Raw genomic sequence first — 144,179 nt, 5'->3', positions numbered from 1 at the left:
CCCTTAAACCCCATCTCTCCCATGCCATACGAATTCTATAAACCTTAGGAGAGAGAAGAGAGAAAAGAGAAGGAGAAAGTGAGGAGAAGTGAGAGAGAGTTGTGAGGATTTGATTCCACTACTCTATGTGTTGATTCACCTCTCCCATATCGCTTCACTGGTAGTTCCGATTCCATTGTTGGGTAAGAAATCCTAACCCTAACTTGTTTTAAGTATCCAAATAGAGTAAATGGTGAAATAGCTAACTTATTTCATACCATAGGTAGCCGTTGTACCATAGACGAAGGCATAACATTTGAACTGAGTTCGATACGAGTTTACTGGTGAAAGGTACGGACTATAAACGTTTAGGTTATGGTTTTCAAGGCTTTTGATGTCAGTTAATGATTTATGACTGACTTGATTGCTATCACATATGCTTAGATACGATGTTTCTACGTATTACACATATATATAAACTACATGAAAAATAATGCATTCCATGTGTTTGTTTAAATGTTTGTATGAACATGGAATTATAATTTGAGCTTGTCATGATTGATATTTGAGGATACATGATTGTTGTACACGTGGTAACTCCCTTATGAAGGGATTTGCTATAATACCTGTTATAACTAATTTATTACATGTATGTGATGTGCGTAGTCTAAGTGTTTGACAAAATGCCTAAATAAGTAAATGTTTGTTGAAATGTATTTAATGAGGGTATTGAAATAGGATTCTCAATCCCCTTATCTATAGTTACTAATTCCTTTAGGTAACCTATCTTACTCCATGTGATTTATGGATGAAATGCCTATGTATGATAACATGTGTACTATTTGTTTGATGAAATGCTCAAATGAGGTTTATATTTAGATTGGTTGTCACATGCTGTCTTTGACTATCCATGTGAATGTAAATTGTTTTGGAGTGTGATTAGGGCTACGATGTAGTCCAGGCAATCGGTAATGATTCCCAAATCAGTGGCCGAGGTTATTTCGCCACACAAGACACGTTCGATGAATCCGAGTCGTACACTGTTTGTCGACAATGGTTAGGCCATGCGGAGTGCTTATGCGCTCCATATCGATTAAGTCAACGTGCGCTCGTACTAGTTAAGCTTATAAAGTAACCCGATTAGCTTAATGTATGTTCACCATGTATGGACGCTACTGCATGAATGTAAGCTACCAACTTACCATTGAAAAGCCCGTTTAACCTTAGTACCTCGATCCAGTAAGACTCATGAGTCGGACATGGTGGTATGGGACACCGTGGTCAAGCTGTCGGCCTATGCTGGGGTGACGAGCCTCCCCATAGTGACTAGTGAGTAAACCAAACTCGTGAGCCGAATACGGTGGTATGGGACACTGTATTCAAGCTGTCGGCCTACGATCAGGTGACGAGCCTCTCGTAGTGACCTCGAGTATACACTACGACTATGTTAAGGTGACGAGCCTTTCTGTAGTAACTTCGAGTATAAACTAGGCATGCACTGAGGTGACGAGCCTCTCCGTAGCGACCTAGAACTACTATCGTATGAGATTAACTAGGATTGATGACCCTAGATGGATCATTGTTTAGGTAAGTGATATAAAGGGAGGTGCCTTAGCTTCCCAACCTGCTGTATGAATAAGACTAATTAAGAACTTAGCTAATCACAATCATGCACCGCATTGCATGTGCCTTTGGCGTAGGAGTTGAGCATAATGGAATGGGTGTATGCCGGAATCGTGAGATGATGTCGCAGAGGGAGTGTAGGCAAGGGCATGCATCATTAACACATATCATCCTTGCATTAACCAGAGTACCTAGGAATGCTTGTTGTATCGCTTTATCATTACTGATTGACTGAATTGATAACATGTTAACATTTGCCTTATAACTCCACTGAGTTGATCACTCACTCTCACTCTGGGACAGTGTTTTAAAACACCAACCAGACTTTGTTGTAGTTGCAGATGATGATGCAGCTTACGATCTGGAGCCGGCCTTCTATGACGATGAGGAGGAGTTCTCCTACCTGCAACTCTCTGACGGGTCTGTGTAGACCTGGAGTTGCATCACTGGGGCTATAGGATTATGGATTAGAAAACATTATACCTTATCATTTTGTAATTTTGAGAATTATACATGTAATTTACTTAACCTGGTGACATGTTGATACTCTAGGGACTTACCACTTATATGTTCTATATACTTATCACAGTCTTCCGCTTGCGTAATTTAACTGTCTCTGGAGTATGATATGCTGATTTAGCGTAATCTCATTCATGTTTAATGATCTAATACAGATAACATTTAATTATCATTATCTATATTGCATAAGTGATGCATTAGAACTCGGGAGTTGGGCATCTGCTCAACCCTCGGATTTCAGGGCATTACACTATACTTCTTATGCTTTTCAATGTGGAACCGAATCCCATTTACAATACAACCTATATATATAAATACATGTCTATTAGCGCCTCACGTCAGTCAGTAGAGTACATCAGATGCATCCGTAGAGTTGCTAGTGCACAATTACAGAATGTAATTGTTTAGGAATTTTCTTAGGTTTAAATATTATGCAATAAAATAAAATTCTAAGTGTGGTAAGATACAAGGTGAAATCTTACATGATTTGCCAACCATTCTGGAAATTGATCTTGATGCATTCGATCATAATTTGTTGGGTATTGGAACTTCATCTCCTGGATGTGTTCGCTATACATAATTGGCATGTCATCGGGAAGAAACATTAAGATTATCTATGTAGAGATATAATTATTGAGGGAAGACTTACTCTAAGTATGATTCTATTTCTTCACAATTATGCAACACATACCACCGCGCCTTTGCTTGATCCTTAAGGTCCATATCCTGAAACGTCGAGGATCCTAAAGGATGGATGTCATGTGCGAATACAGATATGAGTACTTGTTCATGCTCTTGCCCTTCATTAGCATTCCGATCTTCTCGGTTGAATGTAGTCTCTATGCCATGAAGATACATGGAGCAAAATATCAGACACTCATTATCAATGTATGCCTCAGCAATGGATCCCTCTGGACGTGCCTTATTCCTCACAAATCATTTTAGTGTGTGAAAGTATCTGTACACAAAACCACTATGTTATACGTATGAAAACATGGGTATATGTAGTTTATGAAATGAATAGAAATTTTAATAGGTTCTACCACCTTTCGATTGGATACATCCAACAATATTATACTGGGCCTGCAAGCTTCGCCTCGTACGGTAAGTGAATCGCTAGGTGTACCATGACATCAAAAAATATAGGTGAAAATATTCTTTCAAGTTTACAAAGTAAATATTCTTGCAAAGGTTATAAGTTATAGGTTATAGGCTTAGGTTTAAGTTATAAGTTTAGGTTTATGTTATAGGTGTATGTTATAGGTTATAGGTTTAGGTTTAGGTTTAGGTTATAGGTTATAGGTTTAGGTTTAGGTTAAGGTTATAGGTTATAGGTTATAGGTTTAGGTTTAGGTTTAGGTTATAGGTTTAGGTCTAGGTTTAGGTTTAGGTGTAGGTTATAGGTTATAGGTTTAAGTTTATGTTATAGGTTTAAGTTATAGGTTATAGGTTTAGATTTAGGTTTAGGTTAAGGTTATAGGTTTAGGTTTAGGTTATAGGTTATAGGTTTAAGGATTTGAGAATAGGTTTAGGTTTAGGTTTAGGTTTAGGAATTTGGGTTTGGTTTCGAGTTTAGGTTTAGGGTTAGGAAATCATTATACCCACTGTAAATATATGTAGTTTATCTACACTATCCATCTGCTTTTTCAGCTCATTTAAGGGGTTGAAACCAAAATTGAATCATATCCAAAATTCAGGTGGACCATACCACAAGAAACAGTGCGTATAATGATTTCCATCATTGAAACCTTTCTAGGGCCAATAGTGATGTTTATTTATCATCCAACCTTTTCACAAGATCACACAGACAATGATGAAGGGAAAAAATAAATATCAGCAGTTCCTACCTTCAAGGGACCCCTACTTAACATTCGGATAGCTTCGACACACATTCGGGTCTGCTCCATCAATTTCAAGCTAATATATAAACACGGGCCACCTATATTATTGTCCATAGGAAATGGACAGCTTCATCATAGTCATAACAACAGTTCTCACATTCCAGGGACCCCTGCTTAACATCCAGATAGCTCCGACGCACATCCGGGTCTGCTTCATCAATTTCAAGCTAATACATAAGCACAGGCCTGTCCCAATGGCTGAGCCACCCATATTGCTATCCATAGAAAATGGACAGCTTCGTCATGGTCATAACAGTGGTTCCCACCTTTCACGGACCACCGCTCAATTAAATCCTAAATTAGTTACCCATCCAAGGTTGAATAGATTGTAATACTTTCATATTTTCATTTAAACATCCACGCCATTCGGCAGCATCTCCACATGCCTCTCCAGATAAGTTGATCTTACATTACATTCCGATACCAAATATCTAAAGCAATGTAAAGATATTTGGCATTGGATATGGAACGGAAGAAACATATTTAGAGAGAAACAAGGAGATGGATATCAAGCATGAACATTTAAATAGATTATATAAAAGCATACGATCCATCTAACCTTGAACTGTCTAAAATGGGACAATTTGAGCGATTTCTATGCCACCAAAAATACACCATATCTATGCATGACCACATAGAAATCCTCAAACGAGTAACTAATTATCTAACTTACAAATCACAATCACAAGTCACAACTATAAACTAACAAGTTACAATAATAATTTAAGAAAAAAAACAATGTAATACATATTAAGCATCACTAAGTAAAAGTATGATAGTTTCTTGAAATAATGAGAAAAGATTAAATACAACTCCCACAATCTACAAAGTATAATAGTTTCTTGAAAAGATCAAATTACAAGATTGGAAAGCTTCCTATAAACAAAGCATAAGCTAGCAGCCAATATCACATTATTTTGAACCAAACGCCTCTCCAGGCCATACAAAAGTGAGGTAAGCCAAAGAAAACAAAAGAGGTGGCCTCTTTATTTGAGGATTGCATACTGACCTTAATGGGAGGTGGCCTCTTTAATATAATATGACCTAAAATCTTGCATTGGATACAATTTTGCTAGGATGGTCCTTGGTGAATGGACCATCGTGTCATTTCTTAGAAAGAATGCCAAAATTAGATGTTACACATTTGATGGTCCTGAGATGATGAAAATTTTCATGGATCAATTCACTTTGAGGGAAGCTCTAGATGGATAGTCAACTTGGGTCGATTTGAATTTAGGTCATCATAGCTAATAGATCTTTTAGCTCAATCATTATCCACGCGTCTTTGGGATTTTCACATATGTTGTAAATCAATAAGAGTTTTATTAATTACTAATTTATGGTTTGATTAGTTACTATTTTATATTATGCCTCTCTCTCTCTCAAGTGATTTCAATGTAACTGAGGTTTATTAGCCCCACTAGAGCTGACTTTGCATGTGGGTATGTCATCTGAGACATTTATCATATCATACCTACAGTGAAGATGATTTCTCTTCACTGCGGGTATGATATGAAAACAATAGATGGAACAAAACATTGTTTGCAACTTGAAACTGTTCTAGACCATTTTTTTTCTAGAAAATGTATGGTCTACATGACAGTTAACCGGCTTGAAATGAAATACACTGTTGATTCCATCTGATATATGGCTCAAATGTCCCATGCATACCATCATTGATGTGTGTGACCTGGTGCTATAAACTCCAATGTCTAAGTTAGTTAATAAGCACTCACATTTATGGGATATGGACTATTCATTTGTTTGGCCACAACAAAGAACCACACCAATCTAATGATCCTAGATGCTAAAATGCCACTAACATTTGCTTAACGCAATTAAAATATCTTAAATCAGTCTCTAAACTTCCCAAGATAATGACATATTCAAAGGCAATAAGCTTGATTTATGGATAACATGATGCATACATGAGTCCATATGTTGTAGACTAACCTAGAAACACTCCGTGAGTGTTTGCAAAGGAGAAAATCTCAAAATGGGGTTAAGGGTGAATGGGGCTGATGAGTTAAGAAGTTATAGGAAAGAGAATGCAACAATCCACACGCATATACATAGCCATGAAAAGGCCTAGCTATATGTCCTAGAGGGGGGGTGAATAGGACAATGCCAAATAAAACTTATAACAGCGGAATTAAAAAGAATATGATAGACAAAGTAAATCACAATGTAGGAAAGTAAAACAGCCTCAAAATTCAGATCTTGAGAGGTTGATACAAATGTTGTTCTAAGGACAACCTTACACCAAAAACTAGAGTTTATGGTAGGACAACCTTATTTCTAGAAAGATCTTTATATCAAATCTCAAACCGAAGAGGAATACAGAAATAAATACAAACTGAATTGAAATAAATTGTAATCACAAATATATTGTTCTAGGGACAGTCATACACCATAAAAATGGCAGAGCAACCTTGTTGGAACAACTTTTAAAGAAAATTGAATATCAAGCTGATAAAGGAATAACAGAAAATAAATTCTAAACTATTACAAAATTCTCACAATGCTTGAATTAAATGATTACAACATTCACCACCATACATACATCCCACAAAAGAATAATTAAAGATCAGAAGTATAAATCATTCAACCACAACACAAGGGATTATAGTGGTTCGCCTGTATGTTCACCAACTGTTAAACAACAGCTACACAGAATGCTACTCCACTCCTAATATCCTCACACAGGGGATATTAGCGTTCACTAACAAAATAGGTTTTCCCAGGTTCACCCAAAACCTTTACAATTGTGTCTTTGTCTGTGGGCTTACACAATTAAAAAAAATCCCACTTCTGAGTTTTCCTGGCTCTTCTCAAATAACCAATACAACAAGATTTTTCTGGCAAATCTTGAAAGAAATCAAAACAGAAAGGAATTTACAATTAAATGTAAAATACCTGATTATCTCCTTCGTTGTAGCAGCCCGGTAGAACCAAATCAGAGTAGATAATTGAATGTCCAAGTTCAATGTCCAGTACTCAATTACAATTGTTCTAATTGTAATAGATTTTAAATTAAACCAAATAGGGCTTGCCTTAATTGATTTTGATTCCAAAGAAAGGGAATAACAATTCCTCTTATCAAATTAGATTGGAATAGCAGAAACAAAATCAATTAAATAAAGCTAAGGAAAGAGAATATTAAATAAGCACACTTAGCTTAGATGGAGCACAGAATTATCTCTCAGAAGTTCGACGAAGATTGGCTTGAATGAATTAATTAATTCGATGATTTCTTCTGAGATTCGTGCACTATTTATAGGTGAGCAGATCGTGTCTTCGACTGGTCTAGGGAGCTCTTCGACTAGTCGAAGCAATAATAGATATTTGAAAGATCCGGCGGGATAAGCTTTGACCGTTCTACGACTGGTCGAAGGTCTCCTTCGACTGGTCGTAGGTCACCTACGACTAGTTGAAGGTCTCCTTCGACTGGTCGAAGAACCTGAAAAATATCGCTGGATTTTGAGTCGAAGTTTTTCAACTAGTCGAAGATGCAGTCAACACTGTTCATACAACTGGTCGAACAGATTCCTGGACTAGTCGAAGCCTAACAGATTTTATCCGAAATTTGTAACAAACTCACGACTGATCGAGGAATTTCTTAGACTAGTCGAAGCAACTCTAGGACTAGTCGAAGAAGGCCTAGGACTAGTCGAAGAATAGACCAAACTCATGTAGAATAAACATTTGACTTATGTATCCAGAATGACCTACTTCTAAGGTCAACCTATGGTCAGTCAAACCTCAACCATGAAGTAAGGACATTGAAACATTAGGAACTAGTGACCTTGAAGTATGAGCCTTGAAGTCTTGATGTAGCTCAATCTTGAAATCTTGATGTAGCTCAATCTTGAAAGGGTCTTGAGTTCTTTACAAACTGCCTTGTACTCTTCTTGAAGTCTTGAAGCTTGAGTCTTGTCTTGTGAGCTTTGCTTGTTTATGAATGTTGATCCTTGAGAGAGCTTCACTTATGCAAGTTATATATAACAGTGATTTTGGCACCACAAATTTGACAACAGACAGGGATATAAACTATAGCACTTACAATCTCCCCCTTTGTCAAATTAGTGACAAAACACATAACCAAGATAAAAAGTAAAACAACTGGTTAATACCTGCAAATCAATATTCAATATTCAACATTCAACATTCAACCAGTTTCATTCAACTAGTTCAAACATACTCCCCCACTCCCCCTGAGTAACATAATCAATGCTACTCCTCTTACAATCACATCGTTAAGAACAAATAATCAATGCTACTCCTCTCACAATCACATCGTTAAAAACAAACCATTCTCCCCCTTTTTGTCACAATATGACAAAGGAAACAACAATAAAGGAGAACTAAATAAAGAGATATAAGAGAGTGAACATGAGGAATTATGAGAGTATAGCAAAACAGTGATAGAGATACTCAGCATAGCATCACATAGAATAAATATCCAGCATAAAACATAGATAGTATCCAACTCAAAATCAGTCAATCAAGTGCTAAGTTATAAAGTTATTACAGACCAGAAGTCTCATAAAAACTACTCAGAACCAGAACCAGATGACGGAGCAGGAATAAAGGGATCAAGTTGGTGCATGCCTTTGTTCAATCACCTAAGATATTTACACATGTACTTGAATTGTAAATCATGAGCAACAGACATGTTTTCCATCTTTACATTTATATTCTCAACTTTCTCCTCTAATGCACTCAGACGAGCATTAACATCAGATGGTACAAAATCTGGATCATTTGTTGAGTCAGAATCCAGTTCCTCAAAAATGTCATCCATATTAATGTCATCACCAGCTTCTTCATGACCACCACCACCACCACCACCTTATTCAGGAAGTAGATCCAGCTTCATCTTATTGATATTAGTATTGTTGAAGATCAGATGATGGATAGGTGCCTCATCAACCGGCATATCGACTAACATATGTGTACCCAATAAAGTCATTAAATAGGCAAAAGGAATGTCACTATGACCAGGATGGAGTCTAAATTGAAGAAAGAAATGACAGATTAAGGATGGTAAACAAATCTGAGTACCATTGGAAATAGTGGATAACACGAACCATAAACGAAGTTAAGTCAGATTTATTACCCGAACGAGGATACAGATTAGACACAAAGATTTTGTGAAGAATTCTGTATTTGGGAAACAAATACCTTGCGGGAAGTGCATTCCCTTTTTGAGTCCATTGAACATCCATGTTGCACAAGTCTCTAGTGAGCATGCGTTTTTTAGACAATGAGGGTTTATCAGTTAAATTATGGATAGGAATACCCTCATCATTCACAGGAATGTCCATAAGGGCAGAAATTAAATGACGATCAACGTCAAAAGGCCCTTCTCTAGTAGATATTTTAAAAATTAAATTATCCTGTGAGAAAGCACTAATACATAAAAACATGGATTGGGCAATGGACCGGTATGCAGGCCCACCCCAATGTAATAAGTTAACCCAACCTACAGCTTCAAGCATGGGAAGGATGTCAAAAGGTGCAATATGATTAACATCAACAGGATGTTCAATAATAACATTACGTAATCTAATGTCCCTAACATATGATGGATCATCATTGGGAACAAGAAGATGACGCTTAGTGATAACGGTTGATCTGGTGGAAGAAGAAGGACCACGGGAAGTAGTTTTTCTACCTCTAGAAGCCATTTACAACAAGGATATCAAGGAATTAAGAAGTTGCAAAGGATTGAGAAGTGGGTTTACAAAAAATAGATTTTTTAAAATTCAAACCCCAAATCTCAATGAAATCCAAAATAGAAAGCTTAAAGCTTGAAAAGAAAATAATCTAGACACAAATCTGTAAGAAAAACGTGATTTGGAACACTAACCTTGAAGAACATGAAAGATGGGTTCGACAAGTCGACGCACGGCTCCAAGGAGAAGAAAATGAAATGAGGAAGAAAGCAAAAATTTCCAAATTTAAGTGAGTCACGAGTTCTACGACTGGTCGTGGGATCTACGACCGGTCGTATCCCACGACCGGTCGTAGGTCAACAGGTCGAGTATACTCACGACAGGTCGAAGAAAGCCCAAAAATTCATATTTCTTGCAAATTATACAAAAATTGAAATTCAATCTAGCAAATATATACACTATAATATAAGTAGGCATAAATAATCATTTTAAAATGTACATGCCAAGATCAAATTTTATCTTTTTGAACCTGCTTTTATCGAGAGGTTTTGTGAAAATGTCAGCTCGTTGATCTTCGGTAGGAATATATTTTAGAGATATAACTTTTTCTTCTACTAATTCCCTTATATAATGAAATCTAATGTCAATGTGCTTAGTACGAGAATGCTGAATAGGATTTTTTGAAATATTTATTGCACTGGAATTATCACAATGTAATAACATAGAATCCTGTTTAATTCCACAATCACTTAGCATTCGTTGCATCCAAACAAGCTGTGTACATGCATTACCAGCTGCGATATACTCAGCTTCAGCTGTTAAAAGTGATATAGAATTTTGTTTCTTACTAAACCAGGAAACTAGGCAATTTTCAATGTAAAAACAACCACCACTGGTTGATTTTCTATCATCTAGATTACCAGCCTAGTCAGCATCCGAGTACCCAGCTAATTGAACATTGGTCTCATGAGGATATCAGAGACCGAGATTTACAGTACTTGCGACATATCTAATAATTCGCTTGAAAACAATCAAGTGAGATTCTTTTGGATCAGATTGATATCTTGCGCAAATACCAACACTTAGAGAAATATCAGGTCTACTAGCAGTTAAATATAACAAACTACCAATCATACTCCGATAAAGTTTTGAGTCAACATTTTTACCATTAGAGTCTTTTGAGAGTTTCAGGGTAGTACTCATAGGAGTATCGAAATTCTTGCCATTCTCAAATCCAAATCTCTTGATTAGATTCAAAGCATACTTAGATTGAGAAATGAATATTCCTTCAGGTTGTTGCTTTACTTGCAATCCAAGGAAATAAGTCAATTCCCCAACCATGCTCATTTCGAATTGTGATTTCATCAAATCTGCAAACTCAGTAGTTAAGTCAGGTACAAGTTGATCCATAAATGATATCATCAACATAAATCTGCACCATTAAGATATGATCATTATGTTTCTTAACAAACAGAGTTTTATCAACAGATCCCATTTGAAAATTATGACTTAAAAGAAATTTCGTTAGTTTCTCATACCATGCCCTAGGTGCTTGTTTTAATCCATAAAGTGCCTTTTTAAGCCGATATACATAATCAGTATTTTTGGAATCTTCAAAACCCATTGGCTGTTCAACATAGACTTCTTCATGTAAATCGCCATTTAGAAAAGCACTTTTCACATCCATCTGATAGATCTTTATCTTTCTAAAACATGCAATGGATATAAATAGTCTGATAGATTCAAGACGTGCTACTGGTGCAAAAGTTTCATCGAAATCAATCCCTTCAATTTGAGTATAACCTTGTACCACTAGTCTAGCCTTGTTTCTAATTATATTTCCACACTCGTCAGACTTATTTTTGAAAATCCATTTTGTTCCAATGATGTGTTTATCTTTAGGTCTTGGTAGGAGATACCAAACATCATTTCTCACGAATTGGTTGAGTTCTTCTTGCATCGCAACAATCCAGTTCTCATCAGCAAGAGCTTCTTTTACGTTAGATGGTTCTATTTGGGATGTAAAACATACATAATTATATATATCCTCAAGTTGTCTACGGGTGCGAACACCGGTGAGAGGGTTTCCAAGAATTTGTGTGGTTGGATGATCTTTAACAGTCCTTAACTCAGAATTAGTCTGATTCGATGAAGTATCAGGTTTATCAATGATTAGTACTTCATCATTATCTAAATTAGAAATTGACGTGTTTAAGTGATCATCAATGACATCATTAATGGATTCTTGAATCACATCAGTCCTTTTGTTCAGAACCCTATAAGCTCGACTGTTTAAGGAATATCCTAAAAAAATACCTTCATCACTCTTCGTATCAAATTTTTTTTAATTTTCACGATCACGTAAAATATAACAGTTGTTGCCAAAAACTCGAAAGTATTTAACAGTAGGCTTTTTATTGAACCACAATTCGTAAGCCGTTTTATTATTATCTTTGCTAGTGTAGACTCGGTTAATAATATAGCAAGCTGTGTTGACTGCTTCAGCCCAAAGATTTTTAGAGAGCTTCATGATATTCAACATGACATTAGCCATTTCTTGAAGCACCCTATTCTTTCTTTCTACAATTCCATTTTGTTGTGGAGTTTTGGGAGCAGAGAATTCATGTAATATTCCTTGGTCGGTACAGAACTTCTCAAAATTGCTATTCTCAAATTCAGAACCATGATCACTACGAATTTTACTGATTTGAGAAGATTTGTCAGTTTGAATCCTTTTGAAAACTTTTCTTACTTCTTCAAGGGTTTCAGATTTATCCCTTAAGAAGACTACCCAAGTGAATCTGGTAAAGTCATCAACTATTACCAGGATATACTTTTTCCCACCACGACTTTCTGTTCTGGTAGGTCCTATCAGATCCATGTGGAGAAGTTCGAGTGGTCTTGATGTGGTATTTGAATTCACCTTTTTGTGTGAGTTCTTTGTTTGTTTGCCTATCTGGCACTCACCACATATTTTATCTAATTTCTAAAGTTTGGGTAAACCTCTTACAAGTTCTCATTTGCTCAATCTATATAAATTTTGATAATGTACATGTCCAAGACGTTTGTGCCATAAATCAGTCTCGTCTGTATGGACCATGTAACATGTTTGATTAGATGAGCTGGATTCGCTAATAATATAGCAATTTTCAGACATTCTACGTCCAGTTAATATTACAGAACCCTTATTATTTAGTATCTCACGGCTTTGATTAGAAAACCAAACATTATGGTTATTATCACATATTTGAGCTATACTAAGCAAGTTATGTTTTAAGCCTTCAACATATAAAACATTTTTAAACACAGGAAGATTAAAAAGTTGAACCGTACCTTGGCCTATAATCTTGTAGTTGCTACCATCACCAAATGTGACTGAACCATCAGTCATATCTTTTAGATCTGTGAATAAAGCTTTGTCACCTGTCATATGCCTGGAGCATCAACTGTCTAGGTACCACTTTGAATGACTTGTTGCTTTGCAAGCAGTGTGAGCAACCATGCAGGTAACTTTAGGAACCCATTTCATAACTGTTTTGGGTTTAGGAACATAGTTGGTCTTCTTTTGTGTATATTTGTAGGAATGACCTATAGAGTTAGATTTTAAGAGCTCCTTGAGTAAATCAACTATCTTTTCAGCTAGCGGATTTTGTTTTTGATTAAAGTTGACATGGCTGCTTCTAGGTTTTTAAAAAGTTTTTGAATTTCTAGAAAAATCTTGATAAGTACTTTTTCCTTTTGAGTTTGAGGACTCTCCTTTAACAAACATAGGAGTATACTTTTGTTTAAGAGATAAATTTTTATCATAGCCCAACCCGGATCGATCGCCACATTTTCTTGATCCGGATAAAAGTTTCTCTAACTTTGGATCACCTTGGGCATATTTCCATGTGTCCTTTAGACTCAGAAGAGAAGTTACTTCAGTTTTAAGTTTCTCAATTTCAGATTTTAAATCAATAATTAGGGAGTTTTTGAATTCCAAATCGCATTTTGATTTTTCAAAACAATCTGAAATTTGTGATTTTTCTAAGACAAGTGAATCAAAACAATTTTTGAGTTTAGAAAACTTTTCTTTTTGAAGTTTAAGTTTGACAGCAATTTTACAACTTTCCTTATATAGGGCATTGTAAGCGTCTTGAAGATCATCTTCATTTTCACATTCACTACTCAGATTTTCTTCACTTGTTAAGTCATTATCTGAAAATGTGAATTTGGCTAGAGTCATAAGAGCTTTAACCTCATTGCCCGACTCAGTTTCAGAATCTTCTGATTCAGAAGAACCTTCAGAATCAGATGATTCATCCCATGTAGCCAACATACCCTTCTTCTTGGGTTTGTCCCTTTTAGGACATCTATTTGCTAAGTGCCCATATTCTTGTCATTGTAACATTGACTATCTTTCAAAGATTTTTGAGATTTGGGTCTAAACTTCTTTTTATCATTTGATTTTTGAAAATCAACCATTTTCTTGCTTTTGAAAATCTTGTAAAATTTCTTAGCTAAAAGAGCCATATCATCTTCTGAATCAGAATTTTCTTCTGAATTACATTTAGAAGATTTTAGTGTGATAGATTTACCTTTAGGAGCTTTAAAGTTTAACTCGTAGGTTTGTAGAGAACCAACTAGTTCTTCTACCCTCATATTATCCGTATCACGAAGTTCCTGGATCGCGGTTACTTTAGAATTGAACCGTTCAGGAAGTGAGCGTAATATTTTTGCACAGACTTTACTTTCTGGGATTTTATCGCCAAGACCCCACATTGAGTTTATAATGTCATTTAATCTAGTGTAAAAGTCCATAAACATTTCATTTTCCTCCATATGAATTTCTTCAAATCTGGTTATGAGGAGTTGGACTTTAGATTTTTTGACAATTGTAGTACCCTCGTGTGTCATTTCTAATATATCCCAAGCTTGCTTTGCAGTATCACAGGAAATGATTCTTTTGAACTCATCCGGTGATAGTGCGCAAGTAATTGCATTTAGTGCTTTAGCATTTGCACTACTCTCACTTTTCTGAAGAGTGGTCCATTGGTAATATGGTGTGTCTTTCATAGATTTTGAACCATCAACCCCAGTAACTTCCATGATAGGAGGTTTCCATTCAGTCACTGTGGCTTGCCACACATTTTCATCCATTGATTTGAGGAAGATCCTCATTCTGGCTTTCCAATAGGCATAGTTGGAGCCATCAAAGGGTGGAGGCCTTGTGACTGAAAGGCTATCAAAATTTGACATCTTAAATAGCTTAAATCGTTAGCTCAGGAATTAAATCCAAGAATAAAAAAGAGCTATTAGGCTTTGATACCACTTGAAAAGGCCTAGCTATATGTCCTAGAGGGGGGGTGAATAGGACAATGCCAAATAAAACTTATAACAGCGGAATTAAAAAGAATATGATAGCCAAAATAAATCACAATGCAAGAAAGTAAAATAACCTCAAAATTCAGATCTTGAGAGATTGATACAAATGTTGTTCTAAGGACAACCTTACACCAAAAACCAGAGTTTATGGTAGGATAACCTTATTTCTAGAAAGATCTTTGTATCAAATTTCAAACCGAAGAGGAATACAGAAATAAATACAAACTGAATTGAAATAAATTGTAATCATAAATATATTGTTCTAGGGACAGCCATACACCATAAAAATGGCAGGGCAACCTTACTGAAACAACTTTTAAAGGAAATTGAATATCAATCTGATAAAGGAATAGCAAAAAATAAATTCTAAACTATTACAAAATTCTCACAATGCTTGAATTAAATGATTACAACATTCACCACCATACATACATCCCACAAAAGAATAATTAAAGATCAGAAGTATAAATCATTCAACCACAACACAAGGGATTATAGTGGTTCGCCTGTGTGTTCACCAACTGTTAAACAACAGCCACACAGAATGCTACTCCACTCCTAATATCCTCACACAGGGGATATTAGCGTTCACTAACAAAATAGGTTTTTCCAGGTTCACCCAAAACCTTTACAATTGTGTCTTTGTCTGTGGGCTTACACAATTAAAAAAAATCCCACTTCTGAGTTTTCCTGGCTCTTCTCAGATAACCAATACAACAAGATTTTTCTGGCAAATCTTAAAAGAAACCAAAACAGAAAGGAATTTACAATTAAATGTAAAATACCTGATTATCTCCTTCGTTGTAGCAGCCCGGTAGAACCAAATCAGAGTAGATGATTGAATGTCCAAGTTCATTGTCCAGTACTTAATTACAATTGTTCTAATTCTAATAGATTTTAAATTAAACCAAATAGGGCTTGCCTTAATTGATTTTGATTCCAAAGAAAGGAAATAACAATTCCTCTTATCAAATTAGATTGGAATAGCAGAAACAAAATCAATTAAATAAAGCTAAGGAAAGAGAATATTAAATAAGCACACTTAGCTTAGATGGAGCACAGAATTATCTCTCAGAAGTTCGACGAAGATTGGCTTGAATGGATTAATTAATTCGATGATTTCTTTAAGATTCGTGCACTATTTATAGGTGAGCAGATCGTGTCTTCAACTGGTCTAGGGAGCTCTTCAACTAGTCGAAGCAATAACAGATATTTGAAAGATCCGGTGGGATAAGCTTTGACCGTTCCTTCGACTAGTCGAAGAACCTGAAAAACATCGCTGGATTTTGAGTCGAAGTTTTTCGACTGGTCGAAGATGCAGTCGACACTGTTCCTACGACTGGTCGAACAGATTCCTGGACTAGTCGAAGCCTAACAGATTTTATCCAAAATTTGTAACAAACTCACGACTGATCGAGGAATTTCTTAGACTAGTCGAAGCAACTCTAGGACTAGTCGAAGAAGGCCTAGGACTAGTCGAAGAACAGACCAAACTCATGTAGAATAAACATTCGACTTATGTATCCAGAATGACCTACTTCCAAGGTCAACCTATAGTCAGTCAAACCTCAACCATGAAGTAAGGACATTGTAACATTAGGAACTAGTGACCTTGAAGTATGAGCCTTGAAGTCTTGATGTAGCTCAATCTTGAAATCTTGATGTAGCTCAATCTTGAAAGGGTCTTGAGTTCTTTACAAACTGCCTTGTACTCTTCTTGAAGTCTTGCAGCTTGAGTCTTGTCTTGTGAGCTTTGCTTGTTTATGAATGTTGATCCTTGAGAGAGCTTCACTTATGCAAGTTATATATAACAGTGATTTTGGCACCACAAATTTGACAACAGACAGGGATATAAACTATAGCACTTACAAGCCATTGTGCACGTGCCATCCTTGTTGAACCATTTTATCAAACAGTTTTAACCACATAAACAAAATCCTAAATGGAGAAACGAGAGCAAAAATACAGGAAATGCAGGAAATGAGGTGATAAATTCCAAAATCATGACAGAAAGATCCCATTTCTTCACTGATATCGAGATCTTCGGTTGAGAATCGGAGAAGATCCACAAAACATAAGGAAATCAATAAAAAGAAAAGGAGAAATCACTCACCTTTCCAAGTCCGTTGAGATAGTGAGAGAGAGAAAATGGTAGGGTTTGAAAATGGGATGATTGAGAGAAAGAGAGGGAGGGAGGGAGAAAGGGTTTTGGGCGGAAAGACGGAACTCGGTTTTGGGTAGAGGTGGGCATCGAGCCGAGTCGAGTCGAGGTGGGCCAAGCTCGGCTCAGCTTGTCCATGGTGTATTCGAGTTCAAGCTCGAGCTTTAGCTCAGCCTTGAGCTCAACATTAAAGCTTGGCTTGTTTGCCAAAGCTGTCAAGTCGAGTTCGAGTCGAGCTAGTGGTTCAAGTTGAGTCGAGTTTACCTCGAGTCGAGCTTGAGCTTGAGCTTGTTTATATCATCATATGTTAAGTTATTAAAATTTTAGCTAAAAAATATAAATTAAATGTCTCATATGCTAATGCCACATTACTAAGACATAAATGATATAAAAAAAATACACATTTCGATTGAAGTCTCTCTCACTCAATGATACTAAAGTTCTTGCTCGAAGGTTTCGATGGTGAGTTTTCAATCCCCACTGTTTCCTGTGATGCTATCCACTTGAGGTTTTTTTTAAATTATTTTATCTGCCTCACATTTGGGTTCCTATCCTATTTTTGAACTTGAGAAACTAATGGATGGAGTTGATATCCTAGGGACATCAAGGTAGTTCTCTTCTATTTGTTTTCTTTTCTAATTTCTTTCCTTGAAAGTTTTTGCTTTGTCCAACTTCTTCATACATAGTTTGATCTACAGACGGTTGGATTCGCTTCTTTCAAAGACGAGAGACTTCTTTGAAAGTGGGGATTATGTTCTTCTAGCAAACATGTATGCAAGTGCTGGGCAATGGAACAAAGTGACAAGAGTGAGAGAGGCATTGAAAATGGTATTGCTAGTGTTTATATTCATCTACAAATAACGATGATCACAATCAACCATTTGACATAAGTTTATTAATGTGGCCCATAGAGAGTAAGATCCATAACATGGATGGTTCGATCAATCAGCCAATCTCAGCATGGGTCCCCCAATGGACCCATGATTTTGACTTTATAAAATTTAAAAAAAAAAAAAAAAACCATTCATTGTTTCATACATGCACTACCGACGTGATGAGTTGACAACCTTGGATTTTTGGGCCAGATCAACTATATAGTGGGCCCTAGCTGATGCACAGCTAGGATGTCAATACAAACATTACAGTGGGCCTTACGAAGTTTTTAATGGTCAGTGTTCAATCTTTACTGTCTCCTGTGGTGTGGTCCACCTGAGATTTGTATCTCAGTATTTTTGGGGCACATGCCCTAAGGTGAGCTGGCAAAATGGATGCACGGCATGGATAAAACATATGCATCATGGTGGGTCCACAGATTTTCCAGTAGTAGATGTCTGGATCTCCCTTGAAGTGATGGAGGGAGAAAGAGAGAGAGGAAGAGAGAGATAGAGAGAGAGAGGGTACGAGAGAGAGAGAGAGAGAGAGAGAGAGAGAGAGAGAGAGAGAGAAAGGAGAGGGTGCAAATCGCATACCTTCCAATGCGAAATCTAAGAAACAAAAACCTCTGAAATGAGCAGCTGATAGAAATGGAATCTCGCCCAAAATGGAGATCGGGTTTTAGGGTTTCTTGAATCCGAAAATGAAAGTGAGAGAGGGGGAAAAATGAGAGCGAGAGAGGGGGAAATGGAATTTGAAGAGGGTTTTAGAAATCCCTCTTTGAAAATGAAATTTGCATTCAAATCCGCACAATGTGTGTTTTACATCATTTAAATAATATCATATGTTATCATCTGTACATTTAACGGACCACCTAATAGTTGTTTATGATTTTATTATATCATAAAATTATCAATATTAACAATCTACAAGTGTAACCACTATTTGGATGGTCTGGATAACCCTAAATCATTACCACAAGTGATGTGAACAAATCACCACCATTTAACATTATATCCACAACTACGTTTCCATTACGGACGGGTTTGGCCAGTGATGCCGGTCGGTGCTCTGTGGGCCCCACTATGATGTATGTGTTATATCCACACCGTCCATCCATTTTGAGATATCATTTTAAGTCATGAGCCAAAGAATGAGGCAGATAAAAATCTGTAGTGGACCCCACCATAGAAAACAGCAGGGAGAGTGATTGCCACCGTTGAAACTATCCTAATGCCCATCGTAATTTTATTTGAAATCCAACCTGTTCAAAAGTTTAAAAAAAGACATGAAATAAGGGAAAACACAAATATCAGCTTGATTTAAAACTTTTGTGGCCTTTAGAAGTTTTTAATGGTGGGCATCACTGTCCCACTGTTTTCTGTGCTGGGGTCCACGGGAGCTTTGGATTTAACTCATTCTTTGGATATTGCCCTAAAATGATCTCTCCAAATGGATGGACGATGTGGATACAAAACATACATCATGGTGGGGCCCACAGAATTTGTTGACATCACTTCAGTAGCTAGTCTCGCTACTCCCCCTGACACCAGCCCCATGGCTGGTGGTCGGTGCTCTGTGGGCCCCACCATAATGTATGCATTTCATCCATTACGTTCATCCATTTTTAAAGATCATTTTAGGGATTTATTCCAAAAATGAGAGGTATATAAATCTCAGGTAGACCACACCACATGAAAATAATAGTGATTGGATATCCATCATTAAAATCCTCCTAAGGCCCACTGTACTGTTTATTTGACATCCAATCTATTTATTAGGTCATACAGGCCTAGATGAAGGGGAAAAAAATCATCTCGATCCAAAACTTTTATGGCCCCCAAAATGTTTTTAATGGTTGACGCTCATTTAACATTATTTCCTGTAAATGTGGTCCATTTCAGATTGGGATATACCTCATTTTTGGTCTCATGCCGTAAGATGATCTTTAAAAATAGATGGACGGCATGGATTAAACACATACATCATGGTGGGGCCCACAGAGCACCGACCACCAACCATTGGATGGTGTTAGGGGGAGTAGCCAATCTGTTCCCCTTATTTGTGGTGTGGTCCATCTAAAATGATCTCAAAAAATGGATGAACGGTGTGGATTGATCTCAAATTTTCAGTAAATCCAAAACTTAAGTGAACCATGCCACACGAAACAATGTGGAATAATGATTTCCACCATTGATACCTTCCTTGGGCCCACAGTAATGTTTATTTGCCATCCAACCTTTTCATAACATCAAAAAGATATGAATGAAGAGAAAACACAAACATCAGCATGATCCAAAACTTCTATGGCATCCAAGAAATTTTTAATGGTAGAGGTTCAATCACACTACTTCCTGTGGTGTGGTCCACTTGAGCTTTAGATATGCTTCCTTTTTGTTCTTTAGACCTCAAATTATCTGTTAACATGGATGAATGGAATGGATAAAATAAATAAATAATGGTGGACCCCACAGAATTTACTTAGAATGCTAAGGGTAATGAGTAATTTACCTAAATGTAGTAGAGATGGGTTTCCTTAAAACATTCATATTCAAATATTGTGCCTGCCTAGATGTGATTCACATATCCAACCCACTCATTATGTGTGTCCCACTTGGATGAGGGGTTAAACCAAGTTTCAGCCGCATCCAAAACTCATGTGAGCCCCACCAAGTGCTTTTATATTTTTTAGGATGTCTTCACATAGTTTTAGATGGTATGGCCCACCTAAGTTTTGTATATGGATGAGTTTTGAGATATCTCATAACCTAAAGGGGACACATCAAATGCATGGTGTTGATGTTCAACACACATCATGATGGTGCCCACAAAACTTACTAACATCAATTCTTAGGTTCTCACAAGGTCAATAAGTTGGGTCATAATTTTGACCAAAATATTTGGCCCATTTTACATGTCTGGTCCATTCACTCTATTTTACTAATCAATACCCTCAATTTGACTAGTTACTCGCCCCAATCAGGCTACATATGAGAAAGATATTAGGCATATAAGATTGATCAACAATTTGAGTGAAACTTGATTTAAACATCTAAAGTTATTTACTCTTCAATTTGGACCGATTAGAATTGTCAAAAAATGGTTAAAGGTTCAATTAGTAGATGTGCCTAATAATTTAGTAAAAAATGTTATTTTTTTCACAGATAAATCTCAATTTCCATTTAAAAATTACGTTTTTTTTTAAATGTATATTTTTTTTTACTCTTAATTTTTCTTTCAAAACTTTTAACAAAATATCATATTTATTATCAAATATTTCAAAAAATAAAATAAAATACAAATTCTAAATTTTTATTGTCAAAATCTTAAAAATTTTATCAAATTTTATTTTATTTTTATCAAAAAATTCAAAATGCCAATTTTTGCCGACGATTAGGGCTAAAAGTTGGGCGGGTTGGGTCGAGTTGGTGCTCAACCCTAACCCAACCCAACCTCGGGTTGGGAATTCTCAACCCAAGCCCAACCCAAGCGAGCTTGGTCGGGTTGGTCGGGTTGATCGGGTGTATACATGATAATATTTTCGTTATTACATTAGTTTATTATATTTCAATATAGGACTTACTTTTTGTATCTATGATTTTATTAATTATATATGTGATTATTCATCATAAAGAACTTCATTTTTTTCTTTTTTTAAAAAAAAGCTAAAATATAGGACAACTACTTTAAAAGTCATGTAGCATAGCACGCAATCTATTTAGGAGAGAGAAATTCGTCATATCTTGTTAGCTTGAGTCCTTGGAAATGACGTGGACAGATGAGACCCGACATCACTAGTGTGCCTTCGACACAAACGATCCACACTCAATTATAATTTATAAGTAACTTATATATTGATCGAGTTCGGGTTGGGTCGGGCAACCCGAGACCTCAACCCCAGCCTAACCCAAGTTTTATCGGGTTGGTGTTTGTATAGCCAAAGCTTGAGATCAGACCTGATATATCCTGCCCGAGCCCAACCCAATGTCGGGTTGGTCTGGTTAAACCCGCCCAACTTTCAGCCCTACCGACGATGTATATATTTCGTCGCTAAAAAACCCTTTACCGATGATTAATGTTGTCAGTAATAAAATTTATTTTTATTTTTATAAAAAAATTCAAAATGCCGATTTTTGCCGATGATTTATATATTTCATCGCTAAAAAACCCCTTACCAACAATTATTTGCATCGGTAATAAAATTTTATCAAATTTTATTTTATTTTTATTAAAAAAATTAAAATGCCGATTTTTGCCGACAACGTATGTATTTAATCGCTAAAAAACTCTTTACCGACGATCATTGCCGTCGGCAATAAAATTTTATTTTATTTTATCAAAAAATTCAAAATGCTGATTTTTGCCGACGATTTATGTATTTTTTCACTAAAAAACTCTTTACCCAGGATTAGTGTTGTCAATAATAAAATTTTATTTTATTTTTGTCAAAAAATTCAAAATGCCAATTTTTGTTGACGATTTATGTATTTCGTCGCTAAAAAACCCTTTACCGACGATTATTTTCATCGGTAAAAAGTTCCTTTACCGACGGTAGTGTATAATGTCGGAGAAAATAGCCTCTCCGATCTATTGCTGACGAACTATTTGGTTTGTCAGGAAAAATAACATTTACCGATGAATTATTCATCAGGAAAATAGTTTCCACCTACGATAAATAATTTTGCCAGGAAAAGTTTCCGGGCTGTCGTTGTAAATGGATATTCAGTCGTGGCAGGAAACTTTTGCCAACAAAATCATATTTCGTTGGGGAAAGTCTTGTTTACCGACGAAATTGATTTCATCGGAAATAAGTTCGTTAGTAAAAGGCCAATTTCTTGTAGTGTATATCCGCTACTATAAGATTGTTGTTGTATTTTAATGGTGTACATCGACGGATATATTTGCCGCTAAATGTCATCGACACCATATATTAATGGCATTTAGCAGCAGATATATCCACCGCTACAAGTTACTTTGCGGCGGACAAAATAGATCACCACTATATTTTAATGGCATATATCAACAGATATTTTCACTACAATAATTCTACAAATAGTAGAGAATGATGTATCCACAACTAAATATATAACAACGATGGCAACAACAACGAATACATTTTCCACCACTAATCCTCCGCTATAAGGTAAAACATCAGATTTTCATATATATAGCAGTGGAAAAATCCGTCGTTGTATGGATTTATATTGTTGTAGTGAATGGGAAAGCATGTGGGAGTATGGGAGAGAGAGATGAAGGATATGGAGGGTGTATGGGAGTCTAAGTCAAACAAAAGTAGGTGACGTATAAAATGCGGAGTAATTTTTTAAGTCCATGGTCAATAAGTCTAGGTATTTGGTCAATAAGTCAAAATATATAAATTTTTGTGTGTTTGTATGTATGCTTGCAATGAACATGTGCAAGAGTAGGTATGTGTGGGGTAGTGCACTTGTCCGTGGTCTTGCAGGTAGGTTCACATGTGTGAAAAGTATACCTGAATAGTAAATCTCCAACTCCAAGCATGTTGTTGAAATTATGAACCCTCAACAAACCCAAATCATCCTTAGATATTAGAAATTCGATTCTAATACCACTCTTAATCCATGCACTTTACATAAACACGTTTAACGAAGATAGAACAATCAAATAAACAATAACCAACCAAATCAATCACACAAATGCAAGATATTATACGTGGATAACCTTTGCAGGAATAAACCATGGCACAATGCGAAAGGGATCAGCTATAATCAAAATCTTAGAGTTTACACAACTCACCTTGTTTGATTACAAAAACACCCAATCTCCCCTTGCGATGTACAACCCTAGGAAAGCCTTAGTCTCTTGAGAAAATCCCCTCCCAAGCCCTTACAAGTGTTTAGAACCCTCTCATCTCGTAAGCCCATACCCTTAGAGAGAAAACACTCGTATTTACAAGCCATAATTGCAATTAGAGTTAAATACCCCAATTTGTGTTAATCTGCGTAATCTATTCAGTTGGACCAGATGTGACCTTCGGTTGAACTGAACCAAACCGACTGCATATTTCAGTCGAGTCGAAAACATGCAAATCTTCATAGTGTGCAACCTGAGAAACTACCCTATTTTCTGTGGAACCAAAAATACATCTGCTTGAACCAAGATAGGGCTTCTCTACACAGAAAATTGGCATAATCCAAGGCATCCTACATAATAATTTTTACCTTGACTTATATTCTGTCAAGTCACCCTAAAGACCTCTCTTATAACCTTCACCTTTAGCGTAAACTCCTCCTTGCATTCTCTACCTAGAACGCAACTTCATCCGCATCCATGTGCAAGAGTGCCCAATCTCATCAATGGCTGGTAAGATTGATCAAGCCCAAGTAGTGCTTGCACTTTTCTATGATCAACGGCTTTATCAACATCTCTGTGGCATTCTCATCCCTGTGAATTTTTTAATGCAGAATATCTTTTGAAGTAATGAGCTCATGTATCTTATGAAACCTCAAGTCGATGTGCTTGGTTAGCGCCTGATACACCTAATTCATCGTTAGATGGATAGCACACTGATTATCGTAATACAACCAAATCACCTCCTGTTTCAACTCGAGTTCTCCTATTAGACCTTTCAACCATAAAACATCCTTTGACACCTCCATTGCAACCATATATTCGGTATCGATTATAAACAACGCTATCATAGACTGTAGTGTAGATCTCCAACATATCGGTCCACCTGCTAATGCGAAAACATATCTCGTAGTGGACCTCCTATTGTTTAGATCACCCATATAATCTGAATCCACATAGCCTACAACTCCACCTGAAGCTCCATGTCCCCCAAACATAATCCCAGTATCGATTGTGCCCCTAAGATACTTAATAATCCAATTAACAACATTTCAATGCTCTTTTCCTGGATTTGTCATATATTTGCTAACCATACTGACTGCTATGTAGCTTATAACTACACCTAAAGCTCCGTCTCCCCCAACTATGATCCCAGTGTCAACCGCGCCTCTAAGATACTTGATAATCCAATTAACTGCATTCCAATGCTATTTTTCTGGATTTTTCATATACTTGCTAACCATACTAACTGCCTATGAGATATTTAACCTTATGCAAACCATTACATACATGAGACTCCCAACTACACTCATGTATGGTACCCGTGACATTTTTGAAATCCCCTCTTCTATACTTGGACACAACCTATTTGGAAACTTAAAGTGGCTTGCTAGAGGTATACTAACTGCCTTAACACCTTCCATGTGGAACCTCTTTATCATCTTTTACACAGAACTCTTTTGAGACATGCACAACTTCCCAAACTCACTGTCTTTATGTTTCTCCTTGCATAGGATCTTCTTCATAACACTCAGATCATTCATGTCAAACTCCTTACTTAACAGAGACTTAAAAAAGAGTATCTCCTTCTTATCCTTTGTAGCAATCATTATATCATCAACATAAAGCATAAGTAAAATATAAGACTTGTCCTCAAGCACCATGTAGGAATTGAATCACTTGTACCACTGCCTTAGAGACTGCTTCAGCCCATACAATGACTTTTCAGCCTACACACATGACCTTCCTTATCAAGCTCCTCGAATCCTTTAGGTTGCCTCTTATAAATGATTTTCTCTAAGTTCGTATAAAGGAATCGTCTTCACATCAAGTTGCTACAATTTCAAGTTGAATTTCGCTACCATCACTAGTAGCACCCTGATTGACATATGTTTCACGACTGGAGAGAATATTTTATTGTAATATACTCCTCTCTACGAGTACCCCTTTATTGCGAGTCATGCATTGTACTTCTCACCTTCTTTTTCTGTTAATGCTTCATTCTTCCTAAATACCTATTTACACCCTATAGCCCTCTGACCTTTTGAAAGTTTCACCAACTCTCATGTTTGATTCCTATGTAAAGATTTCATCTCCTCCGCCATGGATGACATCCACTTGTCACCATCCTTTTCAGATTTTGCCACTTGAAAGGTGGAAGGATCTCCACTCCATATGAATAATGCAAAAGAACCTATGTCCTCAAACCCATACCTTTATTCGTAACACCTTTTTCATACCCGATAAAGATACACTTCCTAAATTTGAGATCTAAATTCAACCTTTTTTCACTCTACGCGTAGACGTATGCTAAACACTCGAAGATCCTCATCATTGAGTAATCAGTGTCCTTACCTGTCCAAACATCCTCTGCAACCTTAGATTCTAGCATTTTAAATGGTGACCAATTTATAATATAGTATGCAATATTCATTGTTTCTGCCCAAATGCTTTTAAGCAGCCCAGGCAACCACATACTTCTCGTCCTCTTTAACGGAGTTTTGTTCATCCTCTCTACCACCCCATTCTGTCGTGGGGTCCCTGGATTTGAGAAGTGCCTTGTGATGCTTTGTTCATTGCAGAATTCTATGAATCTCGCATCTCTGTACTCCGTATCGTTATTTGTCCTGAGACAATTAACATGTATCCCAATTTGCTTCTCTACTTTCGTCTTTCATTCCTTGAACTTGGCGAACACCATAGACTTGTATTTTAAAAAGTAAACTCAAATCCTCCTAGATTAATCATCTATGAAGCTCATGAAGGATCGTGCTCCTCCCTTAGTTAATACTGTCACTGGCCCCCAGACATCGGAATGAATATAATTCAGTATCTTGCTGCTAGTATGTATAACAATCTTAAACCTTACCCTAACAATGTTCCCCGTATATGCAATGCTTACAGAAATCTACCTTGCACACCGTAACTCCCTTCAATAGTTTCCATTTATGGAGTTCCGTCATGCCTCTCTCACTTATATGCCCTGACCACATGCCATAAATAGTGTCATTTGTGCAGGATTCTGTGTGTGAGGTGGTAGCAGCCTCACTTATAACCGTGCTCCTAATCAACTTGTACATATTTTCCATCTTATGTTCCTTCGTTAACACCCTTACACCTCTGGTGACCTTTATTACACCACCAAAAATGGTGAACGTGCAACTATTCATATCTAAAACCCTCAAGGATGTTAAATTTTTCTTCAGATATAGGACATGCCTAACATCACATAAAGTTCATATTCTAATGGCCTTGCATGATGCGTCATTTTCCATGAGAACACTTCCACCATCATAGGACTTGCAGGAATCGAACCAAGTACTCTCCGGACACATGCGATATAAACACCCTGAATCGAGTATCCATGTATCCGAGAGACGACGCATACATGGAGATAGAGATGAGGTCTCCTTCTAAGCTCTCTTTTGCTACAATAGCCAATTCACATTTGTTTCCCTTTCCTTTGCTTTCTAGGTCATCCTTCTATTTTTGACAATCTCTCTTAAAGTGGCCATTTATACCATAATAGAAGCATCCGTCCTTAGCCTTCAATTTCGATTTTAACTTTTCTTCTTCTCAGGATGAGATCGCTTCGCGGATCTCCCACATCTCTGACTCCCTTTTGTGACTAACACTTTTGTCTGAGGGTCCCCATTGCTTAATTTCTTCCTCATCTCGTTCAAAATGAAAGACGTGGTGATCTCTTTCGGTTTCACTGTATTCCTCTCATACAACGGTAGCGACGAGATGGTCGTATGGAGTGATGCTAGAAGTAACACCGCTTTGTCTTCTTCTTTGATCATCACTTTGAGCCTTAATAACTTGCTATATACCTTCTTAAACGAGTTCATGTGCTCTAGGAGATAGGATCCTTCCTTCATCCGTAGCTCAAATAGTTGTTTCTTCACAAATAACTTCTTTGTGAAGGACTTCGCTATGCATATTTCTTCTAATTTCTTCCACACCTCCAAAGGAGATTCCTCATCTAGTACGTTGTACATGACTTGATCCGATAAATATAGACGAATGGTACTCATAGACTTCTCCCCGAGATTGCTCTAACCATCATCCAATATCTTCTCCGGTTTGGCCTCCAACGATGCCTTATTCAACCCTTGTGATACTAAAATATCATTAACATTCCGCTACCACAAACTAAAATTATTTTTCCTATCAAAATTATGAATATCAAACATCAACCTTGACATCTTCGTTGAATTTCAAAATATCCTCAAACCTGACACTCTGATACCACTTTGTTGAAATTCTAAGCCTTTAACACACGCGGATCAACCCTAGGTATTAGAAATTCATTTTAATACTACTGTTAATCTATAAACTTTGCGAAAGCACGTTTAACGAAGATAGAACAATTGAATAAATAATAACCAATTAAAGCAATTACAAGAACACAAGATATTTTACATGGAAAAATCTTGCAAGAAAAAATCAGAGCACAAAGCAACAAAGATCAACTATAATTAAAACCTTAAAGTTTATACCACTCACCTTCTTCGATTACAGAAGCACCCGATCTCCCCTTGCAATGCGCGACCTTAAGAAAACCTTAGTCCCTTAAGAAAATCTTTTCTCAAGTCTTTCTCAAGTCCTTAGAAGTATTTAGAAACTCTCTTACATTGCTAACCCTTGCCCTTAGAGAGAAAACACTCGAATTTACAAGTCCTAATTACAATCAAACTTAAATACTTCGATTTATGCTAATCTGCATAACCTGTTTAGTCTGACCGAACCAAATCACCTGTATATTTTGGTCAAATAAAAAACGTGCAGATCTTCACAACATGCAATCTAAGAAACCACCATATTTTCAATAAAACCGAAAATACATCTGGTCAAACTGAGACAGGACTTCTCTGCACGGCAAATTGGCATAATCTAAGACATGCTGCACAAGTGTGTCTACACACACACAACTGTAATTAATAAATAGGAAATGTAAATCTCCTCCTAAAGGTGGGGTGTGTGTTGCTCGCAGCACATGCACATAAATATTGTCATTCAGCACATGCATCCTTCTAATTAAAGTTTTCAGACCGTACGACCCACAGAACTGGCAACTCATGATCCTAACTGATGATTTGGGGATATCTAATGGATGATGGTTAAAATTGAAGAAAATGGACGGTTCAAATTCAAGTTATAAATAGATGTCCATTAAATCTGACATTAGGCTTGATCAATCAAATTTTGAACACAGGCCCCCATCAACTTCTGGTCCCACAAGATATATGCACGTATATCAACTAATAAACTCCTGCCAGAGTATCATATAACACCACCTAAAATATCGAGAGAGAGAGAGATAGAGAGAGAGAGAGAAAGAGAGAGAGAGAGAGAGAGAGAGAGAGAGTATCACATAACACAACTTAAAAGATCGATCGAGATCAACTATCTAACTCCTGCCAGAGTATCATATAACACCACCTAAAATATCGATCGAGAGAGAGGGGGAAGAGGAGAAGAGAAGAGAAGTGAAGAGAGAGAGAGAGAGAGAGAGAGAGAGAGAGAGAGAGAGATGGCGGAGAGAGGGAGAGTTTGCGTGACGGGAGGGAGCGGCTTCATCGGTTCCTGGTTAGTTCGTCTTCTCCTCGATCGAGGATACTCCGTCAATGCCACCGTCCAACATCTCGGTACGTTCTATGTATGGTCCCATCTGCAGAGACTGTGTGATGGTATGAACCGTCCATCTTCTGGGTAATGATAACTGAGCTGTGGTCTATTACTCGTGTTGGAAGGTTGATCCTCACCATTCAATTTGTTGAGTTGAATATTAGTCATTTACGGATTATCCTAAAGCGTAAAGTTTCTTATTTTAGTCCATCTATATGGACGGTTCAGATCAACCATCTCGTCATACAAGCCCAGTGAGGCAACAAATGATAGTGGTTGCCACGTAGACACGAAGAAATTTCAGTGACTCCTACCAGCTCTGTGGCTGATGGCCGGTACTCTGTGGGCCCCACCATGATGTACGTGTTTCATCCATTCCGTTCATCCATTTTAACAGATCATTTTATGATTTGGTTTCAAAAATGAGGGGATATAAATCTCAGGTAGACCACAACACATGAAAACAATAGTGATTGGATATCCACCATTAAAATCCTCCTAAGGCCCAATATACTGTTTATTTGACATCCAATCCGTTGATTAGGTCATACAGGACCAGATGAAGAGAAAAAAAAAAAGATCAGCTTGATCCAAAACTTTTATGGCCCCCAAAATGTTTTTAATGGTCGACCCTCATTCAACACTGTTTCCTGCAATGTGGTCCACTTGAGATTTAGATATACCTCATTTTTGAACTGATACCATAAAATGATCTGTAAAAATAGATGGACGGCATGGATGGAAAACATACATCATGGTGGGGGCCACATAACACCGACCACCAGCCATTGGCTGGTGTCAGGGGGAGTAGCCAATCCTTCTCCTCCGGGTAGAGGCTTGCTGGAATATTTCTCGGTCTATCGCTAAGATATGTCAGGAATTTAGCCTTTGGATCTTACGTCATCTTTGAATGGGCACAGCTTCGGTGGATCCCTGACTGTGGGGCTCATCTTGATGGATGTTCCTTACATCCACACCGTCCATCCGTTTTGATGACTCATTTTAGGGCATGATCCCAACAATAAAGCAGATGCAAATCTCTGGTGGCCCTTGCCACGGGAAACAGTGGTGACTGACCATTACAAACTTCACGTGGGCCACAAAAGTGTTGGATCAAGCTAATATTTGTGTGATCCCTTTATCTAGGTATTTGTGACCTTATCAACGGGTTGGACGGTAAATAAACATTCCAGTGGCCAGCAAGATGTTTTTGATGGTGGCTATTCAATCCTACTGTTTCCAGTGGCATGGTCCACATAAGATTTGAATTTGCTTCATTTTTTTGGGATACGTCCTAAAATGATCTGTCAAAATGGATGAACAGTGTCGTTGTAATGCACATACATCATAGTGAGCCCCACAGTCAGGTATCCACCCACCTCGATCAATCCTAGGATCTTCTAAACTGCTTTTCTTGTGAACCACATATAATAGGAGGATAATCAATAATAAAAGGCTCTTTTATTGAAATATTTCAACTTCTCCATCATTTGACACTTCTCTTTTGTTTAGGGTATAATTGGCATTTGCAACAACTTTTAAATAATTTAAGGGTTGAAATATTCTAATTTAGGTATGTCCATAAGCTACACCCGGATGCATGGCCCAACTGGCAGACTGAGTGGAGATAACTCGTTCCAACACTTGAGGTCTTGGCATCGATCCCTAGTGGGGGTGGCTAAGATGGAGTGTGTGTACTGACATGTACGCTCAAAATACAATATTATTCATGGGTCCGCTAAATTACACCCCATTACGATTGGATTCGGTCCTTGGCAATGACTCAAACCACTTATGGGCCTTAATGCAGAGTGAGGATACCCAAAAGTACTCTGCAAATTAAAATATTTTTGAACCTTTGATTTTTCAAAAGTTAAAATACCATCCATTTCCAAAGGAAAAGAAATGATTGAATAGTTAAAATATTCCAACATAGGAGTTCTTTTAATTTTTTGGCTGTCCTGATCCAAGATGACCCCAGACCCACCTAAAAGATAAAATCTTGATGTAACATATAGCAATAATTTTAGTAGTATCCAAACACAACTCTTAAATCCAATAAGATTCCTTGATGATATTGAATAGTCTTGAGTGGAATATATTTAATATTTACTTATTTTTGCCTCTGCTACTGTGTGGTATCTAATTGGGAGGTGGATTGCCAACAATGAAAAGATATGTGGGGCCACTATGATGCTTGTGAGAAATTCATTCCATCCATCCGATTTTTCAGATCATAATAGAACATGGGACCAAAAAGGTTGCAGATCCAAAACTCAAATGGGCAGGAAACAGTGAGGGTTGATAGTCGACAGTTGAAATATTCGTGGGAACATAGAAGTTTTGGATCAGGCTAATATTTGTGTTTTCAATTTACTCTAGTCAAATTGAGTTTATTAAGGTTATGCCATACCCACCTTTTCCCAGCTTGTGGCCCACTTGAATTTTAGATCCACCTCATTTTTAGTTTCATGTCATAATATGATCTGGCGAAATGAATGGACAAAATAAATTTCTCACAGATATCACAGTGGGCCTCACTTAACCTCTGGTCCTCTGCATCCCAGTTAGATCCCACAACACATTAAATTTTAAATATATTCCACCCAACATCATATTCATTATTAACAAGCAATCTGATTGGATTATAGAGTTTTGTTTCAATACGGCTAAAATTATTGCTATATGTTACATCAAGACTTTAGCTTTTGGGTGGGTCTAAGGTCATGTTAGATCAGGACGGCCAAGAAAATTAAAAGAACTCCTACATTGGAATTATTACAAAGCCCAACCCAAAATCAACTGAGTCAGTACCACTACGTGGGATCTAACTGGGAGGTGGATTGCCTGCGATGGAAAGCTAGATGGGCCGGCCCACTATGATGTTTGTGAGAAATCTACCTTGTCCATCCATTTTTTCAAATCATAGTAGGACATGGGATAAAAAATGAGGCAGATCCAAAACTCAAATGAGCAGGAAAAGTGGGGATTGATAGTCCATTGTTGAAATATTCGTGGGGCCATAGAAGTTTTGGATTAGACTAATATTTGTGTTTTCAGTTTATTCCAACCAGATTGACCTTATTAAGGTCATGCCATTCCCACTTCTTCCTAGCTTTTGGCCCACTTGAGTTTTGGATCCACCTCATTTTTTGTCTCATGTCATCATATGATCCAAACTAGATTTCTCACAAATATCATGATGGGCCTCACCTAACTTGCGGTCCTCCGCGTCGTAGTTAGATCCCACAACATGGCATGTGGGCCTTAATGGCAACTCATAGTCACGGCAGGGGCAAAATAATTAAATATTAAAAATGTTCCACTCAACATCATATTCATTATTATCAAGGAATCTTATTAGATTTTAAAGTTTTGTTTGAATATTACAACTAAAATTATTGCTATATGTTACATCAAGACTTTAGCTTTTGGGTGGGTCCAGGGTCTGGCCATAAAAAGTTGAAAGAACTACATTAGAATTATTTCAACTCTTCAATCTTGGGTAGATGGTGAACCCATAGCCCAACCCAATATCAAGGGAGTCAACCCGAGGCCTGATCCAACTGTAGCTGCGCAACCCAAACCCAACCAAAGATATTGAATACTAACCCAAATGTGACTTGAATTGCCGAACCCAACTCAGATTGGGTCAAGTTGGGTCTTGTTTTTAAAAGAATGCATCATCCTAACCCAATATTTCACCTTGTTTCAGCCAGGTGTGGTAATGGGACAGATCACCCAGCCTTATAGGGCTAGGACTTGGGCCTCTAAACTTAGCCGAAGGTCCAGGCCCATGCTTACAATGAATTTCTTGTCTTGGTTTGTTGGTTTTATATAATTATTCAGTGGGCCACTATTATACAATAAGAATGGACAGTTCAAAGACATTTGCGAGGCAATTCTTCTTCACCATGATGGACATTCGTTGGATTTGAGTCATGTCAGGACTCGTACATGAAAAACCCAATAACGAAAAGTTCTCGATCGGGCTATTTTCAAACTATGGATCATGAAAATATTTTTCCATACAAGGTTAGGGATGAGGACCTGGCTTTTTGAACAGCAGCCCAGCCCATTGCCACCTATAGTTTCACCGTCTCTATTCCAGGGATGGCAATGGGCTAGACTAAGCTAGGCCTTATCCCAAGTTGATACTCAGGGAGCATTTGGATCTTAAGTTACTTAAGATTAGCTACTTAAGGCATAAGTAGCTTATTTTAATTTCTACTGATTAATATAAAGTAATTAAGTACCTTTAAGTTAAAAAAAAAAAATTTATAATTAATCTTAAACTAATCTTAAATAAGTTACTTATCTACTGTTGTAAGTACAAAAAAGTAACTTATTTGATCGTATTCAAACAGGTCCTTGGAGACCCAAGTTACATGCCCAAAATAATTAGTTAGGTGGTGTGGATCCTTACTCTTGCTCGGGTGGTAGACTCTCATGAGTTTCAACACCCAGTCAAGGGTTCGTGCATCCATAGGGGGTGAAATCACACTACGGCGTGAGTGTGTGGTGGTGCCTGTGTAACAAAGAGAAAAAAAAAGAAGAAGAAAAAAGAGAAAGGTGGTGTGCTGATGTGTGTACACTGTAGCCCTAAAATGATGTATGTGTTTTATATCCACGCCATCCATCCCTTTGCCCCCTCATTTTGACGCATAAACCTAAAAATGAAGCAGTTGAAGCTCAAGTGGACCACACCATAGAAAACAATGGTGATTGAATGTCCACCATTAAAAACTTCTTAAAGGTCACAAAATTTTTGGATCAGGCTGATATTTGTGTTTTCCCTTCATCTAAGACTGAATAACCTTGTCAATAGGCTCGATGATAAATAAACATTACGGTAGGCCCTAGAAAGGTTTCAACGGTGGGTGTCATTATTCCAATTGTTTCCTGTGGTGTGGTCCATTTGAGCTTCGGATTTGCTTCATTTTTTGTTCCATGCTCTAAAATGAAGGAGCCAAATAGATGAATGGCATAGATATAAAACAAATACCTCACATTGGGCCCCACAACGCCCAACACACCACCATTGGGGTGGTGTTGGCAAAACCACCTAATTCGCATTCAATAAAACCCCTATTCCCACTTGAATACTCTCAATCTATTCATTGATCAAGTGGACCACACATGCACAAAGAAAGAAATAAAGTAATAGATATTTTGGAAGAATGTAACCACTGGTCAGAATTCAATTCAAGATGCATGTATTGCTTAAACAAGGTTTGAAATGCCATATCTGTAGGACATAACACATGGACAGGTGGGCTAAAATGACTAAAGCCCAAGCTCGATATGAAAATTGATCGGGCCAAGCCAAGCTAGTTCGTCCAAACCCAGCCCAAACCCGCTTAAGGCATGCTACCCGGCCCATTGCCACCCTTATCCTATCGGTACCAATCATTTCAAAATATCCGGATCCGACAGTAAAAATAACCATTACCACAATAGCGATTTCCATGCACATCTTCTGTGTTGGGTCAGCTTCGTTAGGCCTCGCCCCAAGCCTAACCTGACCGGGGTTTGGGTTCAGAACTGAGACCCGACATAAGGTTCGGGTTCGGGGTGAGTCCGATCCAAGTTCGACTCCGATGGGTATCTTTCAATTTTCTTTTCTTTTTTGTCAGGGGATGAGAGAGAGACGAAGCATCTGCAGTCGCTGGAAGGCGCAGAATCGCGGCTGCAGCTATTCGAGATCGACGTCGTCGATTACAATTCCCTTCTCCATCCCATCAGAGGAACCGTCGGTGTCTTCCACCTGGCATCTCCTAACGTCCTCGATCGCGTGCAAGATCCTCAAGTATACTCCCCCATCTTAATCAACGGCTATAATTAATCCAGGTCCTTTTTTTTTTCTTTTCTCGTTTTTTACTTTTGTTTTAATCTTTGGATCTGATATACAGAGAGAGCTACTGCATCCAGCCGTCCAAGGGACGATAAACGTTCTGGAAGCGGCCAAGGCGTGCGGTGTGGATCGAGTCGTGGTGACGTCATCTACTGCAGCTATCATTCCCAGCCCTGGATGGCCCGCCGATGCAATCAAGGGTGAGGATTGCTGGACAGACGAGGAGTTCTGCAGGCAGAATGAGGTAAGTCAGTGCGTGAGTGAGAGGGGCGTACGTAAGTACTTGTCAACAGGTTTTTGCTTGCGTACGCCGGGGGGTATGGAAGTGCTGGAAGCGGATTGGCTGGTGTACCACACACCACCCACCGATCGGAAGCGGATTGCGTACTGAGTAACTAAGGATCCTTAGCGTACTGAGTAAACTCTGTGACGTTCACCATGATTTATGTATTTTATCCACTCCGTCCATCTATTTTTTCAGATAATTTTAGCATTTGAGCCCAAAAATGAAGCATATGTAAAGCTCAAATGGACCACACCACAGGAAACAGTGTGAATTGAATATCAACCGTTGACTTAGGGGAGGGGACACAGAAGTTTTGGATCAAGATTATATTTGTGTTTTCCCTTCATCCATGTCTGTATGATCTTATAAACAGGAAAACAGGTTGGATGACAAATAAAAATCAATGTGGGCCAGAAAGGTTTCAACGGTGGAGATCATTACTCCTACTGTTTCTTGTAGTATGATCCACTTGATCTTTGGATATGCTTCAATTTTGAGCTCAACATGTTAAATTAGCGGGAAAAACGGATGGACGGCGTGGATAGACCACATACATTCACGGTGGGCCCAACTGAGTTTACTTAGTACGATGAGAGCGTACTGAGCAACTCAGTACGCAATCCGATTTCCCGCGGATCTGGCTGATGTAGGTACGTGTCGTGCGAAGACACGCGCCGCCGCTCCTCGAGCTACAAGTTGTACGAACGGCTCGAAGGAGATCAAAGTTACATTGCCCCCAGAATGATGTATTTATTATATCCACGCCGTTCATCCATTTTGCGAGATCATTTTAGAGCATGAAACCAAAAATAATTCATATCAAAAACTTAAGTGGACCACACCACAAATATCATTGGGACAATGATTCTCCCAGTTAAAACATTCATGGTGCCCACTATAACGTTTATTTTCCAACCAATATGTTTATGAGTTCACACAGACTTGAATGAAGGGAAAAAAAATATCGTATTGATTCAAAACTTCTACAATCCCTGAAAGGATTTCAATGGTAGACGCTCAATCCCCATTGCTTTTTGCATTGAGGTCCACATCTTTGTATCTGTCTTATTTTTCGGTTCAAGCCTTATGACGAGCTCACCAGATGGATGGACGGTTTTGGGACTATCACAGACAAAGACCTAATTAATATGAAATTCACATTATAGTGACTTTTCATAAGAAAGTCTGGAGAGCCTAAAAATCAGCTCTTTGGTTCAAATCTACCGTGTAATTAAAAATGGTGTACGGGGTAACGGGCACCCTTCAAACTGTTTCCATTAGAATGCCATGTATGAATTCGGGATAGGTATTATTTTTGGGTCACGGGCCTAAATTTTTGTCTGGAATGTAATGGTTAGATGTGGGATATGTAAAATTCAAGGGTGGATGTCTCTTTACCGACTGTTCCTTTAGTGTGGCCCACCAAAATCACGTGTCAGCTTAATTTTTTGTCTTGTCTTTGTGCTTAATATGGACTAAATATCTAATGGTCGGAATGGATATTACGTGAACATTATAGTGGGCCCAATCAAAATCACCAGCCTCGTCCGTACCATTCTTTTTCTTTTTTAAAAAAAATAATAAAGTCTATAAAGTTGGAGAAAGATACTCCGGGACTTGATTTTTGGCGGAAGCAAAATCTACTCTGATCATTAGATGCCTAGTTCTAATTTTTACGCAGAGCAAATAAAAAAATAAAATTAAATTAAAAAATCAAGGTAACTTGTAATTCAGGTGGACCATGGTAAAGAAAACATTTCGGAGAAAGACACCCACCTTGATTTTTTGAGGGCTCATTGTGATGATTATATGAAATCCATGCCTCCTCAAAATTTAGGCTCTCTCTCTCTCTCTCTCTCTCTCTCTCTCTCTCTCTCTCTCTCTCTCTTCCCTGCACAAAATGCGCCTCCACCTTAGGCCTCTACCCTCCCTTAGGATCGCATGACACCACATTACGTTAGGCCTTAGGGCCCTCTACTTAAGTCACATACCGACACAAGAATAAATGTGATGAGATCGATTACCGTCTTCCTCAAGGATAACTACTCTGAATCCACGGAGCTTCTCTAGACTCCTCACAAAGACTTCTTGAATCCATGAGGAAAAAATAAGGAAAATAGAAAATAAATTTTATAAAATTCATAATTTGATTGGTTGATAAAAAAATGAATTTACAACCATTTAAATAGTGATACCAAACCTTGGAAGAAGTTTCAGCATCAGACTCCAACTCAAACTCCCTAAAATTCGTAACTTACTATAAATAGTAAATTTACTATGTATAGTAAGCGTCCTATGTGGCCTAACCATGTTATTCTCCTAATTTTTCTAAACACTTTTTATGTTGGACACAACTCCTAAGCCCAACGGATGAAGAGTTATAATCAAAATAAAACTTACTAAAAATAGTAAAAACGGAATTAAACATGGAATTCAACAGTCGATCTGATGAAATCTCACAAATTCAGCGTGGGTAACCTATTATAGCCGGGTTAGTTGCCTAAAGTAGCTTGTCTTACCCCTAAATCATATATGGTATGTCGAGTAACTCATTCTGGTTTGCGAAATATGCATGTTTTAAGGTTCTGATGGTCTTGATGACTTCTACCTCCGATCAGGCCTTCTCTGGTCCATCTTGGACATGAAAGTGTCCGCAACCTGCTCTACGTCACATACGTAGGCTTCTTTGTAGTAGATTGTACATTCGTGCCTCCATTTAGTGGATTGCGCACTCATTCCTTTTGTTTCACTAAGAGGTGAGACATGTAATGTGGGCCCGTCCACTTTCATTTAATCGAGACCATGTCATTGGCATATCATCTTCGTCATCGGATTGAAAAGGTGAACTAGCATGTCTTCCCACATGTGGTTCATTTAAATGGGACACTAAGTTCCATATTTCAGCTCCCCAACTCAATCGTGTAATTGTGTCACTCAATTCATAATAATAGTAATAATGATGATAATGATTGTTGTTGCTCAAATCTAGTCGATCTTATCTCACCTCCAATGAGCCGCTAGGTACGTGCGCTTTAATGGAGAACAAGAAGACTTTCGGGGGTGCTGGTTGTGGCCGAGGACCCTCCGAGGCCCAAGTTAAGCGTATGGACTCAAAGCAGGCATTATAGAATCAGGATAGTTGTCTGTACCTTTTCCTTGAAGAGGACGATGTATTTATAGGTGCTATTAGGCAATTCCTGTATCCAAGTAGATCTGTACGATACACTAGAGGGGCCCGTATTGGAATCGAAATTTGTTCTCAAATATTTCTCTGATTATGCCTCGATTGGTGTGATCTTCGGCTGAGACTTTATTGGAAAATCCCACCCATACACGGTGCAAGATTCTCTTTGGATATTTTCATTCTGAGCCCAAGGTCGACATCGAAGGTTGAGGTCAGATCGGAGGTCGAGGTCGAAGTCAAGATTAAGGTCAGTAGTCGAGGTCGTCGTATGAAGTCAAGGTTGAGGTTGGCAGTCGAGGTCGAGATCTGTAGGTTTGTTGACGAGTCTTATTTTCAAACCGGTTTAACTTTCTCTCTGCTCAGCTCATCTCCTATAACCCTTAGGTATTTCAAAAAGTCTGTTCGAATGCTCTTGTTGCCACGCGTCTCATACATTAGGTCAGCTCAATTTTATCCATAACAGTTGCCCCCTACTTCTGAATTTCATATTCATGAGCTTGGGAAGTAAGCGATTTAAATTGATATATGAGCGGGAAGTTTTTGTTTTCTAACTTTAGGAGGTCAGCTCGTTCCATGAGTATTCCTTGATTTTGTCGCTTGGTAGTTAATGCAGGAATTAGAAAGAGACAGTGCATGCTGCTGTGATCGAGCAGGATATTATGATAGTGGTTCCGTACGAGGAGACGTGCACAGAGTAGTGAGTCCCGCTTGGCCTCTGGGCAACTCATAGGTGAACACTTATCCCTACTGCATTGATGTGGGCTGAGAGCGAACCCTGAGCTGGCACGTGAAGGAGATCGTGCATCGAGGCATCTTTTCCTGTCTCAGCAATTAATGTGGGCATTAAATACCTTCCTCTCGGGATTTTTATAAATAGGGGTTTCTCCTCATTCTTTCACTCATTGGTTTCTGTGGAGTCCGAGCCGTGCCGACCTCTTCTCTCTTTTTCTTCTTCTCCTTTGCTGAGTGAGTCGTTCGGTCACTTAAGCTTTCTTTAGTACGTTTCCTACCGTGCTACCTTCCTTCCTTCCTTCCTTGTCTTACTTTTTATCCTTTATTGCAATGTTGTTGGAGGGTTCCATGAGAATTTCCATATCAAGGGCTTTCCACAAGGAATTGATCCACGATAGCGTAGATTCCCAGCTAAATGCGTTGTCAAGCGAACCATCTCCAGCAATGGTAGCTCGGGAGGAGGAAGTTTTGCCGCCCCAGGCGGAGGCAGCTTCCTCGTCTTCTCAAGGACCAGCTTCGTCGTCAGGTCCCTTCAGCTCGAGGCTCTGACCAGAGGATTTGATTGCCCTCCAGTCGGAGTTCCATATTCCTGACTTGGTGGGGCTATGGCTTCCTGAGGTTGGGGAACTTCCGGGCCATCCTCCTGAGGGGGAGGTGGCTCTCTTCCCTATTTTCTTTTCCTACGGCTTGCGATTACCTCCCCACCCAATCGTGAGGGAGGTAGTACATCTCCCAAGGCTTACCCCAGGACAATTTAAGCCTAACATGTGGCGAGCTGTCTTTAGGAGTTACATTTTGTGGCACCAGCTCGGTCACGCCGAGCTAACTATGGATGAGCTCTTGTACATGTATCAAGCCAAGAGTAGTCTGGGTTCTCTTGGCTGGTACTATTTTTCTTCATGGTCAGGCAACGGCCAAAGCCTTAACACTTAGAACCCCTCCTCCAGTAAGTGCTGGAAGGACAAGTGGTTCTTTGCTTTCAGAGAGTAGGAGGCCCCAGCAGTGGAGCTGATTAGATTGCAGTCTCAGGTCCTTACCAAGTTCGCCTTCCCAGGTCTGATCCTCGTCGCACCCGTCCAGACCAGTATACAATATGCCATAAGATTCGGATTCCCAGCCTCCAATAAAGCATAATACGGGCGCTCCTCACCGAGTTCAAGCTAACCAAGGCAATAGAAGCTCGAGCCTTGAAAGCCTACAATGATTCTTAGCTCATAGTCAACCATATCACCAAAGAGTACCAAGCCAGAGGAAAAAGGATGATCACCTACCTACAAAAAGCAAAAGAATTACTCAACAAGTTTGACAAGTGTGAAGTCATCCTAGTTCCCAGGTCAGAAAATTCCAAAGCAGATGCTCTAGCAAAATTGGGCACGACAGTCGACGACAACCTCACCGAGACCGTGTCGATCGAGTTCTTGCCTGAGCCCAGTACCAGCCAACCCAACCAGAAGGAAGCTCTCCCAATAAACCATTCACCGAACTAGATGGATCCAATCATATGCTACTTATAGTAGGGTGAGCTGCCCGACGACAAACTCGAAGCCCGCAAAGTAAAAAAACAGATCAGCTCAGTATACCATATTGGGAGACATACTCTACAATTTCGTTATCATATTTAAGATGCATGTGATCAGACGAGGCCAAATATGTCTTGAGAGAAATTCACGAAGTCATCTGCGATAATTATTCATGCAGGAGAGCTCTGTCCTATAAAGTAATTCGATAAGGGTATTACTAGCTGACCATCTACAAAGACACAAAGCAATATACAAAGAGATGCGACAAGTACCAACGTTTCATTGTGATACCACAGCAACCACCTGAGCAATTGACCCTGATGACTGGCCCTTAGCCCTTAGCGCAGTGGGGTGTTGATATCATAGGACCCTTCCCCATGGGCAAGGGATAGACCAAATTCGCCATTGTCACTTTTGACTACTTTACGAAGTGGGCTTAAAGCTGAGCTCTTAGCTAAAATTACCGAGCAAAAAATCACTGACTTCATCTGGAAGAACATTATCTACAGATATGACATCTCTCATACCATCATCACAGGCAACAACAGACAGTTTGACAATGCCCGTTTTCGAGGACTGTATGAAAAGCTCAGCATCCATAATACCTTCTCCTCAACTCGGCACCCCAAGGCTAACGAACAAGTAGAAGCCATCAACAAAATCATAAAAAACCAAACTCAAAAAAATCCAAAGGGGCCTGGGCCGACGAGCTGCCATATGTCCTCTGAGCATACCAAACGTTGACTCGAATGATGATTGGGGAAACCCCGTTCTCTCTGGCCTTCGACATAGAAGTCATCATGCCAGTAGAAATTGAATTACCTTAAGCAAGAACCGAGCTGTTCGACTCAAGCGAAAATGATGAACTAATGACTTTAAGTCTCAACTTGGTTGAAAAACTCAAAGAAAAGGCACAGCTAAAGATCGTTGCTTAGCAGGGCTGCTTGCCATTACAACTCAAGGGTCAAGGTGCGTAGATTTCGAGCAAGAGACGAGAAATCTTCCAAAATACCAAGGAACCCATCTCGGGACCCCTAGGGCCAAACTGGGAAGGACCTTACAAGGTGGCCAGTATGGTACGACTAGGGAGGGACCTATCAACTGGAAGACATTGAGGAACAACTCTTACCTCACCCATGGAATGCCGAGCATCTAAAGATCTACTATTCATAAGGGATTTCTACAGGTGTTATTACCGTGCTCGATTTATCGCCTCGACAAAAGCTAATTCTGCTCGACTATGAGAAATCTTACTTAGTTAAAGGAAAGAAGGTTCTCTCCTTCATTTATACTATTTTATCTATTATTTTCGCAACCTACATGCTCGACTATGAGAAACCTTCCTAAGTTAAAGGGAAGAAGATTCTCTTCTTCGTTCCTACTACTTTTTTCATAATATGCTCACTACCTACATGCTCGACTATAAGAAACCTCCCTTAGTTAAAGGGAAGAAGGTTCTTTTCCTCATATCTACTGCCTACCAATTTTATGACATAATAATCTAGGCACTCGACTACCGAGTAAAAAGGCTATGCGCACAACTAACATACCGATCAATCACACATAGAATCACAAGATCGGATCAACAAAAAATATTCTTTCATTTCATAAGAATGTACCAAAAAATAAATACAAGGAAGGCAGGTCTATCCTTGAGGGGGCTCCTCGGTCTCAACAGTAGTAGCAGGGTCTTTGGAAGCATCATCGTCCAGGGAGTGCAAGTCCAAGTTTGAATAACTCTGTCGAATGTCTTCTCGTCAACACTGGAAGCCAAGGTTGAAGATCTCCTCCAGTTCGGCTGTGTGCTCCTCAAAAGCCTTGAACACCTCCATAGTTGTTGCTTCTATCGCTGGGATTAAGGTCTCGACCCCCGTCAGCCTAGCTTTTGCATTGACCGCCCGACCCTCTGCCTCAAAAAGGTGAGACTCCGCTTTTATCACCCAAGCCACTAGCTTGGCCTTCTCCCGCTAATCCGCGACCAGCAGAGCAATGTTGGTGGCCTTGTCCTCCTCAAGGCCTCGCGCAGGGCCTTGATCTCGCCCTGGGCCACTGCCCTGGCCTTCACAATCACTGCCAACTCCGCAGCCTTGGCCTGAAGCTAGGCCCTAAAAGACTCGAGCCTCTGACCAGCCTCCTCGAGACACCCTCTCAACTCGACGAAAGCATGGCTAGAGGTGAGAACCCTGGTGGCGCCCTGCAAATAAAAAGGGAGGGCAACAAGAAGTCAACCAACAAGAAAGAAAACGTATATAAAAAGAAAGCAGACGTCATTACATTGATCGACATCGACACCACCCCGCTCAACAAGGGTTCGGGCTGCAGGGTAAGCATGGAGATGACCTTCTCTTCACTCACATGACGACTATTGTAGTGAGCCAGAACCGCCATGTGACGAGGAAGGGGTGTAGGATCTACTAACCCTGTAGCCCCCTTAGGAGCCTAGTGCCCCGAGGGGCTCCCCGCCGCCACCTCCTAGCATCCCGAGCTGCTCCTCACCACTATCTCCGACTCCATAGCTGTAGTGGCCTCTACCCATTCCTCCTCAACACAGATTAGGGTCAAATTTAAGGAAGGAGCGCCCCAAGCTAAACCATCTGAGGCAGCTCTTGGAGCACCCTAGTTTCGCCTCCTACGGCCACCTTCACGGGCCCCGGCTACTCAACCAGGGGAAGAAAGTTAGAGGCAGGCCCCAATCCACCAGTGTCGATCTCTAAAGCCTCAACCCCAGGAACCAGACAGACTAAGGATGATGGGGCATCCTTCATAGTGGCCCTCCTTAGTCGCTCCAGCTCTACTGTGGAGGGGAGCTTTAGCCTCTTCGGTCGAGGTGTCCACTCTTAGCCCGTATTAACGCAGCAGGGACATGTGTCCACCTACGAGTTGCCCAGAGGCGAAGTGGCGCTTGCCACTTTATGCACGTCTCCTCGTATGGAACCACTATCATAATATCCTCCTTGATCAAAGCAACATGCATTGTCTCTTTTCAAATCCTGTATTAACTACCAAGCAACAAAATCGAGGAATACTCATGAAACGAGCCGACCTTCTCAAGTTAGAAAATAAAAACTTCTCACTCATACATCAGTTCAAATTCACTTACTTCCTGAGTTCACGAATATGAAACTCGGAAGTAGGGGGCAACTGTTATGGGTAAAATTGAATTGACCTAATGTATGAGACACGTGGCAACAAGAGCATCCGAAGAGACTCTCTGAAATACCTAAGGGTTAGAGGAGATGAGCTGAACACGGACTCAATGATTGAGCTAAAATAGTTAAACTGGTTTAAAAATAAGACTCTTCAACAAACTTACAGATCTCGACCACAAGTACCGATCTCGACCTTGAATGACAACCTTAACTACAAACTTCGACCTTGACCTTGACCTCCAATTCAACCTCGAGATTGGATGCTGACCTTGACCTTGGATGTCGACCTCGAGCTTGGAACGGAAATATCTATAGAGAATTATGCACCGTATATGGGCAGAATTCCCCAACGAAGTCTCAGCCAAAGATCACCCCGATCGAGGCATAATCAGAGAAATATTTGAGAACATATTCTGATTCCTATACAGGCCCCTCCAGTGTATCTTTCAGATCTACTCGGATACAAGAATTACCTAAGAGCACCTATAAATACACCGTCCTCTTCAAGGAAAAGGACACACAACTATACCGACTCTATTATGCTTGCTTTGAGTCCATACGTTTAACTTAGGCATCGAAGAGTCCCCGACCACAACCGACGCTCCTAGTTTCTTCTTGTTCTCCATTAAAGTTGTTGAGGGTCAAATATTGCATATTAGGCTCCAATTATCACATGGTTTTATATACATGATAATGTTTAACATCCTATTTTAATCATATTTTTATTGCAATGTGAATTTAAGAGCTTGGACTAAAAAGGGTGTTAAAAGCATGAATTTGATGCTCAAGAATCACCAAGACAAAGGACGGATCTTAGGAGACAAAGATCAAATAATTTACACGCCAAAGATCCGAGAAAATCAAGTGATTAATGATAAAGAGACCTAAAAATCGTCCTAAATGCAAGATCACAGGGTTCCCACTATCCATTTGCCTCGAAACTTTATATCTGGCCAAAGGACCCTAAACTAACCATACAAGTAAAATTTCAACCATTGGATCTTTGTGAAAGTGGTCCAATGAACAGATCAGCCACTAAATCACTGGTCTGTGGCCCACCTGATCTCTGGATATGCTTCAATTTTGGTCTCAACCACTCAAATTAGATGGCAAAATGGATGGACGGAGCAGATTTATCAAAACGTCACTGAGGACCCCCACCTTGAGGTTGTGCGTGTGCACAACACACGCGCACCAGCCATGCACCGAAACCAGGAGACCGGTCAGCACATGCTAACCCGATCTCTCACTCTAAAAAACGGAAAATTCCGTTTTTCTTCCGCCAGCGTCCGCACGGACGATTTCTGTGGGCCACCTTCATTATCTTGTTCGACGATCTGAACTGTCCATTCGATCCAAGAGGTGGGGCCGACCATAGCCATGGTATCCTTCTACATACATGCACGTGTTCACAAGAATACCATTTCAAACGCAAGATGAACGGCGAGAAGATCTGATACAGTGGGCAGCACCAAACTCGAGTAAAACAATCCATTCCTGTATGAAATGTCGCCACGAATCTCATGGACGGGGTGGATTTCTCCTAAAACATCACTGTGGGTCCCACCGAGCATCTCAGCGCAAGAACCTTCACAATTACGCATGTCCGGACGTCCGGCCCTCCATGGCCCATCGTGTGATCATGGACGTGATCGGATGGCCGATTCGGACCATCTAAAATATTGTAAAGGGTGTTCTAACCCCAACCATGGAGTTAAAACAGTTCGTGGGACGATCTTCTGGCCAAAATTCTCAATCAAACGCAAGGTTTTTTGCGTTTCGCGGCTGCGCATGCGGCAGTTTGCTACGTAAACTCCACAGGTTTCACACCGACTTCTCCACCAACTCCAGCCACCGCCTCATGTTGCCTATAAAAGAAAGAAAGAAAGGGACGTGAGAGGCTATCCCAGGGACGTGTGGAGGGGAGAGAGAGAGAGAGAGAGAGAGAGAGAGAGAGAGAGAGAGAGAGAGAGAGAGAGACGGCAACAAGAGGAGTTTTTTTCTATAGTCTTTATTGTTTTTCTTTCTTTTCTTTTGATGTTTGTAAGAGCCTTTAGTTGATCATGTCTATGATCAGTTAAACCTCTTAGCTATGACTAAGAGGTGAAGCTTGTAGCATAATGGGGTGTTTGTATATGCTTTGATTTATGTTTATTGAACTCTCTTGAATTCTAGTTTGATTATGAAGGAATATTTTTAGTTATTAATGGTTTGTTATGACTCAAATTATAATAGATCTGCGATAGCTTGAGATATCTTCTTTTCATGTATTGAAATTGTGAAATTAGGCAATCCTGTTGTTCACCATCGTCTCATGGGCATGGTTGGGTGATGGAATCTTCCTAATATTCTCAATTCTCTTATGATTGGTTGTAGGTTTGGTAAATTGCTGTTGTTTGCCTTGTCTCCTGGGCATGGTTAGGTGACGAAATCACTTCCAATCTTCACTACTCTCATCCGTTGATGATTAGATCCATGAGAAGTTCAGAGATCTGACAAATCTTTTCTTACCAATTGGATAAAATAAGACTCTGATTCCAGTTGTGTCCTTGAATCATACAAGATAACTTCCCGATTGCTACAAGTGGATCCTTGGCACCTTAGTTTCCCACCTTTGAATTTTACAAGTTCTTAGTTAAGTAGTTTACAATTACTCTCTTAAATTCCCCTGATTAGATTACATCTACTTCTAGTTTTGATTCTAGTTACTTTCAGATTACGTATAAGGTTCAGTCCCTATGGATTCGACTTTGGTCTTACCGAGATTATTACTACATTGTAACCCTACACTTCAGATTGTGAACAAAAGTGCAAATACCCAGTGGCTCATTAGAGGTAAGATAGGATTAATCAGATTTAAGGGTCCTTACTCTTACTCCGATGGTAGACTCTTAGGAGTTTCAACACCTGGTTAAGGGTTCGAGTACCCATAGGTGGTGAAATCCCACCATGGCGTAAGTGTGTGGGGGTGTGTGTGCGTGTGTATTAAAAAAAAGGATTAATTAGATTTGAGCAACAACAACAACAATGATGATGATGATGATAATCAAGAAAATAACATGCCACATTGTCCACATGCACCTAACAATGGTATCAGAGCTACAACCTGTATAATTCCAACAAGAGAAAATGATGAAGTGAATTGCCTATGCGCCTCTTCATCATCTTGTGCAAAAAATTTGCATTGCATAGTAATATACAACAAATGTCATACTCGTTGATTTTGTGGCATAAAGTGTGGCCGCAACAAACGAGCCTATAGTAATGTTACACTAGTATATTGTGAAGATATGGAATTTGTTATGGCACATTTATTATGGGAGTCACCTGACTGTTGCTATGGAGGGATTCTTTTATTGTTCTTTTAATTTTAATTATTTCAAATTATTATGGGAGTCACCTAACAATTGATATGGAGAGATTCTTTTATTGTTCTTTCAATTTTAATTATTTATGCTACGCCCAATTGAATAAGTGGAACTTTTAAGCTAAACTAATATCAGCATTCAAAATATCGGTATTGTGTTACGTATCACACCCTTACGATATGGATATATATCAGTTATCGCATGGGATATATCGGTTATATCACATAATGTATCGCTGTTGTTGGAAACATTCGAAATTGGTCGATTTTTTCAATGAAATTTCAATGATTGTTAAAAAAAGACATCAATATATACTTACAAATCATGACATTAAATAAAAATAAAAATAAAAATAAAAATAAAAACGAGTGCACATAATTGAATTGATGCAAGTATATTCAAAATTTATTTGTATAATTTATAAATGTCACAAGACGTGTGGAAACACAAGCAATACATTCAAAAGCAAAAGAAGAATAACTAAATTAGATTATATACATATTTGATTTTATATTTGGACACAAAGATTGTAACCGATTTGCGATAAATTGGGAATTTTTTTTTTTCAATTTTTCACAACTTGGTCCTTCTTCTTTAAGTCTCAAAATTAAAGATCTCAATCCATGATTTCTCGTGCAAAACATGAAAAAACATGGATTCGTAATAATGTAACATTGATTTAACATGATTTACAGAAAAAAAAAAAGTGAAAATAAAAAATGCTCACCAGATCGAACCTGTGGGATATATCCCACTACTTGTGCATTTCGTATCGCACAAGTGGGATACAAGAAATATCGTGGGATATATCAGTTGATATCGTCGATATTTAAAACACTAACTGATATTAACTATACTGCCGGTGTCAATTGATTTGTGTGATGTCAATTTGGACGTTTTGGACCAATAATAATGATTACGCATGAATATTATTAAAATTGTCTTGGAGGCGTTTTCCAATTGACTTATACATAACCATCTCTCCCTTGATGTAGCGATAAGAAATGTCATTCATATCAAGTGTGGTAAATCTCTTGAAATGAGAGAAATTTGACGAGAATAATTTTGATGGCCGACACAGATTTGTTAGGATCTTATTGGATAAAGAAAATGTATTATATATATATATAAATCATTAGGAAAAAGTATGATATAAAATTGAGGATATTTCGATAAGTAGCCTAAAATTTGCGCAGCAAAAAAAAAAAAAAAAAAAGCAACAGAATAATTAAAAATATCCTTCATCACTTTATGAACAAATATTTAATTTCCACATACAAACTTTTTAATATTGCTAATGAAATGTGGGATGCCTTAATTAAGTCCTATACTAAAGTATCATATGCCAAAATTTGGACGATGGAAATGAAATTCGATATATATATATATATATATATATATATATATATATATATATATATATATATATATATATATATATATATATAGCCAATTGGATGCTCTATTAAGAACTATATTAGAAAAATGAAACAAATGGCGATAGAATTGCGAAATGTAGGTTGTATCTTAATAGAAAATTGTTATGAAGTTTTGATCTCTACCCAATTCATGATCCCACATCAAAAGACATTCCAAACCACAATGAAGCAATAAATTTTTTTAAGGATTTAACCCATCATTTAGAATATGAAGTTTATTCCAAAGTTGTTCAGTCTAGAAATAATGTAGTTTTTTGTCAAAAGCTAAAAGAAAGATGTCTAATTAAAAAGAAAGGTTTATGAGAACAAGCAGATAGAGTGCTCTCAATAATCAATCTAATCTACCCTATTGTCAACCCATTCCTCATCATTTTTGTCAATATTCATCTTATTACAAACAACGACTACCCAATACCAGCCATATCCACCTTAAAATCGATGATATCCACCTACATGTTATCTCATGAAACCTCCACAACCTTACAACCCCGTTATATGTATATAAAACCTATGCAACAAAAGAGAGAGAATAAGAAAAAATCTAGAGGACAAGGTGATGGTTCTTATTTTATATGTAATAAACAAGGTCATTTAGGCAAAACTTGCCCCGAACGTATTTTACTTCATCAATTTGTTGTGTTTACATAGAAGTGTTAATAGCTAACATCAATGTTTTAAATGTCGACGATATCGGCCATTATATCCCATGATATATCTTGTATTCCACGATATATCCCACATGTTCAATCCGATGAGTATTTTCAATTTATAATCCCTTTTTTATTATTAAAATTATGTTAAATCAGTGTCAAATGGTTATAAATCCATTGGTTCTTCATGTTTTACATGAAAAATCATGCATGGAGATTGAGCTTTGATTTCGATATCCATTGGTTCTTCATGTTCTCCATTTTATTTTTTTTGAAAATCTTCATTCAACTAGCTATCAATTGAGACTAATTTCAAAATTTGCGTGTAGGTAGTCCGATTTGGGAAAAATTGGGAAAAATTCAAAATTTCTCCAATTTCTCCAAAATTGCTTGCAATGTTGCACTCCAAACATGAAATCAAGCATATATGAGAGCTGATCTACTGATTTGTTAAATCCTTGTCAATTTTTGGAAAATAAATTTATTTTTAATTAAAATTAATAAAAAATATTAAAATATTAATTCTTTTTCGAAATTTCCCTTCAACCAGTTGTTAGTGGAGACTATTGTCGAAGTATTTAGGAGTGTTTGATGAAATAATAATCTCATACACTTCAAATGTTATACATTCAATTTGAATATAGTTGTGTTAGTTCAGTTAGACAACACATAACTTAGGACCCTATACAAAGGAAATCTATTATGTGCACTTCTTTTTTGAGATGTTATTATTTAAAAGTGTCTATTAAGGTCTTTTTTAACCATCCTTAAAATTTCATTAAAAATTTCAACCATTTTCCTAATGATTTCCCATGTTTCCCAAAAAGTGCAATAAATTACCCAATACAAACGATATGCCCCACGTGATAACCAATACGTAACTGTATTCCAAGGATGTGATACGTAATACGATACCGATATTTCAAATACTGGCTAACATAAACTTTAGTGCAACATGCTTTTGTAGTTTTTAAAAGGTAAAGTTCGCAACGAATGTTTGATTGCATGAAGTTGATAACTAAGACATTACTGACCAATTCTAACTTTCTCGTTCCTCATAATTAGGATCATTAATATTGGGTTGTTTATTGGCTCCTGTAATATATCTTAGACTTTTTTCGTGCTCTAATATACATCCGAGCTACTTGGGACTATTCTATATTATTTGTACTTGCCTAGTTTACTGTTGTAATAATAATATTAGGGTTGTCCATTTGTCTAGATGGAATCCAGGTAATTTTACTATCCCCCATTGAAAGAAGTACTTCTATAGATGAAAACAAAAATATGTAATTTAGATAAAGCAAAAAAAAAGAACTGAGAATCGATTAAGTGTCTAACGAGAACAAGGACATCAACTAGTAATAGTACCTGGTTTAGGGAGCAAATGAGATGGTCCAAATGGTATGTATGTCGCTGCCAGTGACCATAGAGGATAAAGACATTAATTTAAACACTAGTAATGTTGTCAGCACATAAACGGGAAGATAAATATATCAGTAAAAGCGCTGGAGAGTCTAAATGATCTACCAATATCAATTTTGATGTCAGACAATAATGATTTGTCGTTGGATGATCCTAGAAGTGCTTTAAGCAAAACTAGAAACCATAAAGTTGTTGAAGAAGATCTAGTAGGATTTAGACTTGAGCATATTGAAGCTTTTTTGGAGTAGGTTAGGTATAGTTAAGAGATTTTTGAACAAATTCAATACTAAAATGCGACACAAAACTTGTAGAATGATTGGGAGATCTTCTTAGGTGGAATTTTTACCTTACGATTTTGTGATTTCTTCTTCTAGAGAGCAAAATCGGTGGAAAAGCCTCTTTCGATTGAAATGAAGACTCATGACATTTGCATCTGTAGAATGGTGATGGAGAAGAGTCTCTTTCATCATCTTGCATAGTGATTTTGAAGAGAAGTAAAGAAGAGAGAGAAAGAGAGAGAGAGAAGCCTCTTGCTCTGATATAGTGATTTCGAAGAGAAGAAATGAAGAGAGAGAGAGAGAGAGAGAGAGAGAGAGAGAGAGAGAGAGAGAGAGAGAAGACTCTTGCTCTGATATAGAGATTTCGAAGAGAAGAAAAGAAGAGGGGGAGAGAGAGAGAGAAGACTCTTGCTCTGATATAGTGATTTCGAAGAGAAGAGTATGAGAGAGAGAAGACTCTTGCTCTGCTATCATGAAGATTGAAAGAACATATAGTGATTTCGAAGAGAAGAGTATGAGAGAGAGAAGACTCTTGCTCTGCTATCATGAAGATTGAAAGAACATGAGACATCTTCTCCTGTAAGTCTATTTAAAGAGAAAGTACGGTTACAATGGATAAGCTATATAAGTAGTTTTTTGTGAAGATACATGTAATTGTGTTTGTATGTGTATATATGTTTTGTACTCCCTTGAAGCATTGTATGTCTCTTTCAAGTTTATATATGTGTGTGTGTGTGTGTGTGTGTGTGTGTGTGTGTGTGAGTTAGTTAATATAGTAACATACACAACACAAGTTACCCCAACTCCTCTCTCTCTCTCTCTCTCTCTCTCTCTCTCTCTCTCCCTCTCTCCCTTTCTCTCATATTTCTTCTACAAATCTCATCTCAAATCAACTTCAACTTAGTATCAGAGCATATGATAGTCGGGACTTGATCCCAACTTATAATAGTGGGGCCCATACGTCGGAAGCATATGACTAGGTAGTCCATATATATATATGGACTACCTAGTCATATGCTACCGACGTCATCCGTACGTCAGCAATGGGCCCCACTATTATAAGTTGGGATCAAGTCCCGACTATCATATGCTTTGATACTAAGTTGAAGTTGATTTGAGATGAGATTTGTAGAAGAAATATGAGAGAAATGGATAGAGAAAGAGAGAGGAGTTGGGGTAACTTGTGTTGTGTATGTTACTATATTAACTAACTCACACACACATATATATTAACTTGAAAGAGACATACAATGCTCCATATATATATATATATATGTTTTGGATAAGTTTTTTTTTTGGGTATTTCAACGAAAATAAAGAAAAGTCAAAAAAAGTTCAAGTTTTGATCTTCTTACTGTACTATTTCTTAGAAGGTTATTTAGGCAGATCTTCCACATGGAGCAGGTGTTGTTGATCAAGTGTAATTACCAGAAATAAGAATCATAAAGTTTCGTTGAGATTTGGGTGTTATGACATTTTTTTGTGAGAAATGGGTGTCGATGGCCCTTGTTTTTATGATTTTACTAGAATTTCTTTATTCTTTCATGTTTTGATGTTAAGGGGCTGTGAAATATGATGTAGAATCATATTGATGGTAGTTGTGTAGTTGATGTTCTTGTTCCATGCTTAGAGGTATTGTGCATACAAATTGTTCGACGCAATGCTTGACTCAACTTGAGAAAGGGGATTTTCTACAAATAGTGAAGTTTTCCTTTTTCGTTCATCATCTCTTCCTTTATTAAGCCCTTATTGTTAGTTGTGAGTGTAATTTACTCAAATAGTGTTACACGTGTTAAGTATATATCTTCACATAATATTGTGTCTGTATTCTTTCAAATGTTGTGAGTGTAGTTCACTCATTTATTGTGCAATGTTGCATGTATTTGTGAGAGGATTTTGCATGTGTTATGGCCTTATAAAAGATTCAATAAATGAAGAAGTTCAAGCTACATTCTATGAATAACTAACAATCGAAAATCTTGCATTTTTTATTTTTTTTTTTTTTATTTATTTTTATTTTTGGGGTTGGAAACTAGGGAATGCAACGGTCCATGCTGATCATCATCATCTTCTTTATATGTATTTCAAGCTGAGCGTGATCAATATCCATACTCCAGCTTGAGGGGGAGTGTGGAAATATATGTAATTGTGTTTGTGTATCTATATATATTTTGTACTCTTGTGGAGCATTGTATGTCTCTTTCAAGTTAATGTGTGTGTGTGTGTGTGAGAGAGAGAGAGAGAGAGACAGAGAGAGTTAATTAATAAACCAATATACACCACACAAGTTGCCCTACCCTCTCTCTCTCTATCCCTCTCTCTCCTATTTCTTCTACAAATTTCATTTCAAATCAACTTCAACTGTTTTAGCTAGCTATGTTATGACTAAGACAAACTAGTATAGTACTCTGCAAGTCTAACATAAGTTCACATACATTATTTAGTAATTTCTTCTTTGGTACCATGACCCAATGTGAATGAGTTGAACTTCATATACCATTGTCATGTTACTTGTTTAAGCCTATATAAGGATCCTTTCAAGTTACAAACACAATCTTCTTTTCCTTTGGCAATAAACCTCTCTGGTTGTTGTATATACATATCTTCTTCAAGCTGTCAATGTAAGAAAACTGTCTTCACGTCCATTTGCTCAAGTACTAGATTAAATAAGCAACAAGCTCAAGCATTGACTGAATTGAAACCAACAACTTTTTCTTTTCTTTTTTTTTTGAACGCACACCCCCACACACTCACGCTAGTGGAATTTCACCATCTATGGGTACTCGAACCCTTCACTTGATGTTGAAACTCCTAGGAGTCTACCACCCGGTGTTGAAACCAACAACTTCACAACTAGAGCAAAAATTATAAAGTCAATACCTTCTTTTTGTGCAAATCCCTTGGCTACTAGCCTAGCTCTTTTTTTTTTTAAGGCTACTAGCCTAGCCCTATACCTATCAAGCTTGCCATTAACACTTGTATACCCATTTGCACCCAATTGCCTTTTGCATCTTCCGTAACTTGGCTAGGTCCCTAGTATGGTTTCTTGAAAAGCAGACTTCCATAGCCTCTCTGATTTTTGGCATTATTTCTTGTAATAGTTTCACAAAATGAACAGGTTCTTCCTCTTTAGCTATCAATGCATTAAGGGCCTTTTTTTATTTCCAAAAATAGTCATCGTTACATCCTTTTGTATTTACAGCTCTTAGATCAAAGTCACCAATGACAGGAAAAACAAAGGCGGGAATACATTTTGGATGCAAAAACTATGGGACCTATAACAATGTATAGGTTACATCCATGTCGTCCATCCATTCCGCCAACTCATCAAAAATGAGGCAAATCTAAAGCTCAAGTGAACCACACCTCATTAAGCCGTGAGAATTGAACACCTATCATTGATAACTGCTTGGGGGCCACAGAAATTTTGGATCAAGTCGATAGTTATGTTTTCCTTTTATCCATATTTGTATGATCTTATGAACAAGTTGGATGACAAATAAACATTAGTGTGGACCCTATGAAGGTATTGACTTTCAATGGATGAGGTTCATTAGGACCACTGTTTCATATGGTTTGGTCCATTTGAATTATGGATTTGCCTCATTTTTTTACGCATGCCCTAAAATAAGCTTGTGGAATGGATGAACAACATAGATATAACATATACATCATGGAGGGCTCCATATTTTTGTGCGTATAGAAACACATGGAATCCAAAAAAATCACATGATTTTCGATGAAGTAATTTCTCCAAAAACAAAACTAGCTTAAAAAGTGATAATGATCTATTTACATGTAATTATGAAAATCAAACAGGCCCTAAGAGCTTTTGGATCAACATAATCCCCAAAACGTATGGGTGGACAAGTTACCCTTGTAGGACGGTTTAACATAGGTGGCATGAATTCTTCTTGAGCATTTGCAACTTCATGAAAATCTTCACTTTCAGAATTTTCTTCATCAACATTCCTGGGTACACCGTACACGTTTGGAAAGGACATTACTTGACGAATGAATTAGGTGTGAAGCTTAGAATTCTTTAACATCATTCTAACATTCTTCATGTGCCATTTCTTTACTCTTGAGCTATTTGCTAAGTAACCACACTTGTCAAAGTCATCATGACCTGTGATTATCTTGTGGGTAGACAATTTCCACAAACAATATCCCCTTCACACCAACACTATACCCAACAAAGATGCACTTCTTGGACTTTGGTTCTAATGTGTTCCTTTGATGACTAGTGGTAGTGCATAAGGATCACAACTAAATATTTTTAAAATGAGATAATCACAAGGAGTTCTGAACCACACCTCTTGAGGTGTCTCTCCACTAATTAAAGAGTTGAACATGACAAGTAAATGTAATTTGTTTATTACAAATGCTTGCACACAACAAAGGTATACTTTACAACACTCACAAACTATCACTCTTGAATGACAACTCTCACATACGAGGAAAAACTCTTTTGAAGTCTTAATACTTGGATACCTTGCTTTCACTCTTGAACTCACTCTTTGTTGTTTATGTATTGTATACATAATGAGGCTCTCCCCATATTTATAGAGAGCTATGGAAGATTCTAGAATCAATATAACTCTAAAGAGTTCTAGAAGCTTCCAAATATCCTATAAGGTTCTATTATATTCCGGAATATTCTAAAAGAATCCGGAAGGTTCTAGCATAGTCCGGAACATTCCGGAAGAGTCAAGAAAACTTTATCAAACTCTAGAAGTTTCCGGAAGGTTTTAGAAAATTCTAAAATTTTTTAAAAATGTCTGGAAGTTTCCGAAAGACTCCGGAATATTCAAGAAACGTGGTGATGACATTTAACACTCCCCCTCAGCACCAACTCTCATAATTCTACTTTGGTCATCATGCCAAGTTGCTTTCTGAATTCGGTGAACTTAGCATTGCTAAGTCCTTTCTTGAATATGTCTGCAACTTGGTCGTCGGTCTTCACATGACTCATCTCGATTTCTCCTTGAAGTACCTTCTCTCTCACAAAGTGATAGTGTACCTCCACATGCTTGGTCCTGGCATGAAACACTGGATTCTCAGCCAAGCAGATTGCTGATTGATTGTCGCAGCGCAATATCATTGGATAATCATCTGGTTGATGAAGATCCCTCATTAACTGTATAAGTCATGTGCTTTCTTGTGTTGACATTGCCATTGCTCTGTATTCAGCCTCCGTGGTTGATAAAGATACTGTAGGTTGTCTCTTGCTACACCAAGAGATTGCTCCTAAGCCAAGGTTGAATACGTATCCAGTAGTTGATCGTCGTGTGTCATGATCACCACCATAGTCAGCATCGCAGTACCCAACTATCTTGCATGCTCTACCTTTCTTGTGTAATAGACCAAGGTCTATTGTACCCTTCACATACCTCAATATCCGATGAATTGCTTCAAGATGCGGCTTCTTTGGTGTTTGCATGAACCGGCTAACCACACCAACTGCGTAAGCTATATCTGGTCATGATAATGTTAGGTAGATTAGACTACCAACTATTTGTCGGTACATGGTTGCATCTTCCAAGTCTTTTCCTTCTTCTGAACATAGCCTGGCGTTAGCCTCCATAGGTGTGGCAATTGGCTTGCATTCGAGCATCCCATATTTCCTTAATAGGTCTTTGGTGTACTTCTGCTGACAGAGGAATATGTCTTTGTTGCTTCGGTCAATCTTCATCCCAAGAAATGCTTCAGTTCTCCAAGTTCCTTCATTTGGAATCGCACGAACAAGTTCTCTCTTGTCCTTTCAATCTCACCGTCATCATCTCCAGTGATGATCAAGTCATCCACGTACACTAGCACTATTGCTAGTTTACCTTCCTGAAATTTTACAAAGAGACTGGAGTCCACAGGTGCCACGGAGAACCCGCTTTGCACTAGGAATTCCCCTATCTTGCCATACCATGCTCTCGGTGCTTATTTAAGCCCATAGAAGGCCTTCTTTAGTTTGCAGACATAATCCTGATGCCTTTTACTCTGGAAACCACTTGGTTGCTCCATGTAGATATCTCGATTAATTTCTCCATGTAGAAAGACATTCTTCACATCCATCTGCCACAGCTTCCAAGATTTGTTCGCTGCAAGTGCTAGTAGTACTCGCACTGTTGTAATTTTTGCTAGTGGCTAAAAGTCTCATCATAGTCCAACCCATATTCTTGTGAGAATCCTCTAGCCACTAGTCGAGCTTTGTACCTTTCTATTGATCTATCGGGGCGACTCTTGACTTTGTATACCCATTTGCATGATATCGGCTTCACATTCTTGGGTTTTGAAACTAGTTCTCAAGTCTAATTTTGGTTCAATGCCTTAATCTCTTCTTCCATCGTCTTCTACCATTATATGTCTCGGGATGCTTCTTCAAATGTCGTTGGCTCTTTCACGGTCTCTTCTTCTGCTAAGGCAGCATCCACGTATCTTGGATTAGGCTTTCTCTGTCTAGTCGACCTCCTAAGTGGTGGGTTGTCTACCGCAACCTCCTGTTGACTCGGGCAAAGCTCTTCTAGACTACTTTGATGTACTCCAGTTTGCCATGGACTCATCGATTTATCTGGTGTTCCAGACAGATTAGGCATTTGCTCACCATCTCGTGCTGTAGGCGTCAACTCCTTAGTTGAACTAGGAGATTCTTCTCCTTCCCTTGTCTCCCCCATCTTCTCATGCAGTTCATCTTCTAAGTCTTGAGAGTTTGGCAGCTCCTCATTCAGTGGCGACCACCATGATTCAACGATCCAATCATCACTGTAGTTGATAGCTCCTTGATTGGAAACTGCGGCAAGGGCTATTTCACCCGTCTCTATTACTATTGAGGAAGCAGCTACTTCGTCAGTGACTGTGTTAGACTGCTTGAGTGGTTCATCAAAATCTATCTCCTTCTCTGAACAATCTCCTTTGATGGATTCAGACACTGCTAAGGATGCCTGAAAGTCCCAATCATCTTCACTATCTTCTTGGTGATTTCTAGAAGTCACCAAGTTACCTTCGGCTGATTTTTTCTTGAACCAACAATTTTTTGCAAAGTGACCTTTCTTGCCGCAATTGAAACACTTTATATCATACCTTCGAGATACGGAGGATTGTCGTTTATTGGTGTTGTTGTCGGATTGAACTCCCCCTGTCCGAGGACTTCTTCCTTGCTCTTCTCTCTTCTTAGACTTTCCAAAGTTCTGCTGACTTTGTTCGCCCTTTCTGTTCTTCTGTCGATGTCCATCTTTTTTATTATTACAGTAGAGTGTTTCCTCTTCCTTGTTTATCGACACTCCAGCCATTTGTTTGCATAAACTTTCTTGATTGGCTAACAAATTCTCCAACTCTACAAGAGTAGGTTGAGTAGGCCAACCTCGTATTGCCGTGATAAAAGCATTATACTCGGGCTTCAACCCGTGTATAATGATCTTCCTCATTCTTTCTTCATGAATATTTGCTTTCGGATCCAACTCTGAAATTTCTCCGCATAAATCCTTTACTCTTGTAAAGTATTCGCTTATCGACTTATTTCCTTGGGTGGTGGACATTAACTCATTCTCCAAATATTGAAGTCGAGCATCATTTGTTTTTGAAAACAATGATGCAAAGGTGTCCCATGCCATCTTGGGTGTGTCATCATCCTTGATTTGCCCAAGCAACTCATCCTCAATGGTTGACTTGAGCATATACATTGCCTTCCCGACCTTAATCTTCCACTTTCGGAGTGCTTCAGCATTTTCCTTAAGAGGTGGGGTAATCTCATTCTCATTAACAACCTCCCACAAGTCCTGCCCTTCAAGGTAAGACTTAATGCGACTCCTCCAACTTTGATAGTTGTGGTTGTTAAGCCTCAAAACTCCGCTTGTTGTGTTCACAAGATCCGCCATCATGACTTGGTGTGGTTATCACTCCCTTTACCAACCAAGCCAACAAACTTCACAGTCTCCAAACTGTACACGATCACCTTAGAAAATGGATCCCGACCAAACCTCGCTCTGATACCAAATTAAAGAGTTGAACACGACAAGTAAATGTAATTATGTTTATTACAAATACTTGCACACAACAAGGGTATGCTTTACAACACTCACAAACTATCACTCTTGAATGACAACTCTCACACACAAGGAAAAACTCTTTTGAAGTCTTAATACTTGGACACCTTGCTTTCAGTCTTGAACTCACTCTTTGTTGTTTATGTATTGTGTACATAATGAGGCTCTCCCCATATCTATAGAGAGATTTAGATGATTCTACAATCAATATAACTCTAAAGAGTTCTAGAAGCTTTCAAATATCATATAAGGTTCTATTATATTCCGAAACATTTTAAGAGAATCCAGAAGGTTCTAGCATAGTCCGGAACATTCCCGAAGAGTCAAGAAAACTCTATCAAACTCTATAAGTTTCCGGAAGGTTTTAGAAAATTCTAAAATTTTTTGGAAATGTTTGAAAGTTTCCGGAAGACTCCGGAATATTCAAGAGAGGTGGTGATGACATTTAACACTAATGTCATTGAAGGCGATTGACTAACAAGATAACAAGCCGTAGAAACTGCCTCAATGCACAACTCTTGCTTTAAACCCGCATCATTGAGCATGCTTTGAGCCCTTTCCATCAAAGTAAATGCGTTCCACAACGTCATTTTGTTAAGGAGAGTATACTGCTTCATAATCAGCACTGTCTTCATTTCGCAATATTGAATAAACTTCTTTGAACTGTATCCAGACCCATTAACCATCCTCAACACTTTCCTTTGTCACATCATACTCTTTTCCACATCGACCTTGAAATCCTTAAAAGTTGTGAACATATCACTCTTGGATTTTAGTATTTTCACCCACACTTTCCAAAAAGTCATCAATGAAAGATACAAAAGAATGATGTACCACCATATGATGTAGTTTGTGATGACCTCCATGCATACGAGTGTATTTAATCAAGCACACCCTAGCTAGTGTGACTCCAAGCACTAAAATTTTGCATACGTTACTTCCCATAGACACAATGCTCACAGATTTCATTTTCACCGAATTTCATTATGGGAATAAGCTTCTTTTTAACCAAGACTTCCATGCCACACTCACTTTTGTGACCCAACCTTCGGTACCACAACTAAATTGAGTCATCACCATCAACTGCCGCATAATCAGCCATGGTGTTTGTAAGCAACTTGTACAAATTTCTAATCTGGATGCCTTCCATGAATATCCAACCCCTTTGGAGACCTCGAGGACTAAACTTGCAACCATCCAAATCCAACTCAAAAAAGTGAAATCAAGCTTCTCTTTAACCATGGTACATGCTGAAAATTTTCAAGTGCACAGGCATTCTATCAAATATCTGCAAATGCACCGAACCAACATCAACCACCTTAATGGTTGAGTCATTACACATCGATACCAAACCATCGAAACGTGATTCATATGTACAAGACCAAAATCTATGTGGATACATATGACAAGTGGCACCTCTATCAAGAATCTAAGTTTGTTGACATAAAAGATTGTATCTCGCCATCAGCACTTTATTACTGACCAATTCCAAAGACAATCCTACTTTATTTTTAGATTCGGAAACTTGCTTATCTTTTGTCAAATCACAGTTTTTTGTCGATTCCACTCACTTTCTCTATCAATAATTCTTTTCTCATGTGACTAGTTTAGCCACAATTCCAACAAGAACCTTTCTTTTATTTTGATTGGAAGTGAGACTTGGTTTAATTCAAGCTTTCTAACTTTGCCCACAAACCTTTTCCCATCCTTTCACCAACTATGTTGAACAAAACCATATGCACTAGACACAAGAGAATCGTTGATAATGCCTTGAGATCCATCTCCTCCCAAGCATTATTAGTCATCGATTCCAGTTTCTGTGTTACCTAACAATGTTTCTATTCCCCTTGTTGTGCCAACAAATCTTGAACTTTTAATTTTCACAGCTCAAAATCCTTTGTGCCATCAAATTTCTTCCCCTCAAATTTACCACACGCCATTTTTCTTAAATTGCTATGCACACTCGATTACTCTAATACTAGTAACAGCCAACACCATCGCATAAACCAGTCACCGATTCAAGCAAACCCACTAGAACCTTGTATTCACAACCGACAACTGTAGGGAAGCGCGGAAGGTGAGCCCTCAAGATCTGATGGTCGACACGAAGTTTGGAACCCTCACAAGCAGAAAAATGGTGCTTCAACGGCCCGCCTATCTACTACTGGAGCAGATAGAACTATTTACACCTCTGATCCTATGGTATATAGTGGCCCCGGATTGTGATCTATGGATCAGATCGTCCCAAGGACAAGCTAAAATGGACAGACTATAGCGCACACAATATCTCTCTGTATATTCTCGGTTTATCGTATGACTCAATGCTTTACACGAGAGAAGCGCATTCCTTTTTATAACAAAGGAATGAGAGTTTGGGTGGGATTGGGATAAGGCCAAATAATCCGATCAAATCCCTATCTTCAATTAAAAATCAAATTCATATTTGAATTTGAAATTTAATTCAAAGGAAAAGACTGGAGAAAACATGGGACGTACCCACTAGTGATTGTCACAAGTGGGCCCCACTGGCCTACGTCCAACATCTCCCACTCAATCACATTGTGGGATAGGCACATAAATTTGTCCATCTAACTTGCCTAATAACAATCAAAGAACCAAACATCACGATCAAAAGAATCAGAGGCGTGGGACCAACTGGATCACCGTAATCTTCTCACAGGTGCTTAAGTACTAAGTGACCACCTAACTAGTATTTAATAACCCAAGCTTTGCAATGCCTGTCCTAGTCCGCATGACCATACCGAATGGAGTTGACTCCTGAACTGGAGTACTCGGCCAACATACACACTTATCCAACTTATCGAGTTATTCTGAAAACTTGATTTTTCACAAACTTCGATTAAAACCAATTTAAAGCAATACTTATATATATATATATATATATATATATATATATATATATATATATATATATATATATATATATATTTTAAGAAAAATATTGTTTGCAAAAGTCTAATAAAAACAACTCGATACTGCCGGCGGATAAGTCTTCAAGTGCGTATTTATAGTTCTAGAAAGTTGTAGCTATCACGGGATCTTCCCCACGCAGATGTGTAATTTGGAATTAATCAAGCCGCTTTCCTAGCGTAACTGAGTCTGGCCAATCAAGGACCTTTCGTCATAGTACACTAGAGTAGCGACACTCAATCTCATCCTCATATACAAAAGAGGAGGATGGCTAAGGACACAAAGAGTCACCTACGGGACTGGCTACTCGCATGTTGCAATAATTAGATCGAATCAAAGCAATCTATAGGTAATAGGTCCCAGCACGTGGCTACAATCCACGTCGTAAAGTAGATAATACTAAGTGAATGTCGGGTCTACAATACGCAGGTCATTTTACATGAGGTACGACTCATCTCATAACCTCATAACTTGGCTTTAATTTCAGGCCATAATATTGATCGCATGTAACAGAATGGTGCGATTATGTTAGTCGACTTTATCAGTCTCATCTTCAATCTTTATAAGATTGTAGGCGGATACGACTTACTCATATCCTCATCCTTTATTATTCACAATAAAGGGAAGTTCATACCTCAATGTATAAACATAGCCCCAAATGTACTTCTCTTGTACATTCAAGGTTGGTCAACCCGTGCGAGTGGGTGACCGGTCTGTCGACAAAAATAGAAATCCAACATGATTTCAAAGTAAATGCTGATGATCTTCATACCTAGTTATATTAGTGTTCAACACTGAATAAAAGGAATATAATATTCATTAATGAAAGATCAAAGGTACTACAAAACAAGTACATCAGTCAAGTTTTCCTTAATCCCATTTGCCTGACGTGAACCTGAAATAGATCTCTAGCTATAGGTTTCGTCATGGGATTAACCATCATCTCCTTAGTAGGAATGTAGCTGAGGGCGACCTTCTTATCTCTCACTTGATCACGGACGTAATGATACTTGATCTCAATGTGCTTAGATTTCTGGAGGTATTTAGGGTCCTTTGCCAAGTCAATGGCAGAAGTATTGTCTATCTTCAGCGATATAGGCTGGCGAACACTCGGTACAATACCCAGACTCAATAGAAATCTACGAACCCATACACACTCCTAAACTGCAGCACAACATGCAATGTACTCGGCCTCCATAGATGAAAGAGTTGTGGATGTCTGTTTCTTACTCGACCATGAGATAGCTCTTCCTCCGAGTAAGAATACATGTCCTGAAGTAGACTTTCCCTCGTCGGCATCATTACCCCAAGCAACATCTGAATATCCTTTGAGCTCGAGGCTTGTGCCTTCATAACACAACATTAGGTCTTTTGTTCCTTTGAGATAGCGGAATAGACGTTTGATGGCTTGCCAATGGGACTGTCCCGTGTTACTCTGATAACGGCTGACTATGCCAACTGCATAGCTAATATCCGGTCTGGTGTAAAGCATAACATACATTAAGCTCCCTACTGCGCTTGCATAAGGTACTGAGGACATAGCCAATTTCTCGGCTTCAGTCTGAGGACACGATTTTGTCTAGCTTGGTAACTTTATCCATAGGGGTTTCAACAGCTTTTGAATTTTTCATCCTGAACCGCTCTAAGATCTTTTGTATATAGGTTGCTTGAGACAAGCCTAAAAATTTCTTAGGGCGATCCCTGATGATTTTTACCCCAAGAATAAAGTTGGCTTCACTGAGGTCTTTCATCTCAAAGTTCGAGAATAACCAATCTTTAGTCAATATCAATAATTGCATGTCATTACCAGCTAACAGGATATCGTCTACATATAGAGATAGTATCAGAAAAGATCTTTCAGACCGTTTCATGTATACAAAATGATCTTCTTCACTCATCATGAATCCAAAAGTGGTGATGGCCAAGTGGAACCTCATGTACCACTGTCTTGAAGATTGCTTCAGCTCATAAATAGATTTTAACAACTTACAGACTTTCTTTGGATGCTTTTTGTCCACATAACCCATGGGCTGTTGCATGTATATCTCTTCATCCAAGTTATCATTTTAGAATGCGGTCTTTACATCCATCTGATATAACTCTAAGTTTAAACTTGCGATAATGGACAAGATCATGCGGATTGAGGAGAACTTTGCAATAGGTGAAAAGGTCTCCTCGTAGTCAATGCTTCTTGTTGTGTAAAACTTTTAGCAACTAATCGTGCTTTATACTTGTCCACTATACCATCTGCCTTTCTTTTGATCTTAAGTACCTATTTATTACCTATCACTTTGCGATTGGAAGGCAAATCAACAAGTTCCCAGACTTTATTCTTCTCCATAGAAGCGATCTCTTCATCCATAACATTCACCCAATCGGCCGAGTTAGAAGATAATAATGCATCCTGATACGAATCAGGTTCAACATCATCAACTGCAACGCAAAAGAATGTTTGCCCCTCAATATCGAAGTATCTTCGAGGAATTAATCCTCTTTCGCTTCAAGGTAACTCAGGAGCCTACTGAGATGTCTTCCCACCGTCCTGACGAACGATAGGAGTATCATCATCGTGAGAAACAGAACTCCCACTCTCTTGAGATACATCGGGTATTTCAAAAAGTTCTATTGGAGCCTTTTGGTTTATTCGGCTTGGATATCTATCTTCAACGAAGGTCACGTCCCTGAATTCTATCTCAATCCATCGTCCATGGTCCTCATAAACTAGAACGTATCCCTTTGAATGCATAGGGTACCTAATGAACATGCATTCAATGGTTTACTATCAAGTTTACCTCTATGCGAAGTAGGTAGCAAAACAAATCCCAAAGATCCCCAAGGGCGTAGGTTGGCTAGAGAAGGAATCCTCCCAGACCACATCTCATATGGAGTCTTAGGAATGGATTTGGATGGGACTCTATTAAGGGCGTAGACGGCTGTTAACAGTGCGTCTCCCCAGAATGTGGTAGAGAGATTGGCTTGTGCCATCATCGATCTAACCATGTCCAAAAGTGTCCTATTCCTTCTCTCTGCAACACCATTTTGTTGTGGAGTGTAAGCCATTGTGTACTGTCGAACTATTCTAATGTTTTCACAATATGACTTAAACGTTTCAGATGTATACTCGCCACCTCTATCAGATCGAAGGATTTTAATCTTTTTCTCAAGCTGATTTTCCACTTCAGCTTTATATTTAAGAAAACAATCAAAAGCTTCAGATTTGTGTGAGATGAGATACACATACTCATAGCGCGAGTAATCGTCAATGAATGTGACAAAATATTGACATCCATTTCTGGCATGTACATTAAAGGGTCCACAGATATCTGAATGGATTATCTCTAGTATGCCCTTGGACCTAGCCGCTTTGGGAAATGGTTTCTTCGAAGTTTAACCGGACACACAATGTTCACAAAATGGCAAATCAACTTTGGATAAGGAGTCTAACAGACTAGATCGTACTAGTCTTGTCATATGATCCTTTTCGATATGACCTAACCTTGCGTGCCATTTTTGAGATTCAGATACTATATTTTTATTTGACATAGCAGATAAAGCAAGAGGGGTATTATCACAATCTACGTCTAGAATAAATAAATCTGAAATTAAATTTCCTCATGCAAAGATGAGGTTATTCATTCTCAAAGAAACTCTTGTCCCGAAAAATCGAATATCAAAACCATCAAATAATAACCTAGAAACAGAAATTAAATTCCAACGCATCCCCGGTGCAAAAAGAGTATCACGGAGGATTATTGTTTTTCCTATGCGCGTACGGAGATGGAGAACACTAATCCCTAATACGTCTTCAACAGCATTATTGCCCATGTACAGCTTGTAACTTCCTTTGGCTACAGGCCGGAATTCCTCGAGTCCTCGACGACTCTGTGTCACATGCTTTATTGCGCCTGAATACAGAATCCACTCGTTAGATATGGTATCAACGGAAAGGATTTCAGAACAAACGCCTACATACAAAGTATCTTGTGACTGAGAAATTACCATCTTTTTGTGGGCACACTATCGAGCATAATGGCCGAAATTTCCACAAACAAAGCAGACTATATTTGTCTTTTTCTTCTTCTTCTTTTTATTCCCCTTCTTGAGATTTGGAGGAAGTGTTGTGGTCTTCTGTTCTTGATTATTCTTCTTCGCCTTCTTGCGAGCTTTGGACCGTTTGTTGTTAGCTTTTCGCTTGTGGGTCTCTGCTACAAAGGCCTTGGCCGAACCTAGCTGAATTGCATTCATTTCAACCTCACGTACCAAGTGGCCACAAAAGTCTCTGAACGTAGTGATAGAATCAGTATGGTTCCGAATTCTTTTGATTTTGGCCCAAGATTCAGGCAAGGAACGGTGCATGACTATAATCTTCTGATTTTCAGTCAATTTACACCCAACATTCCTAAGGGCACCTATCATTTGCTCCATCTTACGAATATGATCTTTGATGGGGCAGCCGACAGGCATCCTATACTCCTGGAATTCTAATTCCATTGCCCTAACTCTCGCATCTGACTTCTGAGCGTAGTTATCTGTCAGTGCTTCCCAGATTCCTTTAGCGATTTCATGCACTTCATAGTAAGTATGAATTCTTTGTGCATAGTGCTAAGGAGGATATTACGGGCTGAACGATTTTGTTTTCGCCACTTATTATAGCGAGTCATCGCAACCCTATGTTCTTGTAAATTCCCGTTTTCAACCAAGATGGGTTCCTCTTGAACTACATCGAGTGTGTGAGATATGCCGTCCTTGTCCAAAAGGCATCGCACCGCGCGGGACCAGTCTTCGTAGTTGTTGCCGTCGAAATATTGTCCTTTCAGTTGTTCAGCGATTAATGCTTTGGTAGCCATCTCTACATTACATGAGTATCACTACTTAGTTATGATTTAAGGCATTGACACTAAACATCAGCATTTCTACGTGTTATACAAATTTTCAAAGTATAAAAGTAGTAAACGCATCTTAATGAGATCTGAAAGTCCACATACCCAAATGTGCGGTGTAGAACAATCAAGTTCTCCTTTTAAGATGAGATTTAATGCTTTTATAAGAATAAATTTATATAACGTGCAACCTACCATTATTTAGTTGCATGCATCATTTGGTGGAGGAGAATAAACTCTCACTCAGGTTATGCACAACCTATTTTTATGTGTATAGGGAGTATCTAAGCACTAAGTTTTTCTATATTTTTCAATGAAAAATAAGGGGGCTTAGATTTAAGCACATCAAGCCTAATTATATTACATATATAAACATCATCATCAGAAAGAAAAATAAAGTACTAAGATATCAGGAGAGTTCTATCTTCACCTGTGATCATGACCATTAGTGATGGATCCGATCATTACTGATAATGATCATTGTTGATGATGGATTCTTTCATCAACATTGATCATCATAGTTGATGATCGTTTCGATCACTGATGAGCTTTAGATCAACAGTGAAGAAGATATAATAAAAGAAACAACGTACTTGATATGTGTCCATCAACTCATAAAAAATATATATGATCAAATCCAAAACTCAGGATAACACATTTAGGTTGCAACTTATTTGAATGTGGGCCACACTATTGTTTTGTAGATTAAATATGAATTCATCATATATGTGCACTCGTTTTTCAACAGATCTACACATGTGGAATTGGCAAAACTAAAACATAGTTGTTGCATCTGTACATCAGCATACATCCGCCAACACGTATTGACTAGCACATTGACCAAGTGCTTATTGTACTTCTCCAGTATAAATCCAAGCTCATCAGATGGATGGACAGTTTGGATTCAATACATATATAGTGAAGAGATCTGTGTTATACACGGATCAGATCCACATGTGCGGCTGATGTATATTACCACATGTGTTATAGTACAATACGGCTTGCCAATGAGTGGTACGCACATGTGCGGCTGATATGTTGTACAGAACAATATGTGTTTAACCAACATGTGCATCTGACGTTTCATAGTTCAGCGAACGTATCATAGTGCAATACGTTGCTAACATGATTTGCTGAGATGTACATCATCTAATGTTGCACGTGTACAGTAGCCAACATGTGAGATGTACATCAGCCAACGTGTCATAGTGCAATACGTTGCTAAAATGATTTGCTGAGATGTACACGTTAGATGTAATGTACACGTGAGATGTACAGTAGCCAATGTTGCACGTGTACAGCATATGTGTTGCACACCAGCTACATATGTGTAAAACACATCAGCTAATCACATGTGTTTCAGTTAGATTTTTAGCAGACGTATTACTGTAAACAACCTACATGTGCAACATGCTAACGTGTTATAGTATATCATGTAAACGTGTTGTTATTAAACTACATGTGTAAACAACATGCTAGCGTGTTATGATACATCATATAACAATGTGCTGACATGTGTACATAACAACATGTTGACATGTGTACAGAAACCATGTGTAAAAAACAACATATGTACAAAACAACACGTGTACAACTACAAGGGTCTGTTTTGTACACACATGTAAACATGGGTCTGATGTGTATACTTGCACATCATTCAACTATGGTGAAATACGATCACCAACAACAACTTAAGTACACATGGTGTAATTCAATACAACAACAATTGCTGTATATTAGGTGATATGTACACGTATGTACTTCAATACAACAACTTATGTAAAGTACTAGAATGTATACATCCATGCCGTCCATCCGTTTCGACGGCTTATTTTAAGGCATGCTTACAAAAAAAAAAAAAAAATCATATCCAAAGATAAAGTGCTAGTAGATCATTTTTAGTTCATGCATTAATGGCTAAGAAACTGTCCATTCCGAAAATCAATTGGGCCACATGTGAACCTTATTTATTTAACCGTTGGTTAAATTTTTGGTATACATGAGGGGCCCACTCCATTGATATGGAGAACAAAAGCAAGATCTTAATCATTCATATGAAAATCTACCGTTGATATAATATGTTGTGGCCATAAATCAAGCATGACAGCTAATCAAGTGATTTAGATTTCATATACATCAAGTGCACCATTGTAATCTGAATTCTATTTTTCTTCTCAAGCCTAAAAACAAGCACGCCAAATGGATGGACGTTAATACAGAAGCAATATTTCTGACGTACAGCAGCTATATTTCTAACGTACAACCTAAAATCAAACATGGATTCCAATCCAAAAAGAAAGGATGGGCCACTTACCTTTTTAGATGAATATAATCGGAAATCTGCCGTTGATTGCTCTGATACCACTGTAGGGAAGCGCGGAAGGTGAGCCCTCAAGATTTGATGGTCTACACGAAGTTTGGAACCCTCACAAAGCAGAAGAACGGTGCTTCAACGGCCCGCCTATCTACTACTGGAGCAGATAGAACTATTCACACCTCTGATCCTACGGTATATAGTGGCCCCGGATTGTGATCTATGGATCAGATCGTCCCAAGGACAAGCTAAAATGGATAGACTATAGCGCACACAATATCTCTCTGTATATTCTCGGTTTATCGTATGACTCAATGCTTTACACAAGAGAAGCGCATTCCTTTTTATAACAAAGGAAGGAGAGTTTGGGTGGGATTGGGATAAGGCCAAATAATCCGATCAAATTCATATTTGAATTTGAAATTTAATTCAAAGGAAGAGACCGGAGAAAACATGAGACGTACCCACTAGTGATTGCTCACAAGTGGGCCCCACTGGCCTACGTCCAACAACAACCACCAAAAGAATGATGTGCAACAAAATGAGGACAATAGAAGGGAGAAAAATGAACCAACACAGCACCATAAACCACAAGATTTAAGTGGCTCATCGCGACGGACTACATTTATAGGCAAAACAGCAAGTAAATGAATCCACTGTACCCCGTGAAAAATTATGCCTTGGTGTAGATAAAATAAACACTCACCAATCTGATGAAATACATGCCAAATCATATCTCGTTTACCTCCAAAACAACCACACAATCCTCCATGTTGTCATTGCAAGTGTCGAAAAGAACTGGATCTACCATCGACAAACATACATGTGATGTGACTTACATGATTTCAAGGAATAGAAGAGAAATCTCCAACTTTAGAAATCCCCTGTTAAAAAATCCATTTTTCTTTCTTCTGTTACACTTTTTTTCTCTCTCTACCCTCACATGAGAGAACCTGTCAAATTGGCTTTCCCCCCTTTCACCCTATCTAACTTGCCTCGTATAGCAACAACTTATGATAAAATGCCTAAATTTCTCCTGAAAAGTGTGCACATATACAGACACTCCATGACCATATTACGAGTTATGATACACTAAAAAAAGATAAACATTAGACGTAATTTTCTATCACACATTAACAATAACCAGCCAGTATAGATCCGACATTAGCAATATTGGCTTATACAGATATTTAGATCCTTGATTGTGATGTTTGTATTTTTATTTTTTATTTTTAAACTTTTTCTGTTTCATTGGTGGGCTAGATATGGTATCCACTTTCAAAGACATTGGCGGAAAAAGCTGCATGGGAATTTGCAAAGGAGAAAGGACTGGATGTGGTTGTGGTCAATCCTGGCGTAGTCATGGGTCCCATCCTTCCTCCAGCTATCGGTGCTAGCATGGGAATTCTCATTCGCCTTCTTCAAGGTACCATCATGTAAATGTACTTCTACCACTCTATAATTGTCCTTCTAAGCATGGAGCAGAATGCTTTGTTATGCATTGAACTATGTAATATGCTTCCACTCACTTCAGCAAATCATGCTATTGACTACTACATTTTTTTCATCGAATAATGATATGCCCCGTACAAATACACACGCTATGCAGGAACAACGGACAGTGATGCATGATGGGTCTTGTTCGTTCCTAAAAATTTTCGCTGATTTCAAAAGCCTATGTATGTGAATATGCATTCGCACTAAAATGAAGGTGAACCTGACATGGGCTTCAACTACACTTATGGTTCAAAAAAGAAAGAAAAAGGGAAAAAAAAAAGATGGCATCTTCCCTTGGATCGTATCCATCGATGCAATGGCACTTGTGACACGGCCCATAGGATACAATCAAAATCAGACGATTCCAGGCCGTCTTTGTTATGGGGGCTTTATGGGCTCCTGTTTGAGTTGTATTGGTTAGTCTATGGGTTTTGCGGGCTAGCCTTTGGGTTGTATTAATCAGTCTCTGAGTTGGTGGGGCTAACACTTGGGTTATAAATACTATGTTGGCTACACTTGTAGTCCTTGTTTGAGCTGTGGCTTCTGGCTCTGTATCTTGTGCCCTTTGCTTATTTTGGCTTGGCTTGTGTCTTTTTTCTTCTTCAATAAAACTATTTTACCTAGAAAAAAAGAGAAAAACAAAACAAAACTGGACAATTCGTGACAATATCTTTCTTTTTTTTTTCATTATTTCATTTAGAATGAAATGAATCATGTATTATTGTTTTCACTTCCATCATAAAGTTCTTCTTTTATTGGTTCTTTTTAGAATGTAATGTATTGCTTTAACTCCCAACATAAACAAATATTAATTTTGTGAGGAGTTATATGATACTCGGCTGTGTGTGATGTTTGATATGCAGGCACTATGAAATTGTACAAGTGGCATATATTAACTCAAAAAAAAACTGACTAGATTGTGCATTCCATTGCTGCCAAGCCAAAATCCCAGGATCAGATTGGCTGAATAATCCTAACCTCTTATTCATGGACGCTTGGTTGTGGAAATAGGACTATTGGATTTTTCATTTCTGTCCAATAAATGTCTACTCTGCTCCTATGTGCAGCAGATGAATGGAAAGTAGATAATCTTTGCAAGATTATTACATATTTTGAGGTGGTCTTGGGTTTAACAAGGGCATGTTATTGGGGGTGGGACTCTCAAAGGAAGAAGTTGATGATGTCGTGGCTCTTTTCGGATGTAGGGTGGGTTCTTTTCGTTCTTCATATCTCGGTCTTTCCTTATGCATAGGTAAGCCAACTAAACATTTATGGGATAAAATGATAGAAATGTTCGAAAGGAAACTATCAAGTTGGAAGGGTAGATATCTTTCTTTGAGAGGTAGGTTGACATTAATTAAGACGGCAATGTCCAATCTACCAATTTACTTTATGTCTACTTTCAAATGCCCAAAATCAATTATGGCCAAATTGGAAAAGATTAGATGGGATTTCTTATGGAAATGGGAGGAAGAAAAACACAAATTTCACTTAATGAAATGAGAAGTGTGCAAACCATTGGATAGGGGGGTGGGGGGGCGCGGCGTAGGTTTAAGAAGCTTAGAGAATATGAATTGGGGGTGCGGCATAGGTTTACGAAGCTTAGAGAATATGAATTTGGCTTTATTAGGAAAGTGGATTTGAAGATGTGGTGTAGAATATGGTAATCTTTGGAAAGAAGTGGTGGGTAGGAAGTATAGGGTAGACGAAAGGGGTAGATGGACAAAATCTTCTTCTTTGTATCAAGCATCATATCTTTTGTAACGCCCTGAAATTCGGGGGTCGAGCATAACTCAGCTCCCGAGTTCCAAAACATCACTTATGCAACATAATTAATGAATGATGTATGTTGACTGTATTAGCACATAAACATGGGATAGATTAAGCCAAAACGCAGATATGATTCAGGGATAAGTGAATAAAGCAAGCGGAAGACTTATAGTAAAATATGTGTACAAGTGTAAGTCCCTGAATTACATATACAACCAGATCGTGTAAAAGTGTTATTTATCAAAATTATAAGTACAAGTTACATCATTTCAGTTCCCAAAATAGTAATCCCATAGATCCGCGCATCAGGCCGAGGCTCGCTAGAACCCGTCTGAAACTGCATATAGGAGAAGGCGGCCTCGTCGTCTACTCCTGCTCTGCCTCGGGCGTCGCATCCACATCTGCAACATCGGGGCCTAAGAGAGTCCGGTGGGTGTGTAACACCGCCGAAACGTGGGAGTGAGTGATCAACTCGGTGGAACAATAAGGCACTGGTTATATGTTATCGTTCAATCAAACAGTAATGATAAAGCAGGACAATTAAATAAATCCTAAGTACTCTTATTAATGCAAGTATGAATGCGGTATGATGCGTGCCCTCACGCGTACACCCTCAGCGTCTTCATCTTACGTTACGCATGACATCGCCTCAAAGTGCGCCACATCTACAAAGCACATGCAAATGCGGTGCATGGATATGATTACCAAGTTGTTATTAGTCCAATTCATACAGCAGGATTGGGAAGCTAAGATACCTTCCTCATATCACCATCCAACAGTGATCCATACTAGGGTCGTCAATCCTAGACATCTCATATGATCATATAGTTGAGGTCGTAGCAAAGGGCTCGTCACCAATCAATGCACGCCTTTCATGCCCTTACTACCACAGATCGGCTCGTCACCTCCTTGCGGTATCCAGGTATGCTCGAGGTCACTACAAAGGGCTCGTCACCAATCAATGTAGGCCGACAACACGAATATAGTGTCCCATACCACCATAATCGGCTCACGAGTTTAGTTGCTCACTGGTCACTACGGGGAGGCTCGTCACCCCAGCGTAGGCCGACAGCTCGACCACGGTGTCCCATACCACCATGTCCGGCTCATGAGTCTTAGCGGATCAGGTACCATGGTTATTAGGATTTCACTGGTAAGTTCGGTACCCTAGATTCAAGCAGTAGCGTCCATACATGGTTAACATACACTGGACAATCGGGTTAGTTGACGAACTCGACTAGCACGAGCGCACGTTGAATTGAATGACATAGAGTGCGCAAACACTCCGCGTGGCCAAACCACTGCCGCCAACTCTAATACGACTCGGGTTCGTCTAATGCGTCTCACGTGGCGAAAGCAATCTCAACCACGACCAAATGGTCAATTACCGATTTCCTGGACTAAGGCATAGTCCCAAACATCCTACACTACGACAGATATTCATATGGAATGTAAAACAGTAATGGAACAACCACTCAAATCATGGTGCATACACATCTAAAGAATATCAACTTAACATAAATGTAAGCATAGGAATGCTTGAATTTAAATAACTTGGAATGTAAATGCATAAGGGAAATCATGCGCATCCATAGAAGTATTGAGAATCACTTCTCAACGCCTGCATTTAGTGTAATCAGTTACACGTAGATCATTCATGCATTTCTACAAACACTTAGCATTCATGGAACAACATACATGACGCATGTTGAAATACATGCACTTAGACAATTCCTTTTATCAAGGAGTTGTCATACATGCATCTAGCATACATACATGACCAAAAATCATGGCAAACATAAGTGCGTATTTTATACGTATACGGTACTTTATAAATACACTTAGAATACACAAATCTCAATATAGCACATGCATATCAGGAAAGCAATGTAAACATAACATTTGACATGTGAAATCTCCTCCATAACAAGAATAAATCACTCACTCGGGATTGAAAGCCTTGAAAACCATAACCTATACACTTAAAGTCCGCACCTTAAGCAAAGAAAGAACCGCCGAACTGATTTAGACGAGTTGTCTTCGTCAACGGCGCAAGAATACCCTAAAATAAGGATAGAAATGAGATACAACAACACCAAGTCTAATCTAAGCTCTAACACAGGTTAGGGTTAGGTTAACTTACCCCAAAAGAACTCAGAATCGTCAGAGGAACGATTCAAAGTGAAGATTCAAAGGTGAAGAAGAACAAGGAAGAATCAAGGTGATTCACCAATCAATCTCTCTCACTAACTCTCTCTTTTCCACTCTCTTTCCAAGCTAGGGTTAGAGAAAATTCGTATGGAAATGAGAGCTAGGGTTTAAGGACTATATATAGGCCTTAAAATGATGGAAATAACCCTAGGGTTAAGGTATACTTAGGTTATAACCAAAGTACGCCTTTCTCGATCCAACGAAGCACTTCTGGTGGGCCTATAACCACGAAAGGTCGGACTTAAGCTCACTGACCATGGATCTAGGTCAGGCTGAGTTTTCGTACCGACCGGCTCTTCGGATCCCGTGGCGGACCACACTCAATTCAACGGTCACGGAATCTCGATCAGTCCACAAGCACTAGGATATGCCGGGGCCAAATCCTGATCGGAGGGTGAAATTGGGTCGAAATCCAAGGTGAGAATGCTTAAAATCGTCGCAAAAGACACGACTCAGATTTCATAAAAAGCTTATTAAATTCCAACCGTTCTCACACTCTTCACTCCGAACTCAACCAAATCGACCCAGAACATCAGATCGACTTGATTTTCGAGGTGAAGACCAAGCCCAACTCAGTGACCGCAACAGCCTAAGATCATCGCCATCGGACTTTCGACGCGCGGTCTAGGTCCGATCCAGATCTTCCAAAAATTCCCCAGAACAACTGGATTTAGCGATGGATCCTAGGTTTCAGAGTAACGTAGCGCTCACTAATCTACACGTTTAGAGCCATGCAGATACAATTTAAAGTGATTGATGCGAATTTCACAAGCAATCAAGTAGAGCGCTAATTACCCCAAAAACAACTACTTAAGGAAAGATTAGCACAAAAATTCCAAGGTCGTTACATCTTTGGAAATCAGTGGCTTCAATGAACAACAAGTTTTGGAAGGGGATGGGTTTCTGATTGGCAAATAGAAAGAAAATTAGGTTTTGGGAGGATGTTTGGCTTGATAATCATAAGCTGGGTAGCGTGTTTCCCCGATTAGCTCGCATTTCGATAGATGTATATATTTTGGATGATATTGGAGAGGAAGTTTTTTGGGCTTCGCATTGTAGAAGAAATTTGAATGATGAAGTGGAAGATTTAATCAAACTTCTAGATATGCTATCTAGAGTCATAAGCTCAGAAGCAGATTCAATTGCATGTTTAAGAAAAAAAGTCAGGCAAGATTTTGGTAAAATCCTTTTTCATGATGATTGGTGGGGGGCCAAGCGAGTATGGTGAATGTCACACATCCTAAGTTTGGCGTTAGGGGGCTCCTCCAAAGGTAGCAGTTTTAGATTGACTAGTGGGAATGAATAAGGTTCTTACGATTGATAACTTGTATAAGCGGCATATGATTTTCCAAATGTTTTTAGTGTGCTATTAGGATGAGAAATCGGTTGATCATCTCTTCCTTTGTTGCCCCTTTGCCACAATGGTATGGGAGAGTTTTCTTTTTCTATTTGGTGTTTCATGGGCGATCCCAAATTCTATCATGCAGTTCTTTTTAGCTTAGCAGGGATTGCTTCAGGAATTGAAAGGGGCGAGTTTTGGATGTGTTCAATAAGGCGAACCAGGATGTTAAGGAATGGGCGAGAGCAGCAAATTTTATTGTAGTCATCAGTTTCCTGGGAAGAGTTGCAATTGGTTTTGGTTTTTTTTTTTTTCTTTGTAATTCTTTGGCTTCAGCCCTTATAAATAAAGAGATCATCATCTCAAAATAATAAATAAATAAATAAAAAGTCCACCAATCCAATAGTACCAAATAAGCTTAATTTTCTTTCATGATACATCTACACTGGGTAGCATAACTTTGATGATTTAGTTAAACTGCTTGTATGACACATGTTCAATCTCTAAGTAATTCCAAGTGCCTATGTATCATTCATCACACTCCGCCAGATTACCAAAATTTTTCTTTAATTTTGTATCATATTCCATGCAAGATGTTAGTCAACCTTGTTGCATTTTTAAATATTTACTATTTGATCCATTGAATTCTTTCTGGCATCCACTTAGCTAGGATCATTTGTAGGCGTGACTTTTCAGGTAAGCCACATCCACTCTGGGAATGATCCAGATTTTTTAGATATGTGCCATGTGTATGGAGATAAAGTTCTTCATAACTAATTAAAATGTAAGAGAGACATACATTGGATGAGTTGACGGTTTAGAGGTGCGGTGTGGGAAGAGAAGTGCATTTTGGAGTTTGGTTTATCTACTTGAAATGATTAAAAAACTAGCATTGTGACAGGATGCACTGATCCATATGAGAATATTCACATGGGAGTCGTTCATCTTAAAGACGCTGCGTTGGCTCATATATTAGTGTATGAGAATCCATCTGCATCAGGAAGGCATCTCTGTGTTGAAGCAATATCGCATTTCAGTGATTTTGCAGCGAAAGTCGCGGAACTTTATCCAGAATACAATGTGCCAAGGTAAGGAATCCGACTCTTCTTTTTCTCAGTGTTGAATCTCTTGATCGCTGAGGTGTAAGTGTAACGAAACCTGATAGTGATGGGTTCAGATACTACATAGTCGTTTGTGATAGATCAAACTTCCATCCTAGAGGTACTGACTCATAAAATCAAAATGAGAAAACTACTCAACAAGTTTCAAAAGCTAGTTATTTGTTTGGTTTTGAGAATTTATTGAAAGTTCGACATATCTGAGCAAAAACTGAAGAAAGAAGTATCATAGAGTATGGTGTTACTGTTTGGGCCAGCGTTTTGTAGAAGCGAGGCATATCTTTTAGCAATCCATACCATTCATCCAATATGCCCTACCATTAATGAATAGAGAACTCCGGTGAGCAACCTTGACAATCTGATCCCTGCACTTGGTCCTGCTGCATACAGAATCCATTTATTCACAGGCCAATTATGAGATTGCTGGGCGTCTCATGTGGGAGTTCTTTTCAGGCGCGAATTGCCTGTGCCCCCATCTAGAGGAAGTTCCTGTAGGCAAAAGCTATGTGGACCCCACTGCGATATCCATGTGACATTCACTCCGTCCATCAATTTTGCCAGCTCATTTGATGACATGAGTCCAAAAATGAGAAAGATCCAAAACTCAAGTGGGGCACGCCACAGGAAAAGATGGGGATTGAATGCTCACCATTGAAACTTTTGTGGGGTCAACAGAAGTTTTGGAATCTTTTTTTGGGCTCATGTCCTAACATGAGTTGGCGAAATGTCACACGGACATCACAGTGTTACCCATGTAGCTTCCACCAACAGGAATTTTCTGTAGGCAGGGGGAAAAGGCAATTTGCTTCCTCTCTTTTCAGCATTGTCCATCCATGGGTGGATTCCACCAGATGAGCAGTCCAGATATTGAATGATAGAGCCAACCTGTATTCACTGTAGAATGTTGACCCCAATGAGAACACTAGTAAGTCAGGAAATGACTTGTATGTTTCCCTGGAGAAAACCCAGATTTTGAATGTCCTAGAATGGCTATAACACTGCCAGTTGCTAATCAGAATTACAGCCATTTTAGGACTTTCTGTATTGTATCATGTGATTATAGAATACAAGGTGCTAGTCACGATGTAAACATGTTTATCTGAGTTAAGTAGCATTCTTATCTCCGTAAATGCTTACAATATCCAGATTTCCTATATTAGGCCCTCCATCTTACAGGCCACGTCCCAAAAATAACAGTGGTCAGATGATCATATTGCTGCTGATCAGAGGACTTTTGCTCATATAGGGGCATTTTGGATCATAAGTTACTTAAGATACTTACGTCTTAAGTAGCTTATCTTGATTGCTACTTATTAAACTGAAGTGATTGAGTAACTTTAAATAAAAAAGCTACTTATAATTTATCATAAACCAAACTTACTTATCTACTGCTGTAAGTAGAAGAAGTAACTTATTTGGTGGTATCCAAACAGGCCCTAAGTGTCACTATTGGTTTAACATTTTTCAAACCATCAATTTGTAATATTTAAAAGTCCTCCTATTGGTTCTAGGATCATCCTGCTGATTTGATTTTTGGGGCGTGCCCCATCCAGAAGGGCTTAGCAGATGAACGGTTGAGATCCCATGTCTTCCTAGCACAGTTAGAGATACAGATGCACGTGACAACACCATAGGTTTCTCTGACAAGACGATCAGTATCGTGTAACTATCTGTTTGTGTGTGGTGCAGCTTCCCCAAGGACACTCAACCTGGATTATTGAGGGCTCAGAATCCAAGTAAAAAGCTGATTGAATTGGGCCTCAAGTTCATCCCCATGGAAGAAATCATCAAGGATTGTGTGGAATTCTTAAAGAGAAAAGGCTATGCCTAAAAGATAGTTGTTTGTGCAGAAAATTCTCTGAATCCAGAGCTCCTTCATATTAACTAATATGCTAGATTGGATACTAAAAATGGCTTTTTATGCGATACGTTCTTGTTTGGTTATGATAATAGTTATATGGAATTTATTGTTGTTCCTTTCCTTTTTTTCTACATCATGAGTTATAAGTAGAGTGACATTATACACAGTTTAGAAACTTGTTGAGTTCGGCTTGAAACCCAACTCGATTGGATTTTGAGTTGACTTGATGAGAAACTAGTTTTCGAGTCTCGTTGAGTTCAGTGAAAAAAAACTTGACTTTTTCTTAGGGTTTCTATTACATTCTGATACTTTTTTCAGCTAATGCAAACTATAATGCCTTTTTATTTTACAGTAGCATTCAATTTCAAAGTTTTCACAAGTGAGTCAGCCTGAGTTTCTATGTCTTTGAATCAACTCAACAAGATAGACCTTTGGGTTAGACCATGATTTGCACTCATCCTGATTGATTTGCCACACCCAGTTTCCATTTTGAGAACTGAAATTTGTACGCCTTTTTACTATTTCCATTCTCAAATTGGAAGATGGATGCAAGTAAATCAATCAGGTGGGGGTAAAATAGGACTAGTACCTAAATGATATGTTGTATTGAATGGCACAAATGGCATAGTATATAACATCTTGAAATTTCCCCAATTTAGCAGCCGTGCCATCAATAGATGCACATGTTAATATCATATGCAAAGTAAAATAACAAATACAGGTAATTTCAGAATCAGGTGTTATTTCATCATAGCTATTTTGTAATGGAGGTTTCTACACATAGAAGCTGGCCCAATTTGGACACCCTCTGCCCTGCCATGTGATGATCCCAACTTCTTATCTACAAGTATGCACCACAGACAGTTCATTTGGGAAAAACATCACACATCGGATTTTTCAATGACCAACCAGATTCCAAAGTGTCTTTGATACAATAGTTAAGAAAATCATTTTACAGTGTAATTGTATCACCTGGGAGCTTCTAGATGAATGGTCCGAATCATCTCATGGTGGGGCAGAAGAGGTGAGTAGATTGGGCTAGCCTCTATATCATAGCAAACATCTTTTGTAAGAAAGAGAGTCAGCACCAAATTGAAGACGTGCAAAGATCACAATAGCATTTTTATTTATTTTTTGTCATTTGTGGACCCAAACTCGAACTCATGCAATTTAACTGACAGGTAGCTATTCCACGAAAATTGTTAGTGAAAAATGCTTACTGGAGCACTAAAACTACATGGTTTTTAGAGTGGCCACAAAAAGTTTCAAATCCTGTCACAAACCAACCTAGGCCTGGCTCTTTTACACGCCTGAAAAATTATAATAATAATAATAATAATTGGAGAACCCCTCATTCACCTCTTCTTGCTTGGAAGTTAGGATTAACCCATGTTCTCAACATTCCACACTTTATTCCTAGTTGCTATCTTTATCTCAATAAAACAGGACTCACTGTGGCTGGGACTGAGTCACTTGCTGGTTGATTTTTTATTTTTATTTTTAATAAAAGGATAACCATGGGTGAGGTTTGAACTCATGACCTCAAGGAATGGAGCAAAGGCCATGTACCAACACACCATGTGCATTGTTTCTTTCTCTGTTCTAGCTGTTATATATACACATAGCTATTTTAATTAATCTACTCTTACCCTAAATATTCCTAAAATAATTCAAGTAAAGACTCAGTTGAGTCGTCAAGTTGACCCTTCCTGACTAGACATTGAGCCAATTAGAGTTTTCTTGTTTCAGTACCATGGTATGAACAGAGCGTGGTTTCTATAATGGTCATTGCAATGGGTTATTACATCAGCCAAACATGCAACAGCTGCTATATGTAAATAACAGCTGTCATGACAGTTTAAGAGCATTATGGTGACTTTCTAGGATCATCTTAAAGATTTGATGCAGTTCTCATCCAAATAATAAACCTAACTATCATCAGTGTCATAAATATCACTGAGGTTTTGAAAATCTCACGAGAATATCATGAAAAATACACTAAACAATATTGTCATGGTATTATCATAAACAATATTGTCATGGTATTATCATGAGATTTTCAAAATATCTGCAGGTTTTGAGATACCATGTTTTTATAGCGAAAAATATTAAAACTCTAAAGAATTTGCAATATAAACATCTATCTAAATTTTAAATATATTCATCAACTTGCAACGAATATTGTTAGGTTTTTTATTTTCAGCAAGATTTTCCAGATAATATCCCAAGAAAAACCTCAAAATTCGAAAATCTCCCAAGAAATTTCCGGGCCAAGAAATTACTAAGAGAACGATATTTGTCACTATGAATTATCATCACATTACAACAGCCAATCCAGTCCACTAGAAGAAAATACTAAAAGAAGAAGAAGAAGAAAAGGCAACATTATAACTGTACATTCTAATAAAAACCTTAGAAGAATACAAAGGTTATGATCTTACTTGAAATTACAAATCAAACAAAATTCAATATACATAACAAGTAAATGAACAGAAAATAAGTATTTTTTTCATATCCATATTCACATGAATTGGAGTCTGAAATTCCAACCAACCCTTCCCATTACAATTTACAGTAACTATATATATCCCTAAAGGGAGGCGAAACATACAAGTGTTTTTTTTCCCCTTTTGTCCATAATAAAAGATAATACATTTGGGGAAGCAAGGAATATGTTCCCTAAAAGTACCATTCTTACCTAATGGATCAGATGAAATTTCAAAGCTTCGTCATGTTTTGGGATGGTGGAGGGTTCATTTTCTTTCCTTGGTAACCTGCATGACAGTAAAATTTGCTACTATACAAGCAGTTTGATCATTCTAAAATTGGATCTGCCCATCACCAACTAAATGTAAGGCTGTGAATGGGAATGTTTGTGCCGAGTGTAAGTATATCTGAGCCTGGCCCATTTATTTTCAGGCCTGAAATTCGGGCCCACAGTAAAATTCATCCCGAAGCCAATCCTGTGACAGTCGTAAACAAGCCTGGGCTAGGACCAGGCCTCTATAAAGAGTTACCTGAGCCTGCCCCTTTAATCTTTTCTTGAAGTACGGTCCAGAAATGTCATCAACAGGCTTTATGTGTAGCCCATTACTGGACTGTGCTAAGACAAGCCTGATGGCCCGCCCAGCCCATTTAAGAGTACTGCTGGGATATGCTAAATGAAAGTTATATGCAGTTCTATCTTTCCAAAGATACATTTAGGGCCTGTTGGATTTCCAGGTGAAATGGTAAATACCGTGTAAAAAAATAATTATTATTTCCCTGTGCATTTATATCATACCTGATTTGACTCTTACTTTTTGACACAAAAACCAAGAATATTGCAAAATATCCGTGGGTCCCACTGTGATGCATTTTGCTTATCCACACCATTCATCCATTATTCCAGTTGAATTCATAGCATGAGTAAAAAAATGAGGCATATCCAAAACTCAGTGGACCATGTCATATGAAAAAGGAAATTGAATACTGACCATTAAAAACTTTGTGGGGCCACTGTTTCTTTTGGCGTGGGCCAATTGAGTATTGATCTACTTCATTTTTTGTCTCATGCTTCAAAATATTGTAGTAAAATAGATGGACGGAATGGATATATCATATGTATCATGCGGTTCAAAAATTAAAGTTACCTCTTTTGAACCAAATTCAAAGACACGAATTCCTATGAATTTTCAAACACGTGAAATAGGGGGAATTACCGTTTACCGTGTATTTACCATCTCTTGAAAAAACAAACAGGCCCTTACATGCCCAGTTGGCCAATGAGGACCTAAAGATACCTAATGGTAAAGAGGCAATATACAGTGCTCTGTCTGAACTGGAGACATGTTTGTTTGGACCAGCATTTTGTGCAGGTTGGGGACACCTTTAAGTTACCTGATAGTTCATCACTTTGGGCCCACAATGGATTGGAAATCCTGCAAAAGGAGCCCCTCCATCGGGTCATCCTGGCATCTGATTGTTTCTTTACAATTATAGAGAGAAAAAGAAATGGAAAAAAGAAGAAGAAGAAGAAGCTCCCAATGCAATAACAGAAAGTCAAATTCATATTGAATTTCTCAATGGTTAAGGTTTGTGGCTCATTGCCAAACCAAGGTGGGGCCTGCGATATTAATGATCTGAATCAATCAAAGGTGGGCCAACCATCACAGAATGTTGATTCAACAAAGGTACCATTAATTCGTATCACGTATTGTTTAATACCTTATAGTTTGAACATGGTGTCACATGATCGAATCAAAATCAAGAAAACAAACCTTCATAACCCCTCAGTTTGATTTCACGCCACTCCTGGACTAGTGCACAGCAGCAGCACATGAGGTGACTTAAGAAGTCATCACATGAACCTCCCTGCAGAAACGTTCATTGCCATCGTTAGTTGAAGAAACTCGGGAGCTATTAGAAATACATCTCGTGTTCACCAATTAGTAGGGACTAGAGTGCCCAGCCCTTGGACATCACTTTCAGGCTCACTAGACATTGGCTTTATTTTTGGGCCTGACAAACTTATAGGTCAGGCGGGGTGCAACTTGTGTTGGTCTCAGCCCAGAACTGGTTGACCAAACTTGAACTTCGGTCAGGTTAGGTTGAGATTGGGTTGGGCTGAAGCTAAAAGTCCAAGTTGGGCTTGAGTGGAGGCCTTGGGCAACCTGACCTTATATGTGGTACATATACATGTTATGACTAACGAATGTGATATATACATAAAATAATGGTATGGTGGAAATTAGGCTTCATGTTTGGAACTGTCCCTGCTGTGGACTCTACACTATATAGGGTTCATGATTGGAATGAAAATAGGGCTCATGATCAGAACTTACCTAGGGCCCAAATGCCAAGTGGTCTGATGATCGGAACCGTCCATGTGGTGGAGTTTGTGCTATGTGAGCCATTGTAATAGAACTACATTGAAAGGATGATTTGACCGCCACCATCTTTACTAGTTTTAGGTGTTAACCCAACCCAACCCCAACCAGATCTAACCTGACCAAACAATACCTAATCTGAGGATACTCTGGAATCTTTTCGATTACTCATTCCAGAACTACGATCTTTGGCTCTGAACTGAATCATTTCATTGTATCTGAGAAGAACTTCGAGATTAAGGAAATAAACAAGTGTGGTCCAATCCAACCATTTTGGAAGCCCATCTTGATGTATTTGTGGTCCGATGTTGAGGGCCACCTGGATATATATGAGGCCCATGTGATTGGAGGCCCATCTTGATGTATTTGTGGCCCAATGTTGAGGCCCACCTGGATATATATAAGGCCCATGTGATGTGGCCCATTTGATGTATTGGAGTCCTTGGGTCGAGGCCCAACGGGATGTACATAAGGCCCATTGAAATGTGCGATTCCATGGTTTATGTGATGTTGTTTTAGCAGCCATGCCTTGGGAACAATGATGGTTTGACGTCCACATTGTGAGAGCAATGATGGTTAAATGTCCACATTGTAACTCTCCCTAGGGCTCATCAATAGGACCATACTTGTAGGGTGTAGGCCGTCTAGGCCCATCTTCATTTTGAACGGAACCCATCATTATATAACATGTTTAGTATAAATCCATGATTCATGATCATACGCATCATATGTATGCTTGATATGAGGAGTAATTGATCATAGTATATGCCCTCGGGCAGATTGTTTATGGGCTCCCTGATAGGCGGAGTTGCCCCACATGAGCGTGGTACATGCAAGATTGTTGTATGTCTGGTAGGGTGATTCATTCACTTGCATTTGTATGATTGTGATTATTGTATGCCCTAGCGACATCAAGGTCATAGCCTCCACAGACACATTGTGAGTGGTTGGATTGGATACTGAAAATATTGATTCTAGCATCAGGGCACCATAGATGTCCCTGAGTGAAAATCCCTAAACCCGATGGTACTAGAGGATGACTCCAACGTCAAGATCGAGTGCATTCATGAGCGCATGAGGGCTGAATACCAGGAGGCCGCGTCTCCCACTGTGTCATGGTCGGTTGGAAAGAGGTGTGGCCTTACCCGCCCAAGCGTAGGGGGCATTACTAGGCTGAGTTTGACCAGCTCATGAATAGATCCGCTATCGACGTGCCGGATAGGTATTGTCAGACTATTGGCCAGGCGGATAGTGAGGTTTCTTACGCTCACTTGGACTGTGCGGCTGGGAGAGCGGCAGTGCCATTTGGAGTGTACTAAACCCCGGTGATTATCCAGAATGAGAACTGTACTGATATATGATGAGGATTGGCATGCTTGAACTGCATCTCGCATCGCATGGTCTTGACATGGCCGATAGCATTCATATCTTGCACCGCATAGCCTTGGTACGGCTGATTGCATTCATGTACTCATCAGCATGATTCCGCATTTCTCTGACCTTGCATTCTGAGCACGCTTATATTGCGCACACACTTACACCACCCTCTAAGCTTTCTATAAGCTTATGCACGATTGATGCGTGCAGGTGACGCCAGGACGCAGCCGTAGCCTTGTCGCAGTTGGAGTGTGCAGCCGAGCTTTTGGAGTTTCTGTTATTTTCATTATCTTGTATTTCCCTTTCATACGCATTGTACTCAAAGTTTTTTATCATAATAGATTTTGTGATGGTGTTTTGTGGTTATTGTTTGTGGGTTATGCTTATGGTTATGCTCATTACGAATCAAAATCATGTTTGAAATCCTCCTTGTAGGATCCCAGGATCGGAACCTGGTGTATAGGTGCCGGGAGCCGAGAATGGGGTACTACGGAGGCTGTCGATGCCGGATTTGGCGATCGAAAATTTTGTGAGCCCGATTTCCGAGTTTGGGGCGTGACAATACGTGGCTGCCTTTAAACCTGTATGGCAAGCCAGAGGATGCACGATCATGTGTGATGGTTGGACTGACCCAACCAGATGCAACATGATCAACTTCATGGTGTACTGTCACTTAGGAACTATATACCACAAGTCAATTGATGCCTCAGAAGTAACAAAGATTCTAATTATATTACTGGACTAATGGATAAAGTTGTGGAAGAGATTAAAGAGGAGAATGTAGTGCAGATTGTGACAGATAATGAAGCATCATATAAACTTGCAGGACATATGTTGATGAATAAGAGAAAACATCTTTTTTAGTCACCATGTGCTGCCCATTGTATTGATCTTATATTAGAAGATATTGGGAAGAAGAAGAATGTTAAGGAAATAGTCGAAAGGGTAAAAGAAGTGACGACGTTTATTTACAACCATAATCAAGTAGTCGCAATAATGAGAAAGTTCACGAAAGGACGAGAGTTCTTGAGGCCTACGGCGACTAGTTTCGTAACAAACTTTATAGCATTAGAGAGTTTATTCCAGCATAGGGAAGAGTTGAGTGAGATGTTCGCTTCCCGAGAATGACTCAACACAAAACATGGGAAGAAGACATCAGGAACACCGGTTGAAGTTGCGAACACCATACGGGATAACAAATATTGGAAGAAGGTCAAGTCGATCTTAAAGGTGATGGAGCCACTAATGAGGGTACTCCGTCTTGTTGAAACCGACGAAGCATCTACCATGGGCTTCCTATACGATGCCATGGATAAGGCAAAGTTGGCAATTAAACGTGATTGTAGAAGCTAGGAGTCTTATTGGAGGATGATCGACAGGAGATGGACAAGACAACTCCATCGCGATCTTCATGCAACAGGTTAGTACCTAAATCCTAGGTATAGATATGCCCAATCATTTGTTGCGGATGATGAAGTTTGTGTTGGGCTAAAAAATGTGATAAAGATATTAGAGCTTAACTTAGATCTGTAAATAAAGGTGTTGAATGAATTAGATATATTTGAAAATCGCCTTGGTAGCGTTGGAGATGCTCTTGCACAGCATGCAGTATCTAGGTTGCAACCGGCCGAATGGTGGATTAATTTCGGAGAGAGTACGAAGGCTCTCCAAAAAATTGCAGTAAAAGTTTTGAGCCAAACAACATCTTCTTCTAGCTGCGAAAGGAATTGGAATTATTTTGCGTTTATTCATTCAAAGAGTAGGAATAGATTGCAGACTAGAACATTAGATAGACTTGTCTTCATGCACTACGATATAAAACTAAGAATGCGATGACATCATAGGAGCATTACAGCTGCCGATGACGGAGACTACTGTCCAATAAACTTGGACAATATTTATGATGAGGATGACCCACTTCTACCTTGGTTGGAAACAAGGGAAAAACAAATTGAAGAGGATAGTGAAGAATTGGAAATTGATGACCCAGAAATACGCAGAGCGCAACAAGAGAGTCGTGCAGATGTGTTGGACCCAGTAAGAGGGGCAGCGTTTATGCCAAGTACGGGTCAAGATCAACAAAAGAGTACGAGTAGTGGTAGCGTGACCGTGTCGGATGATGGTGATGACGACTCCCCTGCCCCTGGTGCCGGCACTTCTGGTGTTGCTCAGCGCCCTATACAGCCATCTACAGATCGCGATGCCGATGAACATCGACGAGGTAGTACACGAGGTCGGACTTATGAGTGTACTGAGTCACGATACAGCCAGCTGGAGGAGGGTACATCTAGTGGTGCACCGGGTCCGGGAGGTCCAGAACATCAGCAGGCTCATGTCCTGATTATTATGATGGATATTCTTATGGTCAATTGGATTATAATTATGGTGGTTATACTGAGCCTGTTCCATCACATTCATGTTGGAGTAGTCCTCCCGATCAATATCCATATGATTATAGATATCCAGATCCAAATCTAAGTTACTCATTACAGCAGACGCACTCTCAATCTCAAGATTCTCAGCAGCCTGAGTATGGGCACCAGTATGGCTATTCGATGGGCATTAATGAATATCCTTACTCGGGATCAGAGTCATTGCCTAATCAGGATCAGTCATCCTCTAGTTTCGTTCATCTAGTATTTCCTTCCGGCACTAGATATTATGGATATGCAGATGCAGCACCTACACCTATTGGACAACCTCAGCCTGATGATGACGATGATGATGATGTGGAGGTCGAGCAACCACAAAAAAGCAGATTTTCATTTTGGTGGTGACTTGTGATTGTGAGTATATATTTGTATTATGGTAAGTATTTGCAGCAAACAACTCACAGTAGTATTATTGCAAGAAGCCAAGCACACACTTGACACTGCCAAACTTATATTTAAAATAGCTCCCCTGACAACCAATCAAGTAATCCTTAATCAAGTTACAGGGAAGTATATCAGACACTACTAATTATTTTTTTTAATATTCTTGACTTGAGGATGACAGGTCATAGACAGGAATCATAGTCACGTCCACAGGTATGTTCGAGAAATTCCTCAAAAATAATTGCAAACACCTAATGTAAGATATTTTCATATTACATTCATTCTAATCTATCTATCATTGATAGTAAATAGTTAGAAAATTAAATATATGAATTTTGTAGTCAAATTCAGGTTATCTAGTTCATAAATTCATCAGATAGTTCGATACAACTTCTCACCAAAGAGTGGACCGTTATACCACCATAAACATGTTCCAATTTATAAATGAATGCATATTTGGAATGCTTAAAATATTCCGGATTTAGTCCATATTTTTTCATATTTTTTTGGCAAAAAAAAAAATTTGCACCGTTACAGGCCATTACGCTCCCGTATCGCCGTTATGCCCCTGTATCTGTATCGGTTTCGGAGGGCACCGTTACACCAACCGATACCGATACGAGATACCTTGCTATGCGTTGTCTAACTGAACTAATGTAACTATATTCAAATAGAATGCATAACATTTAGAGTGTTTGTGATGATCATTTCATCAAATACTCCTAAATACTTCGAAATTAGTTTCAATTGATAGCTGGTCGAAGGGAAATTTCAAATATATATATCTATATATATATATATATATATATATATATATATATATATATATATATATATATATATATTAAAAGAAAATTAGTTTCAATTGATACTCCTATATATATAGTATTTTATTAATTTTTAATTTAAAAGAAAATAGTATTTTCTGAAAATTGATAAGTACTTAACAAATCAGTAGATTAGACGTCATACATGCTTGATTTCATGTTTGGAGTGCAACATTACAAGCAATTTGGGAGAAATTGGAGAATTTTCAAAATTTTCCCAAATTGGTCACCTACACTTAGATTTCATAATTAGAATGTACGTGATGATCATTTCATCAAATACTACTAAATACTTGGAAATTAATCTCAATTGATAGAAAAAAAAAAAAAAAAAAAACAAGAATAACCAATGGATATCGAAATCAAAGCTCCAACTCTATAATTTTTCATACAAAACATGAAGAACTAATGGATTTATAACTATTTGACACTGATTTAACATAATTTCAACAAAAAAAAAAAAGAAGAAGAAGAAGAAGAAGAAGAAGAAGAAGAAGAAAACGAATTGGAAATTGAAAATGCTCACCGAATCAAACATCTAGGATATATCGGCATTACCTATACATTTCGTACTGCACAGGTGGGATACAAGATATATCGTGGGATATATCAGCCGATATCGTTGATATTTAAAACATTGGCTAGAACTATGGAGGGATGCTTTAGAATCTAAAGCTTTTAAAATTAGTTTGAACAAAAAACATAATATATGTAATCTAATTTACTAACAATAGGAGACGGACGAGGAATTAGTTAAGATTGCTAGCCAAGTAGTACCCCAAAATGACCATTCTCAATATCTTGGGTGGATAATATGTAAGAGCGGAGATATTGAGAAGGATGTTGCTCATAGGATTTGAGCCGGGTGGATGAAATGGAGATGTGTCTTTGGAGTTTTATGTTATCACTGCATATCAATCAAACTGAAGGAGAGATTTTGTAAGATAGCTATAGGATCAGCTGTGCTTTATGGACAATGTTGGGAAGTCAAGGAACAAAATGTTCATTGGATGTGTAGCTGAAATGAGGATGAGGATGTTGAGATGAATGAGTGGTAAGACTTGGAAGAACAGAATTAGAAATGAATGCATTTGAGGGAATTTGGGAGTATCACCGTAGGTTTTTAAGATGAGAGGAAGTAGACAGATGGTTTTGGCCATGTGCAAGATATCAAGAACAGCACCGTTTAGGAGTTGTTTCAAATTAAAAGCTTTGAAAGGGCAAGGAGAGAGCCTAAAAGGACATGGGTGGATGACCTATGGTTTAACCGAGGTTATGGTCCTTGATAAAGTGCAACAGTAGAACAGGATTTATGTAGCTGACCCCAATTAGTTAGGATAAGGCTTAGATGATGATGATGATGATGATGATAGGGCTAGGATCTGATCTCCGGCTTCACAAGTTAGATCAAGTCCTGAATTTTGAGCCCATGGTATTGTTATATACCATAACATGTGCATTGCAGATTACATTATTATTATTGTTATTGTTATTGTTATTGTTATTCTGCACTATAACCTTTTTCAATACTCCAATGTGTTGTTGGGAAGTTAAGAATTAGGTTGCAACTGGACCAACCCCAGGTCTAGCCTGTTTTGGGTCAACATTGGGCTAAAAATTAGATGCATGTGTGTTTGGCCAGATCGTGTAAATGCCTGATAGGTAGCCAAAAGGCCTGATAGGTCAGGGTTAGCCTGCCATTTTCAACAGTTGAGCTGAGTATTTGATGCTCTTTAGTATTTGCATAGCAACCCAGCCCCAGCTTGGCTGAAGTACCGTTCCCTAGCTCATGAGCTGGGCAGGGTTTTTTTTTTTTTTTTTTTTTTCAGGTTTATACATAATAGGCTAGGCCTGGCCATGCTTTGGACCAACCCAATTGCAACTGTACTAAAATAACACATGCTTGGTTGGTGAAGTGGGCCCATGGTTCAAGGTTCCAAAACACAGACAAGATGGAACACACCTTGGATGCCCCATGGACCAAAAATCCCCCACACTAATAAGACCATAGCCATAGAATATTTCAACCTTGTTAATGGTGGAATGGGAATCATTACTCTTATCTTCTTTCTTAATTGTGTATTTGTTGGCCACCCATCGAAAGGTTTAGGATTTTTCCATCTTGGAGATTTTATGGTGCATGGACCACTTACATTGGAGCCCATAATATCAGCAGTCTTGAATCGTTGAGGAATGGGACCCACTTATACAAACTGACAACCTGAATAGTACTGTATAATCTCTCGGCCTGAGCATTGTACTATACCTCATTTCTAGCACCGATAGATAACTACATATCCTAGAGTTTGAGCTTCTCTAGTCTGTATTCATCTTAGACAAGCTACACCATGTACCCATATACATTTAGCATGTATGCATAGTTCTAATGAGAAATTTGCTTCTTTTTTTTTCATTTTTTTTTTTTTCTTCTTGGATTGGGACTATGGAATATTAAATTTCTGTGAAAGGGGTGTACCTTTATGCTGAAAAGTCCGCGTAGTCTCCTTCTCATGCAACAAGTGTAACAACAACAACCAAATACAAGAGAGTATGCCATCAGATCATTGCATGCATGTTCATGAGCTGCAAGAGGTTAGAAGGAGACAAGCTTGAGTGTCTTATTTCTAATGGTTACCTCAACTAGCAAAACTAGGAATTTCTAGGATGAGAAACACTAATATGCCGTGCTCTTCGTGAAACTCCACAAAGCATTGTCCTGGCCATGCAGATCTCCAATGTCTTTGATGATCTTTTGGGCCAACATGGGGATGGGCCATAGCCCAAGAGTTGCGGTGATCAGACAATCCTAAGAGTTTGATTGTTGTGACTTCTTCCAGTTGAATGTAGACCATTACTCTTTTTTCTGAACTTCGAATTAATTGTTGAGTTGCAGATCACTGGAAGGGGGGCTGCATAGTTCAGTCACCTTGGTTTTTGGGCTTATAACCCATCTGCATGATGGCCAAATGTATCAAAGGTCTTAGGTTCCTGGTCACTGCACACAAATGCAACATGCATGTTTGAGATACCTTGGTGCACACTTCATGAGACTCCATGAAGCATGCATGTCCAGAAGCATCCCTCTTCTAAGACATGTTCATGTCAACCATTTGGATTGAAAAAATAAAGAAGGTGATTCACTCCAATTTTGATTGAGCATAAAATGATCATTTCCATTTCTATAAGAACACACAATCTTGTGATAGTGGGTGTTGGGAGAGAAAGGAGTTTCAAGAGGATATATTGACATGATTAAAGATATGTATGAGGAAACAGTAAAAAATGTGAGGACCACTAGTGGAGAGACGAGTTCCCAATTACTGCAGGCTTGCATCAGGGGTCAACATTGAGCCGGTACCTTTTCACATTGGTTATGGACAAATTAATAAGGAAATTGCAGGAAGAGATCCCATGGTGTACGTTGTTTGCAGATGACATAGTTTTGATTGACAAGATGAGAGAGGGCAAAAGCACAAAGCTAGATTTATGAAGACGTGCTTTAGAATCTGAAGGATTTAAAATTAGTTGGACTAAAATAGAGTATATGGAGTGCAATTTTAGTAACATTAAGAGAGATAATAGAGAATTAGTACAGATTGCTGACCAAGAAGTTCCCAAAATGACCACTTTCAATATCTAGGACTGATAATTCATGACAGTAGAGAGATTGAGAAGGATGTTGCTCATAGAATTCAAGCGGAGTGGAAGAAATGGAGATGTGCCTCTGGAGTCTTATATGATCATCGTGTACCACTCAAACTCAAAGGGAAACTTTATAGGATGAGTGTAGCTGAAATGTTCGGCAGCCATGCTTTATGGGACAAACTGTTGGGCAACTAAGGAATAACAAGTCAATAGGATGAGTGTAGCTGAAATAAGTATGTTGAGATGGAAGAGTGACAAGACAAGGATAGAGTAAGAAATGAATGCATTCAAGGAAATTAATGAGTAGCGCCAATAGGTAACAGAATAAGGGAAAGTAGACAGATAGTTTGGTCATGTGCAACATAGACCAAGGACTGAGCTGGTTAGGAGTGACTTGGTACAAGTTGAAGGCTTTAAAGGGCAAGGGGAAGGCCCAAAAGGATGTGATCCAACTATAGTTATGGCCCTTGATAGAGCGCAATGGGCAGAAAAGGACTCATGCAGCCAACCCCAATTAGTTGGGACAAGGCTTAGACGACAACGACGATGATGAGTTATCATTTTGCAGTTTTCATGGGACTTCGACAAATACAGTCTAGCCTATGCTTTATTATTTCGACTGCTTCACTTTACGGTTTCAAGTTGGAGTTTTCCTTCTTGTTCCTCAATTCCTCCTACACCTTTTATGCAAGTTCTATTTAGACAAATGGGAAAAATGGTTTGCAATGGCCACTTGATTTCCTAATTTGAGTGGATCTACTACGCTGGCAAGCTTATATAAAACCCTGAAACTTTTAAGAACTATTAACCACCAAAACCAAGTTAGCATTGCACAATGCTGTTAGATTCATGATGTATTAGAGACTCGAATGGATGAGTTTCCTAGTTCAAATCCACATTGGCTTTGCTGCAATAGATAGCTTGAATCAGATTAATAACCTTCCAAGTACACAGTGCAAATTGTCACAGTATGTAACTCTTCTAGCTAAGGTCGTGTGTCAGTTCAGTTGGAGTTGCTCAAATGTGGGACAACAAATCTATTTAAGAAACAAAAAATTGGGGACACATCTCTTACTATCTTCTCATTGGAAACATCATTAATCTGTGTCATTTCTTCTTGATTAAACTAAACATACTCCTTTCAATTCACCTGTGCATCCAAATGCAGCCTTATTGTCCTTAAAGAACAGAAACTATATTTTCATATTATGGTAACTGCAATTGTAGTCTTAAATGAACTTACATATACTTCCTCTAGAAGCCACATTAGCTATTGATGCAAAAGTGCCACATGGATAGATGCAGGTCCTCAAGCCTGTAGTTCAAGTAGAATTAGACAAAAATAGTGTAAGATCTATAATTCTAGAATCTTTAGAGGATCACAATCATAGAGGATTCATTAAACAGTCAACATCTATGATATACCCAGATACACTTATATGCTTGTGTGGTATGACACCGTACAATACCGATTCTGGTGCATCATTCACTGAATACTCATAGGGTTTGTTTTAACAATGTCGTCCTGTATCAGGTTCATCACAAACCATATCCATTTCTCGATTTCATAAAACAGAATCATTTTGTTACTCACTGATTTCATAGCATGTGAAGTTGAATAAAAAGGTTCACACACCTATGATGCTCAGATACTTCAAAATAGGTAGGGTTGCAAATGGGCAGGGCCAGGCCAAAAGCATGTCTGGGTCCGACCCATGAGTTAAAGTCCTAATTCCAATTCCACTCCCAGTCTATGAGCTAGTGGATCTAGCATTGATGGATAATCCGGGCTGGGCAAGGTGGACATATCAGACCTAAATGAAGACTCAAGCACGGGAACTGCACAATTAGTTATCGAGCCTCAGAAATGAGCCCAAACCCAAACCAATGGTCTCTAGACTCAACCCGAAGTGAGTTTGGACTTAGGCTGTGCCCAGACCAGCCCAGGTAGTTCAACCCTAAAAATATGTAGAACATCCAAATCTCCATTTCTTATCATGTGCAACAGAGACCAACAAATAATAAGATGAGGGAAAGTAGACTTACATGGTTTTGTCATGTTCAACAGAGACCAACTACACCGGATAGAAAGAGTGAGTTGGTACAAGCTGAAGGCTCTAAAAGGGAAAGGGCAAGGGCAAGGCCCAAAAGGATGTGGGTGGAGGTACTAAGAAAAGACTTGATGACTTCTGGTCTAACTGAAATAATGGCCCTTGACAGAGTGGAATGGTGGAACAGGATTCATGTAGCCAACCCCAGTTAATTGGGATAAGGCTTAGATGAGGATGATGGTGGTGACAATGATCCGAATCTCTGTATCTTATCATCTCTGATACTTCAATTACATGTAAAATCCATCCACGGTGAATCTTTAGCATATCGCACTATATCTGGGCATCATAGATACAGTAGAGGGTCCACCGCGAAATACAATACTCATCCAAATAAACAATCAAATATGATAAAAGAAACAAATTTTCACTTTTCATAGTGAATTATGAATATATAAAAGTAACACCAATAATAATAAAAATTATCAGAAATTAAAATTATTAGTCCAACTCTGTAGTGAATTACAGTAATAAAAAAGTGATAGATGAGTACATGCTTGTTCTTTAGCCTCATTGCACAAGTTGTCCATGTAGGACAGTACATAACTAATATATGAACTACTTTCTGTGTAGGTTATATTCTTATAGAAAGAGATGCTGGAAAATGTGCCCTTGCTAACAAATAATGCAAAAAGGTCAATATTACCTGTTTGGCAACTCTTATCTAGCCTAATAAGAGCTCCTCTAATAAGATCACCTACACACAAGCTTAAGGCCTGTTTGGCAACTCTTACCTGTAGGTTATATTCTCAGGATACAAGTACAATAAGATCACCTATACACAAGGCTTAAGTTCTGTTTGGCAACTCTTATCTAGTCTAACAAGAGCTCCTCTAATAAGAGCTAAAGAATTAAGACTTTTTGTTCAAGCTCTTGTTTTACTATAAGTTCATTTGGTAAAATCACTTTCTCAAAACCCTAAAAAGAAGTTCTTATTTGAAATAAGCACGTATGATAAAACATTCAAATTAAGAGCTTTCTTTAAGAGTAGTTACTGTCATTTTAAAAAATTGCAACAACTCCATTATGATCAATGTGGACAATTTTATTTTTTTCTGGCTATTGATTGATGGCTAAAATCATCCAATGAAAGAGGAATTGGCAACCAAAGGTGGAACCCACTTTCAATGTGGGTCATCCATCACGTGGGGCCCCCCTTCGATGTGGGCCATCCATCATGTAGGGCTCACTTTTGATGTTCACTATCCATCAGTGCAATGACCTTCGATGTGGACCATCCATCATGTTGGACCATTTTGGATATGGGCCGTCCATCATGAGGGACCTTGGATGTAGACCTTTCATCAGGTGGGGCCACACTTAGATGTGGGCCATCCATCATGTGGGGCCCACATTTGATGTGAATTGTTTATTATGTGGGCCATCCATCATGTGGGGCCCACATTTGATGTGAATTGTTTATTATGTGGGGCCACCTTAATGTGGACCATCTATTGTGTGGGGCCTCACCTTCAATAAAGGTCATTCATCATGTGGGCCCACCTTTGATGTCAACCATCCATCATATGGACCTACCTTCAATGTCCACCATCCATCATGTGGGTCCCACCTTTGATGTGGAGTGTGTGGCCTACCTTCGATATGGGTCATTCTTCATGAGGGACCACCTTTGATGTAAATCGTCCATCATGTGGGCCCACCTTCAACATCCACCATCCATCATGTGGGTCTCACCTTTGATGTGGACCATCTATCATGTATGGCCCACCTTCGTTATGGGTCATTCATCATGTGAGCCACCTTTCATGTGATGGGAGAGATTGCAAAGTGAAGAGAAGGCGATATAGGAATTTCTTGAAAAGTTTAGTGACAAACTTGTCCCCAAAAAAGCCCTAAAATGTCTACCCGCTTTAGCAAAATAAGCTCTTAAAAGAAGAAGACGAAAAAGAAGCAAACTCTCCATCCCTAAAGAAGTAAGAGGTAAAACCTCTTATGCCTAAATTAGTAAGATGTAAAGGTGAGTCCAAACAATCTATTTTCAAAAAATATTTATTTTTTTAGAAATAAGCAAATAAGCTCTTATTTGTAGAGATGCCAAATGGCCCCTTAGTTATAAGGCCTGTTTGGGTACCACTTAAAAATAAGAATCTCATTTTAATTAATCAAATTTATGTATTAGAGATAATATTTCTTTTTGGTAAGATTAAAAATAATCTTGATAACCAATAATCGTGATCTCTAATACATAATTGTGAATAAGTAAAATGAGATTCACTCTTTTTTAGGCATCTACCAAAGCAGCCTTATTTACATTTTGTGGTTAAATTTCTACCCTGAAAATTACTACAAATGCATGTATGTGTTAATGAATGATGATTGGCCAAACAAGATTCGTAAAGCCGACCCAAAAACTGGGACATAGCGGGGTGGTGGTAATGGCGATGATTCACAAGTTCAGATTGTAGTGAACTAGGTATTGTTTCTCTAACACTAAAGTGCATATAGCGTATAGGTCTGTAGTTGAATTTGAACTGGATCTGAGCATTGGGAAATGGAGAGGAAGAAAATTACTAAATGAAAAAAAAAAAAAGAAGAAGGATCCATTATCCTCATCCATCTGGTGTATCTGACTCGGGTACTCTAGTTTTTGGAAGGACAATATCATATCAAAAAACTGTCATTTTTTTCCCTTGACCTGTTTAACACTGTTTCGCACAAGGTTTCTACTCTCATATGCCGTGGGACGTCCCTCCGAACTTGACATTCATTTCTAAAAGACACCCATGAGGGTAGTGATTGTGGAAGCTGATTGTGAATTGATAAAAACAACTCCTAGGAACTGCACTGTTGATTTTCAGTTTCATTAGACAGGAATCTTTAAACATCCATTTTAAAACCTTGCATGTATTTATAAGAACAATGAAAGCAGTAAGAAATAAAGCAACACTTCTGCTAAGCCCACAAACACCTCTACATGCAAACATGTGTAGAACATCCAACTCATGCATCATGCAGGTCCCACCATGTCGACAATTCACCTGAATTTCAAGCCAGTCAACTCATCAGGCAGGCCATGTGCATGTCAGATTGGGACTGTTGGCAACAATCCTTTGCTTCGTAGATGTGCAGGCCACCTTATGGTTGGCCAGGTCACCTAATGATGGGGGACCATCTCTTGCAAGTTTTGGGTGCTCCACACAAGTGTCAGGTTGGCATCTATGAAACCTTATACTTAAGAATTAAGATTAGGTAATGTATCCCAATTTTAACATGTTTGATTCTTTAATTTTATATCTACTGCGTACTCATGCAGCGTGTCAATGCCTAGTATGGGTGTCATCAGTTGGAACGTGTGGCAAAGCTCTAGACAAACTGCCTCCAAAGCTCCACTCTGTTGAGGAGGTGGGGGTGTTTGTGTGAATGTGCATTGCATTTCTTAATTAGGAAACATCTCTCATCTCTCTTATAATCGGAACTTGTAGTTTAATGGGCTTTTGGCAAGTGTTCTCTGGGTGTGCTGTCTTTAAAAGGAGAACACATGTAGAGAGAAGGCAGCTTCCCATGGTATTCCTTGCTGAGAGATTTCTTGTACAGTGAGAAAGTGGGAGAGAGAGGCAAGCTTTGTACTCTTGATTTCTTGTCTTAGTGCGGAAGAAAGCTCCATGTTGCTGCTCTGTGGAGTAGGTAAATAGCCGAACCACGTAAACCATGTGCTCCTTTATCTCTTGTTTTTCTCGTTGGCTTTTAGGTTTTAATTTTCTCTTTTATTTTGTAGTTTTTCTTTGCTTGCATTGATTGTTAGTGGGTTTTTTCCCACCGCACGATCAAACTACGTAAAGCATTATCAACTTTAGATTTTGAATCAAATGCATCTGCTTTTTCACGATTACCCAATCATGAAATAAGTTATAGAAGCAAGAAAATAAAATCTAGTCTAAATATACAAGTGGGTTATGCGTTCTCCCTTTACATGATAAGAAACATGTGTGCATTCATGGGTTCTCTCATGAAATACTGCTTAATTCAAGTGAAGTTTTAGAAATTGAAGAGATCAGTCACTCACATAAACAAGGCTCCTCGCAACAGTCAAAGAGATCTGTTTGCCACCTATACTTTCCTTGCCTTGCTAATACTTCATGATGGGCCTCATGGCTCACTTGTGCTGCAGATCCCTCCCTACACCAAGGAAATCACGCTTCCTCATTATCTACCATCATCTGACAAATACAGAAAATGCTACCATGCACCTGGGTTGCTCCATATTATGAAGTACAGTACATATCATGTGTATTGGGTATGTGAATAATCCAATGATCAATCTGGAGTGTCCATCCAGGCCACCCGTTCTTCATGAGCCACCTTGCCAAACTCAAATCAATCTGCTGGTCCTAACTATCCTAGACCGACTGCAAAACAAAAGGTCCAGATCGATTATGACAAAATATGCTCAACTACCGACCTGGACTGCCCATTTGCTAGACCCGACCTTCAATGGGTTTCCTAACCGTCTCCACACTGTAATTTTAGGTGTAAACATCATAACCAGGTAACAGTGTTCCTAACCATCCAATGGGTAGTCTAGAAAATGGAAAATATTAACCAAAAAAGGTCAACAATACAATTGGTTTGATTTTCAGAAGGGACCAACGAAGAGCAGGTTAGCCTCGATGGACAGTCGAGATGATCATTTGTAACATATCCACGTGCATGTAATTGCACCATAATCTAGTGGAGATAAGTCAAACAGGGACCTCCTTAGTAGAGTTTATTATAAACTAGCATTACCATGGAACTGGGTCTTCAGTACAAGCTGCTAGCATTATCATAATCTAATCTCAAGCATAACAAAATCTCTTCAGAGTGCTTTATAGATACTGACCCTGATCCCGTGCAAAATTGCGGATGATGGGTCTGGTTCTTTTCCGGTAGTTTGTTGACAACAGTCTTTGTAACCTCAATAAGATGTTGAATGACATCGCACTTTTCAGTGTCATTGTTTACTTGTGATCTTTGCAATTCAAGCTGCAACTTCTCATTCTCCTCTTGAAGAGCTGCATCAAATGCTAGGTTAGGATAACGGCGAGACAATGACTTCTCTAATATATCTGCATCTTCCTTCGTATGGTTGGATTTCAGTAACACGTTTTGGGCCTCCACGTCCTCTTCATCAAGTGTGTAGTCTCGATGGTCCTCTTCGATGGCTTGTAGACCTTCCTGAAAATTCGAAAAACTGACTTCTGTAACTAATGGGCTTTGAAGATGTGAGGGACTGTCCTACAGATTAAAAAGCAGATCAATGTATAATCAAGGGTTCATTTTCCATTGTCCATGCAAAGGTACAAATGAGCTTCTAAAAGTTATCTGGCTTCATCATTACCAACTGATAGAAAAGGTATCGGTATGTTTTTTCCATGTGTCCATGTCATCATTGCAGTAGTCCTGAAAGAGCTTGGCTCCACCAAAGTCTCTGGTGTGTGGTTGTAAGACTAGTTTTTAAGGCAAAATGGTTCATTATCGAGTCAAGTCATACCAGACATTTCAGAAGTGACTCAGCCAACTCAGGCAGAGTCACTTGATATTTCTCAATTTAGAAGGAAAAATAAAATTCATATCGAACCATTTATATATATATATATATATATATATATATATATATATATAAAGAAGATAGCAAAGCTAGTTTTAATGTAAAACCTAGTTAATGTGTGACCTAAAAATACAATAAATATCAATTTGTTGTGCCTAATAGGTATATAATTGATAAATTTGAATATATTTTATTTTATAAATATTTTAGTAAACTAATAAATTCATGGGTTTAGTTGGATATTTGGATCTAATAAAAGCTCCAATGTTCCCAGTTGATTTCACTTAGACAATCCAATCCATTGATCTACAATGTTCATTAGGTTCAACACTCGTTTCATAGGTCTACAATGCAAACATCTCACCAATCTGACAATCTTAACCATTTGATAAGTAGCATTTAATATTGACAGTCAAGATCATTTACACAAAAAATAGGTCCAATCAACCATTTGACCTATGCATTTCTTAGGCCCATCATGGATTGGTTATGATTAGGAAGGATCCCTTTTGTTAGGATCCATTTTCACTATTAATGGCTTCCTTCCAAAATGTCACATTAGGAGAGCTCATAACTTCGGCATATGTAGATGGATCATCTTCTACAAGGAAGGTGTAAAAGTCAGGTCCGAAGCTAGGCACAACGCTGGCTCTCTTACTTCTTCTAGGTTTTAAAGGCTCTTCTATTGTGTCATTCCCTACATCAACCATTATAGTCGAGTCTACTACTTCCGCAAAAGAAGTAGCCTTAGATTTAGTTGGAAATATATTTTCAAAAAAAAAAATCGTCATCTAAGGATTCAATGATGAAATTGGTATCAATATGATTATGAGACATCAAAACCAAGAATTTATAAGCCTTGTTATTTTGTGCACAACCTATAAAAGCAGAATCAAGTGTCTTATCTCCTAATTTTATTTCTTTACGTAAAGGTAGACCTACTTTGGCTAGGCACCCCCACACATCTTCCACAATAACACTTGGGAATTGGTAGACCTAACTCCGGGTAGCAAACCCATAGGTTACAAATGGGCTTTTAAGATAAAGCTTAGACCTAATGGGTTTGTTGAGAAATTCAAGGCTAGGCTTGTGGCTAAAGGGTACAAGCAAAAGAATTGTATTAACTTCTTTGACACATATTCACCAGTCACCGAGACCACCACCATACGAGTATTGATAGTTATTCCTTCCATCCACAATCTTGTGATCCACCAAATGAATGTGAAAATCACTTTTCTGAATAGAGAACTAGAAAAACAAATTTACATAGACCAACTCAAGGGGTTTATGATAAAAGGTCAAGAGAATAAGGTATGCATATTAATTAAACCTCTTTGTGGGCTCAAGCAAGCTCCAAAGCAATGGTATGAGAAATTTGACAAAATGTTATTGCCAAACGGTTTTCAAAGTAATGAGTAGAATAAATGTGTATATGGCAAGATGTTTGAAAATGCATTCATTATCATATTTTTACATGTGGATGACATATTGATATTTAGTTCTAACATTGATGTGGTGAATGAAACTACATCCTTCCTTAGTTCATAATTCGACATGAAAGACCTGGAAGAGGCAAATATGATTCTTAGAATCAAAATTATGAAAGATTCCATCGAAATCATTTTATCTCAATCACACTATATGGAGAAAATTCTGAAAAAATATAATCTTCTAGATTGTACACCAGCAAGCACTCCCTTTGATCCTCATGTGAAATTGTATAGCATTGAATGTGATAGTGTATCACAACTTGAGTACTCAAGTATTATTAGGCATTTAACATATCTAATGAACTATATTAGGCCTAATATTACATATGCAATTGGTAAGCTGAGTAGATACATCAGTAATCCTGGAAAAAATCACTTGAATGTCGTAAATAGATTACTAAGATACTTGAAAATTATTTGCAGATATGGTCTTAGGTATACCAGATATCCTGTAGTACTAAAGGAGTACAGTAATACTAATTGGATATCAGACTCAAAAAGAATTAAAGTCCATGAGTGGCTATGTGTTTACTCTTGGAGGAACCGCAGTATCCTGGAAGTCTAAGAAGCAGACTTGTATCTCTCGATCCATAAAGGAGTCTGAGTTCATTGCTCTTACAAATGTAGGAGAATAGGCCGAATGGCTAAAAAATCTATTTTCAGATATACCTATGTAGGGTAAACCAATGGCAGCAATTGCGCAGTATTATGATAGTCAAGTTGTGATAGCTAAGGCAAATAATATGAACTATAATGGGAAGTCCGGACATTTGTGTCCGAGACATAACTAAGTCAAACTATTAATCTAAGATGGGATAATTGCAATTGATTTTGTAAGGTCTAAAGAGAATCTAGTTGATCCACTAACTAAAACGCTAGCCAGAGAGTTACTGATGAGTACATCGAGGGGAATGGGGTTGAGTCCCACTTAAATAAATCACCAACAATTGGAACCGAACCTATATAAGTAGAGATCCTAAGAATTAGGTTCAATAGGTAACAAAAAGTTGCCTTGAGTGATTTAGTATTGGCACTGTATAAGAAAATTGAGAACACTATTCCTATGGTGTAAGAGTGTCATAACCTGTAGCAAGGAATGTTAGACTATGTTCATAATGAGTTCCATAGCTATGATACAGTGGGATGTTTAGCTACAGGTACACCCCTAATAGACTCACCTATATGAGCGTGGAAGTGGGCTACTTCCTATGAAAATTGGGACATTCTCTAGAGCACTCATGAAACTGTGATAAAGCATATGGTCATAATGTGTTAGCTTAAAAAATTCAAGTTGCTCCAAAATATTGTGTGTGTGATGTGTTTGGGTTGTTATTGTCGGGGGTTAGTTCAAAATATTGTTATTGCCTCCCAACAAACCAGACATGTTTATAGTAGGCAATGTTCAAATCTTTTAAGATACCTTTGTTGATGCACTTCGTTTCACTAATTTTTTAAACTAGTTTTCTATTCATTTATCTTCACCGTTTTCCTGATTTTTCAAATTGTGGGGGATTGTTAGAATATAAAAAAAAAAAAAGGATATTTGAAAAAAAAAATTTGATTTTGCCTTTTGTTAACCCTGTTGCCTTAATTGTGTTTGGTTTTGTTCCACATTGAAAAGTAGTTAGAAAAATTAAGCATTTATATTAAAACCATTAATCATTTGTATTGGAAAATAAGGGTATGCCATGGGAGCAACCTCGCGCGTGTTGGGGCTTCAGCCACAGTCGTGGTCGTGATATGGCGTGGTGCGGTATTATGTGGTATGGTGTCTCTTTAATTGGGCACTTTTGTTTTCTCTGTATAGATATTTCATTGGTTATGCACAAGAAGACAAAGCCGCCATATGCCTACCTAATATTTAATGAGCTAACAGGCATAGACATTCATTTATTACACCACTCACATGCGCCTCGAGCCCCACCGACTACCTACTTTTCCTTTACAAAGGCTTCTCTTCTCTATTAAAAAAATCATCCGAAAATTCTCTCATCTCTGGTTTTCTTCTAGTTTCTTTCTGCAACTTATGATTGGGCAAATCAGTACGAGCATTATTGGGTTCGTATGGCTGAGACTGTGAGTACACCTAATTGACGCCATTCATCTTGGAGGAGAGTTGTTGTATCCTTACGACAATTTTTTTTTTTTTGGGTTAGCTTGTTAATACACACCCATGTCAGTACACATACTCTATGTTAGCCACCCCCCGCTAGGGATCGATACCAAGACCTCAAGTGTTGAAACGAGGTATCTCCACTTAGTCTGTCAGTTGAGCTATGGAACTAGGGGTAGCCTTACGGCAAACTTATTGGAACCCGGTGCATCTGGAATCTTCCTATGGGGAAATCTATCTCTAAGATAGCAATGGTAACGTGCATCAACTCTCCAAATTCTTCTTTTATTATTTCTATTTTTTTATTATGGATTTTCTGCTATACCTCGGTATATTAGAACCAACACGAGTATTTCACTTGGTCCAGCTAATTGCAACCCGAGTCCTTAGCATGTTGTCACTGAAGCTTGTGAACAAGCCACCGGTTCGCATCCTAGCCGTAGAGTTGTCAACAGGAATTTACACTCGGGAGTACCCGATGGACCCCACCCAATTTTAATTGGACCTAATGCAAATTCTGGGACCCATTTATTTATCAGGTGGAGTTCAGGTCTGCCATTTTAGAACCAATTAAATGCCAGGTCTGGTCTGGTCCAGTTAATTTTAATCGAAATATGCTGTATGTGAAATATACATTGATTATAATAACAATGAAACAGGTTTTCTTAGCCACACGCATGTAAGAGAACCTATTTACACCATGCACGTGTGTGATCCAATCCATCCGTTCAAGTGAGCTCCCAACCAAGTAAATGCCCCTATTGTGGACCCGAACCGGACCAAACCCAAACCGAACTTGAAACGAGTCCAAATACCTGACCCGATTGGATCACAGCCCGTGTCCTCGAAAATGAGACCCAGACCTGGCAAAATGTGAACCCCGGCAACCCGGGTTCGGAACTCGTGACCGGACCCGCACCCGTTGCGTTGACAGCCCATACTAGGCAGTAACCTCCGGAGATGAACCGGGATGGCATACTGACACTGGCAGTAGCGAGGTCGCTACTGGAGCGGTGCTCCTGTGGGCCGCCCCATGATGTATGCATTTTATCTACGCCGTCCATCCCTTTTGCCAGCTCATGATAGGGTATGAACCCAAGGCAGATCCAAATCTCAGGAGGATCAGACCACAGAAAATAGTGGTGATTGAACGCCAACCATTAAAATCTTCTTAAGGCCCACTGTAATGTTTGTTTGCCATCCAATCCGTTCATAAGGTCACACGGATCTGGATGAAGGGAAAATACAAATATCAGCTTGATACAAAACTTTTGTGGCCCCCGGAAAGTTTCTAATGGTGGGGTTCAATCACCACTCTTTCCTGTGGTGTGATCCACCTGAGATTTGAATCTGCCTCATTTTTTGGTTCATGCCCTAAAATGAGCTGGCAAAATGGATGGACAGCGTGGATACAACACATACACAATGGAAGGCCCACAGAGCACCGTCCGGTAGTGAGTAGCCGCGTCCCCAGAGATGATGAGAACGACTTGGACTGGGTATTGACCCTCCAACCAAGTCAGTGGTGCAAAAGCTCTGTTGACCCGGTATGTGTTTTATCAACGCCATCCATCCATTTTAACAGCTCATTTTATGTCATGAGCCCAAACATAAGGCAGATTAAGCTAAGTGTAAACAGTGGGGAATAAACGCTCATAATTGGAAACTTCTTATGGCTACAGAAGTTTTGAATCAAGTATCTAGGTTTATGTGACTTCATGAACAGAGTAGATAGTAAATAAACATTGCAATGGCCCTCCATAAGTTTTCAAGAGTAGGCATTCAATCTCTACTTTTTTCCTATAGTGGGGTCAACTTGGGGTTTGGGTTTGTCTTGTTTTATTGGCTCATACCCAAAAATGAGCCGGTGAAATGAATGGACGGTATAGATAAAACACATATCATGGTGGGGTCCATCAAGCATTTAGACTACGGACTTGGTAGTGGACAGGTCACTACCCCATTGGAGTGCGACTAGGCCCCACCGTTCATATGATGGGTCCCCTTTAGTCGAGGGTTCTACTATTCTCCAAAATAAGTGCTTTGTCACATGGAAGACGACACATTTTCCTCATCTCATTCAATGACACTTGTGGCAAGAGTAAAGCGGAGTTATTTGCTACTCTGGCTGCTATGACACTTCTACACATGCACTTAAAAATGGTACACGTGGCAAGTTAACTAAAATTAATGCTTAAATTTTGGAACACAATGGCTGAGTTATGGTCTAAAAATCAGATTCATTGGAAAATCCTAACCACTGGTTGGTGAACCCCTGCTTCTTTTTTTAACAATACCATTTGGATATTTTTCATTTTTAACCGTCTAATAAATGTCCCGCCATCTAGCAGGAGACAATCAAGAAAGTAATTTTTATTTCATGACATATCTAAATACTCTTAATTTTGATGGTTTGGTTTGAATAATTTGCTTCCACCATCGCAATTTCCCAGTAATTTCCATCTGCGTGTGTATGATCTATCACAATCTGGCAGAGTATTGGAGGATCCATTTACAAAAGAAAGTCAGTGAGGAACTTTATGGGAGCCAACATGCAACCTGTGTAGGACATCCACACCGTCAGAATGGTACGCCACACCACAAAGATCAATTTGGGGAAGAAGAAAATGACGCTTGACCATCAACTAGGCCATACCTGTATATGTTGACTAAGATAATTGTTCATTGATTTCACTAGTGTGGCGCACCTGATGATCAAACCGGCCTGATTTTTATGTCAGATGATACTCATGGTGGGCCCTACCGTTTTCATGGTACGGATTCCCTACATGCTTGGTGTTGGCGGAGGTTCCCTGGTTGGATGACAACTTCCGTGTACTTCTGGCTGTACCTGATAATTATATCAAACACACAAAGAGAAATTGACCGCTGTAAATGCCACCTTTTACCCAGCGTCTTTTCTAAACACTCCCAAACTTAATTTCTCAGTCTAAACCTTTCACGTACGAACATACTAATTAAGGACGTAAATACCAATGCTTTTAAAAGCTGTTTCTTTGTAAAGCAGGGTATTATTTTCGTCCTCAAATTAGTCTGTCCGTACGTGAGAGGTTCAGACTGGGAATGTAAGTTTGAGATGGATCAGAAAAGACGCTGGGTAAAAGGTAGCATTACAGTGGTCAATTTCTCCACACAAACCAAAGAACCACGCTGGCGAGCCTCGCGCAAGGTAACTGGCTAGCTCACTTTCGACGGTCGAGAGCAACGTGGGTGGAGCTTCCATTAGATCCACCCCGTCCATCAGTTATGTTGCGTCATTTTCAGCCTAGAAACAAAAATAATCATGATGATCAAAGCTCAGGTAGGCCATATCATAGGAAATAGTTGGGTTAGGCATGTTGTTGGTTTGAGTATGGCCCACCGTCTATCCGATGAACAATCCATTCATCTCATCCGTCTTATCATGATGAAAAGATTAGCCGAAAATTATAATGTTCCAAAACTCGACTGGATCAAATACCGTGAATTTAGACGCTTTTTTATAATTTTGTACTGGGTGGCCTTCCTGAGTGCTGAATAAGCCTGATTTTTAGGATGAACGCCAAACAAGCGATGAACTGGCTAATGGACGGCGTGGATTTCATGCACGACAACTCGTTTTCCCACATCAGAGAAAGTGACCCGCTTAGGTACGGAGGCACGCAAAAAGCGTTTCCCGAAAAGAAACGGAAGCCCATGCTCTGGAATGGACGCGGAGTGGCCACTGACAGCGCGAGTATCGCAATTCGCTACTGAAGTGAAGGTTCTGTGGGGCCATCACGATGGATGTGCTGTATCCACACCGTCCATCGATTTGTATAAATAATTTTAGCGCATGAGATAACATATGAGGCAGAACCAAAGCTCAAGCGGAGCCCACAACAGAAAACAGTGGGGACAATGACGCCCACCGTTCAAAACTTCTTGGGGGGGCGACAGAAGTTTTCGATGAAGCTTATATTTGTGTTTTCCCTTTTTCCATGTATGCGTTAACTACTTTAACTTATGAATAGGTTGAATCTCAAAAAACCATTCATGGTGGGCCTTAGAAAGATTTCAACGGTGGGCGTCACTGTCCCCGCTGTTTTCTTTGGTGGGTCCACTTGGAGCTTTTTGATCATCCCTAAAATGATCTCTCCAAATGGATGGACGGTGTGGATACAGCACATACATCATGATGACATCACTTCGTATTCATGGCAATCATGTATGGTGATCGGGACTGTTGATCTGGTGGACCACTATTTAGACGGATCATAAGAACAGAAAAGTGAGTGATTGCATGGCTGTGACCTTCCAATTGTTGTGAGTTTCTCTGGCTGAATAACAGCTGTTGTTATAGCCAATCATCTCGCCAGCGAATGATGAGATCGATACTAAATTCTAATCTCCTTGATTATCCCGATGTTATGAACTATCCACTGATGGCCCACCACATCATCGGGCCCGATCCCCAAATATATTTTTCCCGGACGCGGATTGCGTACTAAGTAACTCAGTACGCTATCCTCAGCAGGCTATACTGAGTAAACTCTGTGGGGCCTACCGATGATGTATGTGTCTTATCCATCCCGTCCATCCGATTTACCGGCTCATTTCAGGGCATGGGCCTAAAATTGAAGATACGTTTATATATCAATTAGACCACACCAGGGAAAAAAATGAGGTTATTGACGTCCACCATTGAAACCTTCCTAGGGTCCACAGTGTATTTATTTATCATCCAACCTGTTCATAAGGTCATACTGACATGGATGAAATGAAAACAAATACATCAGATTGATCCAAAAATCCTGTGACCTCTAAGAAAATTTCAACGGTCAGATTTCAACCCCCACTATTTCCTGTGGGGTGATCCACTTGAGCCTTGGATATGTTTCAATTTTGTGCTCATTATCTAAAATGATCTGGTAAAACGGATGGACGGTGCGGATAAGACATACACATCACAATGGGCCCCACATACTCAGCATGCAATCCGCCTCGAGTTGACCCAACGAAGCCAATCCGGACCCGGATTCGGTCGCGACCCCTTCAGGGCTCGGTACTGGAAAAGCTCTGTGGACCCACCTTGATGTATTTATCTTATCTACTCCGTCCATCCATTTTAACAGATCATTTTAAGGTATGAACCCAAAAGTGAGACAGATCTAAATCTTAGGTGGACCACTCCATCGGTAACAGTAGTGATTGAACGCCTACAGTTAAAAACTACCTATGGCCCACTGTAATATTTATTTGCCATCCAACATATTGATTAGGTCACACATACCTGGATGAAGGAATAGACAAATAACAGCTTGATCAAAAACTTTTGTGGCCCCCAAGAATAGCAGCTTGATCAAATACTTGGCCGTTCAATCGCCACTGTTTCTTATGGTGTGGTCCACATGAGATATGGATATGCATCATTTTTTGGCTCATATCCCAAAATAATCCGGAAAAATGGATGGACGGCATGGATAAAACACGTACATCATAGTGGGCCCACAGAGCTTTTCCAGCACGGACCAGTACCGAGGTCAGTACTGGAGGGGTCACTACCGAATCCGAGTCCACTTCCTTGTACGTTGAGTGGGCGGCCCTCGTCTGTTAACTTTATATAAAGAAAGTAATTTTGATTGCAATCAACGTCAACTTTATCTGCTGCACAGCTGTCCAATCGACACCTACCTCTTGAATGAGAGGCATCATGGTGGAAATGTTAAGATCCTAACCGTTCATTTTACGGGGGACAATGGAATGGCTGGTAAAATCCAATTCGGAGAGGATCCATGGGCATTGTAGCTTTTAGCATTCTCTCTTTTTCATGCGATTTTCAATCTGCATGGTTTACCGGATACCGGAGTCCTCGACAACACGTGATTTACGCCGAGTGTAAAACACCTGTGATTTGAGTTATAAAGGCTAGCTTCGTAGTTTTGCTCATCACATATTTGAGTTCAGGAGCTAGTTTGGCCTTACGATGGGGGCGGGAACACCTTGATGTCATATATATATATATATATATATATATATATATATATATATATATATAGTGGTATTTTAAAAGAATTGTCAACTTAGTTAGAAATATTTATATCGGCTAAGGTTTGAATTTATATTGGCTATGAGCCTTAAATGGAGCTGTACATGAGCAGAGTAAGCTCGGTTACTTGCTCGACTCGAATCGGAATTACTCAACTCGGCATGAGTTTGAGCCGAGCACGAGCATGAGTTTGATACTCATTTTGATTACGAGTAAAATACGAGCTGGGCAATAATCAACTCATATGCTCGACTCATACTCGACTCGATACTCGACTTGTACTTGACTCGTACTCGAGGGTATTATTATTTTTTTGTATAAATTATTAATATCTATAAGAAATTGATATCATATATTGTTAATATATGTCAGAAATTGTTAATATATGTTAATATAACTAATATATATTAATATATGTTAATATAGAAATTTTTAATATATTAATATAGTTAATATGTTAATATATGTTAATATAGCTAATATATGTTAATATATAAATTGTTAATATGTTAATATAGAAATTGGGCTCAAATTCAAAATCGAACTCGAACTCGACTCGATTCAATTTCTGCTCGTACTCGGCTCATACTCGGACGAGTAGAGCACAAGCAAGGAATCCATACTCGATGTCTGAGCAGAGCCGAGTACGAGTAAAACTCGGGCAGTGTGAGCCGAGCATGAGCTGGGCAATACTCGGCTCGGCTCGACCCGTATACAACTCTAGTTTTAAATATTTGATTAACATTTATATTTTTTTTCCTCACAAAATATTTTTCATATAGCCAACTCTAATTAATTTGGATAGGGCTTAGAAAATTATAATGATGATATTTCACATTTTTTTTCTAAAAAATCTTAATATTCTTCATTTAAAAAATTATTTTCTATATTATTTAATTAAATAGGCATAGGTAATTAAGTTCAAATAGACCCATTTATAAATGGGTTGGATTGGAGTAAGAGATTTTCAACTCATTTAATATTCTTCATTTTAAATTTATTTTTATAATTAGGAGGGAATTAAGCTTGCATCCTCGTCATGACCCAAATGGAATCACACCCAAACCCGATCGGACCCATTCTCACTTCATGTTGGGGGACTTTGCTGAACAGGTTCGATTCCACACACATGCAATGGTAGACCCCATTAGCAGCGAGTTGCACGGTTTCCTCAACTGCAAGTCGGCAACTACTTGCATGTGGGATCCTGGGACATTCAGGTGAAAGAAAAATGCATCTTTGCACCGCTTGCATTTGAGAGATTGGATGCAGTAATGATTCGGGATAGCTGTAGCCAGTGGGACCGGCACCTTTTATTTAAGTCGCGATGTTTACTAAAAGGAAGCGGATTGGCTGGTGTAGCACACACCAGCTATAGATACGTGTCGTGCGAAGACGAGCACACACCTTTAAAAATTAAAAATAAATAAATAAATAAATTTTGCAGTAGTGCGACCCAATTTATCTTTAGATATGTCTTATTTTTCGGCTCAAGCCTTAAAACAAGCTCATGGATGAACGGTTTGGAAATAACACATAGCTCATGATTTTGACACACAAAATTTGCTGACGTAAATACACCAGCTATATAGCTGATGTGTGGTACACCAGCCAATCCGCTTCCGACTAAAAGCTCAAGAGGCTATTCCTGGCATACGTTCCGATGTTGCATGTCTACGGGCCACACGTCACGTGAGGCCCACCATGCTCGAGAGACTGGGCATGTCTACTCATCATGTGGACCACACATGGACAAGAAAAATGGACGGTTGCTCGTGCCACACCTACGAATGGTCCGGATTTCACGCGTGTGCTCTAAAGGTGCGAATTAACGTACAAACGAGAAATGCTGACATTCAACCGACTGGACAGTTACTTCACATCCACCTGGTGATAACTTCCAACCCACCGTGTGTGTGACATCCAACCCTTCCAATTGGTGGCCCCGCCATGTGGATCACCTTACGTAAGGTTCAACTCCATCCTCTCATCAGGTGGGCCACACCCCAGAAACAATATATAGCTACCAATAAATAACAAAAAGCAAGTGTGGTCCACCTGGTGAGTGGATGGCCTTGATTTTCACAAAAGTGATCCTCGGGGTGCGGCCAACCTATTGGACGGTTCGTGAGATAATATATTGAAGTTATTCGCTAGTGGACGGTAACTTACCCAAAGGATTTGAAGATTTCTCACAAAATGGGGCGCAGGTAAGAACCTGACCAAGTTCCGTCGAGTCCTTTCTATATGTTGTATATCCATGCCATCCATCTGGTTTTCAGCTCATTTTAGGGCATGGCCCAAAAAATAAAATAGATCCAAATATCAAGTGGACCACACCACAGGAAACAGTGATCATAGAATACCCACCATTAAAAACTTCCTAGAATCCACGGGAATGATTATTTTCCATCCAACCTGTTGATAATATCACATGGATGGATAATGGGAAAACACAAATATCAGCTTAATTCAAAACTTTTGTAGGCACAAAAGGTTTTTAATAGTCAATCACTACTGTTTCTTATAGTATGCTCTCCCTCATATTTGGATCATATTTGGATCTATTTTTGGGCTCATGCCTTGAAATGAGCTGGAAAAATGGATGGACAGATTCGATATAAAATACATATATCAAGGTGGCCCCACTGACTGAATCCCGCTCAATGGGTATTTGCTTCATGATTTTCCACACGAGTGCCTCATTTTCACGTGTCAGGTTAGTACACTTATACCATGCACTCGACCGAGTAAGACCTTTTTCTCGTTCTGCAGTTGCGGAAGCGGGGTCGGGTTGGCTGGCGACAGTTTGCTTGACATGATATAAAGCTACGTTTCCGCTTAAAACGAACAAAAATTACGGGCTGGAATCCTCTAGGACCTATCTTTGGCATTTGCGCAAAAGGTGCTAATTCGGTGGGCAACGAGTCAGTGGGTGAGACCCTTACAATAGGCCTATATCTAGGTATGTGTTGTATATCCACATTGTATATCCATTTTTCCACTTGTAGGGCATGGTCCCAAAATTAGGCATATCCAAATCTCAGGTGGACTACACCACAAGAAAATAGTGGCGATTGAATGCCCACAACTAAAAACTTCGTAAGGTCCACTGTAATGTTTATTTATCATCCAATTTGTTGATAAGGTTACATAAACTCGTGGATGATAGGACAAGCATAATAGCAGCTTGATCCAGAACCTTTTTTTTTTTTTTTGAACTCCCAAGAAAGTTTTAATAGTTAGAATTCAATCACTACTGTGTGATCCACCTGTGATTTGGATTTACCTCAGTTCGGGCCCATGCCCTAAATTGATCTGGCAAAACAGAAGGACACCATGGATATATAACACATATATCGAGGTGGACCGGACAATTAGAGACTCACCCACTCAGTTGTTACCCCTGCCTCACCTAATCCGTGCTCTCGTGGAAAAGCAGGGCCAACAATATCATATATGCAAAATACATCTACCAAGTTCTATCATTGATTTTAGGCCCTGACATAATAATTTAAAAAAAAAAAAAAAAAAAAATCAGCTACACCCACAACTCCATGGGCCACACCACATGGAACCATGGGATGAGGTGCTAACCATAGATTGTGTGTGGGGCCACTATATATGGTGCGTATTTTTCATCAAACCCATTAATTAGGTGTGACTCATTATGACCACGAGCAGGTATAAAAATCAGCCTCATCCAAAACTCAAGCAGACCATCTCATGTGAACTTAGCGGTTTTGAGAGCAATTTTCATTATTTCATGGTGTCGCCTATATTAGCTCTTAATCAACTTTTCTCTATAATAGTCTAAATAATGGTTCTCCCCTGATGGACAAAGTGGATTGTACATATATAGCATGGTATCCTATAGAGCGTAAAGCAGGTGTAGTAGGCCATTTGCTATCCAAAAACTACCCTCAACTTCATGTAATTTCACAAAATTAGAAGGGGAGTTGTTTGATGCTCTGTGTAATGGGCTCAGAGGTTTTACCATCACTATGCCAATTTTTTGCTTTCTGAGTACACTAGACACTTATACATAGATTGTATGTATTTTAGAAGATAGTAGGATTGTGTAAAGCACCTGTTACCGTACCTCAGTGATAGACTCTTGTAGAGTTTCAACATGAGGTCACGGGTTCAAGCATCCCGTATGGTGCCAGTGCTCATCAGTGCGGGGGTTGAGTGTGTGTGAAATTGTTCTCTTTTGTGCATCAAAAGTTCATCTTTACTTCTCATATGTTCTTTAATTTCTCATAGTTCTCTAACTAAAGCAGTGTAGGAACGTTGGACTTCTGAGCATTGGTATATCAAAATGCACATTTGACGCTTCAAATTGATACACATGATATATACTAACATAAATTAAACTAACTAAATTTTGGAAGCCATTGTCAATAAATCAAAGGTATAAAAGCTTCTTCTTCTTCTTCTTTTTTTCCGCACGCACCTCAATGGGTACTCAGAACCCATGGGCTTATGTTGAAACTCTTCTGAGCCCACCATCAAGTTTAAGTATAAAAGATTTTTTTATTTATTTTTTTTTTAAAAAAAAAAAAAATTTGTTTTTTCTTTTCGTTTTTTTACATGCATTTACACACCCACACACTCTCACACGAGATTTCACCACAAAGGGTGCTCAAACATATGACCTTGCGTTGAAATGCACTCATATCATGGGATTTGACCACTACGGTTACTTGAACCATGACCTCATGTTGGAACTCGTGTTGAAACGCATTATGGGTACTCGGACTGATGATCTCATGTTGAAACTCTCGTGAGACTGCCACCTGGGCATGAGTAAAGACCCAAGGCATAACATCCTGATCCATAGCTCAAGTTGTAGACTGAGTGAAAGATACCTCGTTTCAACACTGAGGTCAGTATCGGCTCCCTAATGGGGTGGCTAACAGTGAAGTGTGAACTGTCAGTGGGGTGTACTAACAAGCTAACAAAAACAAAAAAGGCATAACAAGTTGTTTAACAATTCTAACTGATTCATCGACCCTTATTTTATAAAATAAGATCATTAGATATTTTTCAATTTTAATCTTCCAATAAATGTCCACTAATTTTATAGTCCGTGTACATCTATCTAATAAGGTGCCCATAACGTGGACAGTTTAATTTTAATTATTTGTATTCCTTCAAAGCAATTTGAAAGTAATTACGAATGTGTACTCTGTCGTAGTAACGAATTACCATTTATCAAAGTGGAAGGTGAGTCGAATGTATTCATTAGGCGCATTTAAGTCAAATCGCGTTATAGACGGTAAGACGTCCGGAGGAAAAGGAGAAACTGGAACACGGTGGGAAACCAGCTATCTTACACGGGTTATGTATCGATCGGGAACGTCCATCGAATGGGCCCTACTGTTAATAGTAATTAGTTCACCGTTTGATCCTAGAAATGATCAGTATCAGCACCATGATATCGCCCACGAGATGGACGATCTAGATGAATTCATAAGTGGATCCCGATCATTACCGACAGCTACCTTTACCACGCTCCTGTTCTTCTTGCTTTACCACATCATTCCCCACATTGAGACTTGAATCGCGGCACACGTGCTACCGGAACACACGTGTTGCAACCTAATCATGCCAACCAACTCATCACGCGGGCCACACATATCTGCTGGAAAATCACTCGATGGGCAATATTGATCTTAGCATTGTGGCCCACCTAATCAATGGCCAGCCTTGATTTCAGCGAAAGGCCATCATTACTTCAATCCACATGATCCACGGCCAGGAATTCTCACGTGTGCTGGGTTAGCAATTGGCATGTGTTCCGCGATTCACCTCCACTCTCTCTACTCGCCCGTATCACCATGACTGCACTACCATAACCGAAACGCATCCGTACAAACCGGCACGTGTCGGTTATCGGCACAATTTACTCACGTACCTGTATCCGATATCCATGGACGAGCGAAATCAACGGCAGGATCTTCATGTAGCGGTCAATCTCGTTCTGGACTTGACGGAATTGGTACACGACGTTCCATCCCATGGCCAGGAGATAGAGATAGCTCCTGTGTCTGCAGCTCTCCACCAGATCAAGGGCCCTTCGCAGCGCCTCCTCCAGCCCATCCAACGGCTCTCGCGTTGCAGGGAACCGGCTCACGTCCGTCGATTTCAGCGTCTCGAGCAGGTTCCCGATCATCTTTACGTGCCCCGCGATCTGCGCACAGTTCGTCCGGTGCATTTTAGCATTGCGCGCCGATTTGACAATGAGGGAGATAATGCGCACTGCGTCGACGCCAGCTGCCTGCACTACCATACTCGCCATTTTCCCGAGAGATAGTTTTTCTTTTCACCTTTTTCTGGGAGTTTTGGGTTTTGGGGAGAGAAAGTGTGACAAGGTTTGGGAAGGACACCGCATTCGAGGGATTTCCTGCTCTCTATCTCACCGCATTTTCGTCGGTTTCATTTTTTGGAAATGATTCGATGCTCTGGCTGCGTATGTTGGTTGATACACATCCACATATCAATGATACACGTGGCATGTTAACTCAAATTAAACCGATTAAATTCTTGAACCCACTGTCAAAAAATCAGATTGGTCCAACAATCCTAACCTCTGTTTCGTGGACACTTATTTTTTAATTTAGACCATTGGATATTTTTCATTTTTTTTAACGGCACAAAGAATGTTCAACAATCTAATAACTAAATAATATTAATATTTCGTTTGTGATACATTTAGACTGGTACATGTAATTTGGACGGTTTACTTTAAATTATTTATAAGCCATGTATGAAAGCTCTGAGTGATTCATTGCTCTTACTCTGCTATTCTAACCTTTGGATGCCACACAAAAATCTAATTATAAATCCGAGGACAGGTCCATTTGTAATTCATGTGAGCCGCCCATCAGAAACCGGTTTAGGGAGTGACCATTTTCCTATATACTCGTGTGGCCCACCTAAATCAGAGACCTAAGCATAATATGAAATGTAACACCTTCTGGATGGGAGGATTTCACATAAACATCACAGCAAGGGCAGGCTACCCGGGCCACTGAACTAGCCGAGCATGGGCAAATTAAGTAATACTGGGTAAGAGCTTAGTGGGTGATACCCTTAGGGGGTGTTTGGACCGACGGTTTGGAAGGGATTGGATGGTAAAATCCTGGGATATACCAAACGTGCCAAATAGACTTGGTGAACTTGTCCTAGGTTATAGCAAACCCATGGATCTTAAACCAATCCACTGACATCATCATCATTACCTTGAAATTGATCCCATCCCTCATAATCCCGTTCAATCGGGCCTGGGGCATGTTTGGACGGACGGATTAGAAGGGATTGAAAGGTAAAATCTCAAGATATGCCAAACGTACCAAACAGACCCGGTGAACTTGTCCCGGGATATAGCAAACCCATGTATCTTAAACCAATCCACCGACATTACCATTATTACCTTAAAATTGATCCCATCCATCCTAATCCCGTTCAATCCGGCCGGCTAAACAGGCCCTTACCATAGGGCCCACCTTAATAAGATGTGGTTCTAAACATTAAGGGCCTGTTTGGCCGGGCAAATTGGATGGGATTGGATGGTATTAGAGTGGATTGCACAAATTTCAAGGTAATGATAGCTATGTTAGTGGATTGGTGCAAGATTTGTGGGATTGCTATATATCGGGATTGCTATATCTGGTCTATTTGGCACGCCCCGCCAATCCCGGGATTAAACCTTCCAATCTCTTTCAATCCCTCGAACCAAACATGTCCCAAGCAATTTTGAAGGGATTAGGGTGGATTCAATGGGATTTAATGGTAATGATGGTGATGTCAGTGGATTGTCTTAAGATCCATGGGATTACTATATACCGGGATCAGGATCCCGTGTCTGTTTGGCATGCCTGGCCATTCTCGGGATCTATCTTCCTATCCCTTCCAATCCTATCCAATCTGCCGGCCAAACGGGCCCTAAGTATATCCAAATATGTGGACCACACCATAAAAAATAGTAATGATTACACGCTCACCGTTAAAATCTTTCTGATGCCCACTATAAGCAAGTCAATCAGAACTATATTAAGGAGGTGTAAGTGTGCAAGGGAGTTGTGAGACTAACTAGAGTTTCAACTCCAGGTCATGGGCTCGAGTACTGGTTGCAGTGAAATTCATTTATGGAAAATACAAAGACTAGCCAGCTTGATCCAAAACAGTGGGGGGTGTACTAACAAGCTAACAAAACAAAAACAAAAAAAAAAAACCAATAAAAGCTTGATCCAAAACTTTCGTGCCGTAAATAAGATTTTAATGGTTATTTACTACTTTTTCCAGTGGTGTCGTCTGTCAGGAATTTGGATCTACTTAAGTTTTGGGATTCGCTACAGATGAGTGGATAAAACAGATGGGTGGCATCGATATGAAATAAATTCATCCAAATGGGCCCACAGTAAGGTACCAACCATTGAGGTGTTACCCGCGTAACAGCTCATCCACTCCCAACGAAACGGCCGTTGAGATTATCATTGAGAAATTTAGGGCTGTGGACCCCACCTTTTAGCCAGCTGTTTTTATGAAAGAAGACAAACTTTGTTTCGCAACTTAGACCTGCACGTGCTGAGACCGAATTTCAGGACGAAAATACCCCTCCTTTCACGGAAACGGATTGGGTACTCCGCCTGCCACCAGCCAATGGGGGATGGTCAGTGGTCTGTGGGCCCCACTATGATGTATGATTTTCATCCATGTTGTCCATATACTTTTCCAGATCATTTTATGGTATGAGACCAAAAATGAGGTATATCCAAATCTAAAGTGTACCACATTACAGGAAACAGTGTTGAATGAGCGTCAACCATTAGAAACCTTTAGGGGGTCCACTGTGATGTTCGTGAGAAATCCTCCCCGTCTAAGTTCATTCATATGGTCACAAAGACCTGGATGAAGAGGAAAAACAACTTTCATAATGATCCAAAACTTTTGTAACCCTTAAAAGGGTTTTAATGGTAGACGTTCAATTCCCCACTGCCTTTTAGAGCGTGGTCCACTTGATAGTTAGATCTATCTTATTTTTCGTCTAAAGACTTAATATGAGAACGCCAAATAGATGGACGGTTTGGATATAACACAGACTTCATGATGGGACCCATATAAGCAACACAACATTAAAAAAATAAAAAGTCATAGACAGCAACGGCCGCGCAACATAGCTACGGTTATAATCCGTAGCTATAGTGTATCTAAAATTACAATTTTTTTGGCAAACTCGCTGGACAGTTCTAAACTTTTTCAATAATATCGAAAACCTTTCGATATATCGAAGGACTTATAGCTACGGATTATAACCGTAGCCAGTCTATGCAAAATTTATGTTTATTTTTATTTTTTATTTTATTTTTTTACATGAAGAACTTTATTCTACCTACAATATTCTTTAATACACATTTATATAAATATGTATATATAAGCATATAAAAAATTTTTCTCTCTTTTTTTCATTTCTTTCTTTATTCATTTAACAAGAATATCTTCTAAACCAGAATTAGTTACCTGACGTACCCTATATGATTTCAGGGTAGGAGAAGCTACTTTAGCCAACCAACCCGGTTATTTTTCAAGATTCCATCAGGTCAATGGTCGAAAATCTATTTCATTCACTTCGTGGTCAATTTCATTCATTTCATTTACTTCGCGATCAATTTTATGTTAGCTCCGCTCAATTTTCAGTTTGCCCCGCTCAATTTCATGTTTGCCCCGCTCAATTTCTAGTTTGCCCCGCTCAATTTCATGTTTGCCCCGCTCAATTTCATGTTTGCCCCGCCCAATTTTCAGTTTGCCCCGCTCAATTTCTAGTTTGCCCTGCTCAATTTCTGTTATGGTGGGCCCTACAAAATTTTTAACGATGAAAATCAATTTTCCCACTGCTTTTTGTAGCGTGGTCCAGTTGATCTTTAGATATGATTCTTTTTTATATACATATAATGCTCCTAAATGATCTCGAAATATGGATGAACGTTGTGGATATAATAAATACAAAATTGTGGGGCCCATGTAACTTTGATCTCCTTTGAGCGGGGCGAACATGAAAATTGAGCAGGGCAAATTAGAAATTGAGCGGGGCAAAGTAGAAATTGAGCGGGGCAAACATGAAATTAAGCGGGGCAAACTAGAACATGAGCGTGGTAAACATGAAATTGAGCGGGGCCAATGAGAAATTGAGCGGGGCAAACTAGAAATTGAGCGAGGCAAACATGAAATTGAGCGGGGTAAACATGAAATTGAGTGGGGCAAATACGAAATTGAGCGGGGTAAACTGAAAATTGAGCGGGGCAAACATGAAATTGAGCGGGGCCAACGAGTATATCTACTCCGTCCATCAGTTTTTCCATCTAATATAAGAGGTTGAGCCCCAAATTGAAGCATATCAAAATATCAACTGGATCATACCACTGGAAACAGTGGGCATAATGATTTTCTAGTTTGCCCCGCTGATTTTCGAGTTTGCCCCGCTGATTTCATGTTTCCCCCGCTCAATTTCATGTTTGCCCCTCTCAATTTCTAGTTTGCCCACTCAATTTCATGTTTGCCCCGCTGATTTTCTAGGTTGCCCTGCTGATTTTTTAGTTTGCCCCGTTGAATTTCATGTTTCCCCCGCTCATTTTTCAGTTTTTCCCGCTGAATTTCATGTTTGCCCCGCTCAATTTGCAGTTTTTCCTGCTGAATTTCATGTTTCCCCTGTTGAATTTCATGATTTGCCCTGCTGAATTTCATGTTTTCTCCGCTGAAAATCAAGTTTGCCCTAATCAATTTCATGTTTTCCCTGCTGAATTTAATGTTTCCCCCGCTGAATTTCATGTTTGCCTCATTCAATTTCATATTTGCCTCGTTCAATGTCTAGGTTCCCTCTCTCAATGTCTAAGTTCCCTCCCACATATGGGGTTTTGGTGTATACATAATCCGATGAACATGATGTATTATAAATAAAACATCATTATGGGGCGTAGCAAGCGTAATCGGATTGCGTACTGAGTTAGCCAGTACGCTCCCATTATACTAAGTAAACTCAGATGAGCCCACATTGAATGTATGTAGTATATCCACGGCGTCCATCCGTTCTTCCATCTAATTTTAGCGGTTTAGCCCCAAATTGAAGCATATCAAAAGATCAAGTGAATCATACCACGGGAAACAGTGTTGATTTGCTTGACATAGCCCAACCTGGCCTGCTGACAGCCCTAGATTTCACAATATATGTTTCTCTAGCACACCAATGTGGTTTCTATTTTTCTAATTAGAATGTTGAGTTTGAAAGTCACATTGAAACATTCAAAGAAGTTATGGAATGACTTTTCCATCTTCAAGGTTGCAGGCCCCATTGTTGTATCTTTTGTTGGTTTCTTGGTGACAGGAAGCTGTACACCTAACTGTTAATGTTATTTTTGAAGACCCTGGAGTCCAGGAGTTACTGGCCAAACTTTACCAAAAAGGTATTTTTTAGCACCTCATGTCATCCATTCATATATAATACAATTCAGAAAAACTTGTCTTTATTAGGATTTTTTCTTACCCTTCGAAAAAAATGGTCCCCATTTTTCCATCTGTAGATTTTTCATCTGTATGTATAGTATAAGTTATCTAAATAGAAAGAAAGAAAAAAAGTTGCAGTATCACTCACTGCTGCTAATATCAGAATCTTACATTGGACCACATGCATTAGATGGAAAAACTGAGCTTTCATGTTGTACTTGGATCTTCTTGTGAGATAATTGCTACAGAACATTAACAATTCTATCCATATGTATAGTGTTAACATGCTGTTTCATATGTGTAGTGTAGAAGCACTGTTTGCTGCTTTTATGTTGGTTTACATAGGATACTTTTTCTGGTCTACGTTGAGAAAATGTTGAAATTCTCTTGTGCTATATTTGAACGATAAGGACAACTAGAGTAACATTAGTAGAATAACAAGAATATCATTAGTAGAAATAAAGCATGGAACAAATATGTTTTTAAAGCATATATTGCCCAAAGTACACTTTTTAGGTTATTCACCTGGAACAATTGGATGACAACATGTTGAAGCAATATGGAAAAACTACATCAGATTTCTACGGAAGTTATTAAATTTTAAGAAATCTATGATGGTAGAAACTTATGGCAGTTGCATGTGCATTTAAACTCGCTTTCAACAACACATCTAATAGGTCTTAAGTACGAAACATACCTCTTAATGCAATGTGCTTATTGGAACGAACATTTCGAGCATCATTTAAAGCATTCCTCAGAAGATTCATAAATTATTCCTTAAGGACACCTCCATAGTTTAGTAGTGAAATTAAAGTCTTATTTAGGTACGTTTTCCTTGGTTGATTGCTAAAAAATACAAGCACTAAAAGCAAACAAGGTATTGTACTATTATTCACACAGCAAATTCAAGAACATGTAACTCCAACGTCTCACCTTAATAAAATTTCAAATACTCCCAACAAAGATGGAATTTATTCATCTTCGTATCGATTCCTAGTGGGGATGGCTAACATGGAGGGTGTGTACTGACATGGGTGTATACAATAAGCTAACCCTAATAATAATAAAAAAAAAAAAAAAACACAACAAAAAATAAAATTACAAAATATGCAAACGTAGATATTATCAACATATCATCGATATTATCGACGTAAGTCATCGATAATATCGACAATATGTCGATAATATCGAATCTGAATGACAATTGTCTAGTAAGATTTGCTGTATTTCCATAACATGTCGATATATCGACTTATCGATATATCGACATGTTGTAGATAATATCGATATATCGGCTACGGTACCTATTGCTACGGTTATAATCCATAGCAATAGGTCTATGGTCATTACTCAACATTAGTTATCGATACTATCGATCATATCTCGATATTATCGATGACTTATGCTCGATACTATCGAACATATGTCAATAATATCGAAAATTCTTCCATTTTTTTAGTCTTGTTGCTAGACAATTTGGCATTCATTTTCGATATTATCAAACCATGGTCAACATTATCGACAATCTATGGCTACGGTTATAATCCATAGCTATAGGTCTACGGTCATTTTCTCCTTCTCCCTCACATCTTTGCGGCCATTTGAATGCCTTCGAGAACTTCTGTCCTCATCATACGATGATGGCAGTTTTTCTGGACCTTCAAAGGACTCAGGAAGATCAGCAGGAAGAACAACACAATCATCCCCACCTAACTTTTCCATAGATAGGTTGTTCAAACTTGCTTCATCTTTGCAACCTGTGCATGATGTATCAGGTGCAGATTCACATGCTTCAGAATATGCCTCATCAGCATTTGCATGAGATTCTGTCTTACTACAGTTGTATTTATAGACCTTAAGAACAGAATTAGTGCAATTCCTTAAAGGCGGACTACCGCTGATAGTCTGATGCTCAGCCCAACACTTTTTCCTCTGCTCAAATTGCTCCAATGCTTTAGAATATGCCTCATCAGCATTTTTTTTCTTTCTGAGAATTTTCGTATTAATTGAGAATCTTAATTAAAAAAATAAATTAAGAAATTTCAAATAATTGAAAATTCTGAACAAAATTAGCTGAGCTTCTTCTATTGGGAACTCATTCCCTTTTATCTATATATGTTGACTGTTTTGTTTGACACCTTAACAGACAAGCAAGTGGAGGCCTTCGGTTCTGTCCGAAAATGGATCGCAAACCTCCCAGAAATTCCTTTAGCCTGCAGGAAAAAGGAAACCAAAACTATCGAGAAGCGGAATTGTACAATACTCTGACAGATTCAACATCCACACATCCACAGTGCTGAATAAGGCATAATTGCAGTTTGGGGGCTACTTCCTCATACAAATACTAATGAAGGTTGTTGCAATTTGATTACCTCACTATTGAAATCCAATTTAGTTGTGTGTGCAACCACATCTTAGGTTCTTGAATGTTCTTTCATTAAATAGTTATTATTTGAAGATGTTGGTTGACTTCTCCTTCTATTTGCACTTGTTTTTATGATAAATAGATGGCATGAATTTCAACTTTGACATACAATGTTCATCTACTGCAGAAGCTCAATCTGGTGAACAGTGTGCTATTTACTGGTGGATGGGCTAAAACTGGTTTATACTATGAAACTGTGCAGGAGATTTTCAAGGTGTTTAACTGTTTTGCGATTTATGTTATTTTTATTTTTCTGACTTGATATCCACATTAGTTTTTAAAAAAAAAAAAAAGAAAGAAAGTGCCTTTTGTGAATTATGATTATTGGGAGCTACACATGACACACATGGACTATGGAAATCAATCCAGATTGTCCCAGTCATGGGCCCTTTTAATTAGATGCCACACTAATTGGATTACTAGACCATCTGTTTTTCTTTTTCTCCATGAATTTCAGTTCCTCCTAAATCTAGGGTCCTAGACTAATATCCCAAGGAATTCTTGGAAAAAAATCAGCAAGTACACCCAAAGTTTTCATTAGTTTAATTTGTGATTACTCATTATATCTGTCAAATCTAGGATCCTAGACTAATATCCCAAGGAATTCTTTCTTTCTTATTCTGATCATTGCTGAAAAATGACTTATGGGTCAAAGGGTCTGTCAAAATCGTTTGATTGGTCTGTCTAGGTAGCCCTATGCAATTGGGAGCACATGATTTGTAGAGCTGTGGGAGCACTGGACCATTTCTCTAATTAAATTTCAGTTTACTTAGTTCATAATTTTTGTGGTCAGATATCCCAAATACCAAAAGCATTAGTTGATGCATACAAGAAAGTAACAAGAACGTAGGAGGTAAAAGTGCACAAAAGATGTTCCAATGTCGCACAAAAAAAATTGCAACCAAAGGGCCGCGATCATTGGCAAATAAGATGGCGAATAGTGATTTTGATGGAGACATGTATTAGGTGTCAAGAAATCCAGAGGTTCGTAACCATTCCCTATTAGTTTATTAAGTAACATATGTTAGCACAAGTCTTTCTCAATATCATTCATTTTGGCACTTGATTTTTTCATGTCAATTAATTGGTGGACATGAACATGTTATTTCATTAACAAGTAAATGAGTTCCTCACTATATTAGTAAAATATTAAGTTTCCTCGTATGTCTTAGTTAAAAAATGTCCAATTGTTCTTTTCTCAAGTGTATTATTTAGGAATCTTTTTTCTTTGGAAGGATTTTCACAAGAATTAAGACAAGATCTTAGCTAACATAAAGGAGCGGGGTAAATATGAAATTAAGCAGGGCAAACTGGAAATTGAGCGGGGCAAACATGAAATTGAGCAGGGCAAACTAGGAATTCAGGGGGGCAAACTGGAAATTGAGCGGGGCGAACATGAAATTGAGAACCTTTCAAGTCCAAAGAAAAGTAGAGAATGCATTGGCTCCTTACCCCCCGCTCAAACATTAACCTCTAAAGCAAGGACAAGAAAAAAATCTAATAGATCCTAAAAGGCTTCAAGTTATCAATTATAAGTTTTCAATACTTGACTCATACTAGCCTAAACATCTTATATATTATGGAATTACTTAACTAGCACATGAAATTTCTAAGTTAGATTCATCTACAAGTAGGAAAAAGGATTTTGCATCATTTGAAAGGTATACTTGATCATGATATTTTTATGTGTGTTAAAGAATATAGACTCTTTTTTTGTTCACAAATAGTGATTAGGTTGGCTAATTTATATAGATGTGATAACAAATAAACATCATTGTTGGGCCCACTATGGTTTCAACGGTGGAAATCATTATGTCCACTGTTTCTCGTGGTATGATCCACTTGATCTTTTGATATGCTTCAATTTGGGGCTAAACCGCTAAAAGTAGATGGAAGAACGGATGGACGGCGTGGATATACTACATACATCATGTTTTATTTGTAAAACATCTGAGTTTACTTAGTACAATGGGAGCGTACTGACTAACTCAGTATGCAATCCGATTACACTTACTACGCCCCACAATGATGTTTTATTGGTAATACATCATGTTCACCGGATTATATATATACCAAAACCCCATATGTGGGAGAGAACCTAGACATTGAGGGAGGGAACCTAGATATTGAACGGGGCAAACATGAAATTTAGCAGGGAAAACAGAAAATTCAGCGGAAAAAATTGAAAAATGAGCGGGGCGAACATGAAATTCAGCGGAGGAAACATGAAATTCAGCGGGGCAAATTATGAATTCAGAGGGGCAAACTAAAAAATCAGCCGGGTAACCTAGAAAATCAGCGGGGGAAACATGAAATTGAGCGGGGCAAACTAGAAATTTAGCGAGGGAAACTTGAAATTGAGCGAGGCAAACTTGAAATTGAGCGGGGCAAACTAGAAATTGAGCGGGGCAAACAAGAAATTCAGCGGGAAAAACTTGCATTTGAGCGGGGCAAACTAGAAAGTCAGCGAGGCAAACAAGAAATTCAGCGAAGGAAACTTGCATTTGAGCGGGGCAAACTAGAAATTTAGTGGAGCAAACTAGAAATTCAGCGGAGCAAACAAGAAATTCAGTGGGAGAAACTTGCATTTAAGCGGGGTAAACTACAAAATCAGCAGGGCAAACTAGGAAATCAACGAGGCAAACATGAAATTGAGCGGGGGAAACATGAAATTGAGCGGGCCAAAATAGAAAATTAGCGGTGCAAACTTAACAGATAATTTCATGGATTGAGCCCAAAAAATTAAATATATCCAATGTTTAAGTGGACCACACCACATGAAAATTTTGAATTGAACTTCTCATGTTGATCATTTCTTAGGGGCCACAGAAGTTTTGAATCAAGCTTATAATTGTGTTTTCTATTAATCCATGTCTATATGATCTTATGAATAGGTTTAATAACAAACAAACATTGGAAAAGAAGTCCTGATAAGTAAGTACCTTGCATTATGTGAAAAGCATAGCAAGAAATGTTAAACAAATCTTGAAGCATTGATCTCAACGAGGCCTAAGTAGAGAAAAGAGGGAGAGCTAGTCTCAGCCCAAGAAAAGCTCCAAATGGTTTTAGTTTCACAGGAGATACCCCAAAAGCTGGACTCTTCTCCAAATTGTTATATTAATCTATGACTAATAGGACTATTCTATTGTTATATTAATCTAACAAGTTACTTTCAACAAATTGGAAATCATTTATCAACAGAATTTTATCTTCCAATTGAACTTATTTATATAATTATTTTAGTTGTTTAAATAGCTGAAATCATTTAGTTGTTTGCAATCTTTTTTTTGTTTTGTGAGTCTTTTTTGGAATTGGTATAATGCTGTTTGGTTTGTGCTTGGTGTTTTTATGCTGGGTTTGCGGGGATGGGACGGTTTGAGTAAGGGTCAATGTCAAAAGCCATCTGTTTTGGTTGTTGATTCTAAATCTGATTTCTTCGGTGGGCGTGTTTTAGAAATGTTGTTTCATATTGGGTTTGTTTGGTTTTTGATATGGGATAATTCTTTTGGTTGCTAGGGACAAGCAAATTGAGTCATGTTTTCCATTTCTACATTCTGAATTTAAGGTCTTCTATATTTCTAGTCTTCTATGGGATTTGGCCTCGGTCTACAACAGATTTACATATTGTTGTCTATTTTCTTTTTGATAGATGCAAATGGTTACACACACACTATCAGTTTAGATTTTTTTATAGTGTCATAGTTCATTTTTTAGACGGTTGGACATTCATTTTCTGTCATATCCTTTATGTATGGAAGAGATCTTAATGTCGACAGAGATCTTACAAGTCAAGGCTTGAAAGGTTATATAACAATCAGATTTTTTCTTCTAAAGTTTGTAGCTAAAAGATCTATTCTCAATTGCATTTTGTCAATATTTCATCCATATTTTGAGATCATTTGGGGGCATTATTTTTTTTTTAAAAAAAGAATCATATCCAAAGATCAATTGGACCACACCACAAACAACAGTGGGAAAATTGATTTTCACTATTAAAAATTTTGTAGGGCCCACCATAACATATATTTTCCATCCAATCTATTCACAAGGTCACAAAGACCTGAATGAAGAGGAAAAACAAATTTCATAATGATCCAAAACATATATGACCCCTAAAAGGGTTTCAATAGTAGACGTTCAATCCTCCACTGCCTTTTACAGTGTGGTCCACTTGATAGCTAGCTTCTTTTTCTTTTCTTTTTTCATTGTAATTCCTAGTTCATGATTTGTTGAATTCCCCAAGTAATGACCTTAAAATTTAATGTTTGGCTAGTTCAATTGCATTTCAAGTTCATTGAAATTCATATTAGGCTAGTTCAATTGCATTTCAATTATGTGTTAGGCTAGTTCAATTGTATTTCAGATTCATTGAAATTCATGTTACCCTCGCTGAATTTTCAGTTTTTTTTTAATATATATAAAACTGCTAAATTTCATGTTTGCCCCGCTGAATTTTCAATTTGCCCTGCTCAATTTCTAGTTTGCCCCGCTCAATTTCCAATTTGCCCCGCTCAATTTCATGCTTGCCCCCCTCATTTTTCAGTTTGCCCCGTTGAATTTCATGTTTGCCCTACTGAATTTCTAGTTGCCCTGCTCATTTTTTAGTTCGCCCCGCTGAATTTCATGTTTGCCCCGTTCAATTTCTAGTTTGCCCCACTCAATTTTTAGTTTGCCCCGCTGAGTAGCAATCGTAATCGAATTGCGTACTAAGTTAGTCAGTACGCTCCCATCGTACTGAGTAAACTCAGTTGGGCCCACATTGAATGTATGTAGTATATCCACGTCGTCCATCCTTGTTCCCATCGAATTTAAAGGGTTAAGCCCCAAATTGAAGCATATCAAAAGATCAAGTGGATCATACCACAGGAAACAGTGGGCATAATGATTTCCACCGTTGAAACCATATTAGGCCCAACAGTGATGTTTGTTTATTATCAAATATGTTCATAAAATGATTCAAACGTTAAGTCCCTGTTAAATTCAAGAGTAACTAATCAAATAACAAGCCTTTCTTGTTGCATGATCATACGGAGGATTGTTACTAAAAATTCAAAATAACTTGAAAGAGTTATGGTGTAATATGCATACTATGGCATGTCACATCTCAACTTGACAGGTATCATTTTTGCATTGATTAGTGGATATTGTTAATACTTCTCAACTTGATTCGAAATTTTTTAAAATGATTTTGCAATGGAATTGGATGGTATGTGTTGTTTGGAATTGGATTAAATCCACTATCTAAATCAGTCCCATATGCATCCATAATTTCATTTTGAAATTACATTGATTCAAGAGGTGTAGTGGGTTTTTACTCTACATCGTATCCTACACTATTGCTACTGAAATGATGTCTTGGGTTTGTTGCAATTTTGAAAATAATATATTTCCCGAGATTTGTCCATTCTCTCGGTATTTTAGTGAGAAATAAAGCATGGAAATGTTAATTAGGTAACAAATGCAAACATATCACATTAGTCTAAAACAATCAGAGGAATCACATAAACAGAGTCATATAGCAACAAAATTAAAAACAGATTAACACAAACTTCAATAGTTTTTAGCATTCCAGTCGGATCTACAATTTCCATAAAATAGTAACACTCACTGGCATGAAGCCTTCTTCCCTTGAGACTTTTCAATTCTTCTATCATTAGCACTGACAAGTGAGCTTTCAAATACGGTTCATCAAGAAGAATTCCACAGAGAATCATTCTCAACGCAAGAAAATCATCCATGTCTCCGTGATTCAATGCAGCTGCAATTGTAAGGACTAGTAATTAGTGAAATTTATCATAGAGGGTGTCAAAAATATTTTCCTAAAGAACAAATTGCCCAAAGAACACTTTTTACTTTTAGGTAATTTAGCTGGAACAAGTGGATGACAACATGTTCAATTTCCTGTTTGACCTGCTCAAACAAGTGGATGACAACATGTTGAAGCAATATGGAAAAAGTACAATGATTAGTAAATCAGTTGTTTTTGTCATTCCTTTGAATTTCAGATGTTCCAATTGTGCAACTATACAGTTCCTTGTTTGATATTTATTTGTCAACACATCAACGAACAATATCTTCAATAGGATGTATCAATGATATAAGTAGGCATTAATTTCTAGGGAGGCGGACCCAAATTTACAAATGTCATGTGAGACTCAACCATGGATAGATTTTCAACTAGCATCAAGTTTAGATTTGGTGTTGTAGAAAGTCACATGATCCACTACTTCCCGCTCAATTTCTAGTTTACCCTGCTCAATTTCTAGTTTGCCCCACTGAATTTCATGTTTGCCCCACTGAATTTCATGTTTGCCCCGCTGAATTTATAGTTTGCCCTACTCAATTTCATGTTTGCCTCGCTCAATTTCATGTTTGCCCCGCTCAATTTCTAGTTTGCCCCGCTCAATTTCATGTTTGCCCCGCTCAATTTATAGTTTGCCCCGCTCAATTTCATGTTTGCCCCGCTCAATTTCATGTTTGCCCCGCTCAATTTCTAGTTTGCCCCACTGAATTTTTAGTTTCCCTCGCTGAATTTATAGTTTACCCTGCTCAATTTTCAGTTTGCCCCGCTCAATTTCATGTTTGCCCTGCTGAATTTCTAGTTTGCCCCGCTGAAATTCGTGTTTGCCCCGTTCAATTTCTTGTTTGCCCCACTGAAATTCATGTTTGCCCCGCTCAATTTCTAGTTTGGCCTGCTAAAATTCGTGTTTGCCCTGCTCAATTTCATGCTAGGATCGCTCAATTTAATGTTTGCCCATCTTAATTTCATGGTAGATAAGGTCAATTTAATGTTTGCCTCGATAAATATAATGCTAGGATCGCTGAATTTAATGTTTGCCTAACTCAATATTATCCTATGCTTGCTCAATTTACAGTTTGCCCATTCAATATCCATGCAATGCTCGCTCGATTTAATGTTTGCCCCGCTGAATTTTATGTTTGCCCCACTCAATTTCCAATTTGCCTCACTCATTTTCCAGGTTACCCCGCTAAATTTCCAGTTTGCCCTACTCATTTTAGGCACAAACAATGAAATTATATTAAAATTTACCCAATTCTAACAAGGACTTGATTGACAAGACAAGAATAATGGTCCTAAACATTATAAAATGAAAAACCATTGTTGTCAAATGCAATCACATATGCGCATACTATGGATCACATCTCAAATACCATCATGGCATATGCAATCTCAGCAACTACGCCATGACATACTTTGATATGCAACTAATATGCAATCACATATGTGAGTACGTGATGGCATATTGCATATGCAATCACATATTTCTCAACAGCCAGAAATATGACCATTGGGAGTAATCTTTTTTATTTTTTTTGCAATGTGGGACACTTTTACTTATAAATAGGCACTCATATCCCCTCCATTTTCATTATTCTTAGCTCTAAAGCTCTCATTCTTTCTCTCTTACTCTAATCTCTCTACAACTATTTCAAGTTTCTCCCTATTACTTTTCATTTCCCATTTACAAATCTGAACATTTCCAAGACCATTCAAGATTCAAGAATACCATCCAAGATGAAGATTCATCATTCAAGTATCCAAGATCGAGCTTCAAATTTAAAGTTTAAAGTTGAAGCGTTCAACCATCGAAGATCAAGATTCAACAATTAAGATCATTTCATTTCTTCCCTTTTCTTTTATAGTTTTATTTCTCATTCACTCATTCATAGGCAAGTCTTCCCTTATTTTTTAGATTTTTTTAAAGGTTACATTGCCTTTTAAGGTTACATTCTCCACGGTGTCTTAATGTTTTGTTTCTTTCTTCTTCTTTTTTTTTTTTTTTGTTTTATTTTATTTATTTATTTTTGCATCAGGTGTGAAGAAGAAAGTTGATAAAGTAATAGTACTTGTGGGGAAAAGAAAGGAGAAAATGACCACAGACCTATGGCTACGGATTATAACCGTAGCCATAGATTGTCGATAATATCAACTATAATTTGATAATATCGAAGATGAATGCCAACTTGGCCAGCAACAAAACTTGAAAAATGGATAAATTTTCGATATTATCGACATATGTTCAATAATATCGAGTATAAGTCATCGATAATATCGAGACATGATCGATAGTATCGATAACTAATATCGAGTAATTACCGTAATCCTATGGCTACGGATTATAACCGTAGCAATAGGTAGCGTCGATATATCGACGACCTTTCGATATTATCGAAAAGGTCCATTAACTGTCCAGCGTGTTTGCCTAAAAATCCTGCAATTTTTGATACACTATAGCTACGGATTATAACTGTAGCCATAACCACAGCCAGACTACACCGCAGTCTTTTCTTTTTTTTTTTGCCGTGTTGCTTTTGTGGATCCCATCATGAGGTTTGTATTATATCCAAACCATCCATCTATTTGGAGAGATCATATTAAGGCTTGAGACGAAAAATAAGATAGATCTAACTATCAAGTGGACCACACTGTAAAAGGTAGTGGAGAATTGAACGTCTACCATTGAAACCCTTTTAGGGGTTACAGAAATTGTGGATCATTATGAATTTTTTTTTTCCTCTTCATTCAGGTCCTTGTGACCCTATGAAGGAACTTAGACAGGGAGGATTTCTCACAAACATAACAGTGGGCCCCTAAAAGTTTTTAATGGTCGACGCTCATTCAACACTGTTTCTTTCATGTTGGGGCCCACAGACCACCAACCATCCGCCGTTGGCAGGTGGCAAGTGGAGTACCCAATCCGTTTCCGTGAAAGGAGGGGGTATTTTCGTTCCGAAATTCAGTGTCCGCACGTGGAGGTCTAAGTTGCAAAACATGGTTTGTCTTCTTTCATAAAAACAGCTGGCTAAAAGGTGGTGTCCACAGTCCTAAATTTCGTTTTTATTTTTTCCCCTTCCTTATCTGCAGTACAAACTTGCAGTAAGAGAGCTGATGCCGTAGAACCGGTAGTAAGAGAGTGTGGTTTAGCCATCTCTCCATGGTACATGTGGAAGGGTGATTTACTAATCTGAACCGTCCACCTAATGCTACACTTCGTGGATGGACTATATTACAAGAATCTTTTCTATGAAACAATGGCAGCCGACTGATTGATGGATTTCATTGCAACGATAGAAAATAAATATGGTAAACAGTTTACATTAATTTGTAAAAAATAAGAAATAGAGTTATCTATAAGTGTGTTATTCGAGTGATCACGGGATGGATGGTCCTGATCAATACGCCACCCTGCCACGTGTCTGGATCATGTATCTATCGTATGCGGTTCCACCGGCCCAGCCGCCTCATCTCCCGTAAAGATTGCGCACGGTGTCATGAGTGTCCAGTAGTGCTGAACGAATCGTGTCAAGCGATGCGACTCTCCTGCCCAAGTTCATGCGAGGACTGCAAACTACAGAAACGCGAAGGAAACGGACGCGGATTAGGTGGTGTTTGTCGGTGGCACCTGGGCCCTACCAGGATGCATGTGTTTTATATCTACACCGTTCATCTGTTTTTCTAAGCTATTCTAGGACATGAATCTAAAAATAAAGCAAATCAAAAGCTCAAGTGAACCATCCGTAGGAAAATATGGGATAATGACGCCCCACTGTTGAAACCTTTCTCAAGCCCACCGTAATGTTTATTTGACAGGGAAACTATAAATATCAGCTTGATCCAAAACTTTTGTGTTGACTAGGAAGGGTCGGTGTTCAACCGCCACTTTTTTCCTGTGGCGTGGTTTACTTAGGGCGCCGATTAGCTACTGACAAGTTGAGTAGGGAGACTCGCTTGCGAAGTGACGTCACCTAGCTTCTTAGGCCCCACCATGATAAATGTTTTGTATCCACGCCGTTCATCTATTTGGAGAGATTATTTTAAGGCAACATTCAAATAATGAGTTAAATCCAAAGCTCTGGTGGACCCAGCGAAGAAAATAGTGGGGACAGTGACGCCCACCGTTAAAAACTTAAAAGCTAAAAAAGTTTTAGATCAAGCTGATATATGTGTTTTTCGTTCTTTCATCTCTTTTTTAACTTTTGAACAGGTTGGATTTCAGATAAATACCATGGTAGGCCTTAAGATAGTTTCAACGGTGGGAATTACTCTCCCCACTGTTTTCTGCGGTGAGGTCCACTACGGCTTTTTAACCACCTCATTCTTTGGCTCATGCTCTAAAATAATATCTCAAAATGGACGAAGGGCATGAAGATAACACATATATCATAATGGGCTTACAGAACTTTGTGACGTCACTTCAATAGCCAGTTTAGCTACTCAACCGGTCTTGGTATCGATCCCTAGCGGGGTGGCTAACATGGAGTGTGTGTACTGACATGGTTGTGTACTAACCAGCTAACCCAAAAAAAAAAAAAAGCTACTCAACCGGTCAATAACTAATCCGTGTCCGTTTACTTGAGTTTCGAATGCATTATTTTTTATCCGCATTTTAAAATGAGCTTACAAAATAAAGTGCTGCCAGAAGTTTAGTAGGGCTATAATGATAATTGCCGGAAATCCATTCCTATCCATTTATCCGGTTCGCATTGTGACATGAGCTTCAAAAGAAGCAGATGCAAAACTGAAGTTGAAGCAGATGCAAAACTGAAGTAGGCGATGGGTACGGAAAAAGTGGAGAGGGAAATGCCTAGCTTCTTGTGAGCAGGAGGTGATTTTATCGAACGCCTATTGTGTGGTGACATGCATCCTTAGACGTGTGTGGTGACCAGACGTGTGGCCGCACCATGTGCCTCCATTAGAGATGGTCCTACAAAGCATGTTTGAAAGTTAGGTTAAGTAAGTGCTTGAGCGGGCCTATTTCTAACAGCAGCACATGATCCAATTAAATCTCGCCATCGTAGGTTACCGCATATATTGATGGCATGTTCTCAATTCAATCTATTGGGAAACGAAAGCAAATTTTGAATTTGAATTTTTTTTTTTAAAAAAAAGATAAATGTAAACAAGCATTAAAGAGAATACATAAATTTTACATGGAAGAACCCACGTAGAAAAAAATCATGGCTCAAAGTCACATCGATATTATAAAAATGAAAAGTACAGAAGATTGATGAACTTACAATTAGAAAACTCTCATTTTCTCCTCTCCAAACCCTAGAAACGTTTAAGTCCCGATTAAAATACCCTAATCATGCAATTATACCCATATAGCATAACACCCGGAATAGGAAACTAATTGCATAATTATGCAAAATTGTATGCGTCGTCGATCTAACTATCGATCGAGCGGTTTTCGATTGATTAAGCACCACATGTTCAATCGCTCGAATACACTCGAAAAGTTCCGGAGAGATTACAAGTATTTCTGAATTCTGTCGATTGATCGACCCGACAGTTCGATCAATCGAGATGTCCAAAACTGTCCGGAGACCAATCTATATAATTCGAAGTTTAGTCGATTGATTGATCAGGGTGGCCTATCAATTGAACCCATGTTGCTTGTATAGATTGAAGACATCTGACAACAATCTCCACCATGGCTTCAATCATCATGAATCATTGCTCCATATCTAATCGCCTCCATCATAGCTATACTATCACAGTCACTTTTCGTGCATATCATGTCTTCATTAACTTTTTATCAGACCTAGAAAAGTTGAACAAAATCAGAACTTCTTTGCGAGAACCACCTTTGTAAGCATGTTTTCCGGATTCACATTCATTTGAATCTTTTTAAGAGTGATATTGCCTTCCTCAAGCACATGTCGGATAAAATAATGACGGACATCAATATGTTTAGTTATATAATAATAAACCAAATTCTTTATAAAGTTGATCGCGCTTTTGTTGTCACAATTAACTGGTATGATCTCTTATTGAAGCCCAAGTTCATTCATCATCCCTTGCAACCAAACACATTCCTTGAATGCTTTCGTCACTGTCATGTACTCAACTTCGGTTGTGAAAAGATCAACCACAGACTAAAGTTTTGATATCCAACTGATCGCTCCACCCATAATACAAACAAGTAATTGAAAGTAGACCTTCTATTATCCATATTCCCTACGTAATTTAAATCCACATGGCCTACTAATTTTTCCTCTGATTTCTAAAATGTCAAGACATAATTCATTATACCTCGTATATAATGAAGTAACCATTTCACTGTCTCCCAATGTTTCTTGTTGGGGTTTGACATGTATCTATTTACAATACCTACTATATGTGAAATGTCTAGTCTCATAGAGACCTTGACATACATCAAACTGCCAATTGCAATCAAATAGGACACATGAGACATAACATGCTTTTCTTTATCTATAATAGGATATTGCTCTGAGAAAAGTCTAAAGTGAGCAACATGAGTGTATTAACTAGTTTCACCTTGTCCATTCTAAACTTAACAAATATCTTCTCAAGGAATTTTGCTTGTAATAACCGTAACTTGCTCATCTCCTTACTGCTATGTATGTCATGCCAAGAATCTTCTTCGTAGCTCCCAAATCTTTCATCTCGAATGTTCCTGATAATTGAGTCTTCAATGTATCATCTTTGACATGCTAAGGCTAACGATAAACATATCATTAACATATAGTATCAGTACAATGAATTCTCCATTATTCAGTATCTTGAAATAGAAACAATGATCATATTCATTTATGGTAAGTCGTTGACCCATCATGAAAGTATCAAATCTTTTATACTACTACTTAGGCGACTGTTTTAGGCCATATAACAACTTCCCCGACCTACAAACCTTATTTTCTGACCCTTATACTCCAAGCCCATCTGGTTAATTTATGTAAATCTGGTCTTTCAACTCCTCATATGAGAAAGTAGTTTTCACATCCATTTGTTCTAATTCTAGGTTGTATTGGGCAATCAATGTCAATATAAATATAAGAGATACCTGCTTGGCAAACGATGCAAATATCTCACTAAAGGTGATGCCTTCTTTCTAAGTATATCCATTTACAACCAATCTTGCCTTGTACATATCATATTTCTTATTGTAAATTCACTTACACCTGATCGCTTTATGCCCAACTAGAAGTTCCACTAGCTCCCACGTCTCATTCTTGTATAGAAAATTCATCTCGTCATGCATGGCTGTCATCCACTTCTTAGCACTAGTGTCATTTAATGCTTCCTAGAAGGTATATGGATCTCCATCATCCGTAATGAGGGCGAATACAATATTTGAGCCATCTCTATATCTCGTCGGTAATCTGTGATCTCTCAACAGATTTTTTCTAAGAGATGGTTGCTCCACCTACTCCTTTACCTCCTTTTACAACGCATCTTCTACCTGTGTCTCACATTTTTATTTCAACATTAATCATCGTTAATTTTTGTGATTCCTTGTGTTCATCCTTACAAAACAATGAGTCTTCATCAAACCCGACATCATGACTAATCGTGATCGTCTGTGTGTCCCAGTTATACATCCTGTATTCCTTCACACCATCACCATAGCCCACATAGATAAGTTTATTCACCATTTGGTCTAACATATCTCTCTTAATCGGCGATACATGAGAATAATCATTACAAGCAAATATGCACAGTCTTGAGTAGTCTACATCATGACCACTCCACACTTCTTTTAAAATTTTAAAATTTATAGTTGTAGACAAGGACCAATTTACTAAGTAGTAGGTTGTATTAATGGCCTTGGTTCATAGTTCTTTGCCCAATGCAGCATTACTTAATATATTTCTGGCTCTCTACAAGAGAGTCTGATTCATTCGTTCTGTCACACCATTCTGCTCTAGTGTGTGCGTTATCGTATTGTGTCTCACTATCTCATTATCTTTACAAAACTGATTAAATACCTTATAAGTGAATTCATCACCATTATTTATCCTCAACACTTTAAACTTTCGACATTTCTATTTTTCAACCATCGCCTTCTACACTTCGAAGGTGGCAAAAGCATCAAATTTATCTTTTAGAAAGTAAGCTCATATTTTTCTAGAGTAATCGTCAATGAATGATGAAGAATGATGATCCTCCATCAAAAACCACGGGTGACGGCCCCCATATATCGAATGCACATAATCAAGCATACCCTTGTATGTTTTGTCGACTTAAAAGATAACTGTGATTGTTTACCATATATGCAATGCTCACATACATTAAAATCAACACTTTTAAATACAAGAATCAAGGAATGATAAGAAAGTACCTTGATACCACACTCGCTCATGTGGTCTAGACGTGCATACCACAAACGTGTCGGTGTGGACTCTGCTACATATGTTGCAGCTCCACCCAATACAGTATTCCCAATCAACTTATAAAGGTCACTGTTCCGCTACAATTTCATAATAATGAGTGCCCCATTTGAAACCTTTAGGACCCGATCAAAATCAGTGAACTTGCATCTAAGTGCCTTGAGTGCACCTAGAGATATCAGATTCTTCCTTAGGTCAGGAACGTGTCTCACATTCTTCAGGATACGCTCCACTCCATCAAACATCATGTGTGCACTGATCTGACACCACCAACGTTACATGCAATTTCATTGCCCATAAACACATGTCCGCCATTGTACTCGTTATAACTGGTAAACCAATCTCATTGAAAAGTCATGTAGTATGAGGCCCCAGTATCCAAAATCCACTCATTCCCGATATACTCATATTTGGATGCGGTTAAAACATCACCACCAATTTTCTCACTGGATTCTGTTGCGTTGCCTCTTTCGGCATATTATTTGATTTCTCTCCCTTCTGAGCTTTGGAATTCCGACAACCCTTCTTCATATGTCCAATCATGCCACAGTGCCAACACTTCATCTTGCCTTTACCCCTTGACTTGGATCTCGATTGTGAGTTCCCCTTCTTTCGATCAAAATTCCTTCCCTTAGTGACCAACACATCCGTAGAGGAACCTTCATCGTTGTCCTTCTTTTTCAACTGCTTCACATGAAGGTCTGAGATGACAATTTTGACGTTTATGGTCTCCTTACCATGATACATAGTGTCTACGAAATCTCGTAAGACACTGGAAGAGATTTCAACAAGATTAGGGCTTAATCTTCCTCTTCGATCTTCACCTTCAAGCAATTCACTGAAAGTGTTAATGTGTTGATTAATATCATAACCTTCCGTTATCTTAAGATTATAGAAATATTTCTTAAGATACAAACAATTGCCCAAGGATTTATTCATGTACAAACTGTCTAGTTTCATCCAAACCCCTGCAACCATCTTTTGATCAAGAAAATTATTATAATGTATCGAAAAAATTTGTACAAAGACCCGAGCACCACCTCAGGCAGAAATCACTAAGGACCAAATCCTTTAGAAATTAAGCGAGAATTAACTAGTGTTAAACTAGATTACCTATGAAATTAGCACTAATTACTTTAAATACATTCTGTAAGACCCAAAACGAGTAAAAACGTTAACGCTACATTACCTAAAAACTTAGGATCCATCTCAAAACCCAGTTGCTCTCAGGAGCATCAAGAAACTCCGTATCGGACCTGGATTGCACGTTGAAAGTCCAATTATCGCGAAACTATATGGTTATGACCACATTACTGGACTTGATAACCATCTCGAAAATCCAGTCCAGATAGTATCCAGAAACGCACAACTTAAGCCCAGAGTGAAGTGTATGAGAAACGTGAATATCTTTAAGAAATGAACTAAAACTTAAGTGAATTGAGTCGTTCACTTGTAGGCCAAATCTAAGGATTCAGACCATCAAAATCTGACCCAATTACACCCTCGGATCAGGAAAAATTTTCAACACATGTCAGTGTACTTGTAGCCCTGATCGAATACCGGTAACTGTTGAATTGAAACTGGTCCTCCGCAGTCGATCTGTAAATCCGATCAGACTGAAAACTTAGCCTGGCCTAGATCTAATGTTAGGGAGCTTAAGTCTGACCGCATGCAGAAAAGGGGCCTCCAGATGTGCTCCGTTGGACCAAAACGGCCAGTCTTTGGCTATAACCTAAGTATACCATGGCCCTGGGGCCATTCCCATCAGTTCTAGGCCTATATAAGGGCCTAAACCCACCCCTCTCTCATTCCATACGAATTCCTAACCCTAGGAGAGAGAAGAGAGAGAAAAGAGAAGAAGAAAGTGAGGAGAAGAGAGAGAGTGTTGGTGTTTGTTCCTGGGATCTTTCCCCGCCACTCCAGCGATTCCGACTCCGTTCATAGGTAAGAAATCGTAACCCTAATCTGTTTTAGGGATACAAGTAAAGTGAATGCTGAAGTACCTAACCTATTCCATGCTATAGGTTGTCGTTGTGCCGTAGGCGAGGACTTAATATTTAAACTAAGCTCGTTACGAGTCTACCGGCGAAAGGTGCGGACTACAAACGTTTAAGTTATGGTTTTCAAAGCTTTCAATGTCAGTCAATGATTTGTGACTGACTTGAGTGCTATCACATATGCATAGTTAGGATGTTTCAACATATTACACATATATGTAGGTTAGGCTATTTCGAATGCATTCTAAGTGTTTGTTAAAATGTTTGAATGAATATGGAATTATGATTTGTACTTGCTATGATTATTGATTGCTAATACATGATCGTTGTGCATGTGGAAACTCCTATGTAGGAGGATTTTCCATAACATGTGTTTTAACTGATTTATTACATGTATGTAATATGTGTAGACTAAGTGTTTAATAGAATGCCTGAATGAGAAAATGCTGGTTTAAATGTATGTAATGAGGGTGTTGAGATAAGATTCTCAATCCCCTTATTTATGGTTACAGTTTCTTGATGTAACCTACCTTACTACTATGTGATTGATGGATGAACTGCCTATGTATTGTAACATGTGTAGTATGTGTTATGTTGAAATACTCAGATAAGATTTATATTCAGATTTGGTTGTCACATGCTGGCTTTGGTTGTTACACGTGAATGTTAATGTTTGAAGTGTGATTGGGGCTACAATATAGCCCAAGCAATCGGTAACGATTTACGATTGGTGGCTGAATTGATTTAGTCACGACGAATCCGAGTCGTATGTCATTTGATGGCAGTGGTTAGGCCACGCAAAATGCTTATGCATTTCATATCGATTAAGTCGACGTATGCTCGTACTAGACGAGCTTGTGAAGTAACCCGATTGGCCCGATGTATGTTCACCATGTATGGACACTATTGTTTGAGTCTAAGGTACCAACTTACCAATATTAAACCCATTTAACCTTGGTACCTCGATCTGCTAAGACTCATGAGCTGGACATGGTGGTATGGGACACCGTGGTAGTGCTGTCGGCCTACGCTGGGACGACGAGCCTCCTCGTAGTGTCCAGTGAGCAACTTAGACTCATAAGCTAAACACGGTGGTATGAGACACTGTATTCGAGTTGTCGGCCTACGATCAAGTGACGAGTCCGTAGTGACGTCGAGCATACACTAGAAACTACGTTGAGGTGACGAGCCTTTCCATAGTAAACTAGAGTATAAACCAAGCCTATACTGACGGTGACGAGCCTCTCCGTAGTGACCTAGAAACCATCTATCGTATGTGACTACTAGGATTGACGATCCTAGATGGATCAATGTTTGGGTTATGATGTAAAGGGAGGTGCCTTAGCTTCCCAATCCTGTTGTATGAATATGTCTAATTAAGAACTTGGCTAACACGACCATGCATTGCATTGCAAGATACTTTGGCGAGGAAGTACACAGAGGAAGGGGTGCATGCCGCGACCGTAAGAGGAAGATCGCAGAGAGAGTGCAGGTGAGGGCATGCATCATTAATACATATCATATTTGCATTAACTAGAGTACTTAGGGATGCTTAATTGTATTGTTTTATCATTACTGCTTGATTGAATTGATAACATGTTAACCTTTGCCTTATAGCTCCACTGAGTTGATCACTCACTCTCACGTTCTGGGACAGTGTTTTAAACATCAACCAAACTTTGTCTTATTGTAGGTGATGGTGATGCTTATGAAGCAAAGCCGGACTATTACGATGATGAGGAGGAGTTCTCCTATATGCAACTCTCTGGCGAGTCTATGTAGACCTGGAGTTGTGCTGATGGGGCTACAGGGTTTTGGATAGAGAACATTACACTTTCTGATTCTATACATTTTTGAATTAAACTTCTAATTATTTAACCTAGTGACATTCATACTCTGAGGGCTTGCTATTACTTTTGTACAATTTATATACATATCACAGTCTTCCGCTAGCGTACTTTAATTGCCTCTGGATTATAATATGCTGTTTTGGTATAATCTCATTCATGTTTAAGGCACTAATACGAACAACATTTAATCATCATTATCTATGTTGCATAAGTGATGTGTTAGAACTCGGGAGTGGGGTCTATGCTCGACCCTCGATTTTCAGGGCGTTACAAGTTAGTTTCAGAGCATGATTTGGATTAAACTAGACTTGGGTTATGGTCACACGACACCCACTGACGTACTTTGACGTAGGAGGGTGCGATAAAACGTAGAAACAGTTATAGGATTTTCAGTTTCGTCGGCCGTTGGATTCGACCGAAACTGACCATCGTAGTTCACCCCGTAGGCACCTTTGATCGTGTAAAACGATCCTAATCTCCCTCTAGTCTGTCAATTGACGAGTATGAACGTCAATTCAGTCAATCCCACACGTAAAATATGCCAAAAGCTTGAATACTCGCAAGATGAGGCCTGAACATGTCTTGAACAAGTGCGGGGGGGCCATGCACCAACTTCCAATGGAATCCGAGGTGGGTCCCACACTTTTTTAGCATCCTAGGGGGGGTGGACACTGCCCCCGTGCAGAGCCACCACCGGCCAGACAGACCCCGGGCCGCCAACTAACCGACTATGGGGTCCTCCACACACGTGTGGGACCCCTCTCCTCCCTCTAAAAACCTATTTTAGGGTGTTTTTGCAAAATCCCAACCCCCTCCACTCCAAATTCTCTCCCAAACCCCTCAAATCTTTCTTCCTCTCTAACCCATTGCACTAAACCCATCTTCAAGCTTCAAATCTTCTTCTTTCATCATCACTACCTTTCTATCTCCCTTTCCAAGTGGCTCAAACCTCATTAACTTTTTCAATCCCTCTCAAATCTTTTTCCATATCTTCCAAACACCACCTTTTCCTTCATTTTTCACACCACTCTCCATCTTTTCTTCCCATTTGAATACACAAACCCACTTGTGTGTCTCAAAACTCCAAGAGCCACCAACCCATCCTATTCCCAATGGCTTTCTTTGAAGTGGTCACCGCCATCTTCTCCATCTCTACGCTCTTGTCTCTCATGACGAGGAAAAGAGCGGCCCCAGATGAGGCCAGGCCAAGCCGACCACGTTGTCCTATGAGGAGGGCGGACGTCGAAGTAAGTACCAGTGCCGAGCAAGAACAGAGGTCCAAGCGGGACCTCGATCCTCGAATTCCGTTGGAGAGATCCCTACTACTGAACATTAGCCTTGGTAAGTTTCGCAACCGCAAGGTCGTGTTTGAAGCACACGTCGATGAAAAGATGTTTGGGACGTACCCGGTCATCGACTTTCTCGTGAAAAATGGGTGGGGTCCCATATTCGAGGGAAAAACTCCTGCGAGTGCAAACACTGTGCGTACTTTTTATGCCCTCATTCAAAATTTGATATATAAGCCCCTCCAGTTTACCATCCCTCTGGGTAGGCAGGAGATTACGATTGGTGTGGATGATATTGCTCATGTCATGGGTGTTGAGAATGGATTGGTGCACACTAGCGAGAAGGATTGCGCTAGTAACGGGAGAAGAGACTCCACACGCAATTCCTCTATGGCCAGCTCGAGCATTGGAGGCCAGTCTCTGGTGGGACAGTGTCCTCGGGACCATTGCTGTCGAATACGTGTGGACGTGGGAGGCTTTCGAAACCCACTTCCATGAGAAATATTTTCCTCTCACGTATTGACATGAAAAAGAGAGTGAGTTCCTTCGCCTCCTTTAGGGAGGGATGTCTGTTGTTGAGTACGAGAATAGATTCACGGAGCTGGCTAGGTATGCTCCGTTGATATTATCCGATCAGCCGATGCGAATGCGGCAGTTTTCAGAGGACCTGTGACCCGAGATACGCTCGAAGATATGCTGCGCTAGCATATCTACCTATGCTGAGCTGGTGGGCATGTCT

The 144,179-nt window shown here is 38.8% G+C and overlaps 2 protein-coding genes across 15 annotated transcripts; one reads left to right on the top strand and one right to left on the bottom strand.

Moving 5' to 3' along the window:
* Positions 1 to 29,357: 29,357 nt before the first annotated feature.
* LOC131223657 (phenylacetaldehyde reductase-like) lies at positions 29,358 to 79,516 on the top strand. The gene is made up of 6 exons (XM_058219115.1): positions 29,358 to 29,578; positions 35,195 to 35,367; positions 35,471 to 35,656; positions 70,868 to 71,030; positions 77,323 to 77,509; positions 79,229 to 79,516. Exons 1-6 carry the CDS (start codon positions 29,464 to 29,466, stop codon positions 79,368 to 79,370), a joined length of 966 nt encoding a protein of 321 aa, XP_058075098.1. The 5' UTR covers positions 29,358 to 29,463; the 3' UTR covers positions 79,371 to 79,516.
* LOC131223655 (protein MID1-COMPLEMENTING ACTIVITY 1-like) lies at positions 77,442 to 116,626 on the bottom strand. Of its 14 annotated transcripts, none has more exons than XR_009160604.1 (8): positions 116,144 to 116,626; positions 99,885 to 100,279; positions 99,069 to 99,181; positions 94,177 to 94,248; positions 91,765 to 91,871; positions 83,660 to 83,753; positions 77,785 to 77,919; positions 77,442 to 77,579 (listed from the first exon to the last, which is right to left on the bottom strand). XR_009160604.1 is itself a non-coding variant. In XM_058219111.1 (8 exons), exons 1-7 carry the CDS (start codon positions 116,525 to 116,527, stop codon positions 82,119 to 82,121), a joined length of 1,221 nt encoding a protein of 406 aa, XP_058075094.1. In that variant the 5' UTR covers positions 116,528 to 116,626; the 3' UTR covers positions 77,561 to 77,579; positions 82,099 to 82,118. The 14 variants fall into 14 exon arrangements, 8 of the variants coding, with proteins under 8 accessions (XP_058075094.1, XP_058075090.1, XP_058075091.1 ...); XR_009160603.1 differs by having other exon boundaries at positions 77,503 to 77,649; XM_058219111.1 differs by lacking the exon at positions 77,785 to 77,919 and adding an exon at positions 82,099 to 82,174 and having other exon boundaries at positions 77,561 to 77,579.
* Positions 116,627 to 144,179: the final 27,553 nt, after the last annotated feature.

The sequence above is a fragment of the Magnolia sinica genome, chromosome 13 (genome assembly GCF_029962835.1).
Source record: "Magnolia sinica isolate HGM2019 chromosome 13, MsV1, whole genome shotgun sequence".
NCBI classification, from domain to species: domain Eukaryota; kingdom Viridiplantae; phylum Streptophyta; class Magnoliopsida; order Magnoliales; family Magnoliaceae; genus Magnolia; species Magnolia sinica.
Note: the sequence above shows the minus strand (reverse complement) of the source record. Positions and strands in the feature narration are given on the sequence as shown.

Excerpts from the sequence above, each read along its gene's own strand:
- LOC131223655 (XM_058219107.1), bottom strand. The coding sequence starts at position 116,527 with ATGGCGAGTATGGTAGTGCAGGCAGCTGGCGTCGACGCAGTGCGCATT. Across the intron at positions 91,872-94,176 it reads GGCTTCTAGAGGAAGTATAT|CTCATGAACATGCATGCAAT; the intron begins GTAAGTTCATTT and ends AACCTCTTGCAG. Across the intron at positions 83,754-91,764 it reads GCGGACTTTTCAGCATAAAG|GGAGGTTCATGTGATGACTT; the intron begins GTACACCCCTTT and ends ACGTTTCTGCAG.
- LOC131223657 (XM_058219115.1), top strand. The coding sequence starts at position 29,464 with ATGGCGGAGAGAGGGAGAGTTTGCGTGACGGGAGGGAGCGGCTTCATC. Across the intron at positions 29,579-35,194 it reads TGCCACCGTCCAACATCTCG|GGGATGAGAGAGAGACGAAG; the intron begins GTACGTTCTATG and ends CTTTTTTGTCAG. Across the intron at positions 35,368-35,470 it reads ATCGCGTGCAAGATCCTCAA|AGAGAGCTACTGCATCCAGC; the intron begins GTATACTCCCCC and ends TCTGATATACAG.